Source organism: Triticum aestivum, chromosome 5A, assembly GCF_018294505.1.
Source record: "Triticum aestivum cultivar Chinese Spring chromosome 5A, IWGSC CS RefSeq v2.1, whole genome shotgun sequence".
Taxonomy (NCBI): domain Eukaryota; kingdom Viridiplantae; phylum Streptophyta; class Magnoliopsida; order Poales; family Poaceae; genus Triticum; species Triticum aestivum.
This window is the reverse complement of record NC_057806.1, coordinates 494,435,738-494,579,916: the sequence shown is the minus strand read 5'-3', so window position 1 is coordinate 494,579,916 and position 144,179 is coordinate 494,435,738.

Below are 144,179 nucleotides of genomic sequence, written 5' to 3'. Positions count from 1 at the left end.
AGCCAAGGAGCTGGCCGGCTAGTACTCCGAAGACACACTTCTCGGGATTGAGCTTGATCTGGAATCGGCGCAGGTTCTCAAAGGTCTCCTTGAGGTCTTCCAGCAGTGTTCCACGCTTTTCCGTCTTCACCACTACGTCGCCCACGTAGACGTGGGCATTCCTGTCGAGCTGCTTGAGGAGGCATTCTGCATGCAACGCTGAAAGGTGGCGCCGACATTCCTTAGGCCGAACGTCATGGTGAGGTAGCAGAAGGCTCCAAACGGCATGATGAAGGCGGTCTTCAGTCTGTCAGCCGGGTTCAGCTTGATCTGGTGATATCCTGAGTATGCATACAAAAAACTCAACAGCTCGCATCCAGCTATGGAGTCTATCACCTGATCGATTCTTGGCAGAGCAAACGGGTCCTTGGGGCAGGCCTTGTTGAGGCTTGTGTAGTCAATACATATTCGCCACTGCTTGTTCTTCTTCAGTACCAGGACCGGATTTGCTAGCCATTCCTGAAAGAACACTTCCATAATGAAGCCGGCTGCTAGGAGTCGGGCTATCTCTTCTCCGACAACTCTTCTTTTCTCTTCTGATAGGTGGCGCAGGGGCTGCCTGACCAGCTTTGCATCATATCGGACATGTAACTTGTGCTCGGCGAATTTCGTCGGTACACCTGGCATGTCTTTGGGGGACCATGCGAAGATGTCCCGATTCTCACAGAGGAAATCGACGAGCTCGCCTTCCTATTTGTTGTCGAGGTTTGCACCTACGACAGTGTACCTCTCTGGGTGCTCCGGATCCAAGGGTATCTTTTTTGTCTCTTTGGCCGGCTTGAACGAACCCTCAGCCTCCGACTCCTTTGGGTTGGGCGATACCTCAGGCTGCTTGCCGGCCATCACCACAACTCGCTCAAGGAGCCGCTTCTCGGCCGCGATTACCAGGGACTCGACCAACCGACTGCTCTCAGCCGCACAGGCAGACGACTTCCAGTAGTCGCCAGCTACAGTCAGAATTCCCCTGGAACTGGGCATCTTCATCTTGAGGTAGGCGTAGTGGGGGTCCGCCATGAACTTGGCCAAGGCGGGTCGGCCGAGTAGCGCATGGTATGGGGTCTCGAGGTCCACCACCTCAAACCAAATAGACTCTCGGCGGAAGTGATCTTTGTCTCCAAAGAGGAGCCATCAAGATCTTGCCGATCGGTGAGCAGGAAAGCAAAGGAACAATGCCGTGGAACACAGTCCGGCTGTTCTGAAGCTGTCTTTGCTTGATTCCTAACTTCTCCATGGTGTCCTTGTACAGGATATTGATGCTGCTGCCTCCGTCTATCAGAACTCACGAGAAATGCGTAGCTCGTCTATCCGTAGCAAAGGTGGCGTCCAAGACCAAGGCATAGGAGCCCGAACTCAGCATCACCTCTGGGTGGTCAGCCCGGCTCTAGCTGATAGGCTTCTCGGACCAGTGCATGAATTTTGGCGTCTCTGAGGCTACTACATTCACCTCTTGTCCCTGCAGCCGCCTGCTGCGTCGATCATCGGCCATACTGGTAAACACCATGTAGGCTCCGTGTTCTTCAGGGTATTTGTCTTGTACTACGCCGACTGGCCTTGCAGCCGGCTGCTAGGGCGAAGGCGGAGGCGGGTGCCCAGCAGGCGGGGGAGGCAGGAGGCCGTCTCCCTTGGCTATCCTGGTGAGCCAGTGGCACTTCCGGGTGGTGTGATTCGACGGCTCGCGCCGCTATGGAACTTGCAAGGTCCATCCAGGGTCTGCTCGTAGGAGAAGGCCGGCAACCAATTTGTCTTGCCGCCTTTCTGTCACTTGGGCGGAGGCTGCCCATTTGGCTGCTGGGCTTCAACGGTTGCGACCTATCGGCTGCTGGAAGCCGGCTGCGGGGCCTTGCGCTTGTGGTCGCCCTGCTGTTGTCGCCGGTTGGCGTCTGCCACCGGAGTCCTTGGAGCTTGAGGGGACACTTTGCCAGTTGTGCTGACTTGAATCTCCGCCTTCATGGAGGAGTCGGCCGTGGCGTACTTGTCCTCTATGATCAGCAGCTCGTTGAGGGTTTCTGGCTCGTTGCAGAGGAGCTTGTGCTTGAGGAGGGTGCCTTCTCTGCACCCGGCCGTGAAGTACTCGATGGCCTGCACCTCGTGCACGCCCTCGCAGGAGTTCCGGAGCTCGGCCCAACGCGTGAGGTAGTCGCGGGTCGACTCGTCAGGACCTTGCACGCACAAGGAGAGCTGTCAAGGCTTGGGAGGACGCTTGTACGTGCTGGTGAAGTTGCGGACGAACTCTTCGGTGAAGTCAACCCAGGTGTTGATGCTGCGGGGCCTCAGGCTGTTCAGCCACGTCCGGGTCGTGCCCTGGAGCATGAGTGGAACGTATTTTACGGCGACGCGCTTGTTGTCGTTTGCTATGCTGACAGCCGTGGAGTAGTCGACCAGCCAGTCTTCCGGCTTCACAGAGATGGTATACTTGGGTGTGTCTCTTGGGAGCGTGAACCCTCTGGGAAAAGGCTCGTCTCGAATGCGGGGCCCGAAACAAGGCGGACCCAGCTCATCTTCTTCTTCCAGCGCCAGGGATCGGTGAAGTCGGTCGATCCGGTGGCGAGCGTCATTTTCTCCGACTCCCTCTCTGCGGCCAAGGCGGTCGCCGAGAGTCGGATGGTCAACAGGCGGCAGGGAGACTCGCCTCTCTTTGCAAGGAGGAGGAGGCGGGCAGTCGTCCTGTCGTTCCACTGCTCTTGGGCGGCCGTCTCGGTCGCGCTCTATGGTAATGCGAGTCCGACTGTGGCTGACAGCCGGATCCTTGTCTCTTCTTCCTTGGGCGCCGCCAGTCGGTGTCCGAGATGTCGCGCCATGATCTCGGCGAAGGTCATTGTTTTGTTGCTGCGGCGCCTCCGTGCGGCAGCCGGCCTCGTTCTGTGCGGCAGTCACGTCGAGGAGCCGCTGGACTCGCTCCATCATGAGGCGGCGTTCTTCGCCCTCGAAATTGTCCAGCTCATCCGCCGCTGCCTGGGCAGCTCAGATGTTCTCCGCTGGTGTAGCGTACACAGGGTGGCTGGCCCCAAACAGGCTGGCGATGGTTACGCCGCGCTGTTGGACCGTGCCAAGGCGGCTGGGCCCTGCCGGGGCCAGTGAGCCGCCAACGGCGCGATCCATCTCCCGCTGGTAGGCTTCTGACAAGCGTCTCATGCTGGCCAGCTTCCTCGCGCCTTCGACGAGCTGAAGGCGGCGCGCCTCCAGCGTTTCTGCATCAGCGTCTTCTGGAATGGGTGCAGTTAGGTCTTGTAGCACCGCGCCGAGTGAGTCGTGCGCTCCTCCGCCGGGGAGCTCGTCATGACTGATGACGAGCACCTCGGTGACGGTGCTTCCGTCGCTCTTCGCGCGAGGGAGAGGTTCATCGTAGACCACCACATTAGTGGGGAACGCGTCAAGCGACGCGGTGTCGGAGTCGACCAACATCAGGTCGGTGGAGCCTACAGACTCCAAGTCTACGGCAGGCTCGCCGGAAACGTGGAGTTGATCGAGGAGGCCCGCGAGGAGGCTTTCGGAGACGCCGTGCCTGCGTTGGATGCAGGTTCGTCGGAGAGGCGAACCTCGCCGACAAGTTCGGCCAGGGAGCTGGCTGCGCAGGCAATCTCAACACCGCGCAGCGCGTCGGCGCAAACTCCGTCTGGCGTGCCTGGCTGGCTGTGCTCGCCAGGGAGGAAAAGGGTTCCCGTCTAGAACAGGTCTCCGGACGGCGGTGCATCAGGCCCCACGGTGGGCACCAAATGTCGAGGGTTGGGTGCGACATATGCCAAAGGATAGCTTATCATGGTGGGGGCGAGTAGAACGTCGCCGGTGCCTGGAAACGGGATAAAGCGAAGACATGCACGCCGGCGAATCTTACCCAGCTTCAGGGCTCTCCGGGGAGATAATACCCCTATTGCTGCTCTACGGGGTCTCCGCATGATCACTATGGCAAAGTGTTTACACGTTGCTCCTTGAGCTGTTTCCTGGTGGTAGGAGAGGGCAAGGCTAGCTCTCTCCCTCTTATATGATCTGGTCTAGAGCTACTGGGTTCCAACCCTTTGCATGGGTGCCCTGGGGGGGTTTATATAGGCCTACCCCCCAGGGGTACAATGGTAATCTGGCTGGACGTGGGCCCAGCCGTCAGTGCCTCTGGCCTCCGTCTTCTCCGCCGATTGCTGGGGCCCGCCGACTGGTGGGCCCCACCGACTAGTGGGCCCCGCTGACTGGTCTGGTACGGAGCCGACAGGCCGCGTCCGCCACGGGCAGGTCTTGCCGGCTGCTGATTACTGTAGTCGTGCTTCTGATGACGTGGGCTTGATCATGGGGTTGTGGCAACAGCCCCGCCGCCTGGCGGGCGATCACTATTGCCACTCTCCATCACATCTTGATTAATGGTGCGTGGGCCCCGGGGGAGGGCTCGGCCGACTCTCCGGGGCCGACTCCCAACGGGTCCGACTGGTGGTCCTCTTGCCGTCTCCTGGGGTCTCACTGACTGGTGGGACCCGCTGCCCCTGGGCCGTACAGACAAGCCGTCATGGGTACAAGATTCAATCATGCGGTGCTGATGTCAGGTCCGGCATGGCAGTAGTGCCACGCCGCACAGAGATCTTTCGGGGTACGGCATGCTGTGGCCATGCCCGCCCTTGGTAAGGGGCGGGGGTGGGCTTCACTGTAGCCACTCCCCTGCCCCATCCCCCTTGATGAGGTCATGGGGTTTTGTTGGAGTCGCAGGCCGACTCCACAAAGCCGGCTTCTCTGGAAGTCGCTAGTCAGGAGTCGGCTTACCCTGCAGTCATCCCCGGGACTCGGCCGTGAGTGGTCAGTCGGTCGTCTTGCCGTCGGCTCCTTAGAAGGCGGCTCTTCGTCTTCGGGTCTTGAGGGGTGCAGCCTGCCCCGATGTCTTGAAAGGTTCTGGGCCACGGTTGGCCTACCCGTGACCCATTACTCTGACACTTATTTATTTTTAGGGGACCATGAGCATGCACCTGGGCTGGATTTATGTGAAAGCCTCCCTTCCAGTTAATTATGGGCTTCTCTATTGGGTCTTCATCAGTGGGCTGCATGTTATCAACAAGTGGAAAATGTGTTCCATACGAAAAATAGTATGTGCTACGTATGATACGGGGCACTAAAGGATCGAACCGTGCAACGAATTCCAAAACATTGTGTTTGATGTTCTAACAACACATTTATTCAACAACAGAGTAAATATACTACTGATTGTACATTGAAAACAGCAGCAGCAACTAGGGCTGGGGGTGCAATAGAAGCAGTAAGCAGGCCAGAAGAGTGAAGACGCAGCTCTCTCTTCCACACCAAACATCAGCCATCATTACAAAAGGGCTACCAAAAAAGAACAAGTGTATGCATCAAACTAAATAAAGATCCTACTACACCAAGTGTACGCATCTAACTAACTGGCTCAGTTAGACGTTACTATTTATTAAGCTGTGGAGATTGGCTGACGGCTTGAACCAGATGGGTGCCTGACGGGGGAAACTCCAGCCAGCAGGTCGAAGTCTGATACTTGCAACCCTCTCTCCTACTTTGGGATGCAGAGCGTGGTGGCACATATCAGGGTATGGTGCATGCAGAGACACATGGTACGCGGTGCACACACAGTTTTTCCTGATGAACGAAACCGCGCTTCCATCATGATCCTTGCCGTCAGTTATCTCCTGGTTAATCGGATAATTCAGTCTGACAAACAGAGAGCGTGTACCAAGGCTACTTACCAGCCTCCAGTCAAAAATTCGTGAAGGCCCAGAGAAGCTGGGATCCTGCTCAAAGACCTTGCAGTGGCCGTGATTGTATTCCGCGAAACAACACGTCTGGTACGTGCAAACGATCATCAATCTTTCACCGTCGTCTGATCGAGCCAGGAACCACCTGCAACTGCCATGCCGCTTTTCTTTGAAAGGTTTTGTGATTAGGAAGGGTAGGGACGCCAGGCGGCCTACAACATCATATCAAGTTGGAGTCAAATAAAAAAGGGCTCTTGATTTAGTCAATCTTAAGAACAACATGTTATGAGCATGAATATTTTTTCAGCAAATGTTGAGAGTAATATAAGCAAGCCATCATGATATCATAGGAAAGTAACATACTGCTGTAACAGCCATTTGTAGCGATGACTGTAGTAGGCCAGCAATACGTCCAGCCATAGAAGGAGTCGACAGCGTAAATGTAGCCCTTGTGTTCAATGGCATCAGAGAACCACGGAGGATGTATGATCCTGCGATGGACGTGCAGATTTATCCACTTACCGCAGTGACCTGTCAGATAGGCGAGACCGCGGTTGAAGAACGCAATTAGCCTGAAGTCTTTATAATTCGCAGATCTTGTGGGCACTTGGCAGATTACAACCTTGAGCAAATCAAACTTGGTATCATGTTGGCTACTGTAAGATTCCGAGTATTCTGGGCCGCGGTGCCAAAGCAGTGCAGTGTTAATCGAAGGAAGGGGGATCAATCGCCGGGTGTAGACCTCCACGAGCATCCAGCTGCCGCGACCGTCGACGAGCACCATCCAAGACGTGTTCATGCCGACCCAGTACATACCGTTAATGTAGTTGAGGCTGACGGGGATCGGATCGCAGTCAAGGGGGTTGATGCTCGCCACCCTACGATCGTTATGCTGCGTGACACGCCGTTTCTGAAGATCAGGCGGCATCAGCAAGCAAGGAGCTGGCTTAAAAAGCTCCGGCCTGAGGGCTTTGAGTAAACGGTACAGCCCCGACGAGCACGCGGCGAGCGGCATGGTACTGAGATTGTCCACACGCGAAACAATGAGCTTGATTACCTCTGTGGGGAGCGAATTCCAGCCACTCTTTCGGCGGACGCTGCTCGGTTCTGCCATTGTTAGTGCTTGGGTTTCGGACGAGGGGGGAGGCGCCTTAGCGGGGATGGAAGATTGGACGAGATTATGTGCGGACAAAGATGGAGAAGCGAATATGTGCTGCGGGAAGTGGACAGGTGATGATGACTACAGCACGCCGCTTGACTTACGAGACACATACCAGCAGCGTAGGGTCATGTCGATGCCAGACAACTTGCTTGAGTGATCACAGTACTGGTACTCCCTACAGTGCTATGCCCTAACTTGCTTGAGTAGAGTAGTAGAGTAGGACTCTGCTCTACTACTAGCACCGGAGGAGTAGTATATTCTAATCTAAAATAGTTACAAACTTCAATGCCCGAGCGTGGAACGACTACGAACCATGCTCAAAGACCGTGTCTACGTGGTGTTTGGACATGGGCGACAACCTCAACGCCAACGGTGCTGCTCCCGTTGCACCGTATGTGTTTCTGTCCTTCCTGTTCGAAATCGTGGTAGAATTCATGATTTATTTTGTGCTTATTCGGATTAAATCTCGTAGTAACTTGCTCATATATTCAACTGGCGCAACGTCCCCTACAGCCACTCCCGTTTCATGGACGGCCTGGTCGATGCCTCCAAGGAGCCCTTCGTCCACTGCTATGAGTGCCCGATGCCGTTTTGTGGCTCGCCGGCGGACATGGTGCATCACCTCACGGATGCGTGCAGCGGTCACTGCTGGCCCTTGGCGGAGAACATCAAGTACGAGACGTGCTACCCGTTCACCATGCCGGAGTCGCTGGAGGATCGACGTGAGAGGGAGGGGGAGGAGATAGCGATGAACGTGAACGTGAGGGGGAGGAGATAGCGATGTCGTGGGAGGCGCAGTATTTATAGCGAGCAATGGCACACCTACGTAAGATATGGACTGAGCTGCACTGACTTAACTGCAGGTCCAGTTGCGTCACTGACATGTGGGCCAGACCCCTGTTGGGCCCATATGTCAGTGACCCAATGCACCTGCAGTTAAGTAACAGCTACGTGGGCATATTTGTTGGAGTAAATTACGGGGGAGCGAAGGGGTGGAAATATTGCTGGTCACAACGGATTGGACGAGCGTGGGGGGAGGAGAGTCATGCATGCAGATTTTTTCACACGGGGTGGAGTGGTGGGACCGCCGGAGGGAGAAGGAGAGTTTGGCAGGCATATTGTTTCCACACATGGAGAGGAAAAGATTTGGAGACGAACGGGCTTCCTGCAGGTATGGGGAACGGTGCATAATAAGTCATCTTGCATGCCGGGCTAGGTATAGTCTCAAGTCATTAAAAACATACACGCCCCACACATGTTCATATTTCAAGGTGCACTAAATTATTGCATGCGATGATTAAGGCTGGCCATAATGGTGGTATCTTAGCTGGTATCATGCACACGGGAATAGCAAACATGCTGATGTGGCAAAGAATTAAAGAAGAGAGGGGGGTTAGAGTAACTAGTGTTCATGCATGCATTGGTAAACACATTTTTTTGTGAAGAACGACAACACTAGTTGAGTACTTTTGCAGACTTCAAAAACTATTCCACCGCCTCTACTATCTTGCTAAGAGTAGGTGAAATTTTTGAATCGAGCCCTTTAAACTAGAAGGGAGGTAGTGGTACTCTAATAGCTAACCTTGTTGTGATGACAAGATAGGACATGGCACGCACCTGGACGGAGGAACTAGTCTGCATTGTGCATTTAAGTTTTGTCTGAAGTCAATGTACCTCTACTTTCACCAGACTTATAGAAAAATGTGTCAACATTCACAATGTCAAATCAATATTTTTACACTCATTATAAAACGTAGTTCTTATACTCATTATAATCAGTATTGTAGATATTGATATTTTTAGTATAAATTTGGTCGTGGGATTTCATTGATGCCTGTCAAAGCGTGGAGGAAGCGGAGCTTAGGGCTTGCATTGCCGGTCTCTACATAGGTATTTCTCTTCATAATCCTGTAATTTTAGAGACTGATTGCGCTTTTGTGGTAGCGTCTCTTGCATCGGGGGACTATGACAGGTCTGCTATGCGTGACCTGAAGATGAAAGCGTTGAGCATCTCGAAGTTGATCAACAATCTTCAATTGTCAAAGATTAGCCGTTCGGCCAATAAGGTGGCACACTTAATCGCTAAGTATAGCTTTGACAATAGATTAGATGGTATTCTTGTAAATAACGTACCGCCCTGTGTGGTGAATATTGTATCGAATGAGTGTACTGGTGTGGCTGGTTAATTAATATAAGGTGGTGTTCAAAAAAAGTATAAATTTGGTCAAACACTTTGCAAACGGTTGACGGGAGTAAAAAGGACCAGAGGGAGTATCATGCATGCGGAGTAGGCAAAAAAATTGCTTGTCTAAAAAAGGCAAAAAATTGCTCATTTATAGCCGGTCGAAGTCTCAAAGGGCGCGACCGCGCGAGGGAGGCGAAGGTCGTGGGAGGCGCGATGTTTGACGGAATTAAGTGAAGTTACATCCACGCGCCGGCATGGCGTGCGAACAGGCAGAAGCTATACCGTCAGGCCTACGATATGGGTCTAGTAGACATGACATCTAGTGGGTCCCGCATAGTTCTCGAGAACTCTTTGGGGGCTTGCAGCCGTTTATCCACCGAGCAAGCCAGCAACCCCACGCCGTTCGCACGCCCTACTCGTCCCCGTCTTCTACCTTACAACAGTTCGCTCCCAGTCGTCCCGTCCTTTCACATTAGTTCGCTCCCAGTTTTTTTGCGGGGTACAACAGTTCAACTTCTCCTAACCCTCCTCCAAAATCCATGGCCTCCCAAATCTCCATGGTCGCCGCTGAGTACCAGGTTAGAGCCATCACCGGCGATCAGTTCATCGTCATCTACACACGTGGATCCGAGACGGTGAAAGCATGGCTTGCTCGCTTCCTACGCATGTTCAACAGTTCAACGGATGAGTGGGTCGCTAGGCTAGATGTTGAGTACACCACAGTCCTGGGACGAGAGAAGGATCTAAAGGACGAAGAGAGGAAGAAGCCCGCCGTGATCCAGGTTTGCGTACATAACGTTTGCTTGGTCTACCACATATGCCATGCCGACGTTGAGTGCCAGGATTTTAAGAACTTCCTCAAGGACAAAAGAGTGAAATTCGTTACTGTAGGCTTTAAGAACGACAGGGATGTCCTGCGTCGGATAGGTCTCGTTGTAGGCCAGCCCTTCGATCTCCAGAAGGCAAGCCTGGTGTCCTCCTCTCAACCTTCAATGCTGACCCTGGCAGCAGCCATGATTGATCCTTCGTACGCTAAACTAAAGAAACCTCATCACGAGTTTCATCATGCATGGGAGTCGAAGACATTAGATGAAGATCACATCCTGTACGCAGCAATGGATGCCTACCTTTGTTTAAATATCTACAAGGGTTGGATGAAGAAGCAGAGCCCAGTGTCCGGTTCAAGCAAAGAAGCGTCGGCGAAGAGGAAGAGGAAGAGGGACGAGGACGAAGTCGAGGACGTGGACTCGGACTCCGAGTAGGTGGCAGTGCCGTCGCTCATGCTGGTTCTACTGCAGTGTCAAGCGGACTAGTTGCTTAGTTTATTTTCAAGGGTGTGTTGTGCTGAGGCCCCAGCAGAACTATGTTTATGTTCTTTCTCGTTATTTGAACTCTTTAGTACGTACAGTAGTACTAGTACTATGTCTTACTACTGTTCTTCTTGCAGTTGGTACTACTGCTCGTATCTTCGTGTTCCTACTGTACTTAATACGTTCATACTAGTAGTATAATTTGGGTCAGTCGATTTGTGAAAGAAGTTCGACGGAGCGAAGGAAGAAGACGATAGAAGAGGTGGAAGAAGCCCTTCTAGCCATCCATGTTGCATCAAACGGCTCACATGAGTCGACTGACCCAAATTAGTCCTTCAGATTGCAGGATCCACGTGGCATTCAAGGTCTCGAAGGTAGATTCCGCGTCCGCACCCGGTTTGCGGGCTCGACGCGCGCGCGACCGGCTTCCGCCGCGACAGCCACCATGCGCGCCTCCTCCGCGCGGCCGGAGACGACAATGACACGGTAGTTCCTCCTCGCCGGCGTGTTGGAGCACGTGCTCGTCCTCCTCTTCGTACGCTGCGTGCATAGACGCGGCTCCAGCAGTTGCTCGCGTGCTTGGCAGCGCGGCGGCATCGCGAGGAGGGACTGCAGACAATGTGAGCGGGCGAGCCTTCGGCTTCATGGCACAGGGATGGCGGCGACACGGCGGTGATGGGCGATAAATTGTTGGCCGGAGCAGGCGGGCGCCGGCATGCGCAACGGCGGCGGCGGCATATTGATGAGTGCGCGTGTGGGAGCTTACTTTAGTTATATATATATATATATATATATATATATATATATATATAATGTTGGTCAAACTTAAAAGAAAATCATACTAGTACACATAAACATTAGACTTAGGCAGCGCTTTTATTAGTTAGTACCACAGCCACGATACGGAATCCTGTGCAAGCGCATGAACCGCGACCGCGCGGTCGATCGAATGGTGCGTCATCGTGTCGCGCTCAAAGGACATCCACCGAACCCTTTTGTGTGTGTGAAAACAATCCTCGAATATTACTCAACTTTTTTTCCTGCGAAAGTTCTTGATGCTGCAATATTTCCATATATTTGAATTTAGCTCCAGTTCGTGTTTATTTGGATTTGGACGTTTTAGGTGCGCCCTAGTTTTTTAATACTGATTTTGTTTGTGTGACTGAGAGAGAACGTGTGTATGTGTCCATATGTGTGTTGTGGCGGAAGGGCAATGTGGAGACGGTGTGCATGTGATACAGACATAGAGAGGTGTGAATGTGCAAATGATCATGCATGAGTGAGACATAGACAGATGCCAATACATTGTGTATACATGAGAGAACAGTCTTCTAGTTTAGGGCCTATTTGGTTCCAATAAGTCACCTGACTTATAAGTCAGGTGACTTAAAATCAGTGACTTATAAGTCACGCCTGTTTGGTTGTCATCTGACTTATAAGTCACCTGACCACACCTTCCCACCTTGTTTTTTAATGTAAAGGTGATGGGACCCACGTAAAAAGGGGTCACTTATAAGTTTTAAGTAGGGGTGGAGCAACTTATGACTTATAAGTTGGGTCCGTTTGGCAAAATAAGTCACTTTTTGCACTTTTTGACTTATAACTTGGTGACTTATTTGGAACCAAACAGGGCCTTACTTGTGTGTGTGTGTGTGAGAGAGAGAGAGAGAGAGAGGGAGAGAGAGAGAGAGAGACAGAGAGAGGAGCATCCGTAACACAACAACCATCTCTCTCGATTCATCCGTCCCTCGCACGGTCGCATGCAACACATGCACCAACGCGCACATTTTGACACCCTCACCCGGCCCCTGCCCACCTCAAGGCCCGCACAATCTCTGCATGAATACCCATTTCTCTCCTTAGGTTTGTTTTCTCTCAATATCTGACACACACACACACACACAGAGAGAGAGAGACACACGCAGCACAACACACACACACACTCCCCCGAGCACACAATTCATCCCCATCAAAGGTTATACGGCGACCACTCTCGCTTGTGCTTCTTTGCACCCCAACATCCATAACACCTCAATCTTCAAAAAGGGCATCAAGCAGATCGAAGACGGCGACCACACTGCGCTAGAGAATGCAGGGTCATTTGGAAGCAGGGTGATGTGACGACGGCTGACTGACTCCTCCCCCCACCCCCCCCCCTCTCTCTCTCTTGCACAAAATTACCAATCCCTCTCTCCCCCGCACAAAATTGTCAATCCCTCAACCCACGAGATCCTTCCCCTCTCGTCCATGTTTTTCCAGCTCTCTCATCAAACATGTTGTCTCTTCTCCTTCCACGTATACAGAATCCAGATGCACATGCATCTCATGTATATTACATGTATCCATCTTTCTCACAAACCTAACTTCTTCCTCTCTTTCTCTCTCTCTCTCTCTGTCTCGTTAGGTTTGTCTCCTACTCTCTCGTCCACATACATACAATCTTTCCCGCCCTATCTGCTCCATCTTCAAAAGCTCTCTCTGCACGTTTCATTCACACATTGGGATATGTCAAAATGTTGCTTCTATAATGGCTGATGTAGAGTTATGGTTGTTTTTGTTGCATCCTACAAAGTAATAACTATGAAATGCATTTAGATTCTCATTTGACTGGGATTATGTGAGTTTGAGCATGTTGTGAAGTAGTATAGACCCTGTATACATCTTGGGATTCGACAATGATTGTAACTATTGAATTGTATAGACCATTACATTCGAAGTCAATAGCCTAATATATTTATTTCACAATTTCAACAAATGATTAGTTCACTACAAACTAAGAAAAAAATGTGTACTCCCTACGTTTTTATTTAAGTCCGCGTATTAGCATTGGTCAAAGTCAAGTTTTGTAAAATCTTAGAAAGCTAATAACAAAAAATATTAACATATACAATAACAAATAAATACCATTAGATTCATTATTGAATGTACTTTCACATTATACATATTTGTTATGGTAAATATTTATATTTTTCTATAAACTTGGTCAAACTTTAGGAAGTTTGACTTTGGTCAAACCTAATATGTAGAGTTTACTACTACTACTCGCTAGTTGCTTAGCCGAATCACTCAACACGCCACACGGGGAGTCCAGTGTCACAAAATTTTGAGGTCGGCGGGAAAATCTCTAGCGACCCTGATTCGAGCAATGGGAAGTTACCATCATAGCCTTCGGAACAGGCCTACGGATGACGCTTGGTAGGGGGCTATTTTCGTAACTTCAGGTTCACCCTACCCAGCCAACCCCACCCCGGCACCCAGAGTAGTACACCTGAATACTGCCCATTTTCTATCCCCACCGCAAAATAGACTTCTCCACGGCACTGCAGCCTTCGTGCTCCTCCCCTTTACATCGGCACACTCATCCACCGCAGCGCATCTGCCTCATCGACGACCTTGTACGCCGCGCTGGAGCCGGTCCACCGTCGTCGTCGTACACGGAGCCTCTTCCCCGGCATCGTCTTCCACGATCTCGGATCTGCTTCCCGGAAGCCGACGCCGAGCGCAGAAGTACCACCGTCGTGGACAATGAACTGACTCCCGTTGCTGACCATGACTCACAGAGGCCGCCACGACCATCCTTCTCCTCCTCGATTGGTAATGTGTGTATTGAATCACTTAGCAGTACATGTGCAGTTCCAATTTTGTTCATACCTACCCTTCAAATTTCCTGGGTGCTATTGTTCGCATAAAAGTAATTGGTTATAGCCTCCATTGTCCAACAGAATATCAGCTTGTAATTGTGTGTCGCTCCTGAATCACGCTGTGCTTGGGTAGGTTTTTCATCTGCAACCAGTAGTGTGGCAAATGATGGAAAGGTTTTTAGAACTAGCAAGATGCCCATGCGTTGCACGCATCAAGATGCATTTGTATGAGTAGTTTATCTTGTGGGAGAAAAGGATGAATGAGGGAAGGCCTTATTTGCAAATCTAGAGAGGGGTATGGGTATCTTTTTGCAAAATTCCCATTTGTTTCCTTCCTATCTGTCAGATATAAATCGGACGGCCTATATTGCAAGAAAAAAAGTATAGAGAAAAAAAGTAGACAGTAAAGGAAGTAAAGATAAATATTAAATATTAAATATTAAATAAATATAACAGTAGAGAAGAGAGTAGAGATGGCATGTTGAGATTTTTAAAGCGTCGCACATTGCAATTCTGTTGGAGATGCGCTAACATGGCAGACGAGTGCTTTAATGTTGCCCACAAGATGCACGAGTATTACTAGTACTATATTTTTCTTGCCATGTTGAGATTTTAAAACCACGAGTGCGAACATGTAGAGGAGCAATGAAGACCAAACACGGGATATTCGGGACATCTTCAAGGAGCGTGGCAAGTTAAAGAGGAGTTGCACCGAACCTGTAAAACGAGCTTTGGTAAGTAACACCCTTTCAATTACTTTCGTGTAGCCTCGTGTTCTTCGATGTGTATATGTTGTAGTTTCTGTTTCTCTTAAGCGTGGTGTTCTTCGATGTGTAATAAGAAGAGTCTTAATCGCCCTAATGCTTTCGTTTTTAGCTTGATGTAGGAAGTGGGTGTTCTCACCTTGTACTCTGTTTTTATTTTTATTTTCCTTTTGAATTCACTTCTCCGAGTTCTGTTTATCTGGTTCTACTAAATGGATCTGGGTTGCTCTGAGTATTGATTAAAAAAGAAGTAACTTCATGTTAGGATGCAGTTCCTGCGAGGAGGGAAGTATGGTCAACCACGTGATCATGTTTCCAAAATGAGGCTGGATTACACACAAGGTGCCAGTTCCCTAATGATGCTGGATTAGACACAAGGTGCAAATTCCTAGATGATACTGGATTACACACAAGCCAGGTGGAGTCATCAGCTGTTCGTGTCCTCGTGGCATTAGTAAAGACTGAAAGAAAGCGTGCAGCAGCCCTTGAGAATGTAGCTGAGTTCCTGAAGAAGCGAAAAGATCAATCAGATGCTATCTTCACCCAAGCCAAAGAAGCGATGGAAGAAGCCAGAAATAAGCTAGCAGAGGCAGAGCAGGATAAGCGTCTCCTGCTATCTAAAACTATTGTTAATACAAAATTTCCTTCATAATAGCTCGGTTCAAATGTTTATCCAGTCAGCATGCCTGTTGTGATATCCGTACGATCTACTGATGTGGCACAAAATGTATTTTTTCGGGTCATGTAATAACAGCAATTACTTTCCAAACAATAATAGATGAAGCATTGGACATGGTATAGTTCACGCGCAAGCCCGACATTCCAAGTTCAACTTCCACATCAAACTCATGTTCACAGATATCTACACATTCATACATAATGTCCACAACCATGATTCACTTCAAAGCCAAAAAAATGTGAGGAGAGTTATAAATAAAGAAAATCCTCTACTAGTTCCTGCTACCAGTGCAAGCACAACAAGTCAAGACCATGCGTAAATTAATTATATTTTAGTCATTTTTTGTGTTCTAAAATGCCTGCCGGCTCACGGAAGGATGTGTTGCCAGCACACGCGCGGATTCAATGAAGGCAGACGGGGCAGTCTTAAGCTGGTTGCACGCGGGCACGCGGCGAGGAGGCGTGCTCAGCCGGGCCTGCAGCGAGTGCGGCCCTCTTGGCCGGCGCGCCGGTTCAATGCCTGCGCTATGAGAGGTCGCGTCCGTGTCAGAGCAATTACGCGGCGAGGAGGCGGGCTCAGCTAACTATTCCTACAAAGGTGCTGCACCATGTACCCAGTACCCGCGAATGCAGCAATCGTGCACCTAGGGTTTTAGGGTTTATTTGTTAACGTCACCTTTACGTAACACTCATGTGTGCGAGATAGCGAGAGGCCGACTGCGTGCGTGCGCCTCTTCTCTTCGTATATGTACTCCACCGTTTGTCTGGTGTCCAAAAAATTATAATAACTACTAGCAATGTGCCAATGCGTTGTCACACGATCAAAGTAGATTAATACATATTCACCGATTTGATAAAAAAAGTCTAGTTTTGAAATACGTATATCACTAAAAATATGTTATGTTTCACTCAAAATATATTCCTTTGGCGGTTTTGATGAGATAAGGGAGGAATGTTGTTGGTTTCAAGATTCGAGAAGTGGTATATGTCTAATTTATACTCTTACTAGCAAGATGCCCATGTGTTGCACGAAACATCAAGATCTTGTGGGAGAAAAGGATGAACGAGGGAAGGCCTTATCTGCAAATGTGGTGAAGAGTGCAGGTAAATTGCCATATTTTCCTTCCTATCGGTCAGATATAAATCAGACGACCTACATTGCAGGATGGCAGGCCCGCCATCATCACCAACTCTATTTTTTATCCATACTCTTATAAAAAGCATTTTCGGTGATGATCGTGTGCCTGCCATCCTGCTGTATAGGCCGTCCGATCTATATCTGACGGATAAGAAGGAAACTATGGCAATTTTGCAAAAAGATACCCACACCCCTCTCCACATTTGCAAATAAGGCCTTCCCTCGTTCATCCTTTTCCCCCACAAGATAAACTACTCATACAATTGCATCTTGATGTTCCGTGCAACGCACGGGCATCTTGCTAGTTGTTGCAAAAAGCCCATGTGTGTGTGAGAGAGAGGGAGAGTGGAGGAGGACGGAGTGCATGTGTGACAAAGACACAAGGAGTGTGTGTGCGATAGGTATCAGCTTAAAATGAGGCGATAGTGTGTGTGTGTGCACGATCGAGAGGGCGTGTCTCAAGAAGGGAAGAAAAATCTACATAGATACAAGGAGCGGGAGAGAGACATTTATGCGATGGTGGAAGCACGAGTGTGCGGGTGTATAAACCTATCTAGAGGCTAGCTAGTCGATAAATGTCTGTGAGAGAAATATGAGTCGGGGTGCGAAAGCGAGAGTTTTGTGTGTGTGAGAGAGAGACGGTAGTCGGGAAGGGGAGTGGAAACAGGAGTTGTGTGTGTGTCTGTGAGAGAGAGAGAGGAGACGGTAGTCGGGGTTGTCTGATCGGTAAACAAATGAATAATGTCAGTCTGGGATGGAGACGAAAAGGAGACCGTAACAAATGTTGTGTCTACAGGAGAGAGAGAGAGAGTAATTTTAGTGGTATGAGTCATATGTAGAGACATATAGGGTGTGTGAGAGAATCCCATAGAGAGAAAGACAAAGTGAAATACGAGTGGAGACTGTGTGTGTGGCAGTGAAAAAGAAAGCTTAGGTACCGAGTGATACCAGAGAACAGTAGAGATGTGAGAGATAATGAAAACCGTGTAATGTATAATGATAGGGAGAGTGTGACACTTCTCAAGGGAGACATCGAGAGACCATGTTTGCGAGGATAGGAGAAACATGAAGTGAGTGTGTGTGGCACCCCGGCTCAGAGAAAACTGGAACGCCCCGTATTCCAGCCCAGAGATCGAGGAGAAGTCTTCTGGAATACGGCACTACTTAGCATAGAACAAACCAGCTTTCTATTATTACACGAATATGATTACAAGGTCTCCGATATTACAATGAATAACATCGGCACGGCGGCACTACGCCATCCTCAGTTGCTCTATGCAAGCAGCAGAACAACTTGAAGCAGCGGAATAACTCTAGCAGCGGAAAAACTATTGGCAGCGGAACAACGACGACGGTGGTGAATGGACTCCAATCCGCAAGGACTCTGGCTGGAATGCTTATCCTAGCTCACGAACACAGGAACAACACCAAACAAGCAAGCAATCCAGGCACGACCTGCAAGCTGGCATGACACGCTAGGTCAGTACATTGAATGTACATGCAAGCTCACAATTAACCAGAAGCATTCAAGATAAACAACAGCATGGCAATTACAGGTTAATCAGGGATTAATATGAGATCCTCATAACAACATGACATGAATACTCCAAATAATACCAGATACCATCATGAAAATAATCATAATAGCCACTTAGAATCCAAAGGCAATATGAACCTGATACAGCTAGAACAATATGAGCATGGCATGAACATATAAATCTGACGATACTACCATGCAACATGATGACACTATATGCACCAATTATTCTGCTCAGGTTATCTTGTAACCATCACACGCAGCATTTACCAACCTCGCATATCAAACGATCATCTCAAGATCAAATCAAGCTTGGTATAAACAATACCGTAGTAATCATTAAATGACCACAAGGAGCTTGATCTTTACCCATGATTCTCGCACAACAGCACGAATATCCAACAACTCGGTATCCTCGATACCACGGAGATCATTCCGGCGATCACAACCAAAGTAACTCATGATCCTTATGGTGATCATCACCAAAGTAACTCGTGATCCTTACGGCAATCACCACCAAAGTAACTCATGATCCTTACGGCGATCACCCCCAAAGTAACTCGTCACCGAACCGGGGTTGTCATTAATCAAGTTATTATTAATACCGTTGACTCACGGTGGGACCGACACAAACTGGGCCCTTATCCGCAGGTACGGCTATCGATAGATTTAATATATACTCTGCAGAGGTAGCACACTGTACCCACACCATGGAACCCATAGCCTCCCACTCCCATTCGGGTGGACCAACGGCGTTCCGACAAAACCGATCTACTGCCGTGACACTCTCCTGGCCACTCCGACCCAAATCCCCAATGGGCTGGTCCTGGGTGGCCCCGTGTCTACCAAAGACACCCGACCACCGTCGTGGTCAAAACACTCCCACTTGGGGACACTCCCACTCGGGGACTGGATCCATAAAAATAAAAACAACGGGCACACAAGGTTACGTCCGCCTACCTGATCAGGGTAAGCACGCCCATAACCTTCCCTCGTGGGAGGCACCGGCGAGATGCACGACAATAGACCCAGTTAGGACCTTACCCATAGGGTAAGTGTGGTTGCACTGGTCAGTTTCGATCTGGCGGCACCATGACTCAGCCAACAGTTGTTCAAGTTCAATTTAATCCGGTTAAACTTGAATGCAATATGCTGAGTGATACGTCTCCATCGTATCTACTTTTCCAAACACTTTTGCCCTTGTTTTGGACTCTAATTTGTATTATTTGAATGGAACTAACCCGGACTGACGCTGTTTTTAGCAGAATTAGCATGGTGTAGTTTTATGTGCAAAAAACAAATATTCTCGGAATGACCTAAAACTCCACGGGAGGTCTTAGAAAAAATAATAAAAAATCCTCGCCAAATATGAAGACCAGGGGGACCACACCCTTTCCACGAGGGTGGGGGGCGCCCCCCCCCCCCAGGGCGCGCCCCCTACCTTGTGGGCTCCCTGAAAACCCTCCGATGCCAACTCCAACTCTATATATTTGCTTTCGGAGAGAGAAAAATCAAGGAGAAGAAATCATCGCGTTTTACGATATGGAGCCGCCGCCAAGCCCTAAAACCTCTCGGGAGGGCTGATCTGGAGTCCGTTCGGGGCTCCGGAGAGGGGGCTTCGTCGCTGTCATCATCATCAACCATCCTCCATCACCAATTTCATGATGCTCACCGCCGTGCGTGAGTAATTCCATCGTAGGCTTGCTGGACGGTGATGGGTTGGATGAGATTTATCATGTAATCGAGTTAGTTTTGTTAGGGTTTGATCCCTAGTATCCACTATGTTCTGATATTGATGTTGCTATGACTTTGCTATGCTTAATGCTTGTCAGTAGGGCCCGAGTGCCATGATTTTAGATCTGAATCTATTATGTTTTCACGAATATATGTGAGTTCTTTATCCTATCTTGCAAGTCTATAGTCACCTATTATGTGTTATGATCCGTTAACCCCGAAGTGACAATAATCGGGATACTTACCGGTGATGAACGTAGTTTGAGGAGTTCATGTATTCACTATGTGCTAATGCTTTGTTCCGGTTCTCTATTAAAAGGAGGCCTTAATATCCCTTAGTTTCCAATAGGACCCCGCTGCCACGGGAGGGTAGGACAAAAGATGTCATGCAAGTTCTTTTCCATAAGCACGTATGACTATATACGGAATACATGCCTACATTACATTGATGAACTGGAGCTAGTTCTGTGTCACTCTATGTTATGACTGTTACATGATGAACCGCATCCAGCATAATTATCCATGACTGATCCTGTGCCTACGAGTTTTCCATAAACTGGTTCTCGCTTATTTACTTTTTCGTTGCTACTGTTACAATCACTACAAAATACCAAAAACATTACTTTTGTTGTCTTTACTTTTTTACCGCTACCACCATTATCATATTACTTTGCTACTAAACACTTTGCTGCAGATACTAAGTTTCCAGGTGTGGTTGAATTGACAACTCAGCTGCTAATACTTGAGAATATTCTTTGGCTCCCCTTGTGTCGAATCAATAAATTTGGGTTGAATACTCTACCCTCGAAAGCTGTTGCGATCCCCTATACTTGTGGGTTATCAAGACTAATTTCTGGCGCCGTTGCCGGGGAGTATAGCTCTATTCTTTGAGTCACTTGGGATTTATATCTTCTTATCATTATGAAGAATTTGAGAGATCCAAAAACCAAGATCTATCCCTCAACTACGAGGGGAGGTAAGGAACTGCCATCTAGCTCTGCACTTGATTCACCTTCTGTTATGAGTAAGTTTGCGACACCTACACCTGCTTCTGCTATTCATTCTAATATGTCGCATGTTATTGATGATGCCACTTCTGCTATGCATGATACTTATGATGAAACTGCTTCTATGCCTGATACTACTGTGCCCCTTAGTGAATTTCTTGATGAACAAATTGCTAGGGCTAGAGAAAAGAAATTATTGAATCTGAATACGATGATGATAGTGATGATGAAAACATGCCTGTTATTCCTAAAGGTTATCTTTTTGATAGAGAATCTTCTGCTGCTATTTTCGCTTGCAAAGATAGATATGAGCTTAAGAGGTTATTAATTAAATGGAACAAAGAATCACTTAGAGATAGAATGATACCTGATCCTGCTTTTGCTACTTCACCTATATGTGTTCCTGATAAAGATTATGAATTCTCTGTTGATCCTGATATAATTAATTTGGTTGAATCTGATCCGTTTTATGGCTATGAATCTAAAACTGTTGTGGCACATCTTACTAAGTTAAATGATATAGCTGCCCTGTTCACTGATAATGAGAGATCACGTTACCTCTATTTACTCAAAATATTTCCGTTCTCATTAAACGGTGATGCTAAGATATGGTTTAATTCTCTTGATCCTGGTTGTGTGCGTAGTCCCCAGGATATGATTTATTACTTCTCTGCTAAATATTTCCCTGCTCATAAGAAACAAGCTGTTTTAAGGGAAATATACAACTTTGTGCAAATTAAAGAAGAGAGTCTCCCATAAGCTTGGGGGAGGCTTCTCAAGTTACTTAATGCTTTGCCTGATCATCCTCTTAAGAAACCTGAAATACTTGATATCTTTTATAATGGACTAACCGATGCTTCCAGAGATTACCTGGATAGTTGTGCTGGTTCTCTTTTCAGGGAAAGAACATCGGATGAAGCTGAAATTCTATTGAATAATATGTTGACAAATGAAAATAATTGGGAACCTCCTGAGCCAGCTCCTGAGCCAGCTCCTGAGCCAACTCCTGCTCCAATTACTGAGCTTATTCCTAAACCAACTCCGAAGAAAAGAGGTGTTCTATTTCTCAGTCCCGAAGATATGCAAGAGGCAAAGAAATCTATGAAAGAAAAAGGTATTAAAGCTGAAGACGTTAAGAATTTACCTCCTATTGAAGAAATACATGGTCTTAATTCACCGCCTGTTGAAGAAACTTATGATCTCAATTATTTATTTGTTGAAGAACCTCCTGATCCCGATATCCCGACACAGGTAGTAAAGGTAAATTCTCTCTATAGATATGATAAAGCTGAAGTTCCTCCTGCTAAAATTGCTAGTCAGCGCTTGGATGAGTTTGATAACTTTATGTTTAAACAAGACGACTTCAATGCTTATTTTGGTAGACAATTAAAAGAAAATGCTTATATGATTAGACGCTTGGGTGATTATATGGCTCATATTAAAGGTGAACTTAAACTTATTAGCAAACATGCTTCTATGGTTACCACTCAAGTAGAACAAGTACTTAAAGCTCAAAAAGAAGTGCTTGATGAAATGAATAGTAAGAAAAATGATTATGTTGTTAGAGTGGCTACTAGAACTGGTAGAATGACTCGGGAACCTTTGTATCCTGAAGACCACCCTAACAGAATCGAGCAAGATTCTCAGAGAAATAATATTGATGTTCCTAGTTCTTCTAAAAAGAAGAAAAAGAAAAATGATAGAACTATGCAAACTTCTAGTGAACCTATTGCTGAACCACCTGATAACCCAAATGATATATCTATGTCTGATGCTAAAACACAATCTGGTAATGAGCCTGAACCTAATGAAAATATTAATGCTGATGTTCATGATGATGCTCAACCTAGTAATGACAATGATGTAGAAATTGAACCTGCTATTGATCTTGATAACCCACAATCAAAGAATCAATGTTATGATAAAAGAGACTTTGTTGCTAGGAAACATGGTAAAGAAAGGGAACCTTGGGTTCAGAAACCCATGCCTTTTCCTCCGAAACCATCCAAGAAAAAAGATGATGAGGATTTTGAGCACTTTGCTGAAATGATTAAGCCTATCTTTTTGCGTATGAGATTAACTGATGTGGTCAAAACAAATCCTTATGCTAAATATATGAAAGATATCATTACTAATAAAAGAAAGATACCGAAAGCTGAGATTTCCACCATGCTTGCTAATTATACTTTTAAGGGTGGAATACCAAAGAAACTTGGAGACCCCGGAGTACCTACTATACCTTGCTCCATTAAAAGAAATTATATTAAAACTGCTTTATGTGATCTTGGAGCCGGTGTTAGTGTTATGCCTCTCTCTTTATACCGTAGACTTGAATTGAATAAGCTGACACTTACTGAAATATCTTTGCAAATGGCTGATAAATCAACTGATATACCTGTCGGTATTTGTGAGGATGTGCCTGTTGTGGTTGCAGACGTTACTATTTTAACGGATTTGTTATACTTGATATTCCCGAGGATGATAGTATGTCTATTATTCTTGGAAGACCTTTTCTTAATACTGCAGGGGCTGTTATTGATTGCAACAAAGGCAATGTCACTTTTCGTGTTAATGGTAATGAGCATACGGTACACTTTTCGAGGAAACAACCTCAAGTTCATAGTATCAACTCCATTGGAAAAATTCCATCGATTATAATTGGATGTTTTGAATTTCCTCTTCCTACTGCCAAGAAGAAATATGATATACGTATTATAGGGGATGTGCATATCCCCGTTGAGGTAACTTAGTGTTATTCGAAATTTCTCTGGTTTCATGATTATCGGAATGAGTTTGTTAACAAGACTTATTCAACCTTGTTAGTGGATTCTTTTTGACGAGCATGAGATGGATGAAACTAGAAGCACAAACTTCTGTACCCTCTTTATATTTTCTGTTTTTCATATTAAATAAAGTAAAAATAGTATTTTTCTGTCTGTTATCTGATTATCCGCGCAATATAAAAATAACCCGAAAATAAAAGTCCTCAGAATGACATGCCAATTTAATATGATTTTTTGGGAATATTTGAAGATTTAATGTGCAAAAATCACCGCGGGAGGAGCTGCCACCTGGCCACGAGGGTGGTGGGCGCCCCCCCCCCCTATAGGGCGCGCCCCCTGCCTCGTGGGCCCATGGTGGCCCTCCTCCACTTATCCCAGCACCCATCTTCTTCCTCTATCTCACACAAACCCGAAAAACCAACTCAAGCACGAGTTCGAGCCACTTCTGCTGTGATTTTCGATCTCCTTGCTCAAAGCACCTCTTGCAAAACTGCTTGGGGAGATTGTTCCTTGGTATCTGACTCCTCCATTGGTCCAATTAGTTTTTGTTCTAGTTCTTTATTCTTTGCAAATTTGTGCTGCATAGGTGACCATGTTCTTGAGCTTGCATGTCAAATTTATATGGTTCCAAGTAGTTCTAATGCTTGATATAGGCTCTAGGCACTTATAGGAGTAGTTGCTATCAGTTTTATTGAGTTTGGTTACTATTATTTTGAAGTTACTAAAAATTTCAGAATTTTTCAGAGATAAACAATATTTTTAGGAAGATGTTCCAAGGTGGTTCCTCTAAGAATCAAGGACCCATGATTGCTATGCGCGATGCTGACGAGGATCCACCAAGAGACGCTCCAGTACGGCCTTGCAAATGGCTGTCGGAAAATTTTATGGACTGTGCGGGAATTAAAGAAGAATTCAAATTATATTTGCGCAATGCCGGTCTTGAGGATTTTGAGGCTGACAAATGCCTCCAGTATCATGATCTCACAAGTTTATTTGTGAGGAGGTTTGAGTATTCATCTTCGCGTAATTCTCCTTCAATCATGTTTGATCTTTATGACAAATCTTATACCATGGACTTAGAGGATTTCACTTCTGCTTGTAAACTTCCTTCATGGGGTAGTGTTAGGGATCCCCCTAAATCTGAATTTAGAAACTTTCTTGCTAGTATAACTATGGGGGAATCTAGAGATATAACGCAGGTTTCCATAGGGAGCATCCACTTTCCTGCTATACATTATTTCGCTCTTTTCATTGGTAGATGCATAAATGCTAAGGATGAAGCATGTCACATATCGTAGGTTGCATCATAATAGACATAATGGAGATTTCTTTGGAGGTATTTTTGCAACCCGTTTAGCTCATTTTCTTGAAATAGACATTCGTGAGGGTGATACAGAGTTGCCCCTGCATATTTAGATTATGACTCTATGGCTTCGCACCAGCTTGTCGAGAGGTCTGAATCACCTCTCTTATACCACTTAATTTTTGATAAACGACGTGTTTTCCGTATTACTCTCCCTGCTCCTGCCTTCTTTGATTCACAGGCAAAAGGAAGATATGTTATTACCAGAGGGGAGGCATAAGAGTACAAGAGGAGAGCAGATGCAGCTCGACTCCACGCTGCAGCTCAGCAGGCGATAACCGCTGCACATTAGTATGATCCCAACTATTCCTCCTCATCCCAGTATGATCCGAACAACTATTATTATGGATATCCGCCAGGCCAGCCATGGCCATAGACCAACTTAGGCCAAAAGTCTAAGCTTGGGGGAGTACGTATTTCTCACCGACATTACATTTATGTTCACACACACTCATTGCTAGATGTCAGTGCTCATACTTTTTCATTGTAATATCCATGCTAGTTTATTTTCTTTTTCCTGCTTTCTTCTTGTGTGTTTATTAAACCTTAAGAAAAACAAAAAATAATAATTAGTAGTAGTTTGTTTTTCTGCTGTAGTAGTAATAATTAAAAATAAAACCCAAAAATATTTCCCGTTCTTCTTTTGCTTGTTGGGAGCTTTCTCGTGTAAATAGTTTTATTTCTTTTCTTTTCTTTGGGGGTCAGTAGGAGAAGACCATAATTAAATTGTTGAAGTGGCTCTTATATGCATTATTGTTGAATTAACCCAAGAGCCCATATTGCCTTGTCTTCTCCTGTTTATTGAATGCTCGCAGATTCCAGCTTAGTCCAATGCACGTGCGCTCTTATTATTATTCACACCGTTCGGTCGTGCAAGTGAAAGGCAATTATGATGATATATGATGGACTGACTTAGATGAGAAAAGCTGGTATGAACTCGACCTCTTTTGTTTTTGTAAATATGATGAGCCCCATGTTCTTGATTCAGCTTATTGTGAATAAACATGTTTGCAATGACAATTAGAGATCAGAGTTACTTGTGCCATGCTTGATTAGCTATGAGTTATAATGGTTTACCTTGCGTGCCAACATGCTATTAAGATGGTTATGATGTGGTATGATGGGGTGGTATCCTCCTTTGAATGATTTAAGTGACTTGACTTGGCACATGGTCATGCATGTAGTCGAAACAAAATCAACATAGCCTTCACGATATTTATGTTCATGGTGGATTATATCCTACTCATGCTTGCATCCAGTGTTTATTAATTTTAATGCATGTACATGGCTATTGTCGCTCTCTAGTTGGTCGCTTCCCAGTCTTTTATTAGCATTCACCTGTACTAAGCAGGAATACTGCTTGTGCATCCAATCCCTTAAACCCCAAAGTTATTCTAGATGAGTCCACTATACCTTCCTATATGCGGTATCTACCTGCCGTTCCAAGTAAATTTGTATGTGCCAAACTCTAAACCTTCAAATAAACATTCTGTTTTATATGCTCGAATAGCTCATGTATCAACAAAGGTTGTCCTTATATTCCGTGTTAGGCGGGTTATTCTCAAGAGGAGTGGACTCCGCTCCTCACTCACGAGAAAATGGCTGGTCACCGGGATACCCAGTCCCATACTTTATGCAAACTAAATCAAAATTAATTGCAAACAAAACTCCCCCTAGGACCTGATGTATGTTGGAGGCACTCGTTGTTTTGAGCAAGCCATGGATTGATGATTGTTGGTGGAGGGGGAGTATAAACTTTACCATTCTGTTTGGGAACCGCCTATAATGTGTTTAGCATGGAAGATATCGCCATCTCTTAGTTGTTATGTTGACAATGAAAGTATATACCTCAAAATTCAATTTATCTCTATTTCAAAACCAAGCTCTAGCACCTCTACTTACTTTTATGTTGAGTCATCACCCTCTTATTAAAAAGCACTAGCTGGAGAGCACATACGTCATTTGCATTCATCACTATTAATTTATGTTGGGTGTGACTATGATTGGATCTCTTTTACCATGAATTACAATGTCTAGCCAGTCCTTGATCTTTAAAGGTGCTCTGCATTTATGTTTTGCGGTCTCAGAAAGGGCTAGCGAGATACCATCTTGTTATATCATATTATGATTGTTTTGAGAAAGTGTTGTCATCTGAGATTTATTATTATGACTTGCTAGTTGATTATGCTATTGATATGAGTAATTATGAGACCTGAAAATTATTGCAAATGTGGTTAGTTATGATTTATGCTGAAAATTTGAATGCTGGCTTGACATAGTTACAACAACAAGAGCAAACAGAGTTTGGAAAAGTTTTTCTTTCTTTCTTTCAGTTTGTCAACTGAATTGCTTGAGGACAAGCAAGGGTTTAAGCTTGGGGGAGTTGATACGTCTTCGTCGTGTCTACTTTTCCAAACACTTTTTCCCTTGTTTTGGACTCTAATTTGTATGATTTGAATGGAACTAACCCGGACAGACGTTGTTTTCAGTAGAATTACCATGGTGTTGTTTTATGTGCAGAAAACAAATATTCTCGGAATGACCTGAAACTCCACGAGAGGTCTTAGAAAAAATAATAAAAATGCTCGCCAAATATGAAGACCAGGGGGCCCACACCCTTTCCACGAGGGTGGGTGCGCCCCCTACCTCGTGGGCCCCCTGGAAACCCTCTGACGCCAATTCCAACTCTATATTTGCTTTTAGAGAGAAAAAATCAGGGAGAAAAAATCATCGCGTTTTACGATACGGAGCCGCCGCCAAGCCCTAAAACCTCTCGAGAGGGCTGATCTGGAGTCCGTTCGGGGCTCCGGAGAGGGGGATTCGTCGTCGTCGTCATCATCAACCATCCTCCATCACCAATTTCATGATGCTCATCGCCGTGCGTGAGTAATTCCATCGTAGGCTTGCTGGACGGTGATGGGTTGGATGAGATTTATCATGTAATTGAGTTAGTTTTGTTAGGGTTTGATCCCTAGTATCCACTATGTTCTGAATTGATGTTGTTATGACTTTACTATGCTTAATGCTTGTCACTAGGGCCCGAGTGCCATGTTTTCAGATCTGAACCTATTATGTTTTCACGAATATATGTGAGTTCTTGATCCTATCTTGCAAGTCTATAGTCACCTATTATGTGTTATGATCCGTTAACTCCGAAGTGACAATAATCGGGATACTTACCGGTGATGACCGTAGTTTTAGGAGTTCATGTATTCACTATGTGCTAATGCTTTGTTCCGGTTCTCTATTAAAAGGAGGCCTTAATATCCCTTAGTTTCTAATAGGACCCCGCTGCCACGGGAGGGTAGGAGGGGATGTTTACGTGCAAGGGCAAAAAGGTCATTTTCACAGTGTCAAACCAAAGTAAAAATGAAACCAACAGAACGGGCTCAACGAAACGAAGAAATGGGCTTTGGATTCACCTCATTTGGAGTTGTGGTTAAAAAGATATGAGGTGTTGAAGTTCAGGGACTTTTCTGCAAAAATATCATCACAAACCAGTCCCTGAGTGGATAGGGCAGAAACGCAAAGTTAGAAAATACGCTTTTTGAAAAGGAAAATGTACTCTGGCCGAAACAGAGGGAAACTACGCTTTCCGGAGGTGAAAACGTACTCGACTGAGTACGCCTCCACTTAATCCAGTCAGCAGGGGCGGGGCCAGGCACGCGGGTCGCTGACGTGCGGGTCCCACGGGCTGTGGGGCCCGTCACTTATCCAGCTGGATCGGGCGGGTTAACGCCCGAGTGGCTGCCAGGTGGGGTGCGCCTTATCCATCTCCTCCTCTCTCTCTGCTCGCCTGGCTTCTTCCTCGCGCCAGACGAAGAACAGAGGAGAGGTGGGGCTGGGCTCGGCCGGCGTCTGGCTCCGGCGACTCCGGCCAGATCCGGCAGAGCTCGGACCACCGGAGGGCCCGCCGCGGGACGCCGCACCCGAGGGGACCAGCAGGGATCGAGGGGAAAGGTCGTGCCACCCGCCACAGCAGAGGACAGAGGCGGGGCTCCGATGATGATTCTGGCGGCTCCGGCTACCTCTCGCGGAGTTCTGCACACCGGCGTGCTCAGGGAGGAGCGACGCATCCATCCAGAGGGTTGGACAGCGCCGGGGAGGGCTAGAGCACGAGGTGGCCGCGGCAACAGAGAACCGGGCGACGGCCGATCCTGGGGAAGCGCTGTCACGCCTACTCCGGCGACTAGGCGAGGGGATGGGGAGGCTAGGTGGGTAGTGGGGAGGCCTCTGGTGGCTACAGAAAGGAGGGGGAGAGTCGGCATCGAGCCAATTCGAGAGGAGACCCGAGGCGGCCATGGCGGGCACAGGGAGCTCCTCGAGCTCGAACGAGATGCTGGGGAGAGAGCTGGGAGTACGGGCAGGCCAGTGGTGTGCTCGAACAGCTCGGGGGAGGCCTATATATAGCCGCGGGCGAGGAGGCCGAGCTGGCACCGCCGCGGACACGTGTCCAGCGCCGCGGACGCGTGCCCTCGCTCGCGAGCTCGCGGGTAGGAGACGACGGAGGTGCAGTGGAGGTCTCACGGGGCAGAGGCGACCAAGGGAGCGCAGAGAGAAGAAGCCGAGCGCCTTTAAAGCCTTGGTCGGCCACAGTGTGTCCGTGGGCGCGCGGCGACGAGAGCTGACGGAGGGGCTGACGGAGGGGGAGAAGGCTTCAGGAGGACGGCGACGACGCAGGCTAGCTCTTGGACATGATCACGAGCGCGAAGACGCCGAGAGGGAGGAAGGGGTCCAGCACAAACAACCACTGGACGCGTGCACTGCACACAGAGCGCGTGCACAAACACGCCATTGTCGTGGTCACCGTGTGCACTGGCATGTATTGGGGGATAGGGGCTTGCAAATGTTGTCTAGTGAGTAGTTCATCCAGGGGAGGTCATAACTATGGTGGTAGCTTGGTGAAAACTTCTATGGTTAACTGGTAATTACCCTCTGAAGTTTACTACAATAAACTTGATCGTGTACTGCTGCTCAACAGGGAGATGATTGAGGTCAATGGAGTTGTCTGGTAAGTTCAGGGTAAGAAGGACTTCCATCCTGATAACTATGGAGTGGTTTGGATCAAGATTTAACAGAGTAGCTTTGCAACTGCCAAAGATGGTCTAGAATCAAGATTAGGATGATGCACTAACAGGGAGTTATGGAATGGGATGAAACTTGGAAAATCCTCATGATATGTACATATAAAGATGATGTAAAAATCTCATACCAAATGGGCAATCCAAAATGGTACTTGCTTCACAAACATTATTTTTGTCCAGAAACGTGCCAAAATTCTAGAGGAATAATGACTTGATAAACATGCCCAAAATGGGTGGAGGTAGGTTATATGGATAATAGAAGGCCTAGAAAAATTGACAGCCATAATGGAGCAAGATAAAATATACTTGCTTCACAAACTGAAATTTTGGACAGAATCGAAGAATTGAAGGTGAGCACGCATGGGGGCATGACATGAGCTCTACTTTGGTGGAGAGTGAGTATTTGGTTATATGAAGGGGCATGCAAAATTTCAACTCATTTGGATATGCCAAGCTTGTACCTCCTTCACAAAGCTTCTTTCTGGATAGAAACTTTGAAAAATCATAATTAAATACTTACTAGGCAAATGAGGTTTCACTTTGGCATGTGGCAATTATATGGACAAGAAAAGGTGTCCAAGGAGTTTGAGGTCAATTGGGAAAATATAAATGGCACTTGCTTCACAATGTGCCATTTAGGGCAGAATAGGAAATGAATTATTTGAGCATGATGATAAACATTACAAATGAAATATTTTGCCATATTTGAGAAAGATATGACCCAAAATATTTATGACAATTATTTGGGAATTTTAGGAGTGATAGAAATATAGGTTGCTTCACGACCTAGGGCAATTTGGGTTATTCCTTTAATAGAAAAGGAATATTTCCAAATAAAAGAATATTGGGATTTGGGATAGGATGAAAATGACAGGGTCTAGGGAAGGATTTGGGAATGACAAGCCACTCTGGAAGCAAGGAAGAGGGCATCTTCTTTGGTTTCCAAACCACAAAGCCACGGAAAAAAAAACTCAAGCAAAATCCTCAGAAAATCAAAAGAAAAAGAAAGGGCCAAAAATTAGGCTGTCACAGCGTGCGGGTGAGATGGAGAAAAGAGAGTGATAGCTACCTGAAGGAGCATGCATGCGAGAGAGATGGGCGTGAAAGGAGTGAACAAAAATGGGATTCAAATATTTGAATTCGAGATGATGATACATGTAATCCATACTCGAACCAAAATTGATCTATCAAACATGCATACTCATATGAATTCACGCACATCTATGTTATTTAATATGTAGATATTACTGATCCATACATTTTAGTAGAACATAATTTGGTTAATTTTTTTCGAATTCAACCTTAAGATTTCGAGATCGTTGTATTTGTAAATCATATTATACATATAAAGGAGCAGAATTCTTTATTGTTCTTTTGAAAGCATATATAAAAAAATGATGTATATAGAATGTAATTCCAATTGAAAATGGATCCCGCCCGAAAAAAATAGAATACAAACGGGATTCAAATTGAGTTGGCACGGTAAACGTGCACTCTGCAAAATTTGAATGAAGCGGGGAAAGTCGCAGTAACCGCCCGAAACCAAAATCTGCGAGATGGAAATCACTACTTCCTATCCCTGCCACGCAAAGCCTATCTGCTGGATTTTTATAGGTTTCGATAGGGGTAAGTTTGTAATTTCACCCAAACATGACGTAACCGCCTCTCACCCGGATTCATACACGGTAGGCGCCAAAACATAGTGTGTCCTCGGCCGAAATCGACTCCCTCCCCGATTCATATTCATACACGGTGGGCGCCAAAAACAAACTCTCGTCGGCAAATATTCGGTGTATGCGAGATTACCGTCCTATCCCCAACCGACTAATGTTGCTGTGATGTAGTAGAAATTTGAAACGGGGGCCAAGTTTGTAAATTTCCTCGCATTTGAGACAAGCGCGCCCTGAATACATGGTTCCCCCTTCCTCTCTACCTCCCTTTTCCCCATTCGTACTTCGTGGGCGCCAAAACACCCTCTCCACCCCACCCTCCTCCATCCGCTGCCCCATCCACCGCCGTCCTTCTCCACCATGCCGGAGCTGATACCCCGACGCCGTCGTCCATTACAAGAGATCGACCTCTCTCATCCACGGCTTCGGACAGGGATCCTTGCATCCCGTCCTCTCGCTTCAACCCCGCCATCATCCACCTTGCCGGCGCCGCTCCTACGACCGTCTCGTCCACCGCGCCCGCCACCACCGTCTACCCTCCTAGATCTGCTTCCACGCCGCCGACAGCCATCGCTACCGCAGCACCGTCAAATTCTCAGCAGATGCGTACACGGCACCGCACCAGAGGCGGTACTCTTTCGTATCTTCTCAACTTATTTATCGCAGCAAGAAAATAGATCGCCACTGCTTTACTCTGATTTCTTGTCTTGGTTGCGAAGTTGCCTTTGTCCGGTTTGCACCTTCAGATCCGCCATGGCACGCTCAACACTATACTCCCAATGCTTATGGTTTTCCCCTTTTATATTCGTTAAATCACAGTAGACTAAATTTGAAAATTGGGTCAGTCGATTTTTCAGAGCTCGCCGGAGTTCGCCAGTGCGATCGAAGGGGCTCGGGTGGTTGTGGGGCCTTGCCGAACGAAGAAAACTCGACGCGGGTGGGGGTTGGGGCGAGGGTGGGGTGGGGGTGGGGGTGCCGGAGGAATACAGGCGGTGGGGGCCGGTGGTCCGGCCGGCGGCCCGTGCGGTGTTCTGTATGGAAAGAATCAGAGACGAGGAAGAAGAAGGGTTAGGAGACGTAGGATCTTCATCCAACCGCCTAAAATGGTCGAGAGACAACTCGGAGTTGCATTCTTAATGCGCTCTGGTTCATCATGTGTGGGCACTGCGCAACCAACATTTTATTATCCAAAATCTGCTTGCTCTTCTTTACCATGTTCCTCTTCCGTTCTTCTTTAATATGTACTCTCTCCGTTCCTAAATACAAGTCTTTGTATAGATTCCGCCATGGACTACATATGGAGCAAAATGAATGAATCTACACTCTAAAATGTATCTGGATACATCTGTATGTGATCCATAGTGGAAATCTCTACCAAGACTTATATTTTGGAACAGAGGGAGTATGATAGTAGTACAGTATGTTCCTTGTACTGAAGTTGAGCAGGGACATTTGCAGTGTAGAGGTCTATACGGTCGGTTGTGATGGACACTTTGAGCCTCTTTGATTCGTAGGATCTTGTAAACATAGGAATAGGATTTGTAGTGGCCTGCCCACTTGAATCCTATAAGAATAGCAAGGAAATGCGGGAAGCTGTGTCGCCTTTGAGAGTTACACTGATATTAACAGTATCGCACCTTCACTTAAAGAGAGCTGGTATCCGAAGCCTTTCTAGCCGTACCGACAATACTAGCACATATATTCCAGCAAGTTCCACTTTGCTGATTTTACTCTGATGCTTAAGGTTTTCCCGTTATATCTACATTATGATCTGTGTAGCTGCTTTGTATCGCACTAGCAGCAGTCCACTCTTGAAGCTAAACACTGCAATGCCTTACAAAGTTGGCACCAAGGTATTGAGTGCCATTCTGGATGCAATGAAACTCATACGCTCCCCACCTGTTGATTCTTGTTCAGAATATGATCCTAATGACTATTCTAACCTCGAGGAGTCAAAGGCAGATGGCCTGTCCTGTTCACCCATCAAGGTGCCTGTTCTAATTTGGCAATGTTTTATTGATTGTGGGTATCTTGCATATGTTGTCTTGCATTTCTTCTACTTTGTTGCATCGCCATCTGCTTAGTTTACTCATCATATATGTCGAGATGCCATGCCCATCCATTATCAATACATATTCCATCTGTCATCATACCATGTTTTTCCACTCAAATGTTGTTCTTGTGCATCAGACATCAAAAAGGAAGAGGGTGATTGCCGAACCTGAAGGAGCACCAACAAAGTCCTTGAAAAACATGGTGGTGCCGGAGAAATCGGACAGCACCCCACTTATATTGGTTGTACAACCAGTGACACAAAATGTAGGACCGACTCCAGCAGACTGTACCCATACTTCACTGGCCACACCACTAGCCCCACCACACAGGACCTGCACTCCAGCAAAAGGTATACCGATTTCATTTGCCATAGCACCAGTTGTACCACAGAAAAATCCCACTCCAGCAAAAAGTACAACAAGTCCACCGGCCGAAGGCCTATCCCAACTGCAGAGACGGCCAATTCCTGCAGATTGGAACCCCATTCCATTTATTCCCAGTTTAAAAGACAATGCTTTCAATGTTGTTAGGTACTACGTGCATATATTCCCATCATGGGAAGATTATTGTGAAGACAAACACCATTTTCACATCTTCCTGTCCAACTTACGTGTAAGTGCTATTATTCATGGTTATTATTTTCCTGTTTTCTGCTGATGATCATGATCTTCACTTATATGCTCATGATCTTCACTTATATTTGTTGGAGCTTGTCAAAAGCAATACATGAAAATTAGTCCCAAAGTGATGGATATCCAAGAAGGATATAATAAAAACTTTCATGAAGATCATTGGACAAACTAAACTTGACTCTTAGTAATAGTTTTGAGATATGATGATGTGATATGTGAGTTATGTTGGTGAGTAATTATGCTTTAGTAAGAATATTGGTGTTAAGGTTTGTGATTCCCTATGCAAGTAAGAAAGTCAATAGTCATGCAATGAAATTACATCCTACTTATGGTGCATTATTCGGTGCTAATTATGCTTAATGCTTTCTTATGAGATTATGTGTTTCTTAGTTGGTCGCTTCCCAATCTTTTGCTAGCCTTCATTTTGCACTAAGTATGATCACTACTTATGCATCCAAAAACCTTGAACCCAGTTTTGCCACTTGAGTCCACTATATCTACCTATATGCGGTGCTATTTTTCCATTCTAAGCAAATTTGCATGTGCCATCTCTAATTTTCAAAATAAACTTCTCTTTTGTGTGTTTGTTTCGCTCGCGGAGCAGTGAGGGGTGGCTAATATTTTCCATGCTAGATGTGTTATTCTCAAGATGAGTGTTTGTTCACTTGTCATTGCACGAGAGTAAGACAAAGGTATTAGGGATGCCCAGTCCCGAAATGCAAAAATGAATTTACTTTATGTTGTTAAATAATAAATTCCTTGGAAAGTGTTGGTATGGAGGGCAACCGTGGATACAGCTAGCCATGGAAAGTGAAAGTATGGTGGAAAACGGAATAAACTTTATTTTCTATTTGGGAACCACCTATGATACATCTATGCATGGAAAGTATTGGGAACTCTATGCCGTTTTCGTTGGTGGGATGGATACACCTCTCAAAATGTTTTTATCTCTAAGTTTTTTTCTTTGAGCTCTGGCACCTCTACAAATCCCTACTTCCCTCTATGAAGGGCCTTTCTTTTACTTTACGCAATTTTTATTTTGAGTCTCCATCTTCTCTTATAAAAGCACCAGCTAGGAGGCAATATGATCGTACTTAAGTATTGTGTGTAGCTAATATCCGAGTGTCTTTCATGAATGCATCAATGTTTGAGCATGATGGGCTACGGATAGCTTATTTTAGCATTGATATTTTGAAAGACATGGTTGCTTGTTGATATGCTTGAGTATCTAAATTATCATGTCAAAACTAGATTATTGCTTTTAACAATTAAAAGTCCAATTGTCCATGCTATAAAGAAAAGATTATGATAGACATGATAGGCAGCATTCCACATCAAAAATTCGGTTTTTATCACTTACCTACTCGAGGACGAGTAGGAGTTAAGCTTGGGGATGCTGATACGTCTCCAACGTATCTATAATTTTGATTGTTCCATGCTGTTATATTATCAATCTTGGATGTTTTATAATAATTTTATAGTCATTTTATATCATTTTTTGGTACTGACCTATTGACATAGTGCCAAGTGCCAGTTCCTATTTTTTCTATGTTTTTTACATCACAAAAAATCAATATTAGATGGAGTCCAAATGCCACGAAACTTTACGGAAAATTTTAATGGTCAAAAAGGAACACAACAGGCCCTGGCTGCACCTGGGGGGGGTGCACCGAGGGGGGCACAACCCACCAGGGCGCGCCAGGAGGCCCAGGCGCGCCCTCGTGGGTTGTGCCCACCTCGGGTGTCCCCAGACCCCCTATTTGCTCTATAAATACCCCCAAAATCCCAGAACCTAGGGGAGTCTACGAAATATTCATCCAGCCGCGGCAGAGTCCAGAACCACGAGATCCAATCTAGACACCATCTTGGATGGGGTTCACCACCTCCATTGGAGCCTATTCGATGATGCGTGAGTAGTTCTTTGTAGACCTTCAGGTCCATAGTTAGTAGCTAGATGGCTTCATCTCTCTCTCTCTCTTGATTCTCAATACAATGGTCTCTTGGAGATCCATATGATGTAACTCTTTTGCGGTGTGTTTGTTCGGATCGATGAACTTTGAGTTTATGATCAGATCTATCTTTTTATATCCATGAAAGTATTTGAGTTTCTTTGATCTCTTTTATGCATGATATGTGATAGCCTCGTATTTCTTCTCTGACATTTGGGTTTGGTTTGGCCAACTTGATCTATTTATCTTGCAATGGGAAGAGGTGCTTGATGACCCACAAGTATAGGGGATAAATTGTAGCTCTTTTCGATAAGTAAGAGTGTCGAACCCAACGAGGAGCAGAAGGAAATGACAAGAAGTTTTCAGTAAGGTGATGTCTACAAGTGCTGAAATTGTAAGTAGCGAGTAGTTCGATAGCAAGATAATTTGTAACAAGCAAGTAACGATAATAGTAACAAGTATGCAGCAAGGTATCCCAATCCTTTTGAGGCAAAGGACAGGCCAAAATGGTCTCTTATAATAAGCAAAGCGTTCTTGAGGGTACACAGGAATTTCATCTAGTTAGTTTCATCATGTTGGTTTGATTTGTGTTCGCTACTTTGATAATTTGATATGTGGGTGGACCGGTGCTTAGTTGTTGTTCTTACTTGAACAAACCTCCTACTTATGATTAACCCTCCCGCAAGCATCCGCAACTACGAGAAAAGTATTAAGAATAAATTCTAACCATAGCATTAAACTCCAGGATCCAATCGGTCCCTTACGGAATAGTGCATAAACTAGGGTTTAAATTCCTGTCGCTCTCGCAACCCACTATCTATTTACTACTCCACAATGCATTCCCTTAGGCCCAAATATGGTGAAATGTCATGTAGTCAACATTCACATGACACCACTAAGGGAATCACAACATATCAAACACATATCAAACACATATCAAATTCACATGATTACTTGCAACATGATTTCTCCCGTGACCTCAAGAACAAAAGTAACTACTCACAAATAATAATCATGCTCAAGACCAGAGGGGTATTAAATAGCATATTGGATCTGAACATATAATCTTACACCAAATAAACCATATAGTAGTCAAATAGAAGATGTAATCAACACTACTAGTCACCCCTAGCAACAATCTATAGTTATGGTAACAAGATTGCATATAAGAGATGAACTAGGATTTGAGATGAGATGGTGCTGGTGAAGATGTTGATGGAGATTTCCCTCCCCAAGATGGGAGAGTTGTTGGTGATGATGATGACGATGATTTCCCCCTCCGGGAGGGAAGTTCCCCCGGCTGAATCGCTCCGCCGGAGGGCAAAAGTGCTCCTGCCCAAGTTCCACCTCGAGGTGGCGGCGCTTCATCCCGAAAGTCCTCTCATTGTTTTTTCTATGTCAAAACCACTTATATACTAGAAGATGCGCATCGAAGGTGGGCCGAGGAGGCCACAACCAACCAAGGCGCGCCAGGGGGGCCTGGCACGCCTAGGTGGGTTGTACCCACGTGGTGGCCCCCCTCTGGTGTTTATTGGCTCCAGTATTCCTCAAATAATTCATAAAAATTCTCTGTAAAGTTTCACCTCATTTGGAGTTGTGCAGAATAGGTGGCCTGACGTAGCTTTTCCAGGTCCAGATTTCTAGCTGCCAAAATTCCCCCTCTTGGTGTGTTCCTTGTAAATTATGAGAGAAAAGGCATTAGAATTACTCCAAAAAGCATTATTATGAATAAGAACATTATAAATAACAGTAAGAAAACATGATGCAAAATGGACGTATCAACTCCCCCAAGCTTAGACCTCGCTTGTCCTCAAGCGAAAACCAAAATCGAAAAACATGTCCACATGCTTTGAGAGAGAGGTGTCGACAAAAACAAAATACGGACATAGAAGCATCATGTTGATTATTATAACACTAACAAAATTTAACATAGGGCTTTTATCATAGAACTTGCATCATACACTTCCAATGAATAAGTAACAGTTCATCACATAATCGAAGTATAAAGCAAAAACTCTATTAGGAACCAACAAACTATGTTCTCAGTCAATTTTGCAAGTACAATTCATCATCTTTTCAGGAAGGGTCACATGTCGTGAGCAAAATGTTTCAACCGAACACATAGAAAGATAGGGGCTTATAGTTTCACCTCCCAACATGCTCACCTCAAGGGTGATGTCAACAATAATAACTCATGCTATCTATACTCAACTGGACATATGTGCCTAGATCTTTCCTCACCACATGATTCTTGCCAAAAGAGAAAAATAAAAGGAATAGAGAGAAAAACTTTGACTCTTTGCATAAAAGTAAAAGATAGGCCCTTCGTAGAGGGGAGCAGAGGTTGCCATGCGCTTATTTGTTTGTATGCTCAATCCCTTAGTGCAAGTGAATGTCACGTTGTATTGCCCCTTAAGATGACAACCTTTATTATGCAGTCTGTCGCTTTTTTTCTTTGTCATCCAAGTTCGTACAACGCTCAATTTTCTCTTACACTAAATGATGTCACACTTTTAGAAGCAATTTTTATTGCCTTTTTGCACTGATGACAACTTACTTGAGGGATCTTGCTCAATCCCTAGGTAGGTATGGTGAACTCTTGAAAAAGATTTGGGTTTAAGGGTTTTTGGATGCACAAGTAGTATCTCTACTCAGTACAGAATTTTTGGCTAGCAGAGATAGGGGGCAAGCATCACATGTTAAAGGATCTATAACAATATGACTTCTATGTGAATATAAACAAACATAAACCATTAAGTTGTATTCCTTGTCCAACGTCAACAATTTTGGCATATAATATTTTGATGAGGGCTCACAATCACAAAAGATTTCTAGGATAGTATATTTGTATGTGAATCTTCTCTTTCCTTATTAATTCTGTCATGAGTTGCATCATTGACTAATGCTATGTTTGTCAATCTCTAATAAAATTTTCTACCTATACTTTTCCTTATGTGGTGACATCACCTACCATAGGATTAGTATATAATCTTTTCATTATTTATTTCCTTTCTTCATTTATTTCCTTTCTCTTTTTCTTTGTTTCTTATTTCTTTTCTTCATTTGGAGCATGAAAGTAAAGAAAGCAAAAACTAAAACTACTTCATTATATAACTTCCACATGATTACAAGGATAGATAACTAAGCAAACTATCAAAAGAAGAAAGGATCAAACTAAACTTTATTTCATCTGAAAGAAAAAGATTGAACTAAGATAAATAAAAGCAAAAAGATAGTGGGATGATACGATACCAGGGCAGCTCCCCAAGCTTAGCGGAAGCCAAGGGGAGTGCCCATACCCGACACTCAATCCTCCTTTTGGTGGTGAAGGAGAGATATTGTCCTTGGAAGAGCTTGAAGAGGCCATGGTAGATGGAATCTAACAGAAAACAACAAGGAAAAAGAGAATAGAGGATTTCTTCGCGATACGGTGATCAACAGGTTCAGGAAGTAAATATAGATTTTTTATCTTGCAGGACAAGTATATGGTATGAAAACGGAGTACGGGAGGTATCCCAGGTGGGCACAACCTACCTGGGCGCGCCAGGCTTGCCTGGCGCACCCTGGTGTCTTGTGCCCACTAGGGTACGCTTCCTGGAAGTTTCTTTATTTCCAAAATTTTAAAATATTCCAAAACTGATAAAAAAATATTTTTGTAGATTTTTTGGAGTCTGTTTACTTACCGTATCACGTACCTCCTTATTTTCACGATTCTGGAGTGTTCCAGAAGGACTCTTTTATGTGTTCTTCAGGTGTTAAAGTTTGGATAATATTACTTTCAACATTAGTAGGCGTACCTGAGATATAATGCTTTATTCATTGCCCATTGACAACCTTCGGGTTAGTGCCTTCGAAATTATTTATTTTGATGGCTCCAGACCGATAAACCTCCTCGATGACATAGGGGCCTTCCCATTTCGAGAGAAGCTTCCCTGCAAAAAATCTAAAGCGAGAGTTGTATAAAAGAACATATTCTCCAACTTCAAACTCACGCTTTTGAATTCTTTTGTCATGACATCTTTTAACTTTTTCTTTGAATAACTTTGCATTTTCATAAGCTTGGGTTCTCCATTCATCTAATGAGCTTATATCAAATAACCTCTTTTCACCAGCAAGTTTGAAATCATAATTGAGTTCTTTAACTGCCCAATAAGCTTTATGTTCTAACTCAAGAGGTAAATAACAAGCTTTTCCATACACCATTTTATAAGGAGACATACCCATAGGATTTTTATATGCTGTCCTGTAAGCCCAAAGTGCATCATCTAATTTCTTAGACCAATTCTTCCTAGACCTATTAGCAGTCTTTTGCAAAATTAATTTTATTTCTCTATTGCTGAGTTCAACTTGACCACAAGACTGAGGATGATAGGGTGATGCAATTCTATGGTTAACATCATACTTAGCAAGCATTCTACGGAAAGCACCATGAATAGTGTGAACCACCATTAGTCATTAAATATATAGGGACTCCAAACCTTGGGAAAATAACTTCCTTAAGCATTTTAATAGAGGTGTTGTGATCAGCACTGCTAGTTGGAATAGCTTCTACCCATTTAGTAACATAATCAACAGCAACCAAAATATGTGTATACCCATTAGAGGAAGGAAAAGGTCCCATGTAATCAAATCCCCAAACATCAAATGGTTCAACAGCAAGTGAATAATTCATAGGCATTTCTTGACGCTTACCGATATTACCCATTCTTTGGCATTCATCACAAGAATAGACAAACTTATGGGCATCCATGAAGAGAGTAGGCCAATAAAATCCAGATTGCAATACCTTGTGATCAGTTCTATCTCCAGCATGATGCCCTCCATAAGCCTCGGAGTGACATTTCAGTAGGATTTGCCCCTATTCATGCTCAGGTACACAACGTCTAATAATACCATCTACTCCTTCTTTATAAAGATGTGGGTCATCCCAAAAGTAATGTCTTAAACCATAGAAGAATTTTTTTCTTTTCCTGGTATGTAAAGCTAGGTGGTAAATATTTAGCAACAATGTAATTAGCATAGTCAACATACCAAGGTTAGCAACATTTATTGCAGCTAACTGCTCATCAGGAAAACTATCATCAATAGGAAGTGGGTCATCAAGCACATTTTCAAGCCTAGACAAGTTATCAACTACGGGGTTCTCAACTCTCTTTCTATCAATGATATGTAAATCAAATTCTTGTAACAAGAGAACCCAACGAATAAGTCTAGGTTTAGCATCTTTCTTTTCCATAAGATATTTAATAGCAGCATGGTCTGTGTGAACAGTTACTTTGGAATCAGCAATATAAGGTCTAAATTTATCACAAGCAAACACCACTGCTAAGAATTCTTTTTCAGTAGTAGCATAATTTCTTTGAGCACTGTATAGAGTTTTACTAGCATAATGAATAACATTTAGTTTCTTATCAACTCTTTGTCCTAGAATAGCACTGATGAAGCTATGTACCTAGGGTAGGGTCATAGACCTGACCTAGACATCCTCCCCTAGGACGTCACCCTAAAGCTAGGATCATTCAAAGGGTACCATCATCCACTCGACCAGAGACATTCCACTTGGAAGAATCAATGTCACTCGACCGTCGCAGAAGTCACTCGACGGGCAGAAGAGCTAATGCCACTCTGCATGAGCAACGGTCGGGCATTTACTTATAGGCTTAATCGTCATTTATAGCACTTTAGTGTGGGCAGTACCAGTAACGTTCTCTCTTTAATATACCTTAAACCCTCTGTGACGTGGGCTGGCTGGGGTCCTGGCGCACTCTATATAAGCCAGTCGACCGCCTCCAGGCTCCGAGACGTAGGGCTGTTACTTCCTCCGAGAAGGGCCTGAACTCATAAAACTCGCGTGTACAACTCCTCCATAGCTAGGATCTTGCCTCTACATTCCTACGCCCATTCTACTGTCAGACTTAGAACCACGATAGTTGGCGCCCACCGTGGGGCAGGTGTCTTAGCGACTTGTTGGAGAAGTTACGATTTTTCCAATCCCCATCAACATGGTTTCAGGCGGAAGTTTGGCCGAGGGCCGCGAGATCCGTTTCGGCGCGCTCATATTCGTCGCCGACAACTCCGCTTGGCTCCAAGAAGCACCACTCGACGTTGAGGCGCTCCCCGTCCGTGGGGCAATGCACTTTCGCGCATGCGTCCGTGGCGTCCTCCTACAGCAGCCATCGACTCAGTATCGGTCGGCTCTTGTGCTGACCTCCCTCCCTGCAGCCCGCCGGAACAAACGTTCCGGTCAATCGAGACTTCAGCGGTGGGTGAGGCATGCGGTGGCTCGCCAGTCGGCCACCCCCCAAGTCGCGGCAATCGAGCCCGACGAAACTCTCTACGGCCTGTTCGACCTGTCGACTGGCTCCATAGAGACTGCATCCGAGTGCGACAGCAGCGACCCCACGGCGGAAGTTTTGATGGTCAATGGACCACACAGTCCTCCTGGCTTCACCCATGAAGACGGAGGTGATGGGGGCGGAGATCCGTCGCATGTTCACAAAGAGTACCGCCCCGAACCCCTCTCTTCGCAGTGGAGGGAAGAATTTCACCGCCGGAACATGGATGCGCTTCACACTCCTATCATTGGAGAAACCCCTGAGGCCCAGGCCTTGGAGGAGGCGCGCCTGGCCAACTTGGCTGAGCGCACTTGACTGGAGAACCTCCAGCGCGTACTCGACAAGCGTGCTCGGCAGCGTATCCCCGAGTCCAGTCGACGCCAACTTTTTCTGCCTCCGACTCAGGTATACCGAACTCCGATCCAGAATCTCACAGCTGCGGCCCGAATAGCAGAGTCAATTCAACCTTCCCAGTCAGAAGCTGGACGAGGTTTGGTGCAGATCCAAGCTTTGCTCGAGCAGCGGGAGAGCAGAATACAACAGTATCTCAGTCACAGAATAGGATCCATAGCAGATCCGTGGTTGCAGACACAGTCCAGTCGGCTCACAGCCCGAGATCGCCCCCGAGGCATGAGGGATGTGGGGACCAGCAAGATCAGTACAGAAACCGCAAGCAGTATGATCACCGATTCGATCACGATGATCATCATCGAGTGCCCACGCCTCCCCCAAGGAGTGGGTCATACGTGCCTCGACAGCATGATGACAGACGTCCTCACAGTGGTGGGCGAAGGATTCCAGTCGACCCCAGGGAACCGGGCTTTGATGCGAGATCTATTCTCGTTCAGGGTCTGGTCGACAGAAACAGAGCTCACAGAGAAGGCCACGACAGAGACTTTCCAACCAGCAGCAGAGTGCATGTCTCAGATCCAAAGTGCTTCAGCAAAGCCATCAGGGCTGCAGTGATTCCTCCCAACTTCAGGTTGGCGACTGGAGTCAGTAAGTTCACTAAGGAGTCCAAGCCTGACACTTGGCTTGAGGATTATCGAGTGGCTGTACAGATTGGTGGTGGCAATGATGAAGTTGCCATTAAGCATCTCCCTTTGATGTTAGAGGGCTCGACCAAAGCGTGGCTGAATCAGTTAGCGCCTGGTAGTATTTATACTTGGGAAGATCTTGCTCGAGTATCTGTCAGAACATTTGAAGGTACTTGCAAACGACCAGCAGGGCTGACAGAATTACAGTGTTGCATTCAGAAACCAAATGAAACTCTGACAGATTATATCCAGAGATGGATCACATTACACCATATAGTGGAGAATGTGTCGGATCACCAAGCAATTTGTGCCTTCAAAGAAGGCGTTAAGTATCGGGAATTGAATCTGAAATTCAGTCGGACAGGAGATATGACTCTGACTCGGATGATGGAGATTGCCACCAAATATGCCAATGGTGAAGAGGAAGTAACAACCCGAAAGAAGACAACCACACTGGGCCACCCTCGCTGTGTGTCAAAGGACGCGAAAAATTCGAACTTTCCACCCAGCCGGTGCTTGCTGCTCCAATCAGCGAAGAGCCTTTACTGCTTTTCATTGCAGCCACTGGACAAGTGTCAGTACAATACTTACAGTCGAGCGGGAAGAAGAAGGAAAAGCTTACAAAGTTTAGCGCCCAGTATACTATGTCTCTGAAGTTTTGACTCCATCAAAGCAAAGATATCCACATTATCAGAAGCTTGTTTATGGGATTTATATGACCACGAAGAAGGTTGCACATTACTTCTCTGACCACTCCATTACAGTCGTCAGCGATGCTCCATTATCAGAGATTCTGAACAACAGAGATGCAACTGGTCGAGTGGCAAAGTGGGCGATTGAACTCCTTCCCTTAGATATCAAGTTCGAGGCAAAGAAAGCTATCAAGTCCCAAGCAATAGCGGATTTCCTCGCCGAGTGGATCAAACAGCAACTGCTGACTCAAGTTCACTCAGAGCACTTGACCGTGTTCTTTGATGGTTCCAAGATGCTGAATGGTTCCGGTGTTGGGGTGGTACTGGTATCCCCCCGAGGAGACAAGCTCAGATATGTCCTCCAGATTCACTTTGATTCCTCCAATAACGAAGCAGAATATGAAGCACTCTTGTATGGGTTACGTATGGCCATCTCACTCGGCGTTCGTCGCCTCATGGTCTATGGCGACTCAGATTTGGTAGTCAATCAAGTAATGAAAGAGTGGGACGTCAGAAGCCCAACCATGACTGGCTACTGTAACGCGGTAAGGAAGTTGGAAAAGAAGTTTGAGGGGTTAGAGATCCATCATATACCCCGACTGAAAAATCAAGCGGCTGATGATTTGGCAAAGATAGGCTCCAAGAGAGAAGCGATTCCCAGTAATGTGTTCCTGGAGCATATTCATGCACCTTCGGTTCAAGAAGATCCCTTCGCTGAAGAGCCCCCACAACCAAAGAGTGCCACCGATCCGACTGAAGTCGAGATTCTAGCTGTGGTCGACCTAATCATGGATATTTTGGTTATTACTCCCGACTGGACAGTACCATACATTGCGTATATCCTTAGGAAGGAACTCCTAGAGGATGAAGAAGAGGCTCGACAGATCGTCCGTCGATCCAAAGCCTTTACTATGATAAGAGGACAACTGTTCAGGGAAAGTGTAACCGGAGTTAGCCAGAAATGCATAACCCCGGAAGAAGGTATAGCGATCCTCAACGACATCCACTTAGGGACCTATGGCCACCATGCGTCCTCTAGGACCATCATGGCTAAAGCATACCGAGCTGGATTTTATTGGCCACGAGCAAATGAAATGGCGAAAGATATAGTCGACAGATGTTAAGGCTGCCAGTTTTACTCCAATATGTCCCACAAACCTGTGTTAGCCCTAAAGACCATTCCACTCATCTGGCCCTTTGCTGTTTGGGGATTAGATATGGTTGGACCGCTGAGGACTGGTAGGAGCGGCTTCACTCACGTGCTTGGAGCAGTCGACAAGTTTACCAAGTGGATTGAAGCCAAGCCTATCAAGAATCTGGAAGCTAGTACTGCCGTCAACTTCATCAGAGAATTGACGTTCAGATATGGAGTTCCACACAACATCATCACTGAAAATGGATCGAACTTCAATTCAGATGAGTTCAGAGCCTTCTGCGCCTCCCAAGGCACGTGAGTCGACTATGCTTCAGTCGCCCATCCCCAGTCAAATGGACAAGCAGAGAGAGCAAATGGCCTGATTCTCAAAGGATTGAAACCCCGACTGATACGAGACCTTAAGCATGCAGCGGGCGCCTGGGTTGATGAACTTCCAGCAGTTCTTTGGGAATTGAGGACAACTCCCAATCGATCGACTGGTCGAACTCCATTCTTCTTGGTCTATGGAGCTGAAGCTATTCTACCGAGTGACTTGCTCTATAATGCACCACGAGTCGAGCTCTTCTCTGAAGATGAAGTAGAGCAAGCTCGGCAGGACGCAGTCGACCTCCTAGAGGAAAGAGAGATGGCCTTGATCCAGTCGACCATTTATCAGCAAGACTTGAGTCGATTCCACGCCAGAAATGTGAAAGGTCGAGCCTTTCAAGAGGGAGACTTGGTTCTTCGAGTGGATCAGCAGAAACCACACAAGCTTGCTCCTTCTTGGGAAGGCCCCTTCATTGTCACCAGAGTGCTCCACAATGGAACATACCACCTTTATAATGTTGGGCATAAGAAGGACGAGCCACGGGCTTGGAATGCGGAGTTGCTCCGCCCCTTTTACACTTAAGTACTCAATCGAATAAAATGTAATAAGAAATACCTTTGTAATTTGCTTATCAAAGACAAGAGCTTTACAGTCCTCTTAAACAATTGTTGTTGCTTTTATTTGCGTCTGAAATCCCCCAGTGGGTGACTTAGCTGCGAATCCGTTTCGCCTAAGTTTAAAAGAAAATCCTACCGAGTGCTGAGCAAGCCTCCCACTCGGAGGCTTAGCTGCGAATCCATTTCGCCTAAGTTTAAAAAAATCCTACCGAGTGGTGAGCAGCCCTCCCACTGGGGGCTTAGCTGTAGTCCAGTACTCGCCTAAGTTTAAAAAATGCTACCGAGTGGTGAGCAACCCTCCCACTCAGAGGCTTAGCTGCAGTCCAGTACTCGCCTAAGTTTAAAAAATCCTACCGAGTGGTGAGCAACCCTCCCACTCGGGGGCTTATATTAGCTGCAGTCCAGTACTTGCCTAAGTTTAAAAAATCCTATAGAGTGGTGAGCAACCCTCCCACTCGGGGGCTAAGCTGCAGTCCAGTACTCGCCTAAGTTTAAAAAATCCTACCGAGTGGTGAGCAACCCTCCCACTCGGAGGCTTAGCTCCAGTCCAGTTGTGACGCCCAAGACCGGAGTTTCAGATGCCTTCCAGGGTTTCTGGGTTTCGTCGTGTGATTTGTTTGGTTCGTTACATCATGTGCATTGCATCATGTCATCATGCCATCATCTCATAAATCTTTTGCAACTCAACTAAATAAATTGCATGGATCTTCGGTCCATTTAAATTGAGGGAATACACATGGTGATTCTCTTTATAACATATCCTCCCAATATTACGGAGCTAAATAAAAATATTCCATTCGTTTGGATTTACCGCAATCACACTTGCAAAATTTCCCCATGCCTTTTCTTGCTTCAAGTTTGGTCCCCAAACTTCGCTTTTTATCCTTTTCTCCATTTTCCGGAGCTCCACCAAAAATCCGAACATTTTTGGACCTTCCTAACTCTCACTTCCTATTCGAACCATTTGAATTTAAATCAAATGAGTTTGAATTTAAACTTTCAAAAATTCCCACTCCCTTTTTCTTGGAACATGCGTATTTTTGCAAGTCCGGGAAATTTATTCCCGTGCCCAAACACTTTCTCTACCTTTTTCTTTTCCTCCCTTTTCTTCCTCGTTTTCTGTTGTTATTGAATAAGAGCAAATAGAGGGAGAGAAGAGCCCAGCCTCTTAAGCCTGCCAGGCCTGCCCCTTTTGCCTTAAGGCCCAGCTGACCCCCTCCTCTCTACCGGGCCGGCCTCCAAGGCCCACTCCCCTATCTAACCCTAGCCCGATCGAACCCTCCTCTCAATCGCTCCCTCGTTTCCCTCCAGCGCCGCCACTCACGCACGCATCGCCACCAGAAGCCATCGAACCCCATCTGCATCGATCCCCATCTCCCCGTTCTTCCCTCACCCGTAGCACCGCACACACACACACATCCAGCGCCAGGAGAGCGCCTCGCCTCCGCCCCGTTCTTCCCTCACCCGTAGCACCGCACACACACACACATCCAGCGCCAGGAGAGCGCCTCGCCTCCGCCCAGACCAGCGCCACCCCTGACTCACGCTGCACCTCCTTCGTCCCATGCCCGCAGCCTTCCTCGCTCGGTCTTGAGCGCCCCGGTGCCGCACCTCGCTCGCCTCCTCCTCCTCGCCATGGCCCCTCGCAACCGCTCCTCTGCCTCGCGTCGCCTTATTCACTCCCCTACATCAGCCCCGGAGATCACCGCTGCCGGAAATTGCCAGGTCCGGCGACCCCTCATCCAGCGGGCCCTCTCCTTCATCACCGGCCGTCGCTGTGCGCGACGCCGCCTCCCCTGGTTCGCACCAAGGCCGACGCCGGCCATTTCGTCCTTCGCCGCCCCATGGAGGCCTAAGCCATCGACCTCGTCGGGCCTCCTCCTCTGTTCCGTGCCGCAGCCATACTCTGGTTTGAGAGGAGCTCAATCCCGAGCACCTTTCTGTCCGTCCATGCTGCCGTCATGTCCATGCTGCAGCCCCGCTTCGACTTCCCCTGCTCAGCAGCAGCTCGTCATCTCCAGCGCTGCCCCTGCCCGAGTCAAGTGCCACCAAGCCCCTGATGGATGCGCCAAGTCCCCGACGAGACCCGTTTTTCGTCCAGTTCAGCTACGCGGCCATGACCTCAGATTTGGGCCACAAGCGGCAAGTTCCCCATCGGCAAGACCACACGGACGCCTGAACGACTACGCGGATTCGCCAAGTACACCTTTGTCAAGACCGATGCCCGAACAAGCACCATTTGCGTGGATTACGTCAAGTTCAACTACATTGACTATGAACCGTGACGACCCCGAACATCTACGGACATGAACAACTATCGTTGCCGAAGAACCGCAGGTCACAAATGCCGGGAACAACTACCATCGCTGAAGACTTATGAACCAAAAACTTCAAGTTCGACTACCGTCACAAGGACGAGACCGGCAAGTCCGAAGACCCCAAGTACCACGGCAACCTCGAAGAGATTCAAGTTCATCATGTTCGACTACCGATAAACGTGTACCACTACCGTCACCGAGATCGCGAGAACCTCTACCGTTAACCCTAGATCATGAGAGAACGACTACTTCCACTACGAACGTCCCGAGAACGTCTACTTCCCCTACACCAAATTGAACTCGAACCCCTCCGATAACGCATGCTTCGAAGGTATAACCCCGAGACGACCGCCCGTGAATGAATGCATGTGTGATGTATGAGATGCTCGTGCTTGCTCCGTGCTCGAATTGTCGGTGCTCGTTGCCCCTCTTTTGCCTTGTCACCATCGTCGACTCATGGGACACCCGGTATCCGGGAGTGCCCCACCATCTTTTGCACGCATCCGCACACTTCTCCTTTGCATCGGTATCTCAATTGAGTTACCGGAACTAGAATGTTGCCGTGGCACCATTTCCGTTGTCGTTGCCGTGGCACCCCTTTCATTTCCTCCATGATGACAAATGCCTCATATCTTATCATGCAAACTTTTTCATAAATATTGCATAAAACTTTATCATGTCATCCGCATCATGATAATAACATTTAAAATGTTTAAATTGTTGTTGCATTAAATTACTAAGACATATGGGGATTTACCGGATTCGCTATTTGTTATATCCGGCCCCATTTAAATTGTTTAGATGACGTAGTGTTGTTATGCTTCACCTCTTGCCATGTTAACCAACATTTAAATTTGTTGAGTACCTAACCGAGAGAGAACTAAATAATTGATGTGGTGTTCTGTCAATATGCAATCCGTTGCATATTGAGCTCCACTTAATTTGTAGTTTTGGTTGCTGCACTTTGCCATGTCATGCATATTTAAACCGGACATGCATCATACTTGGTTATGCATCATGCCATGCTTATGTGATGGTTGTTTACCATGTTGTTTTGCTTCTTTCCGGTGTTGCTTCTTCGGGTTAGTTCCGTTAACGTCGCGTTTGTGAGGATCCGTTCGACTACGTCCGTTTGTCTTCTTCATGGACTCGTTCTTCTTCCTTGCGGGATTTCAGGCAAGATGACCATACCCTCGAAATTACTTCTATCTTTGCTTGCTAGATGCTCGCTCTTTTGCTATGCCTATGATGCAATACCTACCACTTGCTTTATCATGCACTACAAAAAAAGACACATCCGTGACATTTTGGGCCGAACGAAAAAAAATTCTGTCATACATATGACACTTCTATGACGATAATTGTGACAAAACCCGGTATCATCATAGATGTGGTGGGCTCCTACTTCTATGACAAAAAATCATAACAGAAAATGGGCTTTCCGTCCTGGGCGGGCCGGAGACGCAACTGCATGACATTTTTTGGGCCGTCCATGACGGAAAAAACCGTGGTAGAAGCGAGGGGGAGGAAAATTTCGGGGAGTTCCCGGTTACGGTGCGAGGTCAGGGGCCGAGCGATGCGCGTTTCTCTCGTACACGTACACGCGTGTGTGCGAGGCGTTGGCTCTAACTGAACCCGAGCGAGGCGTTGGGCTCTAACTGAACCCGAGCGATTGCACTGCAGGCTACGCGTTACTGAACCCGAGCGATCGATCGATGGCTGTTAACTGAACCCGATCGAGCGATTCCTTCGCTACTGCTGCTAACCAAAGCCGATCGATGGGATGAATAGTGAGCGTTGTGGGGGGGGGGTGGATGAACAGTGAGCGGTGGCATTGCCTCTGGATGAACAGGACCCCGTGGTGTGGTGGAGGGCTGGATGAATAGTAGATGGTGGAGGGGTGCCAGTGGAGGGGTGGATGAACAGGACCTCGTGCTGTGGAGGGCTGGATGAACAATAGACGGTGGAGGGGTGGTTGAACAGGACCCCGTGGTGTGGAGGGTTGGATGAACAGTAGACGATGGAGGGGTGCCCGTGGAGGGGTGGTTAAACAGGACCCCGTGGTGTGGAGGGCTGGATGAACAGTAGACGGTGGAGGGGTGGTTGAACAGTAGCCGTGGAGTAGCGCGTGGTGGAGGCTAGATGAACAGGAGCCCGTGGATGAACAGTCACAGGTGGAGGCTGGAGGAGGTCGACGGTGGATGAACAGTAGCTCGTGGAGGCTGGAGGGGGTCGACGGTGGAGATGAACAGTATCCCGTGGAGTCCCGTTTTGCGGTACGCCACACCCCTCCCGATGAACAGGACCCCCGTTTCGAGCGTAGCGCTCCAACACAAGTCTGTTTCCTCCGTTTTGCGGTATGCCACACCCCTCCCGATCAACAGGACCCCCGTTTCGACCGTAGGAGGTCCGTTTCCTCCGTTTTGCGGTACGCCAGACCCCTCCCGATGAACAGGATCCCGTTTCGAACTTGGCCGGTCGTACACAAGGCCGTTTCCTCCGTTCTGCGGTACGCCAGACCTCTTTTCCATCACCTGTTCCGTCCAAGCCCTCCCGATGAACACGATGCATTCCATTTCCTCCCCATGAACACGACGCATTCCGTTGCCTCCCCATGAACACGACGACGACGCTGTTTCTCCGTTCCAACCCAGCCATGTACACGAGCCCTCGCCTTACGTATGCGCGAGTAGGCGTTCGAGACCCCGCCCGTATGTACACATACGTGGCCGTATTTTCTTTCTTGCACCCTGGCCGTTGTACGTACGTGTACATGCTACGTGCGCGCCTCTACTACGACACGTGCGCGCCTCTATTATGACTAGTATGTACATACACGTTCGCGACCAGAATGACAACGCTACGTACGCTTCGACCAGGTGGGTCCCAACTGTCAAGCACTTCCTTGCCTGCGAAGATGTAGCTGGTCGGTCCCAGCAGTCAGGGGGCGAATCGTTTTTTTTTGCCCGGACGCACTTCCTTGTGTGCGAAGATGTAGCTGGTGGGTCACAGCAGTCACGGGCCTGGTGGGTCCCAGCAGTCAGGGGGCGAATCATTTTTTTCCGGACGCACTTCCTTGTGTGCAAAGATGTAGCTCGTGGGTCCCAGCAGTCAGGGGGCGAATCATTTTTTTCGCGAAATACGGTGGCCCGTCTGGTGGGTCCCCGCTGTCAGGTGGAGGAATAATTATTTTGCATGTAATAAGGAGGCACTTCCTTGCGGCTGCCGTGGACCCAGCTGTCAGCCTCTCCATGTACAGTACTCTTCCGATGGAAGCCGGTCATTGACCACGTTGACCATGCCGCGTCGAGAGCACCAGGGCGGTGGTCTGGACGATGGCGAGGCCTAGGAAGGGGACGACGCGGAGCTGGGGAAGACGCAGTAGTGGAAGCCCGCACGGAGAGGAGTACGAGGGTTCACTGGTTCAGCTGCGGTGTGAGGCTGCCGTCGCCGCAGAATAATAGGGGGTGTGGGTGAGTAGAGGGATGGCCTGGCCAGCGGTGGGAGTAGTACGGGGCGGTGAGGCCTCTGCAGCATCACAGCCAGCCACGGGAGGCAGGAGCACGCGACACGACCGGCGCTGCTTTGGGCGGCTGGAGCAAGAAGACCAGAGGTTGAAGAAGCACTACGGCCGTTGGATGGACATCGTACGATCACTGCAGCTAGAATCGTTTATATTGACTAAGTTGACAAAGCCCTTGGTACGCATTAACTTAATAGGCCCACGGCTCGGATTTGGCAGAGAACATATATCCCATTTGTGATTTATAAGAATGTACATCCCATTTTTTAATTCTAATGGAATTTACTACAGCTCATTTACAGTTTGTTAAAAGTACAACCCAACTTCTAGCTAGGACAACGATTAATAATTTCAAACAACCACTCAAAACAGAATTCAAAAAAATTCCCACATTTTGATGGGATCCGAAATATTTGTATCTGAAATTTCTAGTCAGGTTAAATATAATTTCAAAATAAAGTTGTATTACGTTAAAATCCAACGAAATATTGCACGCGCAACAAGTAATGAAATTAAAAATTTTAAATTCCAAAAATAATATATTTTTCAAACTAATTACGTGTTTGGTGCATAGTAACTGTCTAGTTATTATAATTACATCCCATTTATTATTTCTTAAAGTCCATTTTCTTGTTAAGCCTAATGCATACCTCCTAGGAAAGTTTGCAGCCCAGCGGGGCGGAGAATAACAAGTTGACCCGGATATTGTACAACTGTCGGCCCAGTTGCATTGCTGATGTTGAAAAAAAGCTATTTTTTATACACACATTAATTTTTTTTGTATAGATAAGGAACAATTTTTACACACACATTTAACAATTTTTAAATACATGATTAACACTTTTTAAAACATATTTTTTTAGTCAACAGTGGGCCCACAGCGAGCGGAGGAGGTCACAATACACATATTTTTTAAATACATGATTAACACTTTTGCAAAAACAATTAGCCCACAGCGAGCCAATTAGCTCCAGTCGGCCCACAGTGGGCCGACAGGGGCCAGTCGGCCAGCTGTAGGCCGACTAGAATCCAATCGGCCTGCTGTGGGCCGACTAGGCCCAGTCAGCCTGCAGCGGGCAGACGGTGTATTATTTTTGAAAAAAAATTACCCAGCGTAATATTTCTGAAAATTAATAAAAAAATGTATTATTTAAGAAAAAATAGCAAAAAAGGCCTGTGTAGTACAGTACAACCTAACATGGTTACTCAACCCACATTCAGCGACGCCGGAAAGGCCCAAACAGAGCTTCTGTACAACTTTTTGAAGTCACTGAGCTCAATTAATAACTTAAGAAAAAAGTTAGATTAGAGTGGAACCTAATTAAAAGCTGTCACGAGCAAATAAATAATTCAACGGGTCCCACTTGTGCGTGTGCGTGTGTGTGTGTGTGAGAGAGAGAGAGAGATAAAGAGAGAGACCCATCAGCCGATGCTCGTAAATACATCTTTCAGCCATATGCATTGCTGATGCTCAGTAAAAACTTATATAGTTGACACAATCATATAGAACATCATAGCACACTCAACTTGCATACAAAAATTTCACGCAGGCGGCACAATCAGGATGGAAGCAGTGGGTCGCTACGGGAAGGGCTATGTTGAAACCAATGAAGTCGTACATAATGGTTCATCATCTTTATCAATGACGGGGAAATATCTTGAATGTTGTGCAAAGAAAACAGACAGACAACACAATAAGTTCTCCTAGCACATTAAGTTGACGTACAACCCTTTCTAAAAAAAGTTCAGGTACAAAATTAGAACAGGTCACAATCAAATGTACTGGCATATCAGTGCTTCACACCCATAGCTCGGATTTAACTAGTATCTGACAAGATTCAGTTATGACCTCAAATTAGAGCACATCCAGGCAGCCAGCCCTGCCTCTTCTCCCAAAGAAGCAGTGGCCTCCACCGCGCGATGGAGTAGGCCCTGTGCCATCCATCGTTCCGAGCAACACGGGGAAAGTCTGACATTGACTCCTGTAATGGACGTTGTCGATTGACCCTGGCACCAGCAGCGGCGGCAGGACTTCGATTGATGGATTGACCACTTCTTCGACATGCACGAACACTCGATACAGGTACATCCCTAACGTGGTCCGCGGCGGCCTTGGTGGCGACGAATAGTACAACCCCGGTTCCTGCACCGGTATCTCAACACCAATCACCTTCGGTATGGTGGACGGCTTCTTCATCTATGCCATAAACGTCAGAGCCCAGCTGTCTGGAGGAACAAACATACTTACGAGCTCACCTCCAAGATCGTTGATAAGCTCGTTCATGGACTCGCTGTTCCAAGCACGTCGTGGCATGCCGTGGAAGGTAAGATTTGTTAAAAACTCATCCTCTGAGGGCACCGAGCCCCATCCTGGGTGCCACCGATCAAAGCTCATCAGCGCGCCATTGTAGAACAAATGCCGGGAAGATTCGAACACACGACTGCAGTCGAAAGTTGTCCGGAACCTAACGAAGAAATCAGCCGGTGGCGGACAGACTTCGACGAGCAAGTAACTTATTTGGATGCCGTGCGCAATGCCAAGAGATTTGACAAGGTCATCCGGCGAGATGGGAGGCCGGTCGCCGTTGATGGTTACCATCAGCACTTTGCTGGCAAACTGGTCGTCAAGCGCCGCCATGCCACTGTTGAGCGACAGCAGGCAGTGACCGAAGGCAGGACGAACCTCAGGATCTGCAGCTCAGAGATCCGTGTTGACCGGTGACATGATAGTGCGCTTGAGTACAGGGAGTACAGGAGGGGGATTTGGAGGAACTGGAGTAGGAATCGAGATTCCAGAGGTGGGGGAGGGGCGGGAGACTGCGGATGAAAAGGTAGCATGAATTTCGAGCACGCGCCAATATGCTCTTGGCGCGCAAGTGCACGAAAGCACTGGTGGCGCCCACATGTCGGCCTAAGAGTCCTTATTCATTTTTTTGGAGAGCCCGACCTTTTTTTCAGGATCTTTTGAGAGCCCGACCTGAGAGTCATAATTGACATGTTTGGCATTGCGTTACTACTCGGCCCATATTCAACGACACCTCACTGGCCCAAATAAGTGTACATCATCGAAAAGACACTGAGCTGAAATTATATAACTTGAAAAAAGGAGATGTACTCCGAACACTGGAGAATGGTGATGCCCTCATTTAGCCCACCAGTAGTTCGAGACAATAAACAGTTCAAAACAACGATATATACAACATTCAAACACTGACTAGTGACTACTACTGACATAAATAGAAAGACATGATAGTTCATAAGAAGTCTTGCTACACCACCAAAATGCACCCATCTGCATCGCTCGGACTCTTGTGATCCAGACGAGAATGACATTCTAAACACAAGCAACTATTACATAGTAAGAGTGACATAGACGAGGATGACCAAATGACAAGGAATATGCATAACAAAAGAAAGAACTACCCATCCAGAACCAGCAGCAAAGACAACAAAGTCATTCGAAGAGATGATCCAACACCATCATAATTTGCAGCCCCGCTTCAGCGACCAGTGATCCGGAGACACCAGTACTCCAACCTTTCGATGCAACGGCCCAATTACCTATCAACCTGAAGGCTCGAACCACATCACCGCCTGTCGTAATTGAGACATCCAAGGATCAAAGTTAATATGGATGCCTTTGTCATTCTCACCTTCTTTTGGCTGCAGGCTGTATCGTTGACAATCAGGGGAGTTTGCTCCCGAACTCCTAGGGCTCGCCCTGTAGACACAGTTTTCCATAGCAAACAAATCCTCTTTGCCATCAAGGTCCTTGCCAACGGTGATCTCCTGGTTAATCGGATAATTGAGTCCAAGAAATAGAGAGTGTGAACCAAGACTGTTTACCCGCCTCCAACTAAAAAATCATAAAGGCCCCAACAAGCTGGTATCCTGCTCATAGACGTAACAGCCACTGTCCGGATACTCATGTATTACATGGTGCTTGTATACAGTGGGGTTTTTGCAATATAACTTTTCTGGCTCATGTGTCCGAATGATCATCAGTCTTTTGCCGTCATCTGATCGAGCAAGGAACTAGTTGTGCTTCCCTGTTTTTGGCAAAGGTGGTGTGATTACAAAGGGCAGTAACTGTAGGGACACTGCATCATATCAAAAAGGACAGGCATTGTTAATGTAAGATCAACATTGTTCAGAGTATGAGTAGGATAATGCAAGAAACCACATTGATATGTCCCTGTTGGAACTGGGAGGAAAATACAGGGAAATGTATACTGGGTTCAAAAATATAGAAGTGCCATGCATGGTTATACTCATGTTATCTCGCAATCGATTCTTCACAGGAAACTACCATGTCATGCATGTTATGTAATCATGTTCTGTCCTCACAAACAAATTCTTCAAGGTAACTAACAGACCATGCATTGTTATATACTCATGTTCTGTGGGCAAAAATTTTCTGAGGATATTATTCTAGCCAATGATTGCTGAAGGGCGAATATAGGTATGTACACATGGTAAGCATTGCAGGATTTCACTACTTCCAAATATAGAGTTCTCGATATGCACATTTACTTCCCTAATGTATGGTTAGATGAAACCAACAGTGTGGTGCATGTTTCTACATCATGAAAATAAGGAAACTAACATGGCCATTGATACACACTCATATTTAGTAGTAGTATATAGATTACTGTAAAATAAGGATAATATCCATATATTCCTAACCGTTTGATTATTCAGGGTACAAATTGGCTGTAATGACATGGTCACAATCGCATGAATTAACTCATTCCAAATATAGCTGATTTACGGTTTCTCTAATACATTGCCATAGTTCTACTCAAATTCTACTCAAACAGAGATATGCCAATCATCACAAAAAGTTCAAACAGTGTCATGGCGTCATCATTAACATGAGAGGAAACAACTTACACGCGCCGTCCCAGCAATACGTGGTGCCATCTGCTTTGTCGATCGCGTAGATGATGCCATTGTGTTCAATAGCATTACAGAAGTGTGTATCAGCTTTGACGATGATCCACTGTGAGCCGAGTTGTCTCCATCTAAAGAAGGCACTGGCATAAAGATAGGCGAGTCCGCGGTCGAACAAGGCAATTAGCTTGAAGTCTGCGTAATTCGCATGTCGTGTGGGCACTTCGCAGATTACAATCTTCTGCAAAACAAGGTCCGTCCAACTGACGTAGTAATCTAGATGACTTGGACCGCGATGGTAATACTCTATATAATCCAACGGAGGAAGGATAATCTCATGGGAGGTCTGCAAGTTCACGAGCACCAACTTTTTACCGTCTTCTCTGAAGGCAGCCATCCAGTGGGAGTTCATGCCGACCCAGTACATACCTGCCAAGAAGTTTCGGGCGATGGTGATCGGATCGATGTTGAGGGAAATGATGTACGACGACCCACTACATACCTGCAAAGAAGTTTCGGCTAATGGAGATCGGATTGAAGTCGAGGGGCATCATGCACGCCTCTGTATCATGGTGAGCCAATCTCGCAAGACCAGATAGCAGCAAGCAGGGTGTCTTGAAAAGCTTAGGCCTCGCTTCGACGATGGCCGTGTGCATGTCCCTCGAGTATGCAGCCAGCCGCAGGGCGCTCAACATATCCATACACGGACAACAGAGGTCGAGGATGTCACTGGGGAGATTGCTCCAATCACGGCTCATATGGATGTTGCATGGTTCGCGTTCAGCCATGGTGGAGTTTGGAAGGGGGCTTGATTTACGGGGGAGAAGGATGTCGGTGCTAGAGCGGCTAGCGAGGGAATAGTGGTACTGGGGGAGGCGAGTGAAGCGACAGTACACGGGGGCACAGTGAGATGGAGACGGAGAAGGAGATGGAGATGGAGTGGTGCTATGGGAGCGGAGAGGGAGACGAGGCGAGGCGCCAATGTGTTGTACAGCGGCGGTGACAGACTGCACTGTGCACAGGGTGAGGCTGACTTTGGTAACCCAAACACGCCGCCTGGACTAGTGTCAGGCGCAGGGTGTTGTCACTTCACTATGAGGACCGGATGAATAGTATTTTGACCATCAATTGTACCACAGTTGTACTACTACTACTACTACTACTACCAGTAGGTACATGAGTACTCTAGTATTGTATAGCGTAAATAGGTCTCCCGTGCTAGCATGTCTGTTCACTTCATCGTTCAGGTATCATCCATATTGCGAATAGAACCAAATTCTCGTGCATGCCCAATCAACGCTCTGTCGTGATGCATGCAGTGGTCGTTCTGGTGCATCAAGGACGGCATGCAGATTGTTCCACACTTGAGAAGAGGAAAAATGGAAAGGTAGAACGCGGCAGCAGAGGAAGAGAACGCTGGCTAAAGAGGCTGGGAGGGGATCGAGCAGGAAGTTAATGCTCCATGCCTAAAGGTTTTGGGAAAACCTAATTTTCATAAGGTGACTTATACTCACCTAAACGGAGGGAGTATTCCTTAACCAGAGAATGTTGTGTCTCCCACTCACGCACTCAAAAAAAAAACTACGACACATTTTTTTATCTGTTTGCATAGGTCCCAGGATGGGCACGTACACGAACAGGTACGACTCATCAGTCTACCCGCATAGCCTTTTCGTTTAGTCTATCTAGCCGTCTAATCAACTGCATGCACGCCACTTCTCCCATTTACTTCTCCATCGGGAACCGATTCTCCTCGGCTTCTTCACCTCCCCTTCGTCTTCATTTCCATCCAAACCCCACTACGTGATGGGTTTCGTAGTAATTTCAAAAATTTTCCTACGCACACGCAAGATCATGTGATGCATAGCAACGAGGGGAGAGTGTTGTCTACGTACCCAATGCAGACCGACTGCGGAAGCGATGACACGACGTAGAGGAAGTAGTCGTACGCCTTCTCGATCCAACCGATCAAGCACCGAAACTACGGCACCTCCGAGTTCGAGCACACGTTCAGCTCGATGACGATCCCCGGACTCCGATCCAGCAAAGTGTCGGGGAAGAGTTTCGTCAGCACGACGGCGTGGTGACGATCTTGATGAACTACAGCAGCAGGGCTTCGCCTAAACTCCGCTACAGTATTATCGAGGAATATGGTGGCAGGGGGCACCGCACACGGCTAAGGAATCGATCACGTGGATCAACTTGTGTCAACTTGTGTGTTTAGAGGTGCCCCTGCCTCCGTATATAAAGGATGAGAGGAGGGGAGGCTGGCCGGCCAAGGGGGGGAGGCGCAGGAGAGTCCTACTCCCTCTGGGAGTAGGATTCCCCCTCCAATCCTAGTCCAACTAGGATTCCCCGGAGGGGAAAAGAGGAGGAGGGGGCCGGCCACCTCTCCTAGTCCTAATAGGACTAGGGGAAGGGGGGGGCGCGCAGCCCAACTAGGGCAGCCCCTTCTCTTTTCCACTAAGGCCCACTATGGCCCAAATAGCTCCCGGGGGGTTCCGGTAACCCTCCCGGTATTCCGGTAAAATCCCGATTTCACCCGGAACACTTCCGATATCCAAATATAGGCTTCCAATATATCAATCTTTACGTCTCGACCATTTCGAGACTCCTCGTCATGTCCGTGATCACATCCGGGACTCCGAACAACCTTCGGTACATCAAAATGCATAAACTCATAATATAACTGTCATCGTAACCTTAAGCGTGCGGACCCTACGGGTTCGAGAACAATGTAGACATGACCGAGACACGTCTCCGGTCAATAACCAATAGCGGAACTTGGATGCCCATATTGGCTCCTACATATTCTACGAAGATCTTTATCGGTCAGACCGCATAACAACATACGTTGTTCCCTTTGTCATCGGTATGTTACTTGCAAGAGATTCGATCGTCGGTATCCAATACCTAGTTCAATCTCGTTACCGGCAAGTCTCTTTACTCGTTCCATAATACATCATCTCACAACTAACATACTAGTTGTAATGCTTGCAAGGCTTATGTGATGTGTATTACCGAGAGGGCCCAGAGATACCTCTCCGACAATCGGAGTGACAAATCCTAATCTCGAAATACGCCAACCCAACATCGACCATTGGAGACACCTGTAGTACTCCTTTATAATCACCCAGTTACGTTGTGACGTTTGGTAGTACCCAAAGTGTTCCTCCGGTAAACGGGAGTTGCATAATCTCATAGTCATAGGAACATGTATAAGTCATGAAGAAAGCAATAGCAACATACTAAACGATCGGGTGCTAAGCTAATGGAATGGGTCATGTCAATCAGATCATTCTACTAATGATGTGACCTCGTTAATCAAATAACAACTCATTGTTCATGGTTAGGAAACATAACCATCTTTGATTAACGAGCTAGTCAAGTAGAGGCATACTAGTGACACTTTGTTTGTCTATGTATTCACACATGTATTATGTTTCCGGAAAATACAATTCTAGCATGAATAATAAACATTTATCATGATTATAAGGAAATAAATAATAACTTTATTATTGCCTCTAGGGCATATTTCCTTCAGTCTCCCACTTGCACTAGAGTCAATAATCTAGATTACACTGTAATGATTCTAACACCCATGGAGCTTTGGTGCTGATCATGTTTTGCTCGTGGAAGAGGCTTAGTCAACGGGTCTGCAACATTCAGATCCGTATGTATCTTGCAAATCTCTATGTCTCCCACCTGGACTAGATCCCAGATGGAGTTGAAGCGTCTCTTGATGTGTTTGGTCCTTTTGTGAAATCTGGATTCCTTTGCCAAGGCAATTGCACTAGTATTGTCACAAAAGATTTTCATTGGACCCGATGCACTAGGTATGACACCTAGATCGGATATGAACTCCTTCATCCAGACTCCTTCATTTGCTGCTTCCGAAGCAGCTATATATTCCGCTTCACATGTAGATCCCGCTACGACGCTTTGTTTAGAACTGCACCAACTGACAGCTCCACCGTTTAATGTAAACACGTATCCGGTTTGCGATTTAGAATCGTCCGGATCAGTGTCAAAGCTTGCATCAACGTAACCTTTTATGATGAGCTCTTTGTCACCTCCATATACGAGAAACATATCCTTAGTCCTTTTCAGGTATTTCAGGATGTTCTTGACCACTGTCCAGTGATCCACTCCTGGATTACTTTGGTACCTCCCTGCTAAACTTATAGCAAGGCACACATCAGGTCTGGTACACAGCATTGCATACATGATAGAGCCTATGTCTGATGCATAGGGAACATCTTTCATATTCTCTCTATCTTCTGCAGTGGTCGGGCATTGAGTCTTACTCAATTTCACACCTTGTAACACAAGCAAGAATCCTTTCTTTGCTTGATCCATTTTGAATTTCTTCAAAATCTTGTCAAGGTATGTGCTTTGTGAAAGTCCAATTAAGCGTCTTGATCTATCTCTATAGATCTTAATGCCTAATATGTAAGCAGCTTCACCGAGGTCTTTCATTGAAAAACTTTTATTCAAGTATCCCTTTATGCTATCCAAAAATTCTATATCATTTCCAATCAGTAATATGTCATCCACATATAATATCAGAAATGCTACAGAGCTCCCACTCACTTTCTTGTAAATACAGGATTCTTCGAAAGTCTGTATAAAACCAAATGCTTTGATCACACTATCAAAACGTTTATTCCAACTCCGAGAGGCTTGCACCAGTCCATAAATGGATCGCTGGAGCTTGCACACTTTGTTAGCTCCCTTTGGATCAACAAAACCTTCTGGTTGCATCATATACAACTCTTCTTCCAGAAATCCATTCAGGAATGCAGTTTTGACATCCATTTGCCCAATTTCATAATCATAAAATGCGGCAATTGCTAACATGATTCGGACGGACTTAAGCATCGCTACGGGTGAGAAGGTCTCATCGTAGTCAATCCCTTGAACTTGCCGAAAACCTTTTGCGACAAGTCGAGCTTTGTAGACAGTAACATTACCATCAGCGTCAGTCTTCTTCTTAAAGATCCATTTATTCTCAATTGCTTGCCGATCATCGGGCAAGTCAACCAAAGTCCATACTTTGTTCTCATACATGGATCCCATCTCAGATTTCATGGCTTCAAGCCACTTTGCGGAATCTGGGCTCACCATCGCTTCTTCATAGTTCGTAGGTTCATCATGATCTAGTAGCATGACCTCCAGAACAGGATTACCGTACCACTCTGGTGCGGATCTTACTCTGGTTGATCTACGAGGTTCAGCAGTATCTTGATCTGAAGTTTCATGATCATTATCATTGGCTTCCTCACTAACTGGTGTAGGTGTCACTAAAACAGTTTTCTGTGATGAACTACTTTCCAGTAAGGGAGCGGGTACAGTTACCTCGTCAAGCTCTACTTTCCTCCCACTCACTTCTTTCGAGAGAAACTCCTTCTCTAGAAATGATCCATTCTTAGCAACGAATGTCTTGCCTTCGGATCTGTGATAGAAGGTGTACCCAACAGTTTCCTTTGGGTATCCTATGAAGACACATTTCTCCGATTTGGGTTCGAGCTTATCAGGTTGAAGCTTTTTCACATAAGCATCGCAGCCCCAAACTTTAAGAAACGACAACTTTGGTTTCTTGCCAAACCACAGTTCATAAGGCGTCGTCTCAACGGATTTTGATGGTGCCCTATTTAACGTGAATGCGGCCGTCTCTAAAGCATATCCCCAAAAAGATAGCGGTAAATCAGTAAGAGACATCATAGATCGCACCATATCTAGTAAAGTATGATTACGACGTTCGGACACACCATTACGCTGTGGTGTTCCGGGTGGCGTGAGTTGCGAAACTATTCCACAGTTTTTCAAATGTACACCAAACTCGTAACTCAAATATTCTCCTCCACGATCAGATCGTAGAAACTTTATTTTCTTGTTACGATGATTTTCAACTTCACTCTGAAATTCTTTGAACTTTTCAAATGTTTCAGACTTATGTTTCATTAAGTAGATATACCCATATCTGCTTAAATCATCTGTGAAGGTGAGAAAATAACGATATCCGCCACGAGCCTCAATATTCATCGGGCCACATACATCGGTATGTATGATTTCCAACAAATCTGTTGCTCTCTCCATAGTACCGGAGAACGGTGTTTTAGTCATCTTGCCCATGAGGCACGGTTCGCAAGTACCAAGTGATTCATAATCAAGTGGTTCCAAAAGTCCATCAGCATGGAGTTTCTTCATGCGCTTTATACCGATATGACCTAAACGACAGTGCCACAAATAAGTTGCACTTTCATTATCAACTCTGCATCTTTTGGCTTCAATATTATGAATATGTGTATTACTACTCTCGAGATTCAATAAGAATAGACCACTCTTCAAGGGTGCATGACCATAAAAGATATTACTCATATAAATAGAACAACCATTATTCTCTGATTTAAATGAATAACCGTCTCGCATTAAACAAGATCCAGATATAATGTTCATGCTCAACGCTGGCACCAAATAACAATTATTTAGGTCTAATATTAATCCCGAAGGTAGATGTAGAGGTAGCGTGCCGACTGCGATCACATCGACTTTGGAACCGTTTCCCACGCGCATCGTCACCTCGTCCTTTGCCAGTGCCCGCTTATTCCGTAGTCCCTGTTTCGAGTTGCAAATATTAGCAACAGAACCAGTATCAAATACCCAGGTGCTACTGCGAGCTCTAGTAAGGTACACATCAATAACATGTATATCACATATACCTTTGTTCACCTTGCCATCCTTCTTATCCGCCAAATACTTGGGGCCGTTCCGCTTCCAGTGACCAGTCTGCTTGCAGTAGAAGCACTCAGTTTCAGGCTTAGGTCCAGACTTGGGTTTCTTCTCTTGAGCAGCAACTTGCTTGCCGTTCTTCTTGAAGTTCCCCTTTTTCTTCCCTTTGCCCTTTTTCTTGAAACTAGTGGTCTTGTTAACCATCAACACTTGATGCTCTTTCTTGATTTCTACCTCCGCAGCTTTCAGCATTGCGAAGAGCTCGGGAATAGTCTTGTTCATCCCTTGCATATTATAGTTCATCACGAAGCTCTTGTAGCTTGGTGGCAGTGATTGGAGAATTCTGTCAATGACGCAATCATCCGGAAGATTAACTCCCAATTGAATCAAGTGATTATTATACCCAGACATTTTGAGTATATGCTCACTGACAGAACTGTTCTCCTCCATCTTGCAGCTATAGAACTTATTGGAGACTTCATATCTCTCAATTCGGGCATTTGCTTGAAATATTAACTTCAACTCCTGGAACATCTCATATGCTCCATGACGTTCAAAACGTCGTTGAAGTCCCGATTCTAAGCCGTAAAGCATGGCACACTGAACTATCGAGTAGTCATCAGCTTTGCTCTGCCAGACGTTCATAACATCTGGTGTTGCTCCAGCAGCAGGCCTGGCACCCAGCGGTGCTTCCAGGACGTAATTTTTCTGTGCAGCAATGAGGATAATCCTTAAGTTACGGACCCAGCCCGTGTAATTGCTACCATCATCTTTCAACTTTGCTTTCTCAAGGAACGCATTAAAATTCAACGGAACAACAGCACGAGCCATCTATCTACAATCAACATAAACAAGCAAGATACTATCAGGTACTAAGTTCATGATAAATTTAAGTTCAATTAATCATATTATTTAAGAACTCCCACTTAGATAGACATCCCTCTAATCCTCTAAGTGATTACGTGATCCAAATCAACTAAACCATGACCGATCATCACGTGAGATGGAGTAGTTTTCAATGGTGAACATCGTTATGTTGATCATATCTACTATATGATTCACGCTCGACCTTTCGGTCTCCGTGTTCCGAGGCCATATCTGCATATGCTAGGCTCGTCAAGTTTAACCTGAGTATTCTGCGTGTGCAAAACTGGCTTGCACCCGTTGTAGATGGACGTAGAGCTTATCACACCCGATCATCACGTGGTGTCTGGGCACGACGAACTTTGGCAACGGTGCATACTCAGGGAGAACACTTCTTGATAATTTAGTGAGAGATCATCTTATAATGCTACCGTCAATCAAAGCAAGATAAGATGCATAAAAAGATAAACATCACATGCAATAAATATAAGTGATATGATATGGTCATCATCATCTTGTGCGTGTGATCTCCATCTCCGAAGCACCGTCATGATCACCATCGTCACCGGCGCGACACCTTGATCTCCATCGTAGCATCGTTGTCGTCTCGCCAATCTTATGCTTCCACGACTATCACTACCATTTAGTAATAAAGTAAAGCATTACATCGCGATTGCATTGCATACAATAAAGCGACAACCATATGGCTCCTGCCAGTTGCCGATAACTCGGTTACAAAACATGATCATCTCATACAATAAAATTCAGCATCATGCTTTGACCATATCACATCACAACATGCCCTGCAAAAACAAGTTAGACGTCCTCTACTTTGTTGTTGCTTGTTTTACGTGGCTGCTATGGGCTTAAGTAAGAACCAATCTCACCTACGCATCAAAACCACAACGATAGTTTGTCAAATAGACTCCGTTTTAACCTTCGCAAGGACCGGGCGTAGCCATACTTGGTTCAACTAAAGTTGGAGAGACAGTCGCCCGCAAGCCATCTCTGTGCAAAGCACGTCGAGGGAACCGGTCTCGCGTAAGCGTACGCGTAAGGTTGGTCTGGGTCGTCTCGTCCAACAATACCGCCGAACCAAAATATGACATGCTGGTAGGCAGTATGACTTGTATCGTCCACAACTTACTTGTGTTCTACTCGTGCATATAACATCAACATCAATAACCTAGGCTCGGATGCCACTGATAGGTTTCGTAGTAATTTCAAAAATTTTCCTACGCACACGCAAGATCATGTGATGCATAGCAACGAGGGGAGAGTGTTGTCTACGTACCCAACGCAGACCGACTGCGGAAGCGATGACACGACATAGAGGAAGTAGTCGTACGCCTTCTCGATCCAACCGATCAAGCACCGAAACTACGGCACCTCCGAGTTCGAGCACACGTTCAGCTCGATGACGATCCCCGGACTCTGATCCAGCAAAGTGTCGGGGAAGAGTTTCGTCAGCACGACGGCGTGGTGACGATCTTGATGAACTACAGCAGCAGGGCTTCGCCTAAACTCCGCTACAGTATTATCGAGGAATATGGTGGCAGGGGGCACCGCACACGGCTAAGGAATCGATCACGTGGATCAACTTGTGTCAACTTGTGTGTTTAGAGGTGCCCCTGCCTCCGTATATAAAGGAGGAGAGGAGGGGAGGCTGGCCGGCCAAGGGGGGGAGGCGCAGGAGAGTCCTACTCCCTCTGGGAGTAGGATTCCCCCTCCAATCCTAGTCCAACTAGGATTCCCCGGAGGGGAAAAGAGGAGGAGGGGGCCGGCCACCTCTCCTAGTCCTAATAGGACTAGGGGAAGGGGGGGGGCGCAGCCCAACTAGGGCAGCCCCTTCTCTTTTCCACTAAGGCCCACTATGGCCCAAATAGCTCCCGGGGGGTTCCGGTAACCCTCCCGGTATTCCGGTAAAATCCCGGTTTCACCCGGAACACTTCCGATATCCAAATATAGGCTTCCAATATATCAATCTTTACGTCTCGACCATTTAGAGACTCCTCGTCATGTCCGTGATCACATCCGGGACTCCAAACAACCTTCGGTACATCAAAATGCATAAACTCATAATATAACTGTCATCGTAACCTTAAGCGTGCGGACCCTACAGGTTCGAGAACAATGTAGACATGACCGAGACACGTCTCTGGTCAATAACCAATAGCGGGACCTGGATGCCCATATTGGCTCCTACATATTCTACGAAGATCTTTATCGGTCAGACCGCATAACAACATACGTTGTTCCCTTTGTCATCGGTATGTTACTTGCCCGAGATTCGATCATCGGTATCCAATACCTAGTTCAATCTCATTACCGGCAAGTCTCTTTACTCGTTCCGTAATACATCATCTCACAACTAACATACTAGTTGTAATGCTTGCAAGGCTTATGTGATGTGTATTACCGAGAGGGCCCAGAGATACCTCTCCGACAATCGGAGTGACAAATCCTAATCTCGAAATACGCCAACCCAACATCGACCATTGGAGACACCTATAGTACTCCTTTATAATCACCCAGTTACGTTGTGACGTTTGGTAGTACCCAAAGTGTTCCTCCGGTAAACGGGAGTTGCATAATCTCATAGTCATAGGAACATGTATAAGTCATGAAGAAAGCAATAGCAACATACTAAACGATCGGGTGCTAAGCTAATGGAATGGGTCATGTCAATCAGATCATTCTACTAATGATGTGACCTCGTTAATCAAATAACAACTCATTGTTCATGGTTAGGAAACATAACCATCTTTGATTAACGAGCTAGTTAAGTAGAGGCATACTAGTGACACTTTGTTTGTCTATGTATTCACACATGTATTATGTTTCCGGAAAATACAATTCTAGCATGAATAATAAACATTTATCATGATTATAAGGAAATAAATAATAACTTTATTATTGCCTCTAGGGCATATTTCCTTCACTACGTTCACATTGTTTTAACCTCTTTAAATAATCATCTACTACTTCAGTTAGACTAGCCATCTAATCCTAATTCTCCAAACCATAGCCCTCCATTCCAGCGGTTCCAAATGGCGATAGAGATCGAGATGCAGGTTTTTAGCGTCCAACATGTCCTCGTGGAAGGCTCGATGTGCATAGTTGCCACCGTCACCGTCCACCCAAGGGTTGTTCGGTAGTGGATCAACAATGTATCCAACTCCCTCGAAAAGGTAGAGACGAGGGTCATCGGTCTCGACGCAGAGTACACGGAGCGTGCCCCTGGGAAGATCCAACGCGCCGCCGTCCTTCAGCTGTGCTTCGAAGATGATGTTTTGGTGTACCACATCATACACTCGCCCTCCATACCAGGTGAGCTTCATGATTTCTTGTCTCGGGAGGACGTATACTTCTGTGGGGCAGCCATCGAAGGGGACAAACAAAAGCTGGAGCCGTACAAGCTTGATTTGAATAGCATCGCTGACCTACAAACCAGAATCAAAATTCTTGTAGAAGTTTGTGATAAACAGACACCATCCCTATTCGACATAGCATATTTTGTGCTCGGTACAAATCTTCAGAAGGGTGACGAGACGGTGGCATTAAGGTCGTCTGGATGGGAGAATTATCCCTTGACGTACGAGCAGATAAAATATGCTGCCCTCGATGCCCGTGTGAGTTTCGAGATAGCTGCAAGGTCCAAAGAGCTTGTTGCGAAGCCGTCTCCCACAGAGAATGAGAACAAGAAGAAGAAGAAGAAGAAGAAGAAGAAGAAGAAGAAGAAGAAGAAGAAGAAGAAGAAGAAGAAGAAGAAGAAGAAGAAGAAGAAGAAGAAGAGGCTGCACCAGCAGGAGGGCATTATGGATGGATGAACTATTTCCTCTCTTGTAAAAAAAATTATTCCCTCTCGGTGTATATTGATATAGATGGACTATTTCGATGGTGTGCATGTCTTTGGAACAGAGTAGTAGCGTGGGTCCGCTTGACTATAAGGAACTATTTATCCGCATATATAGCTTTCTTTGCTACTCCTTCCAGTGATCGGTATGCAGTGCATGTGTCCGTAGACATGACGGCTTGTCCATGGAAGTTCAACTACGGCAACCATCACTTTTCATCTTGCAATTCCCACGACACCTCTCCAACCCACGACACCATGCCCCCCGACGTGCGCCTCACCCCTCTCGGCCGCACCGCCCCTCTGCCTTTTGTGTGCATGACATGTGGGCCACCTAAAATGCGGCGAGCATCAAGTTTCTACCACAGCCACCCGCGATTCCCACGACGCCGCTCGAACCCATGAAACCACACGTCCCCCGACCTGCGGCTCACCCCTCTTGGCCCCACTGCCCCTCTGCCTACGGGAGCATTACATGTGGACCAGTCACCTATCGGGTCCTAAGAGGGAAATGTAACTCAAAGGTAGGTGTACTAAGGCGCTGAAGCTCAGTCCCAACGGCCCTAAGAGGGAAATGTAACTCCCGCGCTAGGGCTTGTGGTGCTCCCGCAGCACGAACTCGTGCCAAACTCGAGATTTGTTTCTTTACTATACATGCACGCAACAATTTAATGGACATTGTAATCTCAACATGTGATGGGGAGCTCTAAATTTGAATTTGAAACTTATAAAACAAAAAGATTCAAAACAAATAAACTGGGAGAGAGGGAGTATATCGTAGGATGTGTCCCATACAAAATAAGTCCCCTGGTTTGTCACCGCACAGATGTGGTTAGAAAGGAGCACAATGTCTTCCTACTCGTACGACAAGAAATTGGCCGCAGACAGCATGGTCCGCCTTTGATCGCCATGTGCAAGGTTCGTGCTATCTTATTCAATCAGTCAATCTCATCGTGGTTCCATCGTACCAATTCATGCGGTGGCCCGTTGCATGGCTGATCCCAATGTTGGACAAAGGTTCTACGGGAACGGTTTCACCATTGTAAATGTTGTGCAAATTGATGTTGGTACCCTCCCGTACATATGCAAGCCAATCTCCACTCGCACCGAGCCTAACCTGTGAAATAGTGGGCAGGGGAGAATTAGGAAATGGACACGGAAGTAGTCTTTAGAATGCATTTACTACGTGATCAAACTCATCTTACCTGCTCATAGGAGGAAATCAGAGTGCCCCTCAACGTCGGCATCTCAAGGGGCGTCAACTTGCAACTACGGCCACGCCGCGCTGGAGAGACCCCCAAGGAAACATCCTCATGCATTCCACGGAACATCAAGATGCATTTGTATGAGTAGTTTATCTTGTGAGAGAAAAGGATGAACGAGGGAAGGCCTCTAGAGATATAGATGGACACTACTACTACCAATGTGCTGGCCCATGCGTTGCAATGGATCCAAAGTAGTAGAATAATACTTGTTCACGTGCTTGAAATATAAACACTCTAGTTTTGATATACATGTGTCAGCAGACATGACGGCTTGTCCATGGAAGTTGAACCACGGCGACCATCACGCTTCTTGTTTCTACCACTAAGCCACTGAAGTTCGGTCCCATGGGCCCTGAGAGGGAAATGTAACTCCCGCGGCATGCCTTATGGTGCTCCCGCAGTACGACCTCGTGCCAAAACTGGAATTTGTTTCTTACTACTACCAACTAGTACTAGTAAGGTACACGTGCATTGCACGCATGAGATTCTGGTGGTTTGTGCATTATGCTTCTACATGTGGAGCTTCCTGGATTCTAACATGTGGCAAAATCTGGTGGAATGTAAGGTTAGGCAAGTTTGATTAACTTAGGAGAGTGTTTGATTCAAGCCACACCTTAGGCAAGCCACACTAAGGCCCCGCATGACATACACACAAAAATGTGGCAAGATTCCCTTAGGCTTGCCAACTTGTTTCTCTCGTTTTGAAGAACTAATAACTTTGCCTAAGCTTAGTTGTGGCAAAGTTAGGGTCTGTTTGATTCAAAGGATTTTCATAGGATCTTTGAAGAATTAGAATCCTTAGGAATTTTTCCTACATTGGTCGTTTGATTCGTAGGATTGAATCATGTAGAATATTTTCCTAAGGATTCATTTGTACTACGTTTCACAGGAATTCTAACATGCACTCCAACCTCTTGAAAGAAATCCTTTGTTTTTCATGTGACACAATCAAACAAACTCAAATCCTATAGGGATCCAATGAACATGCCATTCCAATCCTACTTTTTCCCTATTCCTGTGTTTCTGCAATCCTATGAATCAAAGAGGCCCTTAATCATGAATTAAGTTCAACCATGGAGTCTTCTAGATTATACATGTGGCAGAATCTGGTGGATGATATCCAACGGCCAGTAGTGCTCAGATTTGCCATCTTTGTACCGTCGGATTGGCTTCATCCAACGACCAACTTTCAAAGTTTTTCACACTATATAGGGGGTATAGATATAGATGTACCGGTCCGTTGCAATGGATCCAAAGTATATATATATCTATTTAGTGGAGTGCACTCTAAACACATTATCTATTTATTTTTCTCTAACCTTCTGTAGCCATGCAACCAAGCCACATAAGCTTCATGGGTGCCCCCCACATCATATTATTCATACTATGTTGATTGAAAAATAGATAAATCACCCAAAACAAGATCTTCCTGTTTTTTGTTCCTACGATGTTGTGCCGTGCACATACCTACTAGTTGTATAGTGGTAGTACTAGTAATATAGTATTAGGAGTACAAACTTGGTACTAGTAGGAGTAGTACTAGTACGGAATGCTCCTACTCTATCAACGAGCCCCGTCTGACACCAAATTTCTTGGCTTCCATGCTACAACTAGATCTTCCCCTTGTTTCTTTTTTCCAACCCGGCAGCGGGTGGGGTGTCGGTTTGCTCAACGGCGGTCCCACATGAAAGTGAAAATGCTAGGAAACATGCCATCCCTAAGCCATGTGTCGTGCCGGACGGGCCGTATTGTACTCCCGATTCCCGGGCGTGTGGGGGTGCGACGCGAACGCGGCAGGCCTTTTCCTTTTACCAGCAATGTGCTCGTGCGTTGTGACGGATCCAAAGTAGTAGAACAGTAGTATTTGTTCACAAATTTGAAATAAATCGTTATTTTTTTGATATACTCCTAATATATTACTCCCTCCATACCTAAATATTTGTCTTTTTTGAGATTTCAAATGGACTATCACATACGGATTATATAGACATGTTCTAGTGTTTCTAGCAAGATGCCCGCGCATTGCACGAAGTTGATGGAAAAGGTAAGCACAACTTATAAATTGACGGATGGAGTACTAGTTACAGTGATGCATATAATTAAGCAAAGGGATCGCACCTGTCGGTATTGACTGGAACGAGAATGCAACAACACAGAATTAAGGCCACGATGATGTGATCGCAGTGGTGGTTACAGAAGGCAAGAAGAAAGATGGATCCACGAACGTACGACCTCCTCCTCCTCAACTTAGTGCGCTGGGCCACCGACCGGTGGCTAAGGAGCGGCGGCTTTTGTGGCGAGGTCGAGGTGCTTCTCAGCAAAGGCATCCAAGGCTTCCAGCCGGTTCAGGAAGGCCAACGTCGTAGCGTCTTCACTGGCCTTGTAGATACCTATGTACACGATTTCCTCGTACATGTGGATGTGTAGGTGGACGAATTCTTGCAGGGCGAGGCGCCTCGCAGCGAGCGCGACCTCCAGGTGGACATTCTTCATGGCGTCGGCGGGCAGTCGCAGGGCCACCAGTGCTTGAAAGAGGTTCCGACCATGGAGGCCGATTAGGGTGGCAGGCAATGAGGAGCCCGGGCGCGCGGGCTGGAGGAGTACGGCGATGTTGTCCACGAGCTTCTTGAGGACGGTGAACTTGTTGCCGGTGGCAACGATCATCTGGTCCAACTGAGAGTCGTAGTTGGCGTCGAAGGCGGCCATCCACCAGCCGGTCTCCAACACCGTCTGGAGACGATCCTCGGCGCCATGCTGCAGGCCGGTGTCGCAGACCATCTAGCGCAGCCGCTGGCCGCTCACGAGCATCGCCGCCATGGGTCTGGAGTGAGCTCTTTTGCGCTTAATGTAGGTGCTTAGGCAAATGCTTAGGGCGTACGATGTGGTAGATTCATTGGAATGGAGGGGGCCCTTATATGAGGGCAATGAGGGCAAACTGCGTTGCATTCACATCGTGCAGCCTCTTTTCCCGGACCTCCTCCCATTACTTCCCTCATGCATTAATTGAAGAAGGATGCATTGGCCGTTCAACATATCAGGAACCGCTACTCCCTCCCTCGTCTGCATTAAAGCCGTATCAGGAATTGCGCCGCCCGCTGTCAAATCGAATACTCCCTCCGTCTAGGTGAGTATTAAGTCATCTTACGAAAACCAAATAGTAAACACATAGGCGTGGTGCCTTAACTCTCACGTTGTTTCTTATTTTTTGACATAAATAGAGGAATCAACCAAGAAGAGATGTGGGGCTTGTATGCTTTTAATGACTTGAGACTATCAAACATGAGATGCAGTGGTCAGTCCGTTGCACAAGAACAAATACAACCCACGTCAGCACACACACATCTTATATAGCATCACATCCAATGGCTATAAAAGATGAATGAGACCAAATTATATCTCATCTAGATGAGTTCTAGCAAAACTGTATTAATAATACTTAGTACTCCTGTGCCATGTATCATATATTAGTATCATGTAGTACTTTATTTATTTATGAGGTATCCAGATGGCACTGCACCGCCAAGAAAAGAGGGTAACATCAAAATTATGGTCTACTTTTTTGAGTATGTTGGTAAGGTCCGGTCATAGTCACTTGTTGAAATCTCTAAAAAGACAAATACTCCCTCCGTCCGAAAATACTTGTCATCAAAATGGATAAAAGGAAATGTATCTAGACGTATTTTAGTTTTAGATACATCTCTTTTTATCCATTTTGATGACAAGTATTTTCGGATGGAGGGAGTAGAAAATAGAGTTGGTGATGATGGTGTGTGTGCCATCCTGCAATATAGGCTGTCGGATTTATATCTAACAGATAGGAAAGAAACTATGGCAATTTTGCAAAAAATATACCCATGCCTCTCTCCATGTTCGCAAATAAGGCCTTCCCTCGTTCAACCTTTTCTCTCACAAGATAAACTACTCATACAAATGCATCTTGATGGTCCGTGCAACGCACGGGCAGCTAGCTTATTTCTTTTAAAATAGTTGCTGCGATAATTGGGTTGAAGTGATATATTTTATGTCTGCCCCAAATGATTTCAGATTCACTAGTAGTAACAAAGAAAAGGTTGCCTTGTTAATTAACAGAAAACAGGGTGAAAACTATCACATGAGGCCGGTAAAAAGAAGGCACACTGGGTTCAGCGTCATCGTCACTACAGCTGTGCGCGCGCGAGAAGTCTACATATCGAGGGGGCTACCGAGCGAGGCACCGAGACACAATGTTTGAGAGAGAAACCAATTGATAGATTATGATCAGATCGAGTTGTCACCCTTCTGCTATCATTGTTGGGGGGGGGATAAAGACGTATCGCGAGTGTGCGCGGTAGGCACAGAGGCACAACTAGTGGGTGTGTGTGTGTGTGTGTGTTTGAAAGAGGAGTAGATAGATTATTATCAAGATCGATGTGCCACCCTACTAGCTCCTTCGGTGCCGGGTAGTGTGTGTGTGTATGTTTGAGAGAGAAGCCAGTTGATAGATTAGTATCAAGATCGAGGTGTCACCCTACTCCTTCGGTGTTGGGAAGTGTGGGTGTGTGGGGAGGGGGGCCAGTGACACTCACATATCTCTACTCTTATAAAAAATAGAGTTGGTGATGATGGTGTTCCTACCATCCTGCAATATAGGCCATCCAGTTTATATCCGACGGACAGGAAGGAAACTATGGCAATTTTGCAAAAAGATACCCACACCCCTCTCCGCATTTGCAAATAAGGCATTCCCTCGTTCATCCTTTTCTCCCACAAGATAAACTTCTCATTCAAATGCATCTTGATGTTCCGTGCAACGCATGGGCATCTTGCTAGTAGGGAGAAGAAGTTTGTGTGACACATATCTAGCTATATTAAGGGATAGGTAGGTAGCATATGTGTGAGAGACATTAGTGGCTGTGGGTGGCCGGAATTAAAGGGGTGGGCGTGTTAGACAAAGAGAGCGTGTGTGTTTTTGTGTGAGAGACTTGTAGGACGGGGTAGAAAGACGAATTTAACCATGACGGAGGGAGAGAAATACACGAAGTGCGCGTGTGTGATTCCGATGCCCACAGGGAAATGAGATATGTATGCGTGTGAGAGAGATTGCACAATTCATTCACGTATCACTATCTAGTGATCATGGACGTGCATCGCTTGAACATAAGTCAATATCTACTTCGTATCGTGGCCAAAGGTACAATATCGATTCAACGCTATAAAGATTGGACACTCACATATCACATTTTTTCTATTTAAATAAGCCTTTTTAGTTGTACATGCCAAAGTTACAGTGATGTTTCTTCAAACAACCAATGTAGCTATCATGAACATGCACCATTGTTACTCTTGCATTCAAATTTATTAGTCTTGGATGATTTAAGTTTCTATTTTGAAGTAATATATGTAATATTCATATATGAATTCAACGGGTACGTAATTTATGAAATGGAGGCTATGTAATCATATGAGGTAACACTTTTAAGTAGCTGACTACAATATCCATTTCTTTTTGTGTGCCTCTACACTAACACGTCAATGCATTATGTTTAAAGTAAATAACCAATGGCACTAAATTATCTATTTACACGAGAAATACATAGGCTGAGCGTTTGATCCCTTTTTTTGTCAACGCGCCACTACACCCGTACGATTGGCCGCGCCCGTGTGAACATCCAAGTTATCGGCGCATCATCCCGAGTTATTGTCTTTTTTCTGGGGTGGACTTCACGCCAGTTATTAACTGCTAACGCGTGCCTCGTGTACACAGTCTAGCATGACCTTCCCACTAGCACGGTCCAAAATTAGTTGAAACTGGATACAAACAATCCCACGGGCGGCAAAATCTCCCGCCTCCTTCTAAAATTTCCGCCACCTTAGTCTTTAGCATGTGAAATCCCCCTTTTGTCCTTGGTGCACGGAGACCAACAGTTACAATACCGCCCTCATCTACATGATAGGTCGGGGCTGCTTTGGTAACTTCCGGTTCCCCCACTACACGGCACCCACATTTCCTCTCCCCTCCTGCAAAAACGACTAACTCCACAACACCAGAGCATCTTACATCACGCCGTCTGTACTTCATCGCCCTGTCTCCCCTCCCCTCTCGAAACCCTAGACTGCTCATCCACCGGCGTACCATAGCCCATTCACTGGCAGCGGCGTCCACCTCGCCGGATTTGCTTCTGTGGCCGCATCTACCCCTCCCACCTCCCCTAGAAACAAGTAGACTGCTCATCCACCACTATACCACAGCCCATTCAGTGCCGGTCTTGTCCATGGCGCCGGATCTACTTCGCCGGTACTCTCATCAACCACCGCACATCTGCAGCGGCTCATTCGTACTCCCCACCGGAGACACTTCGTCCACACCCCTCGGAGCCGCCCCACCGACACCCCCGTCGACGGCCTCTGATCTTCTTCACCGACACCTTCCTCAACCCTACCGGAGCCGCTTCGCCAACACCTTCCTCAACCCTACTGGAGTAGCTTCGCCTATATCATTCTCAACCCTACCAGGGCCGCTTTGCCAACTCACAAGTCCACGGCCTCAGATCCGCTTCCTCACACCCTCATCCAACCTACCAGAGCAGCTTCCGACGCCCCATCCACGGCCGCAGATCTGCATCGTCGACACCACCCTTAACCCAACCACCGGAGCAGCTTCTGACGCCCCATCCACGACTGCAGATCCGCATCGTCAACACCATCCTTAACCCAACCACCGGAGCAGCTTCACCTACGCCCTCGTCCACGGCCATAGATCCGCTTCGCCCACACCGTAGTCCACCCTACCAGAGCCGCTCCACAAACACCCTACTCGACGGTTGTAGATCTCCTTACCGGACCTCGACAGCCAGCGCAGCGTCATCACCCTCGACGTTTCTAAACTGATTCCCACAGTCTGGAGAGATGCCAAGCACCCGCCACGGCCTAGGTACTTGTCACCTTTAAACCTGTCCAGCATCACCTGCCCGATGTACTTCAAATATACTAACCAGTTGCTGTTACCTGTTATGCAGCTGGCAAAAACTACAAGGACGATGTTTCTTCCGGATCTAACAGCTTGGCCAACCAAGATCCTGGACTGAGGCATTGCTATGATCTTGTAAGCGTGTCTCTCTTGTATTGTTCTGTGCCTGCCAGCGTGCTTTGCTAGGATTTTGGACCAGTAATCCCTTTGTGCAGACAATGATTTCTACTACTGGCTGCTAAATTAGATATGTAGATGTCATACATGATACTACCTTGTACCTCCGTTCCTAAATATAAGTCTTTCTAGAGATTCCACTATAGGCTACATACGGAGAAAAATGAGTGAATCTACACTCGAAAATGCATCTATATACATCTGTATGTGGTCCATACTGGAATTTCTACAAAGACATATATTTAGGAACAGGGGCAGTACATTACACAAAATTGTAGGTGGCATGTAGGAATTCCAGTGCACTACATTAGGCTCCCTTAGAGTGCCTGCTAGTCCAGCATACAGAGTCATGGCTAGTTTATGGTACACACACAATCGTTAATTGGTGGTTTAAATATGCGCAAGGGATATGCAATGTAGTATCATGTAGAGATGTCTGAAATTAGCCGTGTCAACTTGCAGATAGGGATACACAATGAAAAAGTACAATATGTATGTGGCAATTTCATGGAACATCGCAAAAAAGGAGAGGCAGCGGTGAGCCTATACAGTGTGCCATGGTACGTCACTCCTCCATTGCAATCATCGTGACATGTTATTTGTATGCCAGTTCTATTAGCCAAGTTTCTTAGGGACAGTTATTATGAGTTATCCTAAGAAAATAAGCACCTGTGAATATAAGATCCATGTAATAAGCCAACCAGTTATTTTCATTGCGTTTTCAGCTTATCTTTGGTATGATCAGTGGAAAGTCTAGATTGCATTATATTTTTTCATTTTGCTGCCCATATGGAAATTAATTTGACTTGCAAACATCACAAATTGAACCCAGTGCAGTAATTAATATGATAGGAAAACAGATCATCACTATTTGCTCAAAATGCAAATACAAAGATACCATCTACTTGGCACAATCTACTTTGGTCAATGTTTTCCATAGAGATCCCATTGCCTAATTTAAACGAAGAACGCATGACCCACATTTAAATGAAGAACAATTATTTATTGAAATCCGATGGTCCAAGTGGCTGGTTATTATCGTATAGCAGCACCACCTGAAAGCATCATATAGCAGCAGCAGCTCATAGCAACTCATCATACAGTAGCAGCAGCAGTCTGCAATTCATCATATACCAGCAGCAGCTCATAGCAATTCATCATATAGCAGCAGTAGGAGCAGCTCATAGCAATTCATCATATTGCAGCAGCGGGAGCATCTCATAGCAATTCATCATATAGTAGAAGCAGGAGCATCTTGTAACAACTCATCATATAGCAGCAACAGGAGCAGCTTGTAGCAACTCATCATATAGCAGCAGCAGCTCATAGCAATTCATCATATAGCAGCAGCAGCTCATAGCAACTCATCATACAGCAGCAACAGCTCATAGCAATTCATTATATAGCAACAACAGGAGCAGCTCATAGCAATGCACCATATAGCAGCAGCAGAAGCATCTCATAGCAATTCATCGTATAGTGGAAAGGAGAGAGGAGATGCAAGCGGGCAGGGCTATGAATGCTTGCGTGTTTGTTTTTACTTGAGGGTCAGGTGTGACACGGGCGTCAGCAGTTGCATTTTGAGTGTAATATAGGCAGACAACAGAGTCATTTCACTATTCCCCTTCCCTTCAATTTTTAGTGAGGTTCTACCCGAAACACCCCCCTCCAAAGCGAAATTAGTTAATCCCAAGCCCATAACTCAAAAATGACTTCTTTACATCATTTATGGCTTATTTTGACAATATGCCCTGAAAAGGCAGAATCGAACTGGCCCTTAACCTGCAATTCAATTGTGCGTGCAATGATGAATCACTCCTGCCTGCGATCTGTACATTTAGGCATCATCATACATGGCATAACCTAATACATGTGCATTCCATTGTAGAATCTGGAAATATGCAATGTTTATGTTAGTTCATACGTTGCACATGATGTTTAAATGCCCCTTAAATCTGGTCAGTCAAGTGATGGTCTTTAAGCCTCCTTCTTTGCTTCTGTTCTTGATATGTAAGATTTGCTCACACATCTCTTCAATTGCTTGTTTCCATCATCCAGCCATACTAGGACTGTTTGCTTTGATTACTTGCCGTTCTTGACATAACACTCTAACAGAGCTTGTCAACGATTTAAACACCAAGGGCTGCTGTAGTGGGACCTTTTCTAACTCATAGGTGACATAAAGGTTTGGTTGTACACTACAGTAGGCTCTCCAAGAGTACCTGGAGATCCAGTTCGAAGGTATGCCTAGTTTTTACATAGTGCAGACATAGTAAATGCTCATTTCATTGTGTGCAAGTGCAAGAGATGCGGCATGTTTCATTATGTGGTGTTGTTTTGTTATAATCTCATTCTTTTGTGTTCACAGACTGGAAATTATGCATATTTATCTTCCAAGGAGACGAGTAACTAGTTTGTGTCACCTTGCAGAGGGGGTGCAATGAAGATAAGATTGAGGATTTCCAAGTACAAGATGTTAGGAAGGAGCCTTGCAAGAGAAGTAGGAGCTGCGCTGAGCCTCTTCAACCTGCTAAGGTAAGTCACTGTATGCAACTCAACAGTTCAATTCCTTGTTTGTTTCAGGCATAGTTAATTTTCTCTTTTCAATTGCTTTATTTGTCCTCAGTTAATGAGATGCCCAAATAATCATGCCTGATGTTCAGTACTTGTATCACTATTAGTTGACATAATTAAAGGCCTTACCATTTAATTACTCTACCGAAGTGTGCCTGAAGCTTTGAAGTCTATTAACCAACTATTATTGCATGAGGCTCACAATCTAGTTTATACTACGCTAATGATTGCATTGTTTTGCCTGCTGTAGTATGTTTGTATGAAACCCTCCGCTGTTCATTATGCTCCCTAAGACTTCAATTGAGGCACAGAATTGCCAACTGCTTGCTTACTTATACGCAACATGCTGTCTAAATTTGTAACTTGTTTGTGTTTTCGATTGGGCCCCAACATCATGCTCCTCTGGTGAGCTAAGAGGGATTTCTGTATGCAGGCTGCACAGACTATCTTTTTTATAATTTTTAAAATATCACCTGCTTATGCTTCATGACGTGTAACATTTTTTTTGAAAGTGACGTGTAACATTATTGTTAGTCCTGTTTTGCCATGTAGTACAAAATAGTGTCTTGTTCGCTTCACTGTTGTAACTATATTTTTGCCCTAGTCATGTGTACTTGCAGAAACATTTCAGGATGAAGTGACATCAACACAAAGATTTGGAAGCAATGCGGCATGGCCGTTACCGAATGATTATGGATTGGAATTGGAATGTGCTGATGTTCTCGAGCATCAACTAGAGGTGGCAAGACAACGTGTACATGATTGTTAATGTATAATCAACAAGTTGAGACTGGACATGCAGGTATTAGATGCAGGAGTCAAAAAATGAAACAAGACACTGAGGTAACCATGAAGGAATTGGAGATTTTGCAGACTGAAATTTGTGCTATCTGAATCCGGCCAATCCTATTTTCTGAAGAGATTATAGTTCAATTGGAGTTAAGTTGATGCGCGTCCATGATGTATGAGCTGTATTTGCCCAGTGTATGTAATTTGTTGTTTGTGTATGCTTTATTATCACCTGTGCCGAACCATAATGCCTAGTGGGTATAATCGGCTGTAATTTCTTTATTGTATAGTGTAGGATTATTCTACCTTTCTATGCCTTGATCTCTTTGTTGTAAAAGTGTAGGCTTTTTAGAGCTGATAGTATTGAGTAGGATGATTCTTTGAATATGCTATATCGTTCAAACGGGGGCCAATTTGCCCGACCATGGCCCTTCACGGGCCGTCGGATCCATGGGCCTTCTACGTCTCGTAGGATCCATGGGCCTTCTACGTCTCGTAGGATCCATGGGCCTTTTACGTCTCATAGGATCCATGGGCCGCCGACTCATTTATGGGTCTTGTATGGGCCTTTAATGGGCCGTAGATGGGCCTTTAATGGAAATCGTACATTTTATGGGCTGACCATAACGGGCCGTTAATAGGCCATATTTGGTGATGCTATGAAAATAGCCCAACAGACTAACGGTCCGCAAATGGGCCGACCATAACGACGGGCTGAATTTGGCCCACAAACAGAAAATGACAGTAACGGGCCGTAAGTAACCGAATGCTGCAAATGAGCCCAAGAATAAATGGGCCCTCAGAAGGCCGAAAGTTAACTTGGGCTGGAAACGGCCCAACGGAATAACGGGCCATTAATGGGTATAAAGTGATACACTGTTCATTACAGGCCAGTTTCACCACGGGCCGTTAATGGGTGTAAAGTAATACACTGTTCATTACGGGCCAGTTTCAGCACGGGCCGCTAATGGGCCAAGAGTTACAAAGGACCTCATATGGGCCGAAAGACATCATGGGCTATACATGGGCCAAAAGTGAAAACGGGCTGGAATCATATTGGACGGCCCAGATGACGCTACTGGGCCTAATTCGGATAGGGCGTAACGGGCCTTGGATTAGCGGGCTGTAAATGGGCTATATGCGAACATGTCGTTAACAGGCTTTCCATGGGCCGGCCCGCCAGCTTTTGACCAAGTTAAATGGGCCGGCCTTTTCACAGGAATGGGCCACTGTTGGGCCATGCCACCTGTCGACGTATCATAGGCGCCTTCTGTCCAGTGAGTGGATGCCATCTGTCCCAACGATGAGCCGGCACGTGTTTCCTCTAGCCAATGATGATTTTAAATGTGGAAAATCCCCATTGGTCGGGGCTGTTAACGGGTTATCGGATCCAAAACCCGACCCGATAGCTTAACGGCGTTCCGTTACGGTGGATGCCACGTGTCGGTCACCCTTGACGAAAGCACTTCTGTGACGCGCGATTTATCATCATGGAAGTGGACACTTCCCTGATGATAATTTTGGTAATGTCATGGAACACTTCTACGACAGAACAGGTATGACTATCTTGATTCTGTCATACATTTGTCATGGATGTACATGCATGACAAAAAAGCGACCTACTGTGACAAACACGTATCATCACGGAAGTGTATTTTTTTGTAGTGATGCCTCCCATATTGCCATGTCAAACCTCTAACCCACCTTGTCCTAGAAAACCGTTGTTTGGCTATGTTACCACTTTGCTCAGCCCCTCTTATAGCATTGTTAGTTGCAGGTGGAGATTGGAGCTTGTTCCATGTTTGGAACATGGATATTTGTTGGGATATCACAATATCTCTTATTTAATTAATGCATCTATATACTTGGTAAAGGGTGGAAGGCTCGGCCTTATGCCTGGTGTTTTGTTCCACTCGTGCCGCCCTAGTTTCCGTCATACCGGTGTTATGTTCCTTGATTTTGCGTTCCTTACACGGTTGGGTTATAATGGGAACCCCTTGACAGTTCGCCTTGAATAAAACTCCTCCAGCAAGGCCCAACATTGGTTTTACCATTTGCCACCTAGCCTTTTCTTTCCCTTGGGTCGGCCAGCTCAAGGGTCATCTTTATTTTAACCCCCCGGGATAGTGCTTCTCTAAGTGTTGGTCCAACTAAGCGATGTCCGGGGCCACCAGGGGCAACTCTCGGCTGGCCTACCTGACGTTTGGCTCATCCGTTGTGCCCTGAGAACGAGATATGTGCAGCTCCTATCGGGATTTGTCGGCACATCTGGGTGGCTTTGCTGGTCTTGTTTTACCATTATCAAAATGTCTTGTAACCGGGATTCCGAGCCTGATCGGGTCTTCCTGGGAAAAGGAATATCCTTTGTTGACCGCGAGAGCTTGTGATGGGCTAAGTTGGGACACCCCTGCAGGGTTTTGAACTTTCGAAAGACGTGCCCACGGTTATGGGCAGATGGGAATTTGTTAATGTCCGGTTGTAGAAAACCTGAAGCTTAACTTAACTAAAATGCATCAACCACATGTGTAGCCGTGATGGTCTCTTTCCGGCAGAATCCGGAAAGTGAACACGGTGTTGGAGTTATGCTTGAACGTAAGTAGTCTAGGATCACTTCTTGATCATAGAATTCTTGAACGTGCTTTTGCTTTCTCTTCTCGCTCTCTTTTGTGTAAGTTAGCCACCATATATGCTAGTGCTTGCTGCAGCGCCACCTCATACCTTTTACCTTACCCATAAGCTTAAATAGTCTTGATCGCGAGGGTGTGAGATTGCTGAGTCCCCGTGGCTCATAGATACTTCCAAAACTAGCTTGCAGGTGCCGATGATACCGTGCAGGTGGCACAACCAAGATCAAGGAGGAGCTCGATGAAGATTGTGTTTGTTTGTTGTTTCCGTTTCTAGTTGATCAGTAGTGGAGCCCAGTCGGGGCGATCAGGTATCTGTGTAGCTTTTGGGGTAGTCTTCTTTTATTTTGGTTCCGTAGTCGGACCTTGTTTGTATCTGGATGAATGTAATGATATGTATGCTTTGTGTGAAGTGGCGATTGTAAGCCAAATATGTATCTCTTTCCCTTATGTATTACATGGGTTGTGTGAAGATTACCTCACTTGCGACATTGCTTACAATGCGGTTATGCCTCTAAGTCGTGTGTCGGTGTCAAAACCGGCGGATCTCGGGTAGGGGGTCTCGAACTGTGCGTCTAGGCGGATGGTAACAGGAGACAAGGGACACAATGTTTTTACCCAGGTTCGGGCCCTCTCGATGGAGGTAAAACCCTACTCCTGCTTGATAAATATTGATGATATGGGTAGTACAAGAGTAGATCTACCACGAGATCAAGGAGGCTAAACCCTAGAAGCTAGCCTATGGTCTGATTGTTGTTCCTACAGACTAAAACCCTCGGTTTATATAGACACCGGAGAGGGCTAGGGTTACACAGAGTCGGCTACAATGGTAGGAGATCTACATATCCGTATCACCAAGCTTGCCTTCCACGCCAAGGAAAGTCCCTTCCGGACACGGGACGAAGTCTTCAATCTTGTATCTTCATAGTCCAGGAGTCCGGCCGAAGGTTTAGTCCGGCTATCCGGACACCCCTAATCCAGGACTCCCTCAGTAGCCCCCGAACCAGGCTTCAATGACGACTAGTCCGGCACGCAGATTGTCTTCGGCATTGGAAGGCGGGTTCTCTCCAAATTCCGTGTACCTATTGAATAATGTCCGGTTTCTTGTAAATGTAGCGCTCCTTGGCTTCTACGCCCAATAATGGCCGTCTTCCACGTGTCAAACGAATACGAAAAGTCAGGGTGTTTTTACATTTACACCCCTAGCTGCGTGAATGAGCCGCCTATTTAAGGGGACGAGGATTTAGATCCAAACCACACCTTCTCCCCTCCGCGAGTATTCATTAGAGTGTATCTGACAGAGGTCCATTCTATCATGGCCGGCCACCGCAGCTCCTCCTCTCTCCCTTCCAGCCCTCAGCCGGGAGATTGGGAGAGATGCTCCATCCCGCACAGCGAGCTAGTGACGCTCTAGACCAAGGGATTTCTCCCACCGGCCTACATGGTCCCGGTTCGAGCCGGATTTGCCACCTATAATGGCGGAGAGCAAGCGGAGAGCGCCCCCAATCCCTCCAAAGGAGAGCGGGTATGCCTTGTCCCTTTCTTAATAAGAGGGCTCGGATTTCCAACTCATCCGTTTCTCCGGGGGCTCCTGGAGTTCTATGGCCTCCAGCTGCACAACCTCACGCCTGCCTCTATATTGCATATTGCGGGCTTCGTAGCCCTTTGCGAGCTGTTTCTGGGCTGCGAGGCTCATTTCGCGCTGTCGAAAAGGCTATTCTGCCGTGTGCCCCATTCTTAGAAGGGGTCAATATATCAAGTGGGCAGAGCCGAAGTGTGGCGCATCGCCGGGACGGATATCTATCCGGAACCCCAAAGAAGGCGTCCGAGGACTGGCCTTCGGAATGGTTTTATATAGAGGACGTCCCGCTGCCGGATCCTGTCCAGATCGACCTACCTGAGTTTGATAGTGCTCCCCTAAAGAAGTGCCTAAGCTGGCGTCCACGGAGCACTCAGAGGGAAAGTGACAAGGATGTTCTTTACCTGATGGGCCGGATAAGATTGTTAGCTCATTCCGGACTAACCATGATCGGGGTCATGGTCGCATGCATCATGCGAGGGGTGCAGCCGCTTCATTATAGAGGCCACCCCATGTGGGACTTCAATAGGGAGGATGACGCCACCCGCCACGGCCGTAAGGGGCCAGATTCGGCTCCCGCTCGAATAAAGATCTTGTCCACTTTGTACAAGGGAGAAGAGGAGGAATTTCTCCGCGTCAACCCACAGGGTGGATTTTCTATGTACAATCCCCCAAGTTGGGTAAGTGGACACTTTTACTTGCCCATCCGTTTTATATTCCCATCGTTAAATATTCAGTCTAACAACTTCAACGCAGGAACTGCGCCAGGCTGTTAAAGAAATAAACAACCCTCCTCCACAACCCGAGGATCCGGGACGGTCCCTCGACCCGGCCTCTCAAGAGGATCTGGACTTATCTGTGGAGCTGATTGATGGGGTGTTTCATCAATTGAGCAAGGACAACGCCTTGGTAGCCATTACGGCCGATTACCCAGGGCTACTCCCAGCCTCACAGGTAACTGAGACCGAAGTCCCAGCACTTTGAAAAGGGATCTATCCTCGCGTGTTTTCGATTGCCGTATGACAACCGTGTTTTGCAGGGGAGATCCTTGAGACGGGAGGCCGAGCCTACGGCGACTAGCCAACGGGGGGTGGCAAGGCCCCGCGGGCTGAAAAGAAGTGCGGTCCGGACTGAGACACCGGCGCAAAGGTATAGCGCGCCATCTTATTCCCAGGTGTTATTCCTTCAAGGCATATTAACGCTCGTGCTCTCTTCAGGACGAAGAGACCTCGCCGGACTATATCCGGAGAGGTTGCCAATCGCGCCTCCACCAGCCAGGCTCCAAAGCCTGGTCCGGAAGCGGAGGCGAACACAAGGCGCGCACCGGACGCTCCTCCGACAGAGGATGCGGACAGGCTGTCTGCCACCAATTCCGAGGTGGAGAGTGCCATGAACCACAGGCGTCGCCGGTCAGTTCTTCGCGATGCTTGTTTCTCCCAAGAGGCATTGGATGCCTTCAATTCAGGAGATGCGTACCTCCGTGCCGCTCAAAATGGTCTAGCCAGAGCCACGAAGCAATATGTAAAAGACATACGGGTAAGAAAATTTTGGTAATTATATGTATACCAGTAGCCCCTGAGACTTGAAACAGTTAGAATAACTGATTTAAGGATCATTTGTTATGCAGGTTCTTACAGAAAAGAATACCATACTGTCCCAGGAGCTGGAAGAGTGCAAAGCCCAACTTGAGGCTGCACTAGCCGCGGCAGGGGAGCCCAAGGAGACCCCCTCTGGTAATATACGCTTTGAAAGATAAGTATTTTGCGAAGTGCGGCATGGGTGCAAATCTGACAAATGAAATTGCAGATGGCGCCGGATTAAATCTGGAAGAGCAACAACTCCTACGCCAGCTGAAGGCTGGTGAGAGCGTGCTGACAAAGGTGAGGCGGGAGAAGAAGGATCTCCAAGATGCCAACACCAAGCTGGGCGTTGAACTGAAGAATGTTCGTGCCCAGCTATTGGACTCCGTGAAGGAGAATCAGTGGCTTCGATGCGGCATATATAGTAAGTGCTTAAACGAACTTTGAAAAAGAGTTCGGCGAGGAAGTCGACTAACAGAGTAATGTCTGTAGGTATGCTAACGGTTGTCCTGCAGAGGAAATGCCCAGTTCTACGAGTGACCTTCTTCCCGAGCTCTCACAACTGCACGAGCGAGTTCGGCAGGTGATGCAAAGCGTCGCCCAGGCCTTGTGGCCATCCGTCTCCATGCCCGAAGGCCTTGGAGAGCTTGTAGAGAAGCTGAAGGGAGCGCGGCGGTGCTTCCGATTGTGGAAGATGTCCGCCTGCCATCAAGGCGCCAGGGAGGCCTGGGCCATGGTGAAGACGCGGTACACGAAGGCTGACCCAAACCACATGGCCGAGGTCGGACCCGTGGGGCCCGATGGGAAGGAGATCCCTGTGAGCTTAGTATACGGCCAAGTAGAATTGGCTGCAAAGTATTCCCAACAGGACTGTAAACTAGACAACCTGTTAGATGGTATTGAAGAGGAATACAATCAGTCAGATTGACTATGTAATTATAATTGACATGTGTTATGCCTTCTAGCCGGATTGTAGATCGTTTGTCATGGCCGACCTTTTCGCTTCAACCTCGGGACCTGACGGTCCGGAGTGTGTCCGAAAACCCTTGCGGTTATATAAGAATAGGGGTATGCATGGAGACCAGGCGTAGGGGTCATTAGTGCTTGAACAGACAAGTGCCCAACTAGTTATGTTATATTACATGGTTAGTAAGAAACATCTTCCAGGGAGAATAGTTCCGTTAGGGGTTCCTTTCCCTGGGAGGCATGCCCTAAAGTGCATGTCCATTCTGCGAAAAGAGACGCAGGAAAAACATATGGGGGCGTATAGATAAATAAGTGAAAAAAGATCATCTTTAGTCCACCGACCGAATATTCCCTTAAGAACGCTAGCTTTCAGTTTCACCCAGTCTGAGGTACACATCCGGCTGACCTAGCGGTAACAATCGCAGAGGTGCTCCCATTACCACCTAGCCGAACAATCGGGAACGTAGGGGTAAGCACAGGAGCCAGGCAAGCCAGCTTGGCCAAAACTTAAGTCATATCGATGCATATAATGGTGAATAAAAGGTACATGCGGAAGTGTGACACATGTGTTGGGCATGAAGCCCGTATAAATAAGCTTATGTTTAAAGAAGCCCCCAGGTTTAATGAGCATGGATAGCGTGTCACTTTATGAGCCTTTAAAGGCTATAAGACAGAGGGAGGGGAGAAGGAGAGAAATGTAAGACAGAAAGTATATAAAAAATGGACAGAGGAAGGAGATGAACATAGAGTCTGGCGCTAGGCATAGAATCTTCGGAGACGGGCTGCGTTCCATGGGTTCGGCTTGAGTCGATTATCCGATGCATCTCGGAGGCGGTACGCTCCACCAGTCAGGACTTGGTCAATTATGAAGGGACCTTCCCACTTGGGCTTGAGTTTGTCCTTTTTCTTGTCCGGCAGGCGTAGAACTAATTCGCCAACGTTGTAATTTTTGGCCAGTACTTCTCTGCTTTGGTAGCTTCGAGCCTACTGTTGATAGAATGCGGAACGGGCTTTTGCCATATCAAGCTCTTCCACCAAGGCGTCCAAACTGTCCTGCTGATCGAGCTCGGCTTCTCTTTCTTCGTACATGCGCACTCGAAGTGAGTCATGAATTATGTCGCAGGGCAAAACTGCCTCTGCACCATACACCGTGAAGAATGGTGTGTATCCAGTGGTGCGATTCAGCGTGGTCCGCAGCCCCCAGAGTACGGAGTCGAGCTCCTCTACCCAGTGCGTATTAGATTCCTTAAGGGACCGCACTAATCTGGGTTTGATGCCGCTCATGATAAGACCATTTGCACGTTTGACCTGGCCGTTTGTTTGTGGGTGATAGACGGAAGCATAATCGAGCTTGATGCCCATGTTTTTGCACCAGAGTTTTACCTCGTCGGCCGTAAAGTTCGTGCCGTTATCAGTGATGATGCTATGGGGGACGCCGTAACGGTGTACAACCCCAGATATAAAGTCTATCACCGGTCCGGATTCGGCCGTCTTAACAGGCTTGGCTTCTATCCATTTGGTGAACTTATCCACCATGATCAGTAAGTATTTTTTCTTGTGGGTTCTGCCTTTAAGGGGTCCAACCATGTCAAGCCCCCAGACTGCAAAGGGCCAAGTGATGGGGATAGTTTGGAGGGCGGTGGGTGGCATATAGCTTTGGTTTGCAAAAAGCTGGCAACCGATGCATCGTTGGACTAAGTCCTGGGCGTCTGCCCGGGCCGTCGGCCAATAAAAGCCTTTACGGAAGGCCTTGCTTACAAGGGACCGAGCTGCAGCGTGATGACTGCCGAGTCCGGCATGAATTTCAGCCAGGAGGTTCCGCCCTTCCTCTTCGGAGATGCACCTTTGAAGGACTCCGGTAGTGCTTTCCTTATAAAGCTCTCCCTCATGGACTTTATGGGCTTTAGATCGCCGCACTATGCAGCGTGCCTCATTTTGGTTCTCGGGGAGTTCCTGCCTAGTAAGGTAGGCGAGGAATGGTTCTGTCCACGGGGCGATGACGGCCATTATTACGTGGGCTGAAGGTGTTATTTCATTGGCAGAGCCTCCAATTATGTCAAAGTGTTCGGTGTCGGGCAGTGCGGTTGGGTCCGGGCTGTTATTGCCAGGTTCCCCTTCCCATACTACGGATGGCTTGAACAACCTTTCCAAGAAGATGTTGGGGGGGACTACATCGCGTATTGCGCCGATGCGTGCCAGGATATCTGCCGCCTGATTATTTTCCCGGGCTATATGGTGAAATTCGAGCCCTTCGAACCGAGCTGACATTTTTAGGACGGTGTTGCGATAAGCTGCCATTTTTGGATCCTTGGCATCAAAGTCTCCATTTATTTGGGATATTGCGAGGTTCGAGTCCCCGCGCACCTCTAGGCGTTGAATGCCCATGGATACTGCAATCCGGAGACCGTGTAAAGGGGCTCATATTTGGCTGCATTGTTGGAGTCTGTGTACATTATCTAGAGTATGTATTGAACCGTGTCTCCTCTGGGGCACGTCAAAATGACGCCAGCCCCTAGACCGGCCAACATTTTGGAGCCGTCGAAGTGCATGACCCAGTTTGAATATGTGTCATACTCTTTAGGGAGTTCGGCCTCCGTCCATTCTGCGACGAAGTCGGCCAAAACTTGTGACTTGATAGCTCGCCGTGGCTTGTAAGTTATGTCGAACGGGAGGAGCTCAATGGCCCATTTTGCAATCCGGCCCATCGCATCGTGGTTGTTTACAATATCGTTAAGTGGCACTTCCGAGGCTACTGTTATTGAACACTCTTGAAAGTAGTGTCGCAGCTTCCGGGATGCCATAAATACCGCGTACGCAATCTTTTGATAATGCGGGTACCATGACTTGCACGGAGTAAGGACAATGGACACATAGTAGACCGGCTTTTGAAGGGGGAATTTGTGTCCGTTCGTTTTTCGTTCGACGACAAGCACTGCGCTTACGACCTGATGGGTTGCTGCAATGTATAATAGCATTGGTTCGCCAATGTTTGGCGCGACCAGGACTGGGTTTGTTGCCAAGATGACTTTTATTTCGTCGAGTCCGGCCGTGGCTGCATCCGTCCACTCGAAGTGTTCGGTGTGCCGAAGGAGGCGGTAAATGGGTAGGGCCTTTTCTCCCAAGCGGGAGATAAAGCGGCTTAGAACCGCCACGCATCCGGTTAATTTTTGTATTTGTTTGAGGTCCTTCAGGATATCCAATTGTGACAAAGCTCGGATCTTGGCTGGATTTGCTTCAATTCCTCTACCAGATACAATGAAGCCCAAGAGCTTTCCAGCTGGAACGCTGAAAACGCATTTTTCCGGGTGGAGCTTGATGTCGTATGTTCGGAGGTTATCGAATGTTAGCCTCAAGTCGTCTACTAGAGATTCGACATGTCTTGTTTTAACGACCACATCATCTACATATGCCTCCACTGTTTTGCCGATCTAGTTTGCCAGACATGTCTGAATCATGCGCTGATATGTTGCGCCGGCGTTTTTGAGCCCGAAGGGCATTGTGTGGAAGCAGAATGCGCCGTATGGGGTGATGAATGCCGTTGTGGTTTGGTCTGACTCCGCCATCTTTATTTGATGGTAGCCGGAGTATGCGTCGAGGAAACACAATGAATCGTGTCCAGCGGTAGCGTCGATAATTTGATCGATGCGGGGGAGGGGGAAGGGATCCTTTGGGCAAGCCTTGTTAAGGTCTTTAAAATCAACGCACAGGCGCCAGGATTTGTCCTTCTTTGGTACCATCACCAGGTTTGCTAGCTAGTCTGGGTGTTTTATATCTTTGATGAATCCGGCCTCCAATAGCTTGGCTAGTTCCTCTCCCATGGCCTGTCTCTTAGGTTCGGAAAAATGCCGAAGAGCCTGTTTGACTGGCTTGAATCCTTTTAGGATATTTAAGCTGTGTTCGGCCAGCCTACGTGGGATTCCTAGCATGTCTGAAGGGTGCCAGGCGAAAATGTCCCAGTTCTCTTGTAGGAACTCTCGCAGTGCGGCGTCTACATCAGGGTTTAACTGTGCCCCGATGGAAGCTGTTTTATTGGGGTCCGTTGGATGGACCTGGAATTTGACTATTTCGTCCGCCGGTTTAAAGGAGGTGGACTTGGATCTTTTGTCGAGTATCCCATCGTCCCTATTCACCATGGAGCGCAGCGCAGTCAGTTCCTCAGCCGCTAGGGCTTCGGATAGCGCCTCGAGGGCCAGTGCGGCTGTCTTGTTTTCGGCGCGAAGTGCTATGTCCGGATCACTAGCGAGAGTGATGATTCCGTTAGGCCCGGGCATCTTGAGCTTCATATACCCGTAATGGGGTATTGCTTGGAAGATTGTAAACACTTCCTGCCCTAGTAGAGCGTGGTATCCGCTACTGAACGGGGCCACTTGGAACGTGACCTCTTCGGACCTATAATTATCCGGCGTGCCGAACACCACATGTAGTGTGATTTTTCCTGTACAGTGCGCTTCCCGACTGGGGATTATTCCTCTAAAGGTTGTGTTGCTTCGCTCAATGCGGTTCCATTCTATTTCCATTTTTTGAAGGGTTCCCTCATAAATGAGGTGCAATCCGCTGCCGCCATCCATGAGTACCTTGGTAAGATGAAAGCCATCCACTATTGGACTGAGGACCAATGCGGCTGGTGCTCGGGCTGTTCGGAATTTAGGTTCATCACTGGCATTAAAAGTAATAGCCGTGTCACTCCATGGGTTTATTGTTGCTACTTGGTAGACTTCGGCAAGGCTACGGAGTGTTCTTTTTCGCATATTATTTGATGCGAAAGTCTCGAAGACTGTTAATACCGTACTGGTGTCTCTGGGGTGGCTTTCTGTGGCTTCTGGAATTAGAAGATCTTCGCCGATTTTTGCCACCTCCCGGAGTATCCAACATGCTCTAAGGTTGTGAGTTGGTGTGGCGCCCTCTACACTGTGAATTTTACAGGGTCCATTAAGCCATCCTTCCAGTACGGTTCCGTGCCCTGTAGAGGGCTTTTGCTTTTTGGTATTGAACCCGGGTGTCTGGCGATGATGCACCCTTTTATTTTGGACTGGGTTTGTATTCAGGGTCGGATTGTCCCAAAATTTTATTTTGGTTTTCCAGGTGCTTTCCATGGCACAGTACTTTCGTACTATGGACACCAAGTCAGCGAAGCGTGTAATATCACGGCGACTTATGGCGTTGAGGATTCCCTTGTCCGTGCAATTATTGAAGAAGAATGAAATTGTGTCTTCCTCGCGGCAGTCCTTTATCCTGTTCATAACCAGGAGGAATCTGGCCCAATAATGATGTATTGTTTCTTCTGGCTCTTGCCTAATTTGGGATAGCTCGCTTATGTACGGGTGGGTGGGTGGAATCAAATCCGAAACTTCACCCAATCTGAGACCCAGAGGCCAAGGAGTTTCCGAACTCCGAAGTTTGGATTCTTGGATGCTGTCCAATGAATCTAGCCCGTCGCCTGACTTTAAGTTCAGGTCTTGAGTGATGTCCTCCCCTCCGCGGGTATCCGGCTTGGAGGGATCGGGAATCCGGACATAGCTAGTCCTTAAGATAGATGAAGGGTCGCCGCACTGTCCCTATACCACGGCAACGTGATGGGTGACCTGGGGAGAGTTAATCTCTCTCAGATCGGGTTTAGGCCCAATTTGGTCGTAATCCGTAGTGACTCCCAGGGCGGCGATGCAATCCAAGAGCTCGTTTAGGGAAGAGAGCTCCATTGGATCTAGCTGCTCGGCGAATTCCGAGCTGACGTGAAGATTGCTTTCGATGACCCGAGAGGTCATCGTCAGCGCAGCAGCCGAACAGGCGGTCATAAGGAAACCACCTAGCCGGAGAGTTTGGCCGACAGCAAAAGCTCCCTTGGCAATGGTGCCGTCTTTAAAGACGGGATGAGGCATCCTTCCTGATGGCGACGGCAGAGAGGAACTCTCAATGAAAGCACCAATGTCAGTATCAAAACCGGCGGATCTCGGGTAGGGGGTCCCGAACTGTGCGTCTAGGCGGATGGTAACAGGAGACAAGGGACACGATGTTTTTACCCAGGTTCGGGCCCTCTCAATGGAGGTAAAACCCTTCTCCTGCTTGATTAATATTGATGATATGGGTAGTACAAGAGTAGATCTACCTCGAGATCAAGGAGGCTAAACCCTAGAAGCTAGCCTATGGTCTGATTGTTGTTCCTACGGACTAAAACCCTCCGGTTTATATAGACATCGGAGAGGGCTAGGGTTACACAGAGTCGGTTACAATGGTAGGAGATCTACATATCCGTATCGCCAAGCTTGCCTTCAATGCCAACGAAAGTCCCTTCCGGACACGGGACAAATTCTTCAATCTTGTATCTTCATAGTCCAGGAGTTCGGCCGAAGGTATAGTCCGGCTATCCGGACACCCCCTAATCTAGGACTCCCTCATCGTGCTTCGACACGTGGGAGATATATCCGCATCATGGGCGTTACAAGTTGGTAATAAGAGACTTCCCCAACTTAGGAGCCCCCTGCTTGCTCGAATCGCCGGCGTTGTTGAGTCTAGAATTTTTTTGAGTCATTTAGGATTATATATATCGGAGAGTAGGATTCTTTTTACTCCTCAGTCCCTTCGTCGCTCTGGTGAGGCATCCTGACGTAGAGTTTTGACTCTTCTCTTCTCAAATTTCACTAAAAAATTTAGGATCATGCGGGTATCTTGGAATTGTGCGGGTCAAATTCTAAATGACTCACCCGCATGATCCTAATTTTTTTTAGTGAAATTTGAGAAGAGAAGACTCAAAACTCTACGCCAGGATGCCTCACCAGAGCGACGAAGGGACTGGGGAGTAAAAAGAATCCTACTCTTCGATATATATAATCCTAAATGACTCAAAACTTTTTTTCTAGACTCAACAACGCCAGCGATTCGATCAAGCAGGGGGCTCCTAAGTTGGGGAAGTCTCTTATTACCAACTTGTAACGCCCACGATGCGGATATATCTCCCACGTGTCGAAGCACGATGAGGGAGTCCTGGATTAGGGGGTGTCCGGATAGCCGGACTATACCTTCGGCCGGACTCCTCGACTATGAAGATACAAGATTGAAGACTTCGTCCCGTGTTCGGAAGGGACTTTCCTTGGCATGGAAGGCAAGCTTGGCGATACAGATATGTAGATCTCCTACCATTGTAACCGACTTTGTCTAACCCTAGCCCTCTCCGGTGTCTATATAAACCGGAGGGTTTTAGTCTGTAGGGACAACAATCAGACCATAGGCTAGCTTCTAGGGTTTAGCCTCCTTGATCTCGTGGTAGATCTACTCTTGTACTACCCATATCATCAATATTAATCAAACAGGAGTAGGGTTTTACCTCCATCGAGAGGACCCGAACCTGGGTAAAAACATCGTGTCCCTTGTCTCCTGTTACCATCCGCCTAGACGCACAGTTCGGGACCCCCTACCCGTGATCCGCCGGTTTTGACACTGACATTGGTGCTTTCATTGAGAGTTCCTCTGTGCCGTCGCCATCAGGAAGGATGCCTCATCCCGTCTTTAAAGACGGCACCGTTGCCAAGGGAGCTTTTGCTGTCGGCCAAACTCTCCGGTTAGGTGGTTTCCTTATGACCGCCTGTTCGGCTGCTGCGCCGACGATGACCTCTCGGGTCATCGAAAGCAATCTTCACGTCAGCTCGGAATTCGCTGAGCAGCTAGATCCAATGGATCTCTCTTCCCTAAACGAGCTCTTGCATCACATCGCCGACCTGGGAGTCGCTACGGATTATGACCAGATTGGGCCTAAACCCGATCTGAGAGAGATTAACTCTCCCCAGGCACCCATCACGTTGTCGTGGTAGAGGGACAGTGCGGCGACCCTTCATCTATCTTAAGGACTAGCTATGTCTGGATTCCCGATCCCTCCAAGCTAGATTCATTGGACAGCATCCAAGAATCCAAACTTCAGAGTTCGGAAACTCCTTGGCCTCTGAGTCTCAGATTTGGTGAGGTTTCAGATATGATTCCACCCACCCACCCGTACATAAGCGATCTATCGCAAATTAGGCAAGAGCCCGAAGAAACAGTACATCATTACTGGGCCAGATTCCTCCTGGTTATGAACAGGATAAAGGACTGCCGCGAGGAAGACGCAATTTCATTCTTCTGTAATAATTGCATGGACAAGGGAATCCTCAACGCCATAAGTCGCCGTGATATTACATGCTTCGCTGACTTGGCGTCCATAGTACGAAAGTACTGTGCGATGGAAAGCGCCTGGAAAACCGAAATAAAATTTTGGGACAATCCGGCCCTAAATACAAACCCAGTCCAAAATAAAAGGGTGCATCATCGCCAGACACCCGGGTTCGATACCAAAAAGCAAAAGCCCTCTACAGGGCACGGAACCGTACTGGAAGGATGGCTTAATGGACCCTGTAAAATTCACAGTGCAGAGGGCGCCACACCAACTCACAGCCTTAGAGCATATTGGATACTTCGGCAGGTGGCAAAAATCGGCGAAGATCTTCTAATTCTAGAAGCCACAGAAAGCCACCCCAGAGACACCAGTACGGTATTTACAGTCTTCGAGACTTTCGCATCAAATAATATGCGAAAAAGAACACTCCGCAGCCTTGCCGAAGTCTACCAAGTAGCAACAATAAACCCATGGAGTGACACGGCTATTACTTTTAACGCCAGTGACGAACCTAAATTCCAAACAGCCCGAGCACCAGCCGCATTGGTCCTCAGTCCAATAGTGGACAGCTTTCGTCTTACCAAGGTACTCAAGGATGGCGGCAGTGGATTGAACCTCATTTATGAGGAAACCCTTCAAAAAATGGAAACAGACTGGAACCGCATTGAGCGAAGCAACACAACCTTTAGAGGAATAATCCCCAGTCGGGAAGCACGCTGTACAGGAAAAATCACACTAGATGTGGTATTCGGCACGCTGGATAATTACAGGTCCGAAGAGGTCACGTTCCAAGTGGCCCCGTTCAGTAGTGGATACCATGCTCTGCTAGGGCGGGAAGCGTTTACAATCTTCCAAGCAATACCCCATTATGGGTATATGAAGCTCAAGATGCCCGGGCCTAACGGAATCGTCACTCTCGCTAGTGATCTGGACATAGCACTCCGCGCCGAAAACAAGACAGCCGCACTGGCCCTCGAGGCGCTATCCGAAGCCCTAGCGGCTGAGGAACTGACTGCGCTGCGCTCCACGGTGAATAGGGACGATGTGATACTCGACAAAAGATCCAAGTCTACCTCCTTTAAACCGGCGGATGAAATAGTCAAATTCCAGGTCCATCCAACGGACCCCAATAAAACAGCTTCCATCGGGGCACATTTAAACCCTGATGTAGACGCCGCACTGTGAGAGTTCCTACGAGAGAACTGGGACATTTTCGCCTGGCACCCTTCATACATGCCAGGAATCCCACGCAGGCTGGCCGAACACAGCTTAAATATCCTAAAAGGATTCAAGCCAGTCAAACAGGCTCTTCGGCGTTTTTCCGAACCTAAGAGACAGGCCATGGGAGAGGAACTAGCCAAGCTATTGGAGGCCGGATTAATCACAGATATAAAACACCCGGACTGGCTAGCAAACCTGGTGATGGTACCAAAGAAGGACAAATCCTGGCGCCTGTGCGTTGATTTTAAAGACCTTAACAAGGCTTGCCCAAAGGATCCCTTCCCCCTCCCCCGCATCGATCAAATTATCAACGCTACCGCAGGACACGATTCGTTGTGTTTCCTTGACGCATACTCCGGCTACCATCAAATAAAGATGGCAGAGTTAGACCAAGCCGCAACGGCATTCATCACACCATACGGCCCATTCTGCTTCCACACAATGCCCTTCGGGCTCAAAAACGCCGGTGCAACATATCAGCGCATGATTCAGACATGTCTGGCAAACTAGATCGGCAAAACAATGGAGGCATACATAGATGATGTGGTCGTTAAAACAAGACATGCCGAATCTCTAGTAGACGACTTGAGGCTAACATTCGATAACCTCCAAACATATGACATCAAGCTCAACCCGGAAAAATGCGTTTTCGGCGTTCCAGCTAGAAAGCTCTTGTGCTTCATTGTATCCGGTAGAAGGAATTGAAGCAAATCCAGCCAAGATCCGAGCTCTGTCACAATTGGATATCCCGAAGGACCTCAAACAAATACAAAAATTAACCGGATGCATGGCGGCTTTAAGCCGCTTTATCTCCCACTTGGGAGAAAAGGCCCTATCCCTTTACCGCCTCCTTCGGTGCACCGAACACTTCGAGTGGACGGATGCAGCCACAGCCGGACTCTACGAAATAAAAGCCATCTTGGCAACAAACCCAGTCCTGGCCGCGCCAAACATTGGCGAACCAATGCTATTATACATTGCAGCAACCCATCAGGTCGTAAGCGCAGTGCTCGTCGTCGAACGAGAAATGGACGGACACAAATTCCCCCTTCAAAAGCCGGTCTACTGTGTGTCCACTGTCCTTACTCCGTGCAAGTCACGGTATCCGCATTATCAAAAGATTGTGTATGCGGTATTTATGGCATCCCGGAAGCTGCGACACTACTTTCAAGAGTGTTTAATAACAGTAGCCTCGGAAGTGCCACTTAACGATATTATAAACAACCGTGACACGACGGGCCAAATTGCAAAATGGGCCATTGAGCTCCTCTCCTTCGACATAACTTACAAGCCATGGCGAGCTATCAAGTTGAAAGTTTGGCCGACTTTGTCGCAGAATGGACGGATGCCGAACTCCCTAAAGAGTACGGCACATATTCAAACTGGGTCATGCACTTCGACGGCTCCAAAATGTTGGCCGGTCTAGGGGCGAGCGTCATTTTGACGTCCCCCACAGGAGACACAGTTCAGTACGTACTCCAGATAATGTACACAGACTCCAAGAATGCAGCCGAATATGAGGCCCTTTTACATGGTCTCCGGATGGCAGTATCCATGGGCATTCAACGCCTAGAGGTGTGCGGGGACTCGAACCTCGCAATATCCCAAATAAATGGAGACTTTGATGCCAAGGATCCAAAAATGGCAGCTTATCGCAACGCCATCCTAAAAATGTCAGCTCGGTTTGAAGGGCACGGATTTCACCATATAGCCCGAGAAAATAATCAGGCGGCAGATGTCCTGGCACGCATCGGCGCAAAATGCGATGTAGTCCCCCCCCAACATCTTCTTGGAAAGGCTGTTCAAGCCATCCGTAGTATGGGAAGGGGAACCCGGCAATAACAGCTCGGACCCAACTGCACTGCCCGACATCGAACACTCTGACATAATTGGAGGCTCTGCCAATGAAATAACACCTTCAGCCCACGTAATAATGGCCGTCATCGCCCCGTGGATAGAACCATTCCTCGCCTACCTTACTAGATAGGAACTCCCCGAGAACCAAAATGAGGCACGCTGCATAATGCGGCGATCTAAAGCCTATAAAGTCCATGAGGGAGAGCTTTATAAGAAAAGCACTACCGGAGTCCTTCAAAGGTGCATCTCCGAAGAGGAAGGGCGGAACCTCCTGGCTGAAATTCATGCCGGACTCGGCGGTCATCACGCTGCAGCTCGGTCCCTTGTAAGAAAGGCCTTCCGTACAGGCTTTTATTGGCCGACGGCCTGGGCAGACGCCCAGGACTTAGTCCAACGATGCGTCGGTTGCCAGCTTTTTGCAAACCAAAGCCATATGCCACCCACCGCCCTCCAAACTATCCCATCACTTGGCCCTTCGTGGTCTGGGGGCTTGACATGGTTGGACCCCTTAAAGGCGGAACCCACAAGAAAAAATACTTACTGATCATGGTGGATAAGTTCACCAAATGGATAGAAGCCAAGCCTGTTAAGACGGCCGAATCCGGACCGGTGATAGACTTTATATCCGGGGTTGTACACCGTTACGGCGTCCCCCACAGCATCATCACTAATAACGGCACGAACTTTACGGACGACGAGGTAAAACTCTGGTGCAAAAACATGGGCATCAAGCTCGATTATGCTTCCTTCTATCACCCACAAACTAACGGCCAGGTCGAACGTGCAAATGGTCTTATCATGAGCGGCATCAAACCCAGATTAGTGCGGTCCCTTAAGGAATCTAATACGCATTGGGTAGAGGAGCTCGACTTTGTACTCTGGGGGCTGCGAACCACGCGGAATCGCACCACCGGATACACACCATTCTTCATGGTGTACGGCGCAGAGGCAGTTTTGCCCTGCGACATAATTCATGACTCACCTCGAGTGCGCATGTACGAAGAAAGAGAAGCCGAGCTCGATCGGGAGGACAGTTTGGACGCCTTGGAGGAAGAGCGTGACGTGGCAAAAGCCCGTTCCGCATTCTATCAACAGCTGGCTCGAAGATACCAAACCAGAGAAGTACGGGCCAAAAATTATAACATTGGCGAATTAGTTCTACACCTGTCGGACAAGAAAAAGGACAAACTCGAGCCCAAGTGGGAAGGTCCCTTCATAATTGACCAAGTCCTGACTGGTGGAGCGTACCGCCTGCGAGATGCATCAGATAACCGACTCGAGCCGAACCCATGGAACGCAGCCGGTCTCCGAAGATTCTATGCCTAGCGCCGGACTCTGTGTTCGTCTCCTTCCTCTGTCCATTTTTTATATACTTTCTGTCTTACATTTCTCTCCTTCTCCCCTCCCTCTCTCTTATAGCCTTTAAAGGCTCATAAAGTGACGCGCTATCCGCGCTCATTAAACCTGGGGGCTTCTTTAAATAGAAGCCTATTTATACGGGCTTCATGACCAACACATGTGTCACACTTCCGCATGTACCTTTTATTCACCATTATATGCATCGATATGACTTAAGTTTTAGCCAAGCTGGGTTTCCTGGCTCCTGTGCTTACCCCTACATTCTCGATTGTTCGGCTAGGTGGTAAAGGGAGCACCTCTGCGATTGTTACTGCCGGGTCAGCCGGATGTGTACCTCAGACTGGGTGAAGCCGAAAGCTAGCATTCTTAAGGGAATATTCGGTCGGTGAACTAAAGATGATCTTTTTTCACTTGTTTATCTATACGCCCCCAGATGTTTTTCCTGCATCTCTTCTCGCAGAATGGACATGCACTTTAGGGCATGCCTTCCAGGGAAAGGAACCCCTAACGGAACTATTCTCCCTGGAAGATGTTTCTTACTAACCATGTAATATAACATAACTAGTTGGGCACTTGTCTGTTCAAGCACTAATGACCCCTACGCCTAGTCTCCGTGCATACCCCGGTTCTTATATAACCGCAAGGGTATTCGGACACACTCTGGACCATCAGGTCCCGAGGTTGAAGCGAAAAGGTCGGCCATGACAAACGATCTACAATCCGGCTAGAAGGCATTACACATGTCAATTATAATTACATAGTCAATCTGACTGATTGTATTCCTCTTCAATACCATCTAACAGGCTGTCTAGTTTACAGTCATGTTGGGAATACTTTGCGGCCAATTCTACTTGGCCGTATACTAAGCTCACAGGGATCTCCTTCCCATCGGGCCCCATGGGTCCGACCTCGGCCATGTGGTTTGGCTCAGCCTTCATGTACTGCGTCTTCACCATGGCCCAGGCCTCCTTGGTGCCTTGATGGCAGGCCGACATCTTCCACAATCGAAAGTGCCGCCGCGCTCCCTTCAGCTTCTCTACAAGATCTCCAAGGCCTTCAGGCATGGAGACGGATGGCCACAAGGCCTAGGCGATGCTTTGCATCACCTGCCGAACTCGCTCGTGCAGTTGTGAGAGCTCGGGAAGAAGGTCACCCGTAGAACCGGGCATTTCCTCTGCAGGACGACCTGTTAGCATACCAACAGACATTACTCAGTTAGTCGACTTCCTTGCCGAACTCTTTTTTCAAAGTTCGTTTAAGCACTTACTATATATGCCGCGTCGAAGCCGCTGATTCTCCTTCACAGAATCCAACAGCTGGGCACGAACATCCTTCCGTTCAATGCCCAGCTTGGTGTTGGCATCTTGGAGATCATTCTTCTCCCGCCTCACCTTTGTTAGCACGCTCTCACCAGCCTTCAGCTAGCATAGGAGTTGTTGCTCTTTCGGATTTAATCCGGCGCCATCTGCAATTTCATTTGTCAGATTTGCACCCACGCCGCACTTCGCAAAATACTTATCTTTCGAAGCGTATATTACCAGAGGGGGTCTCCTTGGGCTCCCCTGCCACGGCTAGTGCGGCCTCAAGTTGGGCTTTGCACTCTTCCAGCTCCTGGGACAGTAGGGTATTCTTTTCTGTAAGAACATGCATAACAAATGATCCTTAAATCAGTTATTCTAACTGTTTCAAGTCTCGGGGGTTACAGGTATATATATAATTACCAAAATTTTCTTACCCGTATGTCTTTTACATATTGCTCCGTGGTTCTGGCTAGACCATTTTGAGCGGCATAGAGGTATGCATCTCCCGAATTGAAGGCATCCAATGCCTCTTGGGAGAAACAAGCGTCGCGAAGAACTGTCCGGCGACGCCTGTGGTTCATGGCACTCTCCACCTCGGAATTGGTGGCAGATAGTCTGTCCGCATCCTTTGTCGGAGGAGCGTCCGGTGCGCGCCTTGTGTTCGCCTCCGCTTCCGGACCATGTTTTGGAGCCTGGCTGGTGGAGGCGCGATTGGCAACCTCTCCGGATATAGTCCGGCGAGGTCTCTTCGTCCTGAAGAGAGCATGATCGTTAATATGCCTTGAAGGAATAACACCTGGGAATAAGATGGCACGCTATACCTTTGCGCCGGCGTCTCAGTCCAGACCGCACTTCTTTTCAGCCCGCGGGGCCTTGCCACCCCCCGTTGGCTAGTCACCGCAGGCTCGGCCTCCCGTCTCAAGGACCTCCCCTGCAAAACACGGTTGTCATACAGCAATCGAAAACACGCGAGGATAGATCCCTTTTCAAAATGCTGGGACTTCGGTCTCAGTTACCTGTGAGGCTGGGAGTAGCCCTGGGTAATCGGCCATAATGGCCACCAAGGCATTGTCCTTGCTCAGTTGATGAAACACCCCATCAATCAGCTCCACAGATAAGTCCGGATCCTCTTGAGAGGCCGGGTCGAGGGACCATCCCGGATCCTCGAGTTGTGGAGGAGGGCTGTTTATATATTTAACAGCCTGGCGCAGTTCCTGCGTTGAAGTCGTTAGACTGAATATTTAACGATGGGAATATAATATGGATGGACAAGTAAAAGTGTCCACTTACCCAACTTGGGGGATTGTACATAGAAAATCCACCCTGTGGGTTGACGCGGAGAAATTCCTCCTCTTCTCCCTTGTACAAAGCGGACAAGATCTTTATTATAACGGGAGCCGAATCCGGCCCCTTACGGCCGTGGCGGGTGGCGTCGTCCTCTCCGTTAAAGTCCCACATGGGGTGGCCTCTATAGTGAAGCGGCTGCACCCCTCGCATGATGCATGCGGCCATGACCCTGATCATGGTCAGTTCGGAATGAGCTAACAACCTTATCCGGCCCATCAGGTAGAGAACGTCCTTGTCACTTTCCCTCTGAGGGCTCCGTGGACACCAGCTTAGGCGCTTCTTTAGGGGAGCACTGTCGAACTCAGGGAGGCCGATCCGGACAGGATCTGGTAGCGGGACGTCCTCTATATAAAACCATTTTGAAGGCCAGCCCTCGGACGCCTTCTTTGGGGTTCCGGATAGATATCCGGTCCCGGCGATGCGCCACACTTCGGCTCCGCCCACTTGATATATTGACCCCTCCTGAGAACGGGGCACAAGGTAGAATAGCCTTTTCCACAGCGCGAAATGAGCCTCGCAGCCCAAAAACAGCTCGCAAAGGGCTACAAAGCCCGCGATATGCAATATGGAGGCAGGCGTGAGGTTGTGCAGCTGGAGGCCATAGAACTCCAGGAGCCCCCGGAGAAACGGATGAATTGGAAATCTGATCCCTCTTATTAAGAAAGGGACAAGGCATACCTGCTCTCCTTTGGAGGGATTGGGGGCGCTCTCCGCTTGCTCTCCGCCATTATAGGTGGCAAGTCCAGCTCGAACCAGGACCATATAGGCCGGGGGGAAATCCCTTGGTCTGGAGCGTCACTAGCTCGCTGTGCGGGATGGAGCATCTCTCCCAATCTCTAGGCTGAGGGCTGGAAGGGCGAGAGGAGGAGCTGCGGTGGTTGGCCATGATAGGATGGACCTCTGTCGGATACGCTCTGATGAATACTCGTGGAGGGGAGAAGGTGTGGTTTGGATCTAAATCCTCGTCCCCTTAAATAGGCAGCTCATTCACGCGGCTAGGGGTGTAAATGTAAAAACACCCTAACTTTTTGTATTCATTTGACACGTGGAAGACGGCCATTATTGGGCGTAGAAGCCAAGGAGCGCTAAATTTACAAGAAACCAGACATTATTCAACAGGTACACGGAATTTGGAGGAGAACCCGCCTTGCAATGCCGAAGACAATCTGTGCGCCGGACTCGTCGTCATTGAAGCCTGGTTCGGGGGCTACTGAAGGAGTCTTGGATTAGGGGGTGTCCGGATAGCCGGACTATACCTTCGGCCGGACTCCTGGACTATGAAGATACAAGATTGAAGACTTCGTCCCGTGTTCGGAAGGGACTTTCCTTGGCGTGGAAGGCAAGCTTGGCGATACGGATATGTAGATCTCCTACCATTGTAACCGACTCTGTGTAACCCTAGCCCTCTCTGGTGTCTATATAAACCGGAGGGTTTTAGTCCGTAGGGACAACAATCAGACCATAGGCTAGCTTCTAGGGTTTAGCCTCCTCGATCTCGTGGTAGATCTACTCTTGTACTACCCATATCATCAATATTAATCAAGAAGGAGTAGGGTTTTACCTCCATCGAGTGGGCCCAAACCTGGGTAAAAACATCGTGTCCCTTGTCTCCTGTTACCATCCGCCTAAACGCACAGTTCGGGACCCCCTACCTGAGATCCGCCGGTTTTGACACCGACAATGACCATACCCTCGAAATCACTTCTATCTTTGCTTGCTAGATGCTTGCTCTTTTGCTATGCTTATGCTGCGATACCTACCACTTGCTTTATCATGCCTCCCATATTTCCATGTCAAACCTCTAACCCACCTTTTCCTAGCAAACCGTTGTTTGGCTATGTTACCGCTTTGCTCAGCCCCTCTTATAGCGTTGTTAGTTGCAGGTGAAGATTGGAGCTTGTTCCATGTTTGGAACATGGATATTTGTTGGGATATCACAATATCTCTTATTTAATTAATGCAGCTATATACTTGGTAAAGGGTGGAAGGCTCGGCCTTATGCCTGGTGTTTTGTTCCACTCTTGCCTCCCTAGTTTCCGTCATACCGGTGTTATGTTCCTTGATTTTGTGTTCCTTACATGGTTGGGTTATAATGGGAACCCCTTGACAGTTCGCCTTGAATAAAACTCCTCCAGCAAGGCCCAACATTGGTTTTACCATTTTCCACCTAGCCTTTTCTTTCCCTTGGGTCAGCTGGCTCAACGGTCATCTTTATTTTAACCCCCCCGGGCCAGTGCTTCTCTAAGTGTTGGTCCAACTGAGCGATGTCCGTGGCCACCAGGGGCAACTCTAGGCTGGCCTACACGACGTCTGGCTCATCCGGTGTGCCCTGAGAACGAGATATGTGCAGCTCCTATCGGGATTTGTTGACACATCTGGGTGGCTTTGTTGGTCTTGTTTTACCATTGTCGAAATGTCTTGTAACCGGGATTCCGAGCCTGATCGGGTCTTCCTGGGAGAAGGAATATCCTTCATTGACCGTGAGAGCTTGTGATGGGCTAAGTTGGGATACCCCTGCAGGGTTTTGAACTTTTGAAAGCCGTGCCCGCGGTTATGGGCAGATGGGAATTTGTTAATGTCCGGTTGTAGAAAACCTGAAGCTTAACTTAACTAAAATGCATCAACCACGTGTGTAGCCGTGATGGTCTCTTTCCGGCAGAATCCGGGAAGTGAAAACGGTGTTGGAGTTATGCCTGAACGTAAGTAGTCTAGGATCACTTCTTGATCAGAGAATTCTCGAATGTGATTTTGCTTTCTCTTCTCGCTCTCTTTTGCGTAAGTTAGCCACCATATATGCTATTGCTTGCTGCAGCTCCACCTCATACCTTTTACCTTACCCATAAGCTTAAATAGTCTTGATCACGAGGGTGTGAGATTGCTGAGTCCCCGTGGCTCACAGATACTTCCAAAACCAGCTTGCAGGTGTCGATGATACCGTGCAGGTGACGCAACCGAGCTCAAGGAGGAGCTTGATGAAGATTGTGTTTGTTTGTTGTATCCGTTTCCTATTGATTAGTACTGGAGCCCAGTCGGGGCGATCGGGTATCTGTGTAGCTTTTTGGGGTAGTCTTCTTTTATTTTGGTTCCATAGTCGGACCTTGTTTGTATCTGGATTAATGTAATGATATGTATGCTTTGTGTGAAGTGGCAGTTGTAAGCCAACTATGTATCTCTTTCCCTTATGTATTACATGGGTTGTGTGAAGATTACCTCACTTGCGACATTGCTTACAATGCGGTTATGCCTCTAAGTCGTGCTTCGACACGTGGGAAATATATCCACATCGTGGGCGTTACACCAGTACTCGCCTAAGTTTAAAAAATCCTACCGAGTGGTGAGCAACCCTCCCACTCGGGGGCTTAGCTGCAGTCCAGTACTCGCCTAAGTTTAAAAAATCCTACCGAGTGGTGAGCAACCCTCCTACTCGGGGGCTTAGCAGCACTCCAGTACTCGCCTAAGTTTAAAAAATCCTACCGAGTGGTGAGCAACCCTCCCACTCGGGGGCTTAGCTGCAGTCCAGTACTCGCCTAAGGTTAAAAAATCCGGCCGAGTGGTGAGCAACCCTCCCACCCGGGGGTTAGCTGCAGTCCAGTACTCGCCTAAGGTTAAAAAAATCCGGCCGAGTGGTGAGCAACCCTCCTACTCGGGGGCTTAGCTGCAGTCCAGTACTCGCCTAAGTTTAAAAAATCCTACCGAGTGCTGAGCAATCCTCCCACTCAGGGGCTTAGCTGCAGTCCAGTACTCGCCTAAGTTTAAAAAATCCTACCGAGTGGTGAGCGACCCTCTCACTCGGGGGCTTAGCTGCAGTCCAATGCTCGCCTAAGGTTTAAAGTCCGTCCTTGTCCGCAAGGACGACGAGGTGCAGGTCGACTACAACCTTCTCCTTTGGAGCTGCGCCACAAATACAATGTGCGCTCCATCACCATCCGCAAGGGCGATGAGGTGTAGGTCGACTACGACCTTCTCCTTTGGAGCTGCGCCACAAATACAACGTGCGCTCCATCCTTATCCGTAAGGACGACGAGGTGCAGGTCGACTGCAACCTTCTCTTTCGGAACTGCGCCACAAATACAACGTGCGCTCCATCACCATCCGACAGGACGACGAGGTGCAGGTCGACTGCAACCTTCTCCTTTGGAGCCGTGCCACAAATACAACGAGCACTCCATCCCCATCTACAAGGACGACGAGGTGCAGGTCGACTACAACCTTCTCCTTAGGAGCTACGCCACAAGTACAATGTACACTCCATCCCTATCTGCAAGGATGACGAGGTGCAATTCGACTACAACCTTCTCCCTAGGAGCTGCACCACAAGTACAATGAACGCTCCATCCCTATCCATAAGGATGACGAGGTACAGGTCGACTTCAACCTTCTCCTTCGGGGCTGCGCCACAAATACAATGTGCGCTCCATCCCCATCCGCAAGGACGATGAGGTGCAGGTCGACAACAACCTTCTCCTTCGGAGCTGCGCCACAAATACAATGTGTGCTCCATCCCTGTCCACAAGGACAACGAGATGCAGGTCGAAAGATTATTCAGAGTAAAGAGCAAATTCCACTCGAAGGCAAATACAAGCATATTCAGAAATAAACCAAGTTCAGATAAATCCTAAAGTTCCGGGCGACGGATCAAAAGTATTTGAGCATCAAGCCCAAAGGAGTTTAACGGTTACAGCAACCACTCGGCATTCCGAGGCAAATTTAAGGCAGGTTTAAATCTCAAAGTTTGTTCATTCAACAGGAGGAGGGCTGGCAGGTTCGACGAATTCGTCCAAGTAAATTCCATCTGCAATCCGAGTGGCAGCAGCGATGAAAGTCTCCATAAAGTACTGGAAATCATGTCTTTTGGTGTTGGCAACCTTGATCGCCGCCAGCTTATCTTCGTGGGCTTCCTTGCAGTGGACTCTTACCAAGGACAACGCCACATCAGCACCACACCGGGCAGAGGACTTCTTCCATTCTTGCACTCAACCAGGGACCTCGTTGAGTCGAGCCATCAGAGACTCGAGGTCATTTTGAAGCGTCACACTTGTCCAGAGTGATGAGTCGATCCGTGAAACTGCCACCTTCGGACGAGCGAGGTAACTTGTAACACTGGCAACGCGGGATTCCAGTCGAAGCACATTCATGGCAGCCTCGTAGCCGACTGGAGAAATGATAGGGTCCAAACCCGTCTCGATCCATCCAGTCTCCTCGTCAAAGTTTTAGCAGAATTCTGTAGTCAAGGAGTTAGTGAGTCAACTCGACAGGACTAACTTGCAAGCAGTAAAGCGGTTGGATTAAAAGGAGTACCTTCCAGCATAAGAAAGAGCTTCTTGGCGAGAGTTCTCAGATAAGCTTCCACGTCATTTCTCTTACGAGCCATAGATTACATCTTCTCATTCAGAGCCACCTTATTCTTCTTCAGACGAGTTGCCTCTCGGTTCGATTCAGTGAGAGAGGACTTCAGCTTGCTTACTTCTTCTTCCAGCGCTCCGACTAAAGCCAGCTTCTGACTGGCAAGGGCAGTCTTATCTTGAGCCTCCTTCTGCGTGGCTGCAAGGTGCAAGTCCTTCTTCTCCAGAGCCAACCTCATTTTCTCTGCAAAATAAGCAATCAGATCAAACAAGAGATCGAAGAAATATTTTAAAGGACGATCGACATGAGCAGCCGACAGGCAGTTACCTTCCATACCCGCAACTTCATCTTGAGCTTTCTTCAATTTTTGTTGGGCCAGCTCCAAGTCAAGGTTGAGTTGCCTCTGCTTCTCCTCAAATTCGGCGAACTTGGAAATGAGAGTACAAGATTTCTGCAGAGGGTAAAAGACATATCAATCGACAAGATCAAAGATTATTTACTTTCGAGTTAATAAAACTTCAAAGTTTACTCAGACCCCAGCCGACTACCCGCGGTCGACCGCGGTCTCGGGGACTACACCCAGCTAGTGCACTTGGCGTGCCCCCACTGATTCAGATTGCACTCGGCCGGTCCGCCCGGGTCGAGTAAAAAAAGAGAAGAACTATTCAGACCCCGGCCGACTGTCAGCAGTCGACCGCGGTCTCGGGGACTACACCCAGTGGGTGCACTTGACGTGCCCCCACTGGTTCAGATCCCACTCGGCTGGTCTGCCCGGGTCTAGTGGAAGAAAGGAACGTGAAAAGAAGTACTCAGACCCCAGCCGACTGCCCGCAGTCGACTGCGGTCTCGGGGACTACACACAGTGGGTGCACTTAGCGTGCCCCCACCGGTTCAGATCCCATTCGCCCAGACCGAATGGAAGAGTGCAAATACTAAAAACAACAAAACACCCAGTGGGTGTACAGATTCGACGCAAACAATAAGAGATTGTATGAAAGAAAATATTTCAGGTAGCATATCCTAATAGAACAAGGTCAGTCGAAAGTCAACTTACCTGGACATTGGCCCGAAGAGCCGCGCTGGCATCGTAAGCAGCCTGGTTGTTGTCGTGCACCATCTTCATCCGCTCCATCATCACGCTAGCCTGACGGATGGCCTCCGCAGCGGCATCCGACTGGCTTTCCGGAACATGATAGTTGGTGAAGAAGGGAGCAGACGGCCCAGATGCGGTAGCTTGGAGCTCCGAGGCATGAGGTTGGACAGATGAAGGAAACACTGGTACAATCGACGGTGCGGGGCGCTCACTCAACAACGGGACATCAAAAGTTACAGAGGCCCCACCTGCATCTTCAGGTTATTGGACGGTTGGTTCTATCGTCAGTCCCGACTGAGATGTCTTGCCAGCCGCTACCTTTTTGTTCCTTCTAGGCTTCGGGGCCACATCTTCATCATCATTCGGAAGCTCGATAACATTGAGTGGGGCTGCAAATAAATCAGTCGACCCCAAGTGAATCGCCAGAATTTAATCGACCAAATAATCAAGAACAAGTTCACGAGGATTGTACCTGGGTTGGAGGTAACCGCGTCTTCCATTTCCTTGTCTCGGTATTGGCGGAAGGAAGTTCCAGAGGTAGCAGCACTGCAAATGTCAACATTCAGTCGGTTATGTTCTATTGCCCGAGTCGACCAAAGGATCAGGTCAGATGGTTACCCAGAGATGGTGGGAATGGTCAACTTCATTCTGGGCAAAGCCTTCGGCGGTTTGGAGGATGCGGCCTTCAATGGTTTCGGCGCTGGAGGCGGTGCAGTCTTGAGCTGTTTCGGTACCTTCTCGGTCGGCACTGGAGAAGACGTCCGAGGGCGCTTTGAGGACTGCCTAGTTGGTGCGGCCAAAAAGTCAGGGGTGCTTGTCGGGTCGTGAGTGTGCTTGGACCTCCTTTCTCTGTGAGGAGGCGAGTCGACCTCTTCTTCGTCACTCGGGTCGTCGCTCTCCTCGTCCTCCTCTGCATCCGAGTGCCACTCGCCACTCTCGCCCCCGCTCGCCTCTCCCTCGACATTTTGCTCCTGCACTCCATTGGGCATTGAGTACATATCAACAAGAGCCTGAAAGACAATGAACAAAAGAAAGACAGTCGACCGTCAACAAGATGCTACATAGTAAATCAAGAAGACACTCGACAATGCAGAATCGTACATGTTCCGGGTGGTGCAAATGGTCGAATGGAACCACCCTCCTGGACCCCCGGGGATTATCCTTGTTGCCGGTAATACCTCTCAGCCACTGCTCCACCGTGTCCTCACTGACATCCTCCGGGTGGGTCCGAGTGGAATCCTCGAGACCCGAATACATCCACATCGGATGGTCACGAGCTTGGAGTGGTTGGATGCGTCGACTGAGGAAGACCTCCAGCAGGTCCATACCGGTCACTCCGTCGCGGACAAGTTGGACAACCCATCGACCAACACCTTCAACTGCACCTTCTCCTTCGGGATCACTCTCAAGTTGGAGGGCTTCTCCACTCGAGCCATGGAGAAGGGGGGAAGTCCAGTCGACTGGCCCGGGGTCGGCTGGTCCTTGCAGTAGAACCAGGTCGACTGCCAACCCTGGACCGAGTCAGGAAGGATCATAGTTAAGAAAGTGCTTTTGTTCCTCATTTGAATTCCAAGACCCCCGCACATCTATATCATGTGCGTCCTCTCGTCACTCGGGTTGGCTTTCTTGACCGTCTGAGAGCGACATGTGAATATGTGCTTGAAGAGACCCCAGTGTGGTCGACAACCCAAGAAGTTCTCGCACATGGACACGACAGCAGCAAGGTACACGATGGTGTTTGGAGAAAAGTGGTGGAGTTGAGCCCCAAAGAAGTTCAAGAAACCGCGAAAGAAAGGGTGGGGAGGCAAAGAAAACCCACGGTCGACATGGGTGGTGAGGAGAACGCACTCACCCTCCTGCGGCTGTGGCTCAGTCTCGTTCCCTGGGAGCCACGCCGATTCGTGGGGGATCAGTCCCCCCTCAACCAGGTCATCAATATCATCTTGACTGATTGTTGAGCGGATCCAGTCGCCCTGGATCCAGCCAGGTGGCAGGCCAGACCTCGACAAAGATCCGCCCTGGCTGGTCTTCTTCCCTTTTGCCTTCGCCGTCGCCTTCTTCGCACGCTCCAACGCCACCGTCTTCTCCTTCCCCATGGCAGCGAATCGAGTTTCAGAAGGGCGACGACGCCGAGAGCAGAAGCAGGCACAGCAGAGAAATCTGAGGACGAGGAAGAAGAATGGGGGCGCACTGTTCAAAAGCCCCGGTCCAGCGCCTTATATAAGGTCTCTTCCGAGTGACTGACTTGTAGGCCCGGGCGATCTAATCAAATCCCGCAACAGTCGCGCGCGCGATACGTGGCAAAAAAGGTGGCGCAGAGATCGAGGCGGCCTGCCTAATCCATCTCGATTACTGCGGCCTCCCCCGCCCGGTGCGCTTCCCAAAATTCGAATCCCGTGAAATCCGCAGACGGCAAAATAGCCCGTTAGACGGAAGATTTTTTCCATATCAACACTCAAAACATGACAACGAAAGTTCACTCGACAAAACCAAGAATGGATCAAGGCGACTGAACAAGCAGTTGAAGCCATCATGAATGTTCATTCGACCTCTAGGCGAGACATTCTCAAAGCACAAAAGCTGAATCGGAGGGATTATCAACTCCTTCTCAACTCGGACCCTGAACCATTCGGGGGCTAATGATGAAGCTATGTACCTAGGGTAGGGTCATAGACCTGACCTAGACATCCTCCCCTAGGACGTCACCCTAAAGCTAGGATCATTCAAAGGGTACTATCATCCACTCGACCAGAGACCTTCCACTCGGAAGAATCAATGTCACTCGACCGTCGCAAAAGTCACTCGATGGGCAGAAGAGCTAAAGCCACTCTGCATGAGCAATGGTCGGGCATTTACTTATAGGCTTAATTGTCATTTATAGCACTTTAGTGTGGGTGTTACTAGTAACGTTCTCACTTCAATGTACCTTAAACCCTCTGTGACATGGGCTGGCTGGGGTCCTGGTGCACTCTATATAAGCCACCCCCTCCACAGGCACAAGGGTTCGCACCCCCTGTAACTCACACGCATATAATCCAGTCGACCACCTCCGGGCTCTAAGACGTAGGGCTGTTACTTCCTCCGAGAAGGGCCTGAACTCGTAAAACTCGCGTGTACAACTCCTCCATAGCTAGGATCTTGCCTCTACATTCCTACCCCCCATTCTACTATCAGACTTAGAACCACGACAGGCACCAACAGCATAATCACTAGCATCACACATATTTTCAAAAGGCAAGTTCCAATCAGGTGGTTGAACAATAGGTGCAGATATTAAGGCTTTCTTGAGTGTTTCAAAGGCTTCTAAACAATCATCATCAAAAACAGAAGGAATATCCTTTTGCAAAAGATTAGTAAGAGGACTAGAAATTTTATAGAAGTCTTTGATAAATCTCCTATAGAAACCAGCATGACCTAGGAAACTACGAATACCTTTGATGTCCTTAGGACATGGCATTTTCTCAATTGCATCAACCTTAGCTTGGTCCACTTCAATACCTCTTTTAGAAATTTTATGACCCAAGACAATGCCTTCATTAACCATAAAGTGGCACTTCTCCCAATTCAAGACAAGATTTGTTTGTTCACATCTCTGCAAAACTCGCTCAAGATTGCTTAAACAATCATCAAAAGACTTCCCATAAATAGAAAAGTCATCCATGAAAACCTCAACAATATTTTCACAAAAGTTAGAGAATATAGCAGTCATACATCTTTGAAAGGTAGCAGGTGCATTACATAAACCAAAAGGCATACGTATATAAGCATAGGTTCCAAATGGACAAGTAAAAGTGGTATTTTCTTGATCAAGTTGAGAAACAGGTATTTATGAAAAGCCAAAATATCCATCTAGAAAGCAAAAGTGTTTGTGCTTAGATAATCTTTCAAGCATTTAATCAATAAAAGGCAAAGGGTAATGATCCTTTATAGTAGCTTTATTTAATTTTCTAAAATCAATTACCATTCTATAACCTGTAACAATTCTTTGTGGAATGAGTTCATTCTTATCATTAGGAACAACAGCAATACCTCCTTTGTTAGGAATACAATGAACATGACTTACCCATCTACTATCAGCTATAGGATAAATTATACTTGCTTCTAGAAGTTTTAATATTTCCGTTCTTACCACCTCTTTCATCTTCAGATTCAACCGACGTTGGTGATCAACAACTGGTTTAGCATCAGGTTCCATATTAATTTTATGCTGACACAGAGTGGGACTAATGCATTTTAAATCATCAAGAATATATCCAATAGCAGCCCGGTGCTTCCTTAGAACTTTCAATAATCTCTCTTCTTCAACTTCTGAAAGGTGAACACTAATAATAATAGGATATATCTTCTTTTCATCAAGGTAAGCATATTTCAAAGTGTCTGGCAATTGTTTTAATTCAAACACAGGATCACCTTTAGGTGGAGGAGGACCTCCCAGAGTTTCAATAGGCAAATTGTGTTTAAGAAGAGGACATTGTTCAAAGAAAATCTTATCTATTTCATTTCTTTCATGCATATGTAAATCATTTTCATGGTCTAGCAAATATTGTTCTCAAGGATCAGTAGGTGGTACAACAATAGAAGCCAGACCAATTATTTCATCCTCATTGGGCAATTCTTTTTCATGAAGCTTTCTGTTAAACTTGGAAAAATTAAACTCATGAGACTCATCACCTAAACTAACACCGACAGTTTGTTTCTCACAGTCTATCTTAGCATTAACAGTGTTCAAGAAAGGTCTACCAAAGATAATGGGACAGAAGTCATCTTGTGGGGAACCAAGAACAAGAAAATCCGTAGGGTATTTAATTTTCCCACACAAGACCTGAACATCTCTAATAATCCCACAAGGTGATATGGTGTCTCTATTTGCAAGTTTAATAGTAACATCTATGTCTTCTAACTCTGTAGGTGCTATGTCTTTCCTAATTTCTTGATACAAAGTGTAAGGGATAGCACTCACACTAGCACCATGTCACATAAACCATGATAACAGTGATCTCCTATTTTAATTGAAATGACAGGCAGGCCAACAACTGGTCTATTTTTATCCCTTTTTTGGGTTTAGCAATTCAAGTAGCTTCTGCACAGAAGTAAATAACATGCCCATCTATATCTTCCTCCAAGAGATCTTTAATCATAGCAACATTAGGTTCCACCCTAATATGTTCATCAGGTTTAGGTCTTCTAACACAGCCCTTGTTAACCACAGTTGAAATTTTAGCATGTTCCTTTATCCTAACAGGAAAAGGTGGTTTCTCTATATAAGCAGAAGGAACAACTGGATCAATATTATAAAGTATAGTTTCTTCTTTAATTGGTACTGGTTCTTTAATTTCTTCTTTAATAAGTGGGTAATATTTAAACCACTTCTGTTTAAGGAGTTCAACATGAGTAGCAAATGATTCACAAAAGGAGGCTACTATCTCAGAGTCAAGTCCATATTTAGTGCTAAACTATTGAAAAGCATCGGTATCCATAGAAGATTTAACACAATCATACTTAAGTTTAATACCTGACTCTTTAACTTCGTCGAGTTCCCAATCTTCGTAGTTGCATTTAATTCTTTCCAAAAGATCCCACCGGAATTCAATAGTCTTCTTCATAAATGAACCATCACAAGAAGTATCAAGCATGGTTTGATCATTACGATAAAGCCGAGCATAAATTTTTTGGATAATATTTCTCTTGAGAGCTTATGGTTGGGGCATGAATATAACATTGACTTAAGACGCCCCCAAGCTAGAGCGATACTTTCTCCTTCACGAGGCCAAAAATTGTATATATAATTCCAATCACGATGAACTAGATGCATAGGATAATTTTTTTTGGTGGAACTCCAATTTCAAACGATTCCAATTCCATGATCCAATATCATTGCATAGCCTATACCATGCCAATTCTTTTCCCTTCAAAGATAAAGGGAAATCCTTTCTCATTACCTCATCTCCGGGTAAACCTGCAAGCTTAAACAATCCACAAATTTGTTCCACATATATCAAGTGCATATCAGGATGTTTAGTTCCATCTCCTGCATAAGGATTAGCTAGCAGTTGTTCTATCATACCCGAAGGAATTTCATATTCAATATTTTCAGTAGGTGCAGTAGCTTGAGGGGTAGCTAATTGTGGTTTCGGCGAGGTGAAGATACCCCGAACAAAACCCTCAAAGGATTGTTTTCCATAGTAACAAGTGATAATAAATTTCAGCACACTATATAAATGTTTCCTTACCAAAGACGCTTCACTCCCAAGCAACAGTGCCAGAAAATAGCCTTGATGACCCACAAGTATGGGGGATCAATTGTAGCTCTTTTCGATAAGTAAGAGTGTCGAACCCAACGAGGAGCAGAAGGAAATGACAAGTAGTTTTTAGTAAGGTGATGTCTGCAAGTGTTAAAACTGTAAGTAGCGAGTAGTTTGATAGCAAGATAATTTGTAATGAGCAAGTAACAATAATAGTAACAAGTATGAAGCAAGGTAGCCCAATCCTTTTGAGGCAAAGGACATGCCAAAACGGTCTCCTATAATAAGCAAAGTGTTCTTGAGGGTACACGCGAATTTCATGTAGTTACTTTCATCATGTTGGTTTGATTTGTGTTCGCTAATTTGATAATTTGATATGTGGGTGGACCGGTGTTGTTCTTACTTGAACAAACCTCCTACTTATGATTAACCCTCCTACAAGCATCCGCAACTACGAGAAAGGTATTAAGAATAAATTCTAACCATAGCATTAAACTCTAGGATCCAATCGGTCCCTTACGGAATAGTGCACAAACTAGAGTTTAAGTTTCTGTCGCTCTCGCAACCCACCATCTATTTACTACTCCACAATTCATTCCCTTAGGCCCAAATATGGTGAAGTGTCATGTAGTCGACATTCACATGACACCACTAAGGGAATCACAACATACATACTATCAAAATATCGAACACATATCAAATTCACATGATTACTTGCAACATGATTTCTCCCGTGACCTCAAGAACAAAAGTAACTACTCACAAATAATAATCACGCTCAAGATCAGAGGGGTATTAAATAGCATATTGGGTCTGAACATATAATCTTCCACCAAATAAACCATATAGTAATCAACTACAAGATGTAATCAACACTACTAGTCACCCCCTAGCAACAATCTATAGTTCCGGTAACAAGATTGCATACAAGAGATGAACTAGGGTTTGAGATGAGATGGTGTTGGTCAACATGTTGATGGATATTTACCTCCCCAAGATGGGAGAGTTGTTGGTGAAGATGATGACGATGATTTCCCCCTCCGGGAGGGAAGTTCCACCGGCAGAATTGCTCCGCCGGAGGGCAAAAGTGCTCCTGCCCAAGTTCCGCCTCGAGGCGGTGGCGCTTTGTCCCGAAAGTCCTCTCTTTATTTTTTCTAGGTCAAAACCACTTATATACCAGAAGATGGGCACCAGAGGTGGGCCGAGGAGGCCACAACCCACCAGGGCACGCCAGGGGGCCTCTCGCACCCAGGTGGGTTGTGCTCACCTGGTGGCCCCCCCTGGTGTTTATTGGCTCCAATATTCCTCAAATCATTCATAAAAATTCTCCGTAAAGTTTCAGTTCATTTGGAGTTGTGCAGAATAGGTGGCCTGACGTAGCTTTTCTAGGTCCAGATTTCCAGCTGTCAAAATTCTCCCTCTTGGTGTGTTCCTGTAAATTATGACAGAAAAGGCATTAGAATTACTCAAAAAAGCATTATTATGGATAAGAACATTATAAATAATAGTAAGAAAACATGATGCAAAATGGATGTATCAGTGCTTTGTAGTGAGTTCGATCATACGGTGCTTGATCCCAGTGATAGAAAGGGAAACGACACATATGTATCGTTGCTACTAAGGATAAAACGATATGGTCTATCTCTACATAGATGGATCGTGTCTACATCATGTCATCGTTCTTATTGCATTACTCCATTTCTCCATGAACTTAATACACTAGAAGCACAATGGATAGCGGTCGATGTGTGGAGTAATAGTAGTACATGCAGGCAGGAGTCGGTCTACTAATCTTGGACGTGATGCCTATATAATGATCATTGCCTGGATATCATCATAATTATTTGAGGTTCTATCAATTGCCCAACGGTAATTTGTTTACCCACCGTTTTCTATTTTTCTTGAGAGAAACCACTAGTGAAACCTACGGCCCCCGGGTCTTCTTTCTCATATATTTGCCTTTCCGATCTACTTTTTATTTGCTTTTATTTTCATATCTACTAAACCAAAAACCCAAAAATACCTTGCTGCAATTTTCCCTTATTTATTTTATTTGGCGTTCGATCTATCAATCTACTACAAATTTATCTCACGTTTTTTTGCCTATGTTGAGGCAACGTGCCCCGAAAGGGATTGACAACCCCTTGAACATGTTGGGTTGTGAGGATTTATTATCTGTGTGCAGGGGCTGTTTACGTTGTGTTGCTTGGTTCTCCTACTGGTTCGATAACCTTGGTTTCATATCTGAGGGAAATACCTACCGCCGCTGTGATGCATCATCCCTTCCTCTTTGGGGACATACCGTCATAGCTTCAAGCGACATCATGGGTGCAAGCCAGTTTTGCACGTGCAGAATACTCAGGTTAAACTTGACGAGCCTAGCATATGCAGATATGGCCTCGGAACACTGAGACCGAAAGGTCGAACATGAATTATATAGTAGATATGATCAACATAGTGATGTTCACCACCAAAAACTACTCCATCTCACATGATGATCGAACATGGTTTAGTTGATATGGATCACGTGATCATTTAGATGACTAGAGGGATGTCTATCTAAGTGGGAGTTCTTTAGTAATATGATAAATTGAACTTTAATTTATCATGAACTTAGTACCTGATAGTATTTGCATGTCTACGTTGTTGTAGATCAATGGCCTGTGCTACCGTTCCCTTGAATTTTAATGCGTTCCTAGAGAAAGCTAAGTTGAAAGATGATGGTAGCAACTACGCGGACTGGGTCCGTAACTTGAGGATTATCCTCATTGCTGCACAGAAGAATTACGTCCTGGAAGCACCGCTAGGTTCAAGACCCGCTGTAGGAGCAGCTCCGAATGTTATGAACATATGGCAGAGCAAAGTTGATGACTACTCGATAGTTCAGTGTGCCATGCTTTACGGCTTAGAATCGGGAATTTAAAGACGTTTTGAACGTCATGGAGCATATGATATGTTCCAAGAGTTGAAGTTAATATTTCAAGAAAATGCCCGAGTTGAGAGATATGAAGTCTCCAACAAGTTCTATAGCTGCAAAATGGAGGGGAATAGTTCTATCAGTGAACGCATACTCAGAATGTCTGGGTACCACAACCACTTGACTCAGCTGGGAGTTAATATTCCTGATGATAGTGTCATTGACAGAGTTCTTCAATCACTGGCACCAAGCTATAAAGGCTTCGTGATGAACTATAATATGCAAGGGATGGAAAAGACAATTCCCGAGCTCTTCACAATGCTAAAAGCTGCGGAGGTAGAAATCAAGAAAGGAGCATCAAGTGTTGATGGTTAACAAGACCACTAGTTTCAAGAAAAAGGGAAAAGGGAAGAAGGGGCACTTCAAGAAGAACAACAAGCCAGTTGCTGCTCAAGGGAAGAAGCCCAAGTCTGGACCTAAGCCTGAGACTGAGTGCTTCTACTGCAAAGGGACTGGTCACTGGAAGCGGAACTGCCCCAAGTATTTGGCGGATAAGAAGCATGGAAAAGTGAAAGGTATATTTGATATACATGTTATTGATGTGTACCTTACTAATGCTCGTAGTAGCGCCTGGGTATTTGATACTGGTTCTGTTGCTCATATTTGCAACTCGAAACAGGGGCTACGGATTAAACGAAGATTGGCTAAGGACAAGGTGACGATGCGCGTGGGAAATGGTTCCAAAGTCGATATGATCGCCGTCGGCACGCTACCTCTACTTCTACCATCGGGATTAGTTTTAGACCTAAATAATTTTTATTTGGTGCCAGCGTTGAGCATGAACATTATATCTGGATCTTGTTTGATGCGAGACGGTTATTCATTTAAATCAGAAAATATTGGTTGTTCTATTTATATGAGTAATATCTTTTATGGTCATGTACCCTTGATGAGTGGTCTATTTTTGGTGAATCTCGATTGTAGTGATACACATATTCATAATATTGAAGCTAAAAGATGCAAAGTTAATAATGATAGTGCAACTTATTTGTGGCACTACCGTTTAGGTCATATTGGTGTAAAGCGCATGAAGAAACTCCATGCTGATGGGCTTTTGGAATCACTTGATGCTTGCGACCATGGCTCATGGGCAAAATGACCAAGACTCCGTTCTCCGGAACAATGGAGCGAGCAACTAACTTATTGGAAATAATACATACTGATGTATGCGGTCCAATGAGTGTTGAAGCTCGTGGCGGGTATCATTATTTTCTGACTTTCACAGATGATTTGAGTAGATATGGGTATATCTACTTGATGAAACATAAGTCTGAAACATTTGAAAAGTTCAAAGAATTTCAGAGTGAAGTGGAAAATCATCGTAACAAGAAAATAAAATTTCTACGATCTGATCGTGGAGGTGAATATTTGAGTTATGAGTTTGGTCTTCATTTGAAACAATGTGGAATAGTTTCGCAACTCACGCCACCTGGAAGACCACAGCGTAATGGTGTGTCCGAACGTCGTAACCGTACTTTATTAGATATGGTGCGATCTATGATGTCTCTTACTTATTTACCTCTATCGTTTCGGGGTTATGCTTTAGAGACGGCTGGATTCACGTTAAATAGGGCACCATATAAATCCGTTGAGATGACACCATATGAACCGTGGTTTGGCAAGAAACCTAAGTTGTCGTTTCTTAAAGTTTGGGGCTGCGATGTTTATGTGAAAAAGCTTCAACCTGATAAGCTCAAACCCAAATAGGAGAAATGTGTCTTCATAGGATACCCAAAGGAGATTGTTGGGTACACCTTCTATCATAGATCTGAAGGCAAGATATTCATTGCTAAGAATGGATCCTTTCTAGAGAACTAGTTTTTCTCTCAAAAGAAGTGAGTGGGAGGAAAGTAGAACTTGATGAGGTAATTGTACCTTCTCCCGAATTGGAAACTAGTTCATCATAGAGATTAGTTCCAGTGATTCCTACACCAGTTAGTGAGGAAGCTAATGACGATGATCATGAAACTTCTTATCAAGTTACTACCGAACCTCGTAGGTCAACCAGAGTATGGTCCGCACCAGAGTGGTACGGTAATCCTGTTCTGGAGGTCATGTTACTTGACCACGACGAACCTACGAACTATGAGGAAGTGATGATGAGCCTAGATTCCGCGAAATGGCTTGAGGCCATGAAATCTGAGATGGGATCCATGTATGAGAACAAAGTGTGGACATTGGTTGACTTGCCCGATGATCGGCAAGCAATAGAGAATAAATGGATCTTCAAGAAGAAGACTGGCGCTGACGGTAATGTTACTGTTTACAAAGCTCGACTTGTTCCGAAAGGTTTTTGACAAGTTCAAGGAGTTGACTACTGATGTCTACTACACAACCTTCTTCTTGTAGATGTTGTTGGGCCTCCAAGTGCAGAGGTTTGTAGGACAGTAGCAAATTTCCCTCAAGTGGATGACATAAGGTTTATCAATCCGTAGGAGGCGTAGGGTGAAGATAGTCTCTCTCAAGCAACCCTGCAACCGAATAACAAAGAGTCTCTTGTGTCCCCAACACACCCAATACAATGGTAAATTGTATAGGTGCACTAGTTCGGCGAAGAGATGGTGATACAAGTGGTATATGGATGGTAGATAATGGTTTTTGTAATCTGAAAATATAAAAACAGCAAGGTAACTAATGATAAAAGTGAGCACAAACGGTATTGCAATGCGTTGAAACAAGGCCTAGGATTCATACTTTCACTAGTGCAAGTCCTCTCAACAATAATAACATAATTGGATCATATAATTATCCCTCAACATGCAACAAAGAGTCCCTCCAAAGTCACTAATAGCGGAGAACAAACGAAGAGATTATGGTGGGGTACGAAACCACCTCAAAGTTATTCTTTCCAATCAATCTGTTGGGCTATTCCTATAAGTGTCACAAACAACCCTAGAGTTCGTACTAGAATAACACCTTAAGACACAAATCAACCAAAACCCTAATGTCACCTAGATACTCCAATGTCACCTCAAGTGTCCATGGGTATGATTATACGATATGCATCACACAATCTCAGATTCATCTATTCAACCAACACATAGAACCTCAAAGAGTGCCCCAAAGTTTCTACCGGAGAGTCAAGACGAAAACGTGTGCCAACCCCTATGCATACATTCCCAAGGTCATGGAATCCGCAAGTTGATCACCAAAACATACATCAAGTGGATCAATAGAACACCCCATTGTCACCACGGGTATCCCACGCAAGACATACATCAAGTGTTCTCAAATCCTTAAAGACTCAATCCGATAAGATAACTTCAAAGGGAAAACTCAATCCATTACAAGAGAGTAGAGGGGGATGAAACATCATAAGATCCAACTATAATAGAAAAGCTCGCGATACATCAAGATCGTGCCACCTCAAGAACACGAGAGAGAGAGAGAGATCAAACACATAGCTACTGGTACATACCCTCAGCCCCGAGGGATAACTACTCCCTCCTCTTCATGGAGAGCACCGGGATGATGAAGATGGCCACCGGAGAGGGATTCCCCCTCCGACAGTGTGCCGGAACGGGTCTAGATTGCCTTTCGGTGTCTACGGAGGCTTCTGGCGGTGGAAATCCTGATCTATTCTGCTCCCCGAAGTTTTTAGGGTATATGGGTATATATGGGAGGAAGAAGTACGTCGGTGGACCTCCGGGCTATCCACGAGGCAGGGGGCGCGCCCAGGGGGTGGGCGCGCCCCCCACCCTCGTGGGCAGCCCGGGACTCTCCTGGTCCAACTCCGATACTCTGTGGGCTTCTTCTGGTCCAAAAATAAGTTCCGTGAAGTTTCAGGTCAATTGGACTTCGTTTGATTTTCCTTTTCTGCGATACTCTAAAACAAGGAAAAAACAGAAACTGGCACTAGGCTCTAGGTTAATAGGTTAGTCCCAAAAATCATATAAAATAGCATATAAATGCATATAAAACATCCAAGGTTGATAATATAATAGCATGGAACAATCAAAAACTATAGATACGTTCGAGACGTATCAACTACGATGAGACCTTCTCACCCGCAGCGATGCTTAAGTCTGTTCGAATCAAGTTAGCAATTGCTGCATTTTATGATTATGAAATTTGGTAAATGGATGTCAAAACTGCATTCCTTAATGGATATCTTAAAGAAGAGTTGTATATGATGCAACTAGAAGGTTTTGTCAATCCAAAAGGTGCTAACAAAGTGTGCAAGCTCTAGCGATCCATTTATGGACTGGTGCAAGCCTCTCAGAGTTGGAATATACGCTTTGATAGTGTGTTCAAAGTATATGGTTTAATACAGACTTTTGGAGAAGCCTGTATTTACAAAAAAGTGAGTGGGAACTCTGTAGCATTTCTAATATTATATGTGGATGACATATTGTTGATTAGAAATAATACATAATTTCTTGATAGCATAAAAGGATACTTGAATAAGAATTTTTCAATGAAAGACCTCGGTGAAGCTGCTTATATATTGGGCATCAAAATCTATAGAGATACATCAAGACACTTAATTGGACTTTCACAAAGCACATACCTTGATAAAGTTTTGAAGAAGTTCAAAATGGATCAGTCAAAGAAAGGGTTCTTTCCTTTGTTACAAGGTGTGAAGTTGAGTCAGACTCAATGCTCGACCACTGCAGAAGATAGAGAGAAAATGAAAGTCATTCCCTATGCCTCAGCCATAGGTTCTATCATGTATGCAATGTTGTGTACCAGACCTGATGTGTGACTTGCTATAAGTTTAGCAGGGAGGTACCAAAGTAATCTAGGAGTGCATCACTGGATAGTGGTACAGAACATCCTGAAATACCTGAAGAGGACTAATGATATATGTTTCTCATTTATGGAGGTGACAAAGAGCTTGTCATAAATGGTTACATCGATGCAAGGTTTGACACTAATCCAGATGACTCTAAGTCACAAACTGGATACATATTTATATTGAATGGTGGAGCTGTCAGTTGGTGCAGTTCCAAGCAGAGCGTCGTGGTGGGATCTACGTGTGAAGTGGAGTACATAGCTTCTTCGGAATCAGCAAATGAAGGAGTCTGGATGAAGGAGTTCATATCCGATCTAGGTGTAATACCTAGTGCATCGGGTCCAATGAAAATCTTTTCTGACAATACTGGAGCAATTGCCTTGGCGAAGGAATCTAGATTTCACAGGGGAACCAAACACATCAAGAGACGCTTCAATTCCATCCACGATCAAGTCAAGGAGGGAGACATAGAGATTTGCAAGATACATACGGATCTGAATGTTGCAGACCCATTGATTAAGCCTCTCTCATGAGCAAAACATGATCAGCACCAAGACTCCATGGGTGTTAGAATCATTAGTATGTAATCTAGATTATTGACTCTAGTGCAAGTGGGAGACTGAAGGAAATATGCCCTAGAGGCAATAATAAAGTCTTTAAAATCAAAGCACAAGCGCCAGGATTTGTCCTTCTTTGGTACCATCACCAGGTTTGCTAGCCAGTTCGGATGTTTTATATCTCTGATAAATCCGGCCTCCAATAGCTTTGCTAGCTCCTCTCCCATGGCTTGTCTCTTAGGTTCGGAAAAACGCCGAAGAGCTTGCTTGACAGGTTTGAATTCTTTTAGGATATTTAAGCTGTGCTCGGCCAGCCTGCGTGGGATTCCTGGCATGTCTGAAGGGTGCGAGGCAAAAATGTCCCATTTCTCTCGTAGGAACTCTCGCAGTGCGGCATCTACATCAGGGTTTAAATGTGCCCCGATGGAAGCTGTTTTATTAGGGTCCGTTGGATGGACCTGGAATTTGACTATTTCGTCCGCCGGTTTAAAGGAGGTGGACTTGGATCTTTTGTCGAGTACCACATTGTCTCTATTCACCATGGAGCGCAGCACAGTCAGTTCCTCAGCCGCTAGGGCTTCGGATAGTGCCTCGAGGGCCAGTGGGGCTGTCTTGTTTTCGGCGCGGAGTGCTATTTCTGGATCACTAGCGAGAGTGATGATCCCGTTGGGCCCGGGCATCTTGAGCTTCATGTTCCCGTAATGGGGTATTGCTTGGAAGATTGTAAACGCTTCCCGCCCTAGCAGAGCATGATAACCGCTGCTGAACGGAGCCACATGGAACGTGACCTCTTCGGACCTGTAATTCTCCGGCATGCCGAACACCACATCTAGTGTGATTTTTCCTGTACAGCGTGCTTCCCGATTGGGGATTATTCCTCTAAAGGTTGTGCTGCTTCGCTCAATGCGGTTCCAGTCTATTTCCATTTTTTGAAGGGTTTCCTCATAAATGAGGTTCAATCCGCTGCCGCCGTCCATGAGTACCTTGGTAAGACGAAATCCGTCCACTATTGGACTGAGGACCAATGCGGCTGGTACTCGGGCTATTCGAAATTTAGGTTCATCACTGGCGTTAAAGGTAATAGTCGTGTCACTCCATGGGTTTATTGTTGCCACTTGGTAGATTTCGGCAAGGCTGCGGAGTGTCCTTTTTCGCATGTTATTTGATGCGAAAGTCTCAAAGACTGTTAATACAGTATTGGTGTCTCTGGGGTGGCTTTTTGTGGCCTCCGGAATTAGGAGATCTTCGCCAATTTTGGCCACCTGCCGGAGTATCCAACATTCTCTAAGGCTGTGAGTTGGTGTGGCGTCCTCTGTACTTTGAATTTTACAGGGTCCATTAAGCCATCCTTCCAATACGGTTCCATGCCCTGTAGAGGGTTTTTGCTTTTTGGTGTTTGACCCGGGTGTCTGGCAATGATGCACCCTTTTATTTCGGACTGGGTTTGTATTCAGGGCCGGATTGTCCCAAAATTTTATTTCGGTTTTCCAGGCGCTTTCCATCGCACAGTACTTTCATACTGTGGACGCCAAGTCAGCGAAGCGTGTAATGTCACGGCGACGTATCGCGTTGAGGATTCCCTTATCCGTGCAATTATTACAGAAGAATGAAAGATGTACTGTTTCTTCGGGCTCCTGCCTAATTTGGGATAGATCGCTAATGTTCGGGTGGGTGGGTGGAACTAAATCCGAAGCCTCGCCCGATCTGAGGCTCAGAGGCCGAGGAATTTCTGAACTCGAAAATTTGGATTCCTGGATGTTGTCCAATGAATCCAGTCCGTCGCCTGACTCTAAGTTCAGGTCTTGAGTGATATCCTCCCCTCCGGGGGTATCCGGCTTGGAGGGATCGGGAATCCGGACGTAGCTAGTCCTTAAGATAGATGAGGGGTCGCCGCACTGTCCATCTACCACGGCAACGTGATGGGTGACTTGGGGAGAGTTAATCTCTCTCAGATCGGGCTTAGGCCCAATCTGGTCGTAATCCGTAGCGACTCCCAGGGCGGCGATGCGATCCAAGAGCTCGTTTATGGAGGAGAGCTCCATTGGATCTAACTGCTCGGCGAGTTCTAAGCTGACATGAAGATTGTTTTCGATGGCTTGAGAGGTCATCGTCGGCGCAGAAGCCGAACAGGAGGTCATAAGAAAACCACCTAGCCGGAGGGTTTAGCCGACAGCCAAAGCTCCCTTAGCAACGGTGTCGTCTTTAAAGACGGGGTGGGGCATCCTTCCTGATGGCGACGACACAGAGGAACTCTCAATGAAAGCACCAATGTCGGTGTCAAAACCGGCGGATCTCGGGTAGGGGGTCCCGAACTGTGCGCCTAGGCCGGATGGTAATAGGAGGCAAGGGACACGAAGTTTTACCCAGGTTCGGGCCCTCTTGATGGAGGTAAAACCCTACGTCCTGCTTGATTAATATTGATGATATGGGTAGTACAAGAGTAGATCTACCACGAGATCGGAGAGGCTAAACCCTAGAAGCTAGCCTATGGTATGATTGTTCTGTATGTTGTCCTACGGACTAAAACCCTCCAGTTTATATAGACACCGGAAAGGGCTAGGGTTACACAAAGTCGGTTACAATAGTAGGAGATCTACATATCCGTATCGCCAAGCTTGCCTTCCACGCCAAGGAAAGTCCCTCTCGGACACGGGACGAAGTCTTCAATCTTGTATCTTCATAGTCCAGGAGTCCGGCTGAAGGTATAGTCCGGCCATCCGGACACCCCCTAATCCAGGACTCCCTCAGTTACGTTGATGCAAGCTTTGACACTGATCCGGACGATTCTAAATCGCAAACCGAATACGTGTTTACATTGAACGGAGGAGCTGTCAGTTGGTGCAGTTCTACACAAAGCGTCGTGGCAGGATCTACATGTGAAGCGGAGTACATAGCTGCTTCGGAAGCAGCAAATGAAGGAGTCTGGATGAAGGAGTTCATATCCGATCTAGGTGTCATACCTAGTGCATCGGGTCCAATGGAAATCTTTTGTGACAATACTGGTGCAATTGCCTTGGCAGAGGAATCCAGATTTCACAAGAGAACCAAGCACATCAAGAGACGCTTCAATTCCATCCGGGATCTAGTCCAGGTGGGAGACATAGAAATTTGCAAGATACATGCGGATCTGAATGTTGCAGACCCGTTGACTAAGCCTCTTCCACGAGCAAAACATGATCAGCACCAAGGCTCCATGGGTGTTAGAATCATTACTGTGTAATCTAGATTACTGACTCTAGTGCAAGTGGGAGACTGAAGGAAATATGCCCTAGAGGCAATAATAAAGTTATTATTTATTTCCTTATATCATGATAAATGTTTATTATTCATGCTAGAATTGTATTAAGCGGAAACATAATACATGTGTGAATACATAGACAAATAGAGTGTCACTAGTATGCCTCTACTTGACTAGCTCATTGATCAAAGATGGTTAAGTTTCCTAACCATAGACATGAGTTGTCATTTGATTAACGGGATCACATCATTAGGAGAATGGTGTGATTGACATGACCCATTCCGTTAGCTTAGCACACGATTGTTTAGTATGTTGCTATTGCTTTCTTCATGACTTATACATGTTCCTATGACTATGAGATTATGCAACTCCCGTTTACCGGAGGAACACTTTGTGTGCTACCAAACGTCACAACGTAACTGGGTGATTATAAAGGTGCTCTACAGGTGTCTCCGAAGGTACTTGTTGGTTTGGCGTATTTCGAGATTAGGATTTGTCACTCCGATTGTCGGAGAGTATCTCTGGGCCCTCTCGGTAATGCACATCACTTAAGCCTTGCAAGCATTGCAACTAATGAGTTAGTTGCGGGATGATGTATTATGGAACGAGTAAAGAGACTTGCTAGTAACGAGATTGAACTAGGTATTGAGATACCGACGATCGAATCTCGGGCAAGTAACATACCGATGACAGAGGGAACAACGTATGTTGTTATGCGGTCTGACCGATAAAGATCTTCGTAGAATATTTAGGAGCCAATATGAGCATCCACGTTCCGCTATTGGTTATTGACCGGAGATGTGTCTCGGTCATGTCTATATAGTTCTCGAACCCGTAGGGTCCGCACGCTTAACGTTATGATGACAGTTATATTATGAGTTTATATGTTTTGATGTACCGAAGGTAGTTCGGAGTCCCGGATGTGATCACGGACATGACGAGGAGTCTCGAAATGGTCGAGACATGAAGATTGATATATTGGAAGCCTATGTTTGGATATCGGAAGTGTTCCGGGTAAATTCGGGATTTTACCGGAGTACTGGGAGGTTACCGGAACCCCCCGGAAATCAAATGGGCCTTAGTGGGCCTAGGTGGAAGAGAGGAGAGGAGGCAAGGGCTGGTCGTGCGCCCCTCCCCGCCTAGTCCGAATAGGACAAGGAGAGGGGGGCGGCGCCCCCCCTTCCTTCCTTCTCCTCCACTCCTTCCCCCCCCCCAAGTCCTAATCCAACTAGAAAAAAGGAGGGGAGTCCTACTCCCGGTGGGAGTAGGACTCCTCCTGCGCGCCTCCTCTTATGGCCGGCCGCACCCCCCCCCCCTTGCTCCTTTATATACGGGGCAGGGGGCATCCCATAGACACAACAATTAATCATTGATCTCTTAGCCGTGTGCGGTGCCCCCCTCCACCATAGTCCACCTCGATAATGTTGTAGCAGTGCTTAGGCGAAGCCCTGCGTCGGTAGAACATCAACATCGTCACCACGCCGTCATGCTGACGAAACTCTCCCTCAACACTCGGCTGGATCAGAGTTCGAGGGACGTCATCGGGCTGAACGTGTGCTGAACTCGGAGGTGTCGTACGTTCGGTACTTGATCGGTCGGATTGTGAAGACGTACGACTACATCAACCGCGTTATGCTAACACTTCCACTTTCGGTCTACGAGGGTACGTGGATAACACTCTCCCCTCTCGTTGCTATGCATCACCATGATCTTGTGTGTGCGTAGGAATTTTTTTGAAATTACTTTGTTCCCCAACAGCATGTTCACTAGGAAGGCCGGCAAATTGATCTTTCATGACAGGATTCAACAAAGCAGCATTAATTTCACAAGATTCGGCATCGGTAAGAGGAGCAATCGGAGTGCTAAGAAAATCATTGTTGTTGGTATTGGTAAAGTCACACAATTTAGTATTGTCTTGAGCCATTGTGATAAGCAAGCAATCCAACACACGAGCAAACAAGAAACAGGCAAAAGAGGCAAATCGGGATAGAGAAGGAGAATGGAAAGAGAGGGCGAATAAAACGGCAAGGGTGAAGTGGGGGAGAGGAAAACGAGATGCAAATGGCAAATAATGTAATGCGAGGGATAAGAGTTTGTGATGGGTACTTGGTATGTCTTGACTTGTGCGTAGACTCTCTGGCAACGGCGCCAGAAATGGCTCATTGTCAGGAGTCAAATCTTGACTTGACTTGGCGCGAATCTCCCGGCAATGGTGCCAGAATCTTGACTTGACTTGGCGCGAATCTCCCTGACAACGGCGCCAGAAATTCTTCTTGCTACCTCTTGAGCACTGTGTTGGTTTTCCCTTGAAAAGGAAAGGGTGATGCGGTAAAGTAGCGTAAGTATTTCCCTAAGTTTTTGAGAACCAAGGTATCAATCCAGTAGGAGATCACGCTCGAGTCCCACACACCTACACAAACAAATAAGAACCTCGCAACCAACGCGATAAAGGGGTTGTCAATCCCTTCATGGTCACTTACGAGAGTGAGATCTGATAGATATGATAAGATAATATTTTGGGTATTTTTATGATAAAGAGAAATAAAGATGCAAAGTAAAATAAACGGTAATAGAAATAGCTAAGTGTTGGAAGATTAATATGATGGAAGATAGGCCAGGGGGCATAGGTTTCACTAGTGGCTTCTCTCAAGAGCATAAGTATTATGGTGGGTAAATGAATTACTGTCGAGCAATTGATAGAATTGAGCACAGTTATGAGAATATCTAGGTATATATCATGTATATAGGCATCACGTCCACGACAAGTAGACCGAAACGATTCTGCATCTACTACTATTACTCCACACATCGACCGCTATCCAGCATGCATCTAGAGTATTAAATTCATAAGAACAGATTAATGCTTTAAGGAAGATGACATGATGTAGAGGGATAAACTCATGCAATATGATATAAACCCCATCATTTTATCCTCGATGGCAACAATACAATACGTGTCGTTTCCCTTTCTGTCACTGGGATCGACCACCGTAAGATTGAACCCAAAGCTAAGCACTTCTCCCATTGCAAGAAAGATCAATCTAGTAGGCCAAACCAAACTAATAATTCGAAGAGACTTGCAAAGATAAACCTATCGTACATAAAAGAATTCAGAGGAGATTCAAATATTGTTCATAGATAAACTTGATCATAAACCCACAATTCATCGGATCTCGACAAACACACCACAAAAGAAGATTACATCGAATAGATCTCCAAGAAAATCGAGGAGAACTTTGCATTGAGATCCAAAGAGAGAGAAGAAGCCATCTAGCTAATAACTATGGACCCGAAGGTCTGAAGTAAACTACTCACACATCATCGGAGAGACCATAGAGTTGATGTAGAGGCCCTCCGTGATCAATGCCCCCTCCGGCGGAGCTCCGGAAAAGGCCCCAAGATGGGATCTCTCGGGTACAGAAGGTTGCGGCGGTGGAATTAGGTTTTCGTGGTGCTCCTGGATGTTTGGGGGGTACGTGGATATATATAGGAGGAAGAAGTAGGTCGGCGGAGCAACGAGGGGCCCACAAGGGTGGAGGGCGCGCCCAGGGGGTAGGCGCGCCCCCTGCCTCGTGGCCTCCTCGATTGTTTCTTTACGCCCACTCCAAGTCTCCTGGATCATGTTTGTTGAGAAAATCACGTTCCCGAAGGTTTCATTTCGTTTGGACTCCGTTTGATATTCCTTTTCAGCAAAACTCTAAAGTAGGCAAAAAAACAACAATTTGGGTTGGGCCTTCGGTTAATAGGTTAGTCCCAAAAATGATATAAAAGTGTAAAATAAAGCCCATTAACATCCAAAATAGATAATATGACAGCATGGAGCAATCAAAAATTATAGATACGTTGGAGACGTATCACATACCAACACTTTCAAAGGAATTTATTATTTGACAACATAAAGTAAATTCATTTTTCATTTCGGGACTAGGCATCCCTAATACCTTTGCCTTACTCTCGTGCAATGACAAGTGAATAAACACTCGTCGTGATAATAACACATCTAGCATGGAAATATTAGCCACCCCTCACCGCCTCGCGAGCGGTACGAGCACACAAAAGCTAAATTTATTTTGAATATTAGAGATGGCACATACAAACTTGCTTAGAACGACAAAATAATAGCACATATAGGTAGATATAGTGGACTCATGTGGCAAAACTGGTTTAAAGGATTTTGGATGAACAAGTAGTGATCATACTTAGTGCAAAAAGGATAGAAAAAGATTGAGAAGCGACCAACCAAGAAACGAATAATCTCATAAGCGACCATTAAGCACAATTAACACCGAATAATGCACCACAAGTAGGATATAATTTCATTGCATGACTATTGACTTTCGTTCTTGCCTAGGGAATCACGAACCTTAACACCAATATTCTTACTAAAGCGTAATTACTCATCAAGATGACTCACATATCACATCATCATATCTCAAAACTATTACTAAGAAACAAGTTTATTTTGTCCAATGATCTTCATGAAAGTTTTTTATTATATCCTTCTTGGATATCTATCACTTTGGGACTAATTTTCATGTGTTGCTTTTGATAAGCTCAAACAAATATAAGTGAAGATCATGAGCATAATATTTCTTTCTCTCAAATTAATTTAGGTGAAGTAAGAGAGAATTTCTTGAAAATTTTACTAACTCTCAAATAAATCTAAGTGAAGCAAGAGAGCGTTTCTTCAAAAATACTAAAGCACACCATGCTCAAAAAGATATAAGTGAAGCACTAGAGCAAATCCATAGCTCATAAAAAATTTAAGTGAAGCAAAGAAAGCAATTCTAACAAGTCATGGCATAATTTTGGCTCTCTCAGATAGGTATGTCCAACAAGAGATCAAGACTTAAAACAAAAAATAAAACAAGCAAAGACTCATATCATACAAGACGCTCCAAGCAAAACACATAGTATGCGACGAATAAAAATATAGCTTCGAGTAAAATACTGATGGTCGTTAGAAGAAAGAGGGGATGCCGCTCAGGGGCATCCCCAAGCTTAGTTGCTTGCTCTCTTTGGATAATAGTTTGTGATGTCGCGGCATCCCCAAGCTTAGGCTCTTCTTACTCCTTATTCCTTCATCCATCGTAAGATAACCCAAAACTCGAAAACTTCAATCACACAAAACTCCAACAAAACCTTCGTGAGATCCGTTAGTATAAGAAAGAAAATCACTACTATAAGTACTATAGAAAACCAATTCATATTTTGTTCTTGTATTATATCTACTGTATTCCAACTTTTCTATTGCAAAAGCTCATCAAAGAAAACCATAGAATCATCAAAACAAGCACACAACGCAAAGAAAACAGAATCTGTCAAAAAACAGAACATTCTGTAGTAATCAGACAATTTCGAATACTTCTGAAACTCAAAAAATTCTGGAAAAAATTAGGAACACGTTATCAATTTGTATATTAATTTTCTTCAAAAAGAATTGGCATTTTATCACACTCTGGTTAAAAATGAGAATTGTTTTCGTGAGCGAAAAAGTTTCTGTTTTTCAGCAAGATCAAACAACTATCACCCAAGAAGATCCTAAAGGCTTTACTTGGCACAAACACTAATTAAAACAAAAAAACACAATCATAACAGTAGCATAATTGTGCTAACACTCAAGAATAGAAAGCAAAATGCAAAAATAAATTTTATTCATTGGGTTGCCTCCCAACAAGCGCTATAGTTTTACACCCTTGGTTGGGCATAACTAGTCAGCAACCCATGCACCTGCATGGGCTAGGAATCACAAAAGAAATGAATAGTTTTAGTAAACATGATTATTTATTATTGCCATAATTTGATAGTTAAGAACAACTTACTTATATCATTGGTGGAATATATGATGATTTTTTATGACATTTGTTAGGAGAAAATAATTGTGTTCCATTAACTATGTGTTTCCTTCCAATCCTTTTACACCTATGCTTTAGTACCTCTCTCATAAATTTATTTTTCATATAAAGTTGCAGGGATTGGATTTCTTAGGAATTTTCCCAATTAGGTTCGTTTTTATTTGTATGATTTAATATCATGGCTTATTGTAAGTATTTTTTGCACTATATTTCATATTTAATATTCATTGATTTTAGTCACTTGTAAAAAATCAACAGTTTTAGTCATATGAAATTTTCAATGATTATATACATTGACTTCCTTGAACTACACATAGAACCTATTTCAAAAATCAAATTATATTGACATATTCAAATTTGTAGCCTTGACAAAATAGGAAGTGGGATACCTACCAAATTAGGAACGTTTCCCACACCTTCCATGGGAACAACAGCTGACAAAGGTCATGGTTAAGATGTTTGGCTTACCATCTTGATTCCATTATATATGATTACTTGCATGAAACAAAAACTGAAACTGTCTTTGGAGCTTCCAACATAGGGTAAAATGATAGGTGCAAACTGGAATGACTTATATAGTGTGAGAACTCCTTTGGATCTACTCATAATGGTGATGTAAGAGAGGAATAAAAATTTAAATAGCGTATAATTTGATCACTTAACCAATTCTACGTGGCATTAAGTTCTACAGAGTAAACCATGAATAACTTAGACTTACAAAAAAATAAGGATCTTTCAATAGAACAGTAGCAGAGGTATTAAAACCTGCAGTTTCTGGAGGTGGCATAGAGATGTAGAGTTTGCCTTACACTGGCATGCTGCCCATATATCCTTAAAGTATCAACAGGTTGGAGCTACTGTTTGAACACATCTGCCTGCTACAGATATATAGGCATACATATATTCATACATATGTATATATATGCAAAGACGACATCACCTCTTGTGTTGAACTTCTAATGGTTTTGGTGTCAATTTTGCACTGATTCCCCCCGGAAGAAGAACAATGTTAGTGTCAAAAATAGCATCTAAAATTTCAAGGTATATAAAAATCAGAATCACCCCCGAATACTCTTATTGTTTCTTAACATAAATAGAGAACAATTTGTTGGGTTTCGTAGTAATTTCAAAATTTTCCTACGCACACGCAAGATCATGTGATGCATAGCAACGAGAGGGGAGAGTGTTGTCTACGTACCCACGCAGACCGACTGCGGAAGCGTTAACGCAACATAGAGGAAGTAGTCGTACGTCTTCACGATCCAACCGATCAAGCACCGAAACTACGGTGCCTCCGAGTTCGAGCACACGTTCAGCTCGATGACGATCCCCGGACTCCGATCCAGCAAAGTGTCGGGGAAGAGTTCCGTCCGCACGACGGCGTGGTGACGATCTTGATGCACTACAGCAGCAGGGCTTTGCCTAAACTCCGCTACAGTATTATCGAGGAATATGGTGGCTGGGGGCACCGCACACGGCTAAGGAATAGATCACATGGATCAACTTGTGTGTTTCTAGGGTGCCTCTGCCTCAGTATATAAAGGAGCCAAGGGGGAGGGAGCGCCGGCCAGGAGGAGGGCGCAGGAGGAGTCCTACTCCTTCCGGGAGTAGGACTCCCCCCCCCAATCCTAGTTGGACTAGGATTCCCCGAGGGGGAAAGAGAGAGAGGGGGGGCGGCCACCTCTCCTAGTCCTAATAGGACCAGGGGAGGGGGGAGGTGCGCAGACACCTTGGGCTGCCCCTTTCTCCTTTCCACTAAAGCCCATTATGGCCCATATGGCTCCCGGGGGGTTCCGGTAACCTCCCGGTACTCCGGTAAAATCCCGATTTCACCCGGAACACTTCCGATATCCAAACATAGGCTTCCAATATATCAATATTTACGTCTCGACCATTTCGAGACTCCTCGTCATGTCCGTGATCACATCCGGGACTCCGAACAACCTTCGGTACATCAAAATGCATAAACTCATAATATAACTGTCATTGTAACCTTAAGCATGTGGACCCTACGGGTTCGAGAACAATGTAGACATGACCGAGACATGTCTCCGGTCAATAAACAATAGCGGGACCTGGATGCCCATATTGGCTCCTACATATTCTACGAAGATCTTTATCGGTCAGACCGCATAACAACATACGTTGTTCCCTTTCTCATCGGCATGTTACTTGCCCGAGATTCGATCGTTGGTATCCAATACCTAGCTCAATCTCGTTACCGGCAAGTCTCTTTACTCGTTCCGTAATACATCATCTCACAACTAACATATTAGTTGTAATGCTTGCAAGGCTTATGTGATGTGCATTACCGAGAGGGCCCAGAGATACCTCTCCGACAATCGGAGTGACAAATCCTAATCTTGAAATACGCCAACCCAACATCTACCATTGGAGACACCTGTAGAGCTCCTTTATAATCACCCATTTACGTTGTGACGTTTGGTAGCACACAAAGTGTTCCTCCGGTAAATGGGAGTTGCATAATCTCATAGTCGTAGGAACATGTATAAGTCATGAAGAAAAGCAATAGCAACATACTAAACGATCGGGTGCTAAGCTAATGGAATGGGTCTTGTCAATCAGATCATTCAACTAATGATGTGACCTCGTTAATCAAATAACAACTCTTTGTTCATGGTTAGGAAACATAACCATCGTTGATTAACGAGCTAGTCAAGTAGAGGCATACTAGTGACACTCTGTTTGTCTATGTATTCACACATGTATTGTGTTTCCGGTTAATACAATTCTAGCATGAATAATAAACATTTATCATGATATAAGGAAATAAATAATAACTTTATTATTGCCTCTAGGGCATATTTCCTTCACAATTTGATCTTTAGGAAATGATGAACAATAATTCAATAAAAAATTTACTGCAAGCATTCTTGCCCCCATGTTGTGCCATGATTCAAAATGGCTTTGCTCACAGATCCAAATATTAACATAAGATAGAAGATAACTCCCAATCAACTTATATGTGGTACCGAGACAAATTTAAAAGCTTCAAGAAGGGAACTTTAGATCAACCAATATATAATTTGTACTGGAAAAACTAGGAGACAGCCAGTTAATTAAGCATGACGATGGCTATAAAAAATCAAAGAAGAAAAACAACTAAGCCGATGACATATTATATTTATATCTCTATAGGATGATGGCTCAGTCTGAGCAGTCAACAAAAACTAACATGGTGAGTTTATGGAAAGAAAAGTTTCAGTGTGTTACGATCCCAAAGATTGTACATGGATGGATGCAAGTTACAGTTGCGTACTCGGTAAACATAAGAAAACATGAAAAAACAGTGATGCACTACATTACCTTTGACCAAGCTGATAACGACCCACACCGATGGCACGACCAAAACTACAGCTGCTTCTGGGTTTCAATCTGGATGCTCCCAGTAGAGCAATGCATCAAACTCGATGAGATGTCTATATTTGGACTGACTCGAGGGCATCAACCTAGGTACAGGCCGCTGCGCACGGTAGTACTCGGAGTCAAATATCTAGGACGGTTGTACATGGAGACGGGTAGGGAACTTGTAAAACATTCAGTCTAATTGATGAAAAAAAATACGTCTATATAGCTATCTTATTACGTACGTGCTTGATGTATTAAGAATGATTGGTATGAAAATAGCAAAGAAGAAAAACAACTAAGCTTGTACTTGACTAGCTTGTTAATCAAAGATGGTTAAGTTTCCTGACAATAGACATGTGTTGTCATTTGTTGAACGGGATCACATCATTAGAGAATAATGTGATGGACAAGACCCATCCGTTAGCTTAGAATAATGATTGTTTAGTTTTACTGCTATTGCTTTCTTCATGACTTATACATTTTCCTCTTACTATAAGATTATGCAACTCCCGAATACTGGAGGAACACCTTGTGTGCTATCAAACATCACAACATAACCGGGTGATTATAAAGATGCTCTACAGGTGTCTCTAATGGTGTTTGTGGAGTTGGCATAGATCGAGATTAGGATTTGTCACTCCGTGAATCGGAGAGGTATCTCTGGGCCCTCTCGGTAATGCACATCACTATGAGCCTTGCAAGCAATGTGACTAATGAGTTAGTTATGAGATGATGCATTACGGAATGAGTAAAGAGACTTGCCAGTAACGAGATTAAACTAGGTATGAGGATACCGATGATCGAATCTCGGGCATCTAACATACCGATGACAAAGGGAATAACGTATGTTGTTATGCGGTTTGACCGATAAAGATCTTCATAGAATATGTAGGAGCCAATATGAGCATCCAGGTTCCGCTATTGGTTATTGGCCGAAGATGTGTCTCGGTCATGTCTACATAGTTCTTGAACCCGTAGGGTCCGCACGCTTAACGTTCGATTACGATTTGTATTATGAGTTATGTGATTTGATGACCGAAGTTTGTTCGGAGTCCCGGATGAGATCACGGACATGACGAGGAGTCTTGAAATGGTTGAGTGGTAAAAATCGATATATTGGAAGGTTATATTCGGACACCAGAATGGTTCCGAAGTGATTCGGGTATCTTTTGGAGTACCGGGAGGTTACCGGAACCCCCCGGGGAAGTAATGGGCCTTAATGGGCTTTAGTGGAAAGGAGAGAAGGGCCAAAAGGGGTGGCCGCATCCCCCCATGGAAAGTCTAAATTGGACTAGGGAGGGGGCGGCGCCCCCCTCTTTCCTTCCCCCCTCTCTTCCTCCTTCCCTCTCTCCCCCTCTTGGAAAAGGAAGGGGGCTCCAACTAGGATTGGGAATCCTATTTGGACTCCCCTATGGCGCACGCCCACCTTGGACGGCCTCCCCCTCCCCCTCCTTTATATATGTGGGCAGGAGGGCACCCCAAAGCACAACAGACAATCTCTTAGCCGTGTGCGGTGCCCCCCCTCCACAATTCAACACCTCGGTTATATTGTCGTAGTGCTTAGGTGAAGCCCTGCGCCGGTAACATCATCATCACCGTCGCCAGGCCGTCGTGCTGACAGAACTCTCCCTCATCCTCAACTGGATCAAGAGCTCGAGGGACGTCATCATGCTGAAAATGTGCTGAACATAGAGGTGACGTATGTTCGGTACTTGGATCGGTTGGATCATGAAGACGTTTGACTACATCAACCGCGTTACTAAACGCTTCCGCTTTCGGTCTATGAGGGTACGTGGACACACTATCCCCGTCTCGTTGCTATGCATCTCCTAGATAGATCTTGCGTGTTCGTAGGAATTTTTTTGAAATACTGTGTTCCCCAACAAATATGTGCATATGACTTGCAAGATCGGATCAAGAACATAGATATAATTGTGAAAACATAAATGGTTCAGATCTGAAATCATGGCACTCGGGCCCTAGTGTCAAGCATTAAGCATGGCAAAGTCATAGCAACATCAATCTCAGAACATAGTGGATACTAGGGATCAAGCCCTAACAAAACTAACTCGATTACATGATGAATCTCATCCAACTCCTCATCGACCAGCGAGCCTATGAAGGATTTACTCACTCCCGGTGGGGGGCATCATGGAATTAGTGATGACAAAGACCGAAGATTCCCCTCTGAAGCCCCAAACGGGCTCCAGATCTGGCCTCCCGATGAAGAACGGAAGGTGGTGGCGGCTCCATATCGTGAAACGCAATGAAAATTTCTCTCCTATATTTTTTCTAAAAAAATAGGATTTTATAGCGTCGGAGTTAGGGTCAGCGGAGCCACGAGGGCCCCACCATCCACCAGGGCACGCCAGGGGGTGGCGCGCCATGGTGTCTCGTGGGCAACCAAGGCACCCCCTCTAGTGGTTCTTGGTTCTAGTATTTTTTATTTATTGGGAAATAATTCTCCAAAAAGTTTCCTCCAAATTCGAGAACTTTTATTTCTGCACGAAAACAACCCATGGTAGTTCTGCTGAAAACAACGTCAATCCGGGTTAGTGATGCGGCTTCAACTACGTCGATATTTCCCCAAAGAGGAAGGGATGATGTAGCACGGCTATGGTAGGTATTTCCCTCAGTGATGAGACTAAGGTTATCGAACCAGTAGGAGAACCATGCAACACCATGTAAACAGCTCCTACACACAAAGAACAAATACTTGACTCCCGATGTAAGAGAGGGGTTGTCAATCCCTCACGGGTAAAAAGATAGGTAAAATTGTAGTAGATTGGATAAATAGATCTCGCAGGAACGCGAGATAAAATAAATAATAATAAATTGCAGCAAGGTATTTTCGGGGTTTTTGGATTAATATATTTGAAAATAAAAGCAAATAAAAATAGATCGCGAAGGCAAATATAATAAAGAAGAGACCCGAGGGCCGTAGGTTTCACTAGTGGCTTCTCTCGAGAAAAATAGCAACGGTGGGTAAACAAATTACTGTTGGGTAATTGATAGAACTTCAAATAATCATGACGATATCTAGGCAATGATCATCATATAGGCATCATGTCCAAGATTAGTAGACCAACTTCTGCCTGCATATACTACTATTACTACACACATCGACCGCTATCCAGCATGCATCTAGTGTATTAAGTTCATGGAGAAACAGAGTAATGCAATAAGAACGATGACACGATGTAGACCAAGATCTATTTATGCATAAATAGACCCCATCTTGTTATCCTTAATAGCAACGATACATACGTGTCGGTTCCCCTTCTGTCACTGGGATCAAGCACCGTAAGATCGAACCCATCACAAAGCACCTCTTCCCATGGCAAGAAAAATTGATCTAGTTGGCCTAACTAAACCAAAGATTCAAAGAAGAGATACGAGGCTATAAGTAATCATGCATATAAGAGATCAAAAGACTCAAATAACCTTCATGGATAAAAACATAGATTTGATCATAAACTCATAGTTCATTGGATCCCAGCAAACACACCGCAAAAAGAGTTACATCAAATAGATCTCCAAGAGACCATTGTATTGAGAATCAAGAGAGAGAGAGAGAGAGAGAGAGAGAGGAAGCTATCTAGCTACTAACTACAGACCTGTAGGTCTACAAAAGACTACTCACGCATCATCAGAGAGGCACCAATGAGGATGATGAACCCCTCCGTGATGGTGTTTAGATTGGATCTGGTGGTTCTAGAACTTGCGGCGACTGGAATTGATTTTCGTTGACTCCCCTGGGGTTTCTGGAAAATTGGGGTATTTATAGAGCAAAGAGGCAGTGCGGGAGGCCACTGAGGTGGGCACAACCCACCTGAGCGCGCCTGGGGGCCCAGGAGCTCCCTGGTTGGTTGTGCCCCCGTCGGGGCACCTCCCAGGTGCTTCTCTGGCCCATTGGGTGTCTTCTGGTCCAAAAAAAACTCCACAAAAAGTTTCGCTGCATTTGGACTCCGTTTGATATTGATTTTTCTGCGATGTAAAAAACAAGCAAAAAACAACAACTAGCACTAGCACTAGGTCAATAGGTTAGTCCCAAAAAATGATTATAAAATGATTGCAAAACATCCAAGAATGATAATATAACAGCATGGAACAATGAAAAATTATAGATACATTGGAGACATATCAGTTAGTTTTATTCAAATCATGCAAGTTAGAGTCCAAGACAAGAGAAAGAGCATCATTAAAAGTAGATACGATGGAGACGTGTCATAGGGCAATTTTTTTGGTTTTCTACTACTTTCCCAACATAACTCTGCCTATGTTGTCTCAACATAGCCAGTCCCAAGCCTGGGTAAAGGAGGAGGGTTCTGATAGGCTTGGCGAGTCAATGTAAAAACTCAGGCACCCTTATGGAGATGAAACCCAAAAGATTTTTGTTGGGGTGTAACCCTCTCAGTGTTATGCCACATCAAAACCCGGGTGTGGTGTCAAATGGGCAAGGGTCGGGCATGATATGGTGCTAGTTGACGTAGTTGGATAGGGGTCAATAGGAAGTTGGAGTTATGGAGATAGACCTTGGAATTGAAAGGGTTTATGCTTAGTAGAACTAATACCGAGTACATGATGTGTTGTTTCAGTACTACTAGGCGTGAGGAGGAGGAGATTAGCCCTTGATGGGCAAGTGGTGCCTTAGAAGGACACCTTTCGGTATTTAGGGTCAATGCTGCAAAAGGATGGGGGTATTGATGAAGATGTGAACCATCGAATCAAAGCCAGATGGATGAAGTGGCGTCAAGCTTCTGGCATTCTCGGTGACAAGGGAGTACCACAAAAGCTAAAAGGCAAGTTCTACAGGACATCGGTTCAACCCGTAATGTTGTATGGCATTCAGTGTTGGCTGACTAAAATGCGAGATGATCAATAGTTAGGTGTGATGGAGATGCGTATGTTTGGATGGATGTGTGGCCACACAAGGAAGGATAGAGTCCGGAACAATGATATACGAGATAGAGTTGGGGTATGATATGTCTCCAACGTATCAATAATTTTTGATTGTTCCATGCTATTATAGTATCAATCTTGGATGTTTTATATGCAATTATATATCATTTTTTGGGACTAACCTACTAATCTAGTGCCTAGTGCCAGTTGCTATTTTTTGCTTGTTTTTAGCTTTTTAGGAAATCAATATCAAACAAAGTCCAAATGGAGAAAAAAACTTTGGATTAAATTTGTTTGGACCAGAAGAGACCCTAGACGGTTCGGGAGAGGACCTGAAGAGTCACTAGGGAGCGACAAACTCAGGAGGTTCGCCCCAGGGGGCTAGGCTTGTGGGCCCCTCGCAACACCTCTTGGCCAAATTCTGCCTCTATAAACTCTCAAATATTCCCTTGACATCACAAAGCCACCTGAAATACTTTTTCCACCACCGCAAGTTTCTATTCTCATGAGATCCCATTTGGAGGCCTTTCCCAGCACTTTGCCGGAGGGGGATCAACCACGGAGGGGCTCTACATCAATCTTGTTGCCCTTCCAATGATGTGTGAGAAGTTTATCACAGACCTATGGGTCCATATATAGCTAATATCTAGATGGCTTCTTCTCTCTCTTTGATCTTCAATATAATGTTCTCCTCGATGTTCTTGGAGATCTATTCGATGTAATCCTCTTTTATGGTGTGTTTGTTGGGATCTGATGAATTGTGAGTTTATGATCAGATTATCCATGAATATTATTTGAGTATTCTCTCAACTCTTTTATCCATGATTGTTGTAGCTTTGTAATTCTCGGTTTGGCCAACTAGATTGATTTTTCTTGCAATGAGAGAGGTGCTTTGTGATGGGTTCAATCTTGCGGTGATCTATATCCCAGTGACATAAAGGGACAAGACACATGTTTTTATTGTTTCCATTAAGGATAAAACGATGAGGTTTATTCATATGGTTGAGTTTACTTTGTCTACATCACATCATCTTGCTTAAGGTGTTACTCCGTTCTTTATGAACTTAATACTCTAGATGCATGCTAGATAGCGGGCGATGTGTGGAGTAATAGTAGTAGATATAGTTAGGAGTCGGTATACTTGTCTCGGATGTGATGCCTATATACATGATCATTAATTGCCTTGGATATTGTCATGATTATTCGCTTTTTTATCAATTGCCCAACAGTAATTTGTTTACCCAGCATATGCTATCTTCAAGAGAGAAGCCTCTAGTGAAAACTATGGCCCCTCGATCTATTTTTATCATATATTAAAACCCAAAAATACCTTGCTGTAATTTTTTTACTTTATTTAATTTTGTGTTTTTTCTATCTATCTATCACTATGAGATTTGATCCTTGCAATTAACTGCCGAGGGATTAACAACATGTTGTTCATGTTGGGTGCACGTATTTGTTATGTTGTGTGTAGGTACTGCTAACAAGGTGTTGCGTGGTTTTCCTACTAGATTGATAACCTTGGTTCTTAACCGAGGGAAATACTTAACTCTATTGTACTGCATCCTCTTCGAGGAAATTCTCAACATAGCTCACAAGTAGCATGGTAGCACCAATTGAAGATAAGCTTGTCCAACATCAACTAAGATGGTTTGGGCATATTCAGCAAAGGCTTCGAGAAGCTCCGGTGCATAGCAGAAGGATAAAGTGTGCAGATAATGTCAAGAGAGGTCGGGGTAGGCCAAATTTGACATGGGAGGAGTCTGTAAAGAGAAATGTGAAGGATTGGAGTATCACCGAAGAACTAGCTATGGACAGGGGTGCATGGAAGCTTGTTATTCATGTGCCAAAATCATGATTTAGTTGTGAGATCTTATGGGTTTCACCTCTAGCCTACCCCAACTTATTTGGGACTAAACGCTTTGTTGTTGTACTAGTTTCCCAACATAGACCTCTCGGCCTTACATGCCTTCTTCATGTCGGAGCGCATGACATATGCCTCCTCCTTCTTCACCAAGATGTCCTCAAACCTCTCTGTCATCTTGGCCGCTGACGCTTCTCGCTTCACCTTCTCCTTCTTCCACTTCTTTCCCTGAAACCCTCTCCTAATCTTCTTTGGTGGCTCTTTTGTTGGGTTGGTTGGATCACCCATTTCTTCCTCCGTGCAGATGCCGGTGGTCTTGGTGGAGTTGGCAATGAATAAATTCCATTCGGGTTGCCCATCAACTTTAATCAACAATGCATTAGGACGAAGTTCTTATTATCCAACATCAAGAAGAAATTGCACACACGTGAAGGCCACAAAGTATAAACATTGTCAACAATTTGCATATCCGATCCGGTCAAATGACCAGAATATAGAACATACTCGGTCAACAAGTTACACATCAGGCCAAAATGACCAACACACTTACTTGCTCAGAGATTTGTGCACCACTTGGCCGCCGTGCGATGAGTTGCTTCAAGTCACTGCAACTGCAATACTTGCATACCGACTCTTGAATAATATACCATCGATAGTTGAGAGACTTCACCAAACGGTTGTGGATAAGTACGTCGGTGTAGTGCTTGAAATGCTTGTGCTCATGGAATCAAGCGTGAAATGTTGGCCCAAAATGTTGAGCCCTTTTTGCCGCATACCATAGATCAGATCGATGCTAGTGGCCTACTATGCATCGCACAACAACTCTACCTCCCTCGTGTTGAAGCTTTCTCCTCTCTATCCCTTTTGTTTGGATCAGCTACAAATTCATCTGGATCAGGTTCTCTGTCCTCCTCTTGCTCCTGCTGCCTGGTGATACGTCTCCAACGTATCTATAATTTTTGATTGTTCCATCCTATTATATTATCTATTTTGGATGTTTTATATGCATTAATATGCTATTTTATATTATTTTTGGGACTGACCTATTAACCTAGAGCCCAGTGCCAGTTCCTATTTTTTTTCCTGTTTTTGAGTTTCGCAGAAAAGGAATATCAAACGGAGTCCAAACAGAATAAAACCTTTGCGGTGATTTTTCTTGGACCAGAAGACAACCAGGAGACTTGGAGATGAAGTTGGAGGAGCCACGAGGCGGCCACAAGGATGGAGGGCGCGCCCCCACCCTTGTGGGCCCCTCGTGCACCTCCTGACCTAATCCTTTCGCCTATATATACCCATATATCCCCAAACCACCAGAGGCATCAACGAAAACACTTTTTCACCGTCGCAACTTTCTGTACCCATGAGATCCCATCTAGGGACCTTTTCCGGCACCCTATCGGAGGGGGGTTCAATCATGAAGGGCTTCTACATCAACTCTATTGCCCTTCCGATGAAGCATGAGTAGTTTACCACGGACCTACGGGTCCATAGCTAGTAGCTAGATGGCTTCTTCTCTCTC